The sequence below is a fragment of the Astyanax mexicanus genome, chromosome 22, assembly GCF_023375975.1.
Source record: "Astyanax mexicanus isolate ESR-SI-001 chromosome 22, AstMex3_surface, whole genome shotgun sequence".
In the NCBI taxonomy this organism is placed as follows: Eukaryota; Metazoa; Chordata; class Actinopteri; order Characiformes; family Acestrorhamphidae; genus Astyanax; species Astyanax mexicanus.
This window is the reverse complement of record NC_064429.1, coordinates 18,378,250-18,484,422: the sequence shown is the minus strand read 5'-3', so window position 1 is coordinate 18,484,422 and position 106,173 is coordinate 18,378,250. Positions and strand designations below refer to the sequence as shown.

Sequence of the window (106,173 nt, the reverse complement as noted above, 5' to 3'; positions counted from 1 at the left end):
CAAATTCTGCCTTCATGCCAAGATCCAACTCCTTTAACAGAAGTTAACAGAATACCTTCTTATTCCTTTTATTTCTATTCATATATAAGCGTTAATCTAGAGTTACAGTAGATACAAGATGACCACTAATCTGTTGGAGTATTGGATTTCGGCACAACACTTTTTTATTATTCTTCTGTTGTTTAATAGGTGATGACAGCCTCAGCTTTCTGTTTATTGGTCGAAAGTGTGAACCATCAAATAACACTGCAAATGAATTGGACCATGGTTCAATTTATCTAGAGACCAAGACCCCCTCTTTTGATTTGACCAAATTTTGTTTGCTTTGTAGTTTGTAGACCAACTGAAAATTCAGACCAAGTTCGGAACCAGCAAGGCTGGTCATGGTTCAAAACAGAGCATAGCCTCTGCATTTACCAGAGGAACCCTTGAAGAAACCCAAAAGAACCCCCTTTTTGAAGGGTGTGTGCCATTTCTCATAGAACCCTTTGAGGCACTTTTATGTGAAATATTACACTTCCTATTTATTTAATCCACACACTTATACTCAATAGCTATAACACTGGAGATAACTTATGATAATATCTTTGGCGTTGTTGAAGATTGAATGTTCTCGCTCTGATAGCATTCTATTAAAGTTGTAGCTGGCTAACTACACTGCTCTCACAATGATGAACGCTTCAAGTTCAAGGCAAACCAAGCAAAATAAAAATCAAAAGGTCTTTTAATCCACAATTACATCACTGAACAGAACTTATAAAGTGTGCACATTTGGCAGGGAAAACCGGCGTTTTGTGACAAGGCAATATTGTCTTCTGCTGGGCTGGAAAATAAAGGGCTTTTAGGAATTCCTTTTAGCCACAGAAGAGAAACTGGCTTTTAAAGAAATGTTGTACGTGTAAATTTAACATATGTCTACTTTTATATCAGCTTATTTATTTTTTATCAGCTTTTGCTTTTGGGTGTATTAAAGAGAGGATATTACAGCTTTGATGTATTTCTTTGCATAAATTGGAAAGAGAGAATAAAAAAATCCCCATTTGATTTAAAGTGAACTCACTTTATGTGGTGATGTAGTGCATGGGAGTTTAATCTGCGACTGATTCTAATGTTGATGAAAAGAACATGAAATGAGGGAGTTTCGTGTTATTCCTGATTTTATCTTGCCATTTTTCCTTTATATTCCTTTATCCTGCAATGCCACTTAATGTATGTATTCAAATATTTGCTTTAATTTGTCCAAGCCTCTGGTAATACTGTATATTTTGATATATTGCAGCTCATAGAAATATACACAGCATACTATATGGTGCTATACAGATCTACTGTAGCTTGTAGTGTTGTTATGTTGTCATAACTTACAGATACCAAACACAGGTTTGGTATTCACTGGACAATTAGCTAGCTTATTAAGAAATCCACACACAGTTAGCTTTAGTTAACCAGGTAATGCTGATGTTGGCCTGACCTATTAGGGACTGTCTATACTACACTAAATAGAGCAACACTGGAGAAATGCAGACAATATTTAATCAACTATGGGAAGATATTCACAAAAGAAATTTACATTAGGGGCCTAAAGGAGCCAATTAACTTAATTAGAAAGAAAACTCGGAAATGGCACATCAATAGTTTTTAGTAAAGGAGTCAGTGCTTCTATAAATAATGGTAAATAGATTCTTCAATATTAGTTTGAAGTGACAGGCCGTAGGTTTTTATTATTTAAGGATTTAAATATTTTAATTTAAATTATTTAATAATTTGGAGACCTCTCAGGTGAGAGTGTGTAATTGCACAGAGCATGTGAAAATTCTATATAGTATACAGTACTGTTTTGTTCATTTGTTCATCTGTTCAGGCGCACTATCAATGAATGTCTATTTTCTTGTCTATTTTCATACATAAAGCGCACTGGATTATAAGGGAATTAAGCGACACTAGTACATTGATTTGAATATGGTTGTTGCCATATTTTCTAATAGGGAAGCTGGGGGGAAACACCTAAACTGTAATTCTTTAAAAAAAAAGACTTTCTTTTAAAGTCAAATGAGCACTGGATGTTAATCTACACAGATTTCTCTCCTGAAAAACGTTTATTTGGGTGAGTAAATCGCTTCCATTTATTTACAGTAATCTTAGATTCCGATGTACTCACCTCTGAACGGCAAAATAGCTAGTGCTGTGGTTAGCGGCTAATGCTAATGCTACTGCACCCAGCCTTCATGCTCCTTAATACCTGACGGGTAGAATTCATACATAAGGTGCACCGTATTATTAGGCACAATGTTGATTTAGTAAAATTAAAGGATTTTTAGTGCACCTTATAGTCTGAAAAATATGGTAATTAATTAAACCTCTCTTTTTGTTAGATAAAATATATTAGACACTGATATGTATGGTCATGCCTGGACACTGATATCATTCAAAAGAAAAAAATCTTAGGCACTGCTACTTTAAAGTGTTTAAAGCTATAAAACCCTTTCTGTTCAGTGGCAACTCCAAACCCACTGTCAGATTCCCCAATGATAGAAACAAATAATAAAACTTGGACATAAAGTGTTCGTGACACGTCCCGAATGGGAAGCATTCTCCACCTCGTTCCATTACAGCCTTAAATTGGGTGTAAAACTGACACAGTCACTTTTAAGATTTACGCAGGCCTTTGTACCACGGACTCCCACGCCTGTGCCTAGTTAATATGGTGACTGAACAGAGCAGCTTCAAATATTTTAACACTGACCACAGTTACCACTGACCTACATCACATAGACGTTTTTTTTTTTTTTTTTTTTTGAGGCCTGCTGTCTTGATTAGAAGCTGGCTCACACACATGGAGAAAGCATAGAGGGCAATTAAAAACACACTGTATCCCTAACTGCGGCCTTTTGAACCGGCGATGGCCGCCCCGCTTTTGAAGAAGGAGAAGAAGGAGCGTCTGCTAAACAGATAAAGCGCTTTTGTTTAGCTTCTGTTACACTTTGCCCACCGCCGGGCGCAAATTACACATCCGTCCACTTGAACCCACCTACCGTTTATTTGCTTTCACAGCTTTGGCGGAGGCCAAACGCTCTGTCGTTAGAGGTTAATTGTCGCCTGCACCTGTCCTGGCCTGACGCTGTTTGTTACAAAGTCTGCTACTTCATTTTGGGGCTGAGAGGAAACATATGAGGTAAAAAAAAAACACCAGAACTGCCTCCACACACTGTAAACCTGGATAAGTTAAAATTACTTATAGAAAATTATGGGAACCGGTTGCAGTGAAAACTTAAGTTAGCAAACCTTAAAACATCAAGTTATCACAACTAAAATAAAGTTAATTTAACTTTTCAATTACCTTTTTTTTGTTATACCAATTAATTTGCCCAACAATTCTGCTTAGCTTTTTTCTTTTTAATTTCATTATTACCATGTTTTTTCTTTTATAACTAAATATTCATTAAAAAAATGACCAGCAAAAACATTAAACTTTATTTGTGTTTTATTTCAGTTCAAAAGTATTTACTCTGTAAATACTCCTTCAACTGCAATATTCTTAAGCAATCCTTATACACTGTAAGCCTGGATAAGTTCAATTTACCTTAAAAATGTGAGAAAATCCGTTGCCTTAAAAAGGTTAAGTAATGGACAATGAAAACCTAAATTGGCATAACTTAAAACATCAAGTTATTACAACTAAATGGGAAGTAGATGTAACTGTAATTTTTATGTGATACCAATTAATTCGCCCAACAATAAATAATAAATAGAAATATTGATTCTTCTTACTTTCTCTTTTAATTCCATTTTACCTACATGTTTTTTTCTTTTATAAATATTCATGAAAAAACTGACCAACAATAATATTATTTGTGTTTTATTTCAATTTAAAGGTATTTACTTGAAATACATCAAGCATGTCTCTTGTAACTGCAATAGTTTTAAGCAATTCAACAAAGAATGATCATAAATAAATCAGAAACAATGCTTATTCCCAGCCTTATACACTGTAAGCCTTGATACGTTGAACTTATGTAATTTACTTTACTTACTTATTTAATTTAATGAGTCAACATGTGCAAGAGATGTGCAAGAGATGAGAGATATAAGGAATAGTTTGGTGCTAAAAGAGTAAAGTATAGTCAAAATATGATGGATTTAGGACATAGGGGTAATAGTACAGTCTGTTTTAGCCTATATTATCTGTGGTTGCCATGGGACAGGGCTGAGTAGTGATAATGTTGAGTTTTTCATTTTTAAAATTCATTATTTACATGTGGTGGCAAATGGTTGCAAATTTGTGCAATTGTGGCTGAAGCTAGTTCAAGTAAAAAAAAATATACATATTGATGTAACATACAGTATTTTATTAACCAGTTACTGTAGTGTACATGTGCTGTGTTTTTTTTATTTTTTATTCATTGCTTCTTTATGTTTATCATATTAGTACTATTTCTGTATTTTACCCTCCACAACATTTATTTGTTTATTTGCTGCCTGTTTCAACAGCGTCCTTATCTGGGGAAAACCCCAAATAACTTGTTATGTTTCAGTCAGGGTCGATATTTCTATCACTAAAATATTTATTGCCGCTCCAAGCAAGTGGTTATTTTTCTGGCAGCTTTGTTTTCATATATCAAATGCAGAACATCAGAAATGCCGTGAACAAATGTGTTTCCTCTTTTCCATGGTAGGCCGTGCCACGCTGGAGCCCAGGCTGTGCTTTCCCACATGACTGCGGCTATCTAGTGTAACAAGAAGTTGAAATGACATCTAAATCAATAGGTCTCAGTAACTGCTGTTGTTTTAACGTTCGCCTGATTTTGGTTCTTTTACTGCCAGGCGGCTTTCTGGCTGCAGACTTTGCTCTTCAGAGGCCTACAACACGCACCAAATGTTTCACATTACTGGTGTGAAAATCCTCCTATTCTTTCGCTTTTTTCTCCCCCCCCCCCCCCACACTTTTTACAAGCCCATGCATCCGTAGAAACTTGATATTTCATATTTCATTCTGGTTTGTGGATGTCATTTGGAGGGACGCTGGTTCACATGCAACTGACCAGCCGGCTCCTTTGATCAGCCTGACCACGACTAATTACAAATGGAGAACAAATGAAAGAAAAATCGGCAGATTTCATGGGAATTGGCAGGGCGGCTTAAGCTTCCTAATTCCGACATGCAAATGGTCACTGAGTGCTTGTTGCTGGAGGCAGTTGGAGTTTACAGTGCGAGGTTAAGTGCTAATGGCCTTATAAGGGTTTGAAGTAGTGCGTGTAGGAAAGCAAGTTTGTTTTCCTAGGCCTCGGGAGGATCTTTCCTGGCAAATTAAAACTCTAGCACTGGGACGAGTAACCGTTAAGGTTGCACCTCCCAAATAAGCTATAAATACCTTGACATTTACAAAGAACCCCTGAATACACACAAGCACATGGAACTGAGATATTCATATCATACCCCGTCAAAAAAAAACTGCAGGTTTAAACTCAAACCAACTGTGATCTTACTAAAGAAGTGACCTTCTTCAATATGGCCGCTCAAGCTTATGACAAATAACATTTGTCGAAATCTAAAACCTTGACCAGTGAAAGCCAACATATGTGCTTTCGTATAATCGAAATAAAGACTTGTAGTCCTGGCAAACAATCTCCTAAGGCCAGCATATCAGGGGGAAAGATGTAAAATGAAAAATTTAAAGCAGCATAAACGTTCGGAGTGTTTAAAGGTCGTGCACTGGTCCCTCGGGGCTCGTCTGGAAAAAGGCCTTTGTTCATGGTGCAGGATGTATCCAGCAAGATGGTTTCCTTCCCGAGCACAGTCATATGTTTGAGATCTCTGACCGATTTACTACCAAACAGATCTGAAGGATAAGGATTTTTTTTCCTTAGAAAAAGACCTAGAGATGACCATAGACTGCCTAAAACATTGGGAAAAATACAGACAGACATGCTAACTATGCAGAATTGTTTTTGCACACTCATAATAAGAAATAATCCCATCTCATTGTTGCTTTTTCTCATGTTTCTAACGCCATTGAAGTTACTTAACAAATCTGTGTTAGGCCAACACGGACGGGATTAGTTTCTCAGGGAGAAGTCTGTGAAAAATATTTCACACTTCTACCCAGTGATAAAACACTTGCATCTGGACTGCGATTAAAAAAAAACAGGAGGACCAGCAAGATTTATGGCTTTCTCGGTCACATGACATCATCGCGTTCAGTAGCTCCTCCATTTCCACTCGCTGTTGTGTTTATGCGGATATCCATGGAAGCGAGCGCCTAAAGTGTAATTTCGGTGGGTGGCAGTGGACAAATAGCTATTTTATTATTTAACGCAAGGTGACAAAAACGCACAGAGATGTGCATCCGGACAGGACTAAAATTACGGGAGGACCACAGAGTTCAGTAAAAAACAGTAGGTAATTCTAACTGTAGTTGTCAGAGGAAGTCTAAAAAAATTAAATCACAGAGGACCCCCATAAAAGAGAAAATTACCCCAGGACCCCCTGAGAAACGAATCCCGTCCAGATAGGGCTTTAGTCACTAAAACTTACAGTTGAGTTGATTCGAGTTTTAGCCTTTGTTAGGTATATAACTTTTCTTTATGTAATGCTAGACGACATGGCTCCAGTGTTGTGGGCTTTAAGAGCAAGTTAAAACCAAGAAGTTTATTTACAATATTTAACATGACTTATTTATTTACCATAGATGTAAATATGGCAGTGATACATATATACTAAATATATATATGGATTATATTTGCTTGTGTCATGCACTTGTGTTTTAGAGCTTGTGGATGTGCACATTTATCTCCTTGTTCTGTAAGAGCAAGCTGCCCTTTTTTAGTGTTGCTAAATGCATGAGGATGAAAACATCATACGTTGGGTGTACTTTGGACTAGGGATGGGATTATGTATAATGAGATTTTAAGTAAGAGTATTAAAGATGGGTCATGACTGGGTCTTCAACAACTAAGGAGTGGCTGTGTAAGAAACATATGAATGTCTGGATTTGCCCCTGTCAGTCTCCAGACCTCAGTGAATCATTTCAGTATAATGATATTTCTGTTGTCATTAGCACAATTAGGAAAAGCAAAAGAAAAAGCATTTTTGTTGGGTTGAGTTTTTGTTGGCCAGTTTAATAATTAAAAGACCTATTAATTAAATCCTAACTAACCATAATACATTAATGTTTGTTTCACACAATATAGTCATATTGGTTTTATATAATACAGCTTTGTTAGTTTAAAACAATACAGTCATAATGGTTTTCATAAAATTTGTTTATTTTATCTTAATAATAAATGCGTGAATTAGAGAGCATTTCATTTCCAAAAGAATTTTTCCATTTTTTTTCCCAGCCCAAATGCCAGGTCACGCCTGGCCACAGCAGCAGCAGCAGGTGACTGGAGTGAGGTCATTATGTGGTCGTTAGAGTGATTTGAAACCTTTGAGCAACTGCTGGGTTCGGAGGTGAGAGCTATCAAGCACCCCTGTGGGTGTGTTTGTGTTTTTCTCTTTTTTCCCTCTCTTTTTTTCCCTACTGAGGATGCTCTCTCTCTCTCTCTCTCTCTCTCTAACTGGCGTGAAACGTGACTCATCTTCAAAAAGACAAAAAAAAAAGGAACGGCTCGACGATGATGACTGGCGAGAGCGGTGCTTGGCCCCCTAGTGACAGCATTGTGATTCATGCCCAATCGGAAAATCCTGCTGTAGGATGCGGTATGTTTTCATGGCTATCTCAATCGACAGTGCTGCGCTGCTGCTTTTGTCATCAGCCTCCTCTGCAGTAAATCAAGGGATTACGAAATGCGTGTCGTGCTTTTGTTTCAATTGTTCACACGGACAAATCTGAAGCTTCGGTGGATGCGTGAAACCCTCTCTCCTGTGTTTTTGCCCCAGCCAGATTTGTGCCTTGCAAAGGGTCATCTTACAAAAACCCTCCCCACCTCCCCTTCCTCAGTTTGCTGCAAGTCCTCCGCGACAGTAAGAGAAGCCGCCTTGCCGTAAATCCTCCCAACTACCTTTTTGATAGCATGCCAGCGGCATCCCTCAGAGCTCTACCAGCCGTCCTCTGTAGATCATTGCAGAGCATGGAGAACCTTGGCCTTCATCCAACCCTGAAGTGACTCAAGATCACACCTGGCTTGGGTACAGGAGCCTCTCTCTCTCTTTCTCCATGTGAGTATTATTACTAGGGCCAAAATCCCAAATCTCAAAGGGCCACATTTAGCCCTGTTATCTGATATGATTCATTGGGTCTGATGGGTAGAGCTATAGTGTGTAATTCCAACGAAACAGCAAACCCTACTTGCTGTAGCTCGGCACTACGGCGCATAAGCCAGCAAGATGAATGAGCTTGATGAGTTCTTCAATTTCCAGAGTTCTTCAAGCATCTGGCTGCTGCACTCTCTTTACTTTCTCAATGGTTTTCCTTACTTTAACAGGAGCCTTGAGAAAGTCTCGCTATCAAGCAAAGACTTTGTTAAGGCTGCTTCGGAACTGGTGCTTGGCGAAAAGAAAGAAAACACTGGTAATGGCTCATAAATTACACGTTTTATGGAACGCCAGGATTCGATCTGGGTGTCAGCTCTTCAAAAGAGATTGGCGAGACCAGAGCCAATACATTCTCTAAGGCCATTATGCTGCAGATGGACTGTGAAGTACTGTGGTACAGATACTTCCTAAAAGAACACATTTAATAACGGACAGTTTTTCCACCATATAGTAGGTGCCAAAGACAGCATAGTCCAGAGTACAATTTAATTTGAGAGCAGTGGCCACTTCATGTTTCAACTACTGGGAAAAACAATGAATTTAAATAGAAAATAAAAAGTTTTTACTAGTTAATAGTTTTACTAATCTAACTATAATATCTTGAAAACATCCCCAAATCTGTTATACAGTTGTAACCATTAGCAAAGCCCTTCCTAATTGTGGAGAAAGAATGGCAGGGAAATCGTTCATTGTCAGTTTATGTCCTCAGGGCTAATAGCAGCCACTTTGTTACACCTCAGTTAGAGTGCTTCTGCCACTAACTCAATTCATTTAACCTGTCAAACTTCACAGGCAGCAGGAAGCCTCTTCAACAAGTGCAGCCGCCACATACCACACTCGCAAGTATCTTACCACACTCCAAGTGTAACCAAACCAAACCACATGGGCTGAGAAGAACGACCTGACAGCCACAGGACCTCACAGTTTTTCACGGACAAAGATCACAGGGGGCAAAGAAACACATGTAGATGACCACAGTCAAAGTGGAAGACCTGAGTGTAAGGGTTTCAAACAATGCAGATGACTTATTCAAAGGGAAGAACTATGTCAGAGTCAGTTGCCAACATCTCTTTCGTTTAAGCTTATAAAAATATTATTGGCTTTATTTCATTAGCTCAATACATAGAGTAAGTACAAAGGTATGGATCAAGATATGGATCATTGTCAAAGAGAAACAGTTGCAAAAATACTGTTGGATTGCTGTTCAGAAGAAAGCTCAACATATATTGTTACCAGGAACACTCAGCTATACCAGTGATCTCCAGCCTCCGGACTATGATACCCAGAATGCCCCTCTCTCTGACATCTCACACAATCACCTGACACTGCACATGGCGCTTTTAGAAAGCAAATCACCGGAATATTGATTTCACCTGTACACCTCAGTACATGTTCACTTTACTACACATGTAGCTAAGTATTGTTTGCTTTATTTTCCTTGCCCATAATTGCCTGATTGTTACGGCTTTTTTCCTTAACTCTGATTTTTGTCCGCCCTGCGTTATTGCTTGCTTGTGTATGAACCCTGAGCTGTTACCCATTGGTATGTTTTCTCTCTATGGCTCCTGCTTACCAGTTTTGACCCTGCACATTCAGATTTTTTTATGATCCCTTTTTTATAATAAAGTCTGTTTTTTTACCACTGCGCATATCTGAGTACCTTTCCGTTCATGACACCATGCAATCAAATCTAACTTTTTATTAAACAGAAGTAAAGAGTCTAGCTGTGTTTCTGTTGGTCTGTTTGTGTGTTTATATTAAAGATGAGGTGCTAGACTAGTACTGTTTGTATGTGTATCAGCTAATTGTCAAATGTCAAAACAGAATAATAGAAGGTATTATAAAGCAGGTGATATCCTAGTCCTGATTTGTCCTGAACAGGTAAAAAAAAATATATAATGGAACTACACTGCCCAAAATAGGATGATTGATTAATAATACAGCTACAGAAGGAATGTTTGATAAAATACCTACAAATGTTGATTAAAAAAGTTTAAAAGTTGTTTAAGATTAAAAAGTAACACACCTGCAAACTGTACATAACAGTTTGTTGGGTGGTGGGGTTAGGTTCAGCACCCCTTAACTTCTTGCCCTAGAATTGCCCCTGCCCACACACAGATTTGTTGGTTGTCTTCACCAAAACAAAAGCTGGACTCATCAGCGAAGATGACCTGCTTCCATTCTAAATGCCTTTCCTTTAAGTTGATTCCTTCTTGGTGCAACTACTGTTTGATGATGAGCGTATTTGGAAATAGAACGGTTGTGAAGCGCTGGAAAAACAGTTAGATTCAGAATCTGGTTGTGAGAAGGATAGGAAACATTTAGCTCAGGCCTTCAGACATCTAAATGAAAAATGGTCTTTGACAGCTCTTCTTAAAAGTAGCCGTGGTTTGAGGTAAAAAATGACCTGCGTTCAAATTGCCCCAAGCATTCCGCAGACATGCAAACCTATTTAGTTCTACACAGCGTGGCTCATTTAATGCTCCGCCACCTGGACCTGGTGCTTAAAGTGTGGGGAGAAGCTAATTCTTCTTTGGAATGTCGGATGGGATCTCAAAACCATGCACCTGATACTAAAAACAAGTTCACAGGGCTCTAACAGAAGACAGATAGCTCCCATGGGGATGACCTCTGCTTCCTGGATTGTGTGCTACAATCTGCCCTTTTTTATCCAGGCTTGCTGGCATGTCTTGGACAACCTCCCACCTTGTGTCTTCAAACCTGGCAGGGTAGAAGATTCATAAAGCATGGACTGAGCAGCAAGGTTCTCATCAATAGAGGAGAGGGCCCCTTAGTCCCCCACCACCGCTCTTCAGGAGGTACCCACGGACTTATCCAACAGCATGGAACCCGTGGAGATCAAGGGTAGCTGATGGATCCATGGAAGAAGCAGAATTTGGAGGTTTAGACAATGGCATCGTGGAGATTATGTCTGAGAAACCTGTGTCCAAATTCATGGATGCTTTCATTTTTGAACATGTTGAAATTGCTGCTGGAGACCCCGGCCAGGTGCTTGACTTCTCTGGCTGTGTAACTTAAGAACGCCCAGCTTTTACCTTGAGACCCTCTGGATCAAGGCCACAGGAGACCCACCTCCTTCACGTGGCAGGAGAATAGCATGGACCTCTGGCTAACTGCCACCTATTAGGTCCTTCACCCCTACATCCAGATCCCATCAAAAGATCTCCTTTCTCAGGTGTTGAAGGCACCCTGCTCCCTTCCTCAACCCTTAACACCTATGAAACCAAACAGTCCGGGTGCCTTCTATATGACTCCCAAGGCCGTTATTACGGCTGAGGTTTACTGAGATTTGAAACAATAGTATCATAAAGATTACAAGATCCATACACCTTTCTATAAAAACCCAGCCAGCGATCCAAATGTCAGAGCTATTATTTCAGCACGTCTTTCTCATTAGCAGTGAAACGTAATACTGATTTATTAACTGGCCAGAGGAAGCCCTATCCACCTGCTCTTGCCTTTCGTTAAGCTAATATTGTGAAAGTCATGGGAGAGCAAAATTCGATTGCTAAGCTTGGATTTGTGATTTTTTTTCATCTCCTGCCTGAAGTGTCTTTACTTAATCTCCAAAAACAGAAACTTGTCTTGAAACTTAGTATTTAGCATTTGTTAAATGTAAAGATACGGGCTAAAAAATCAATGCAACGGGTTGCAATAGATTTTCTGAGTTGTGTCAACTTCTTGTAGAATTATGTTGATCCAAAAAAGTATTTTAAGTATGGTAAATTAGTTTTTCAGTTATAAATAGCATAAACTTATAAATAACAATTACCTGTCAGTGTCAACAGATATTTTTACATTAACTGCACAAAACAAACATTTACATAAATCAAACTCAAATAATGTGCACAACACTACATTTTTTGTTAATGTAAGTCTGCAACAGAAAAATTCACAATTATTACTTATCTATCATATTGTCAGTCATATAAGTATTGCACTAATGAAGATATGACCGTCTGGATCCAAAAAACATATAGTCTTTATACACTCAGCAGCACAAAACACAGTCATTTGCTCTTATGGCCTTAAACGCTGAGGCCAGGCAGTTACTGCATAATACATATGTGAAGCCCAAGAGAAGCAGCAGCAGCCTGTGGGAATGACTACACACTGATGGTGAGTGAGAGGTGGGAGGACACGCTTAATATGCAAATAGCATGGCCAATATCAGGTGAAAAACCCTGCAGAATTGCTCAGTAGACCCTGTTTAACTAAAGAGTCAAACTGAGCATGTGCAGTTTGTAAATTTTGCAACACAAATGATTTAGTTACACCAACTTTTAACAAGAAACTTAATAATGTTATTTGAGGAAACTAGTTTAGTAAGTAGTTTATGGTGCAATTCAATATTTCTTGCTCAGCTGATTTTAAAATCACCTTAAGGAGAATATTTTTAAGTTTTGTTTTTAGTGTAGCCTATCTTTCCCCAAAAAATATTTATTAATCGTGTTCATTTGCGCATATAACATATTTTCTTAACCTTCTCTATTGCCCGTATAATGTCAATTTTGCTGAAGTTGTTTTTAATAAAGTCAAACAATGTAAATATTTAACAGTATGATCAACTTTATTCAATACTTTGGTCACACAGCTCATCCCCCACATATTTAAAACTGGTGGCTGGTGGAGCCTCTCTACTTTTCCAGAGTAATCTCCAACATGTCCAAAGTTAAGTTTTAAAAATTTTTAAATTTATTTTCAAAAAAATGGCTTTTGGTTTGTTTAGTATTTAATGATATATATATGTAGTCTGGGTTAGTCAGGAAAGTGTGTTGAAACAACACTTTTCATGAAAATAACTTTTTTTTTTTTTTAATCATACAACAGTGTATTTATTTATTTAAGGCCATCAGAGTTACTTTTTGTGAGTAAACAATGTGTAACACAACATGGCATATGTCTCAGCAAAGAGTTGTAGAGGTTCCTAACGGTATCTTGCAATAATCCATCCCATGCAGAGTGAATGTACTCTAGATTGTGCATCACATTGCATTAAAACATTTCTAATTAATGACAAATCTGTAGATTTGTTGATTAGTATCTGTGCCTTTAAAGGAAGCTCTTGAGAAGGTAGCAGTATGTGGATGAGCACTGTCCTCCTGAAATAGTGCACTAGAGTGTTCATTTAGAAAAGGAACAGCCTCTGGTTGCCGGACATTTTTAACATTGCTTTGGGGTGTTAAAGTGCCTGTAATGAAGAGCGAAGGTAATCTGGTTACAAAGATAAAATTCGTAGAGCTTATAAGAAGTTTAAGCTTTATGGAACAGATTATTTCAGGGCACCATTAAGAAGCTTAAGAATTCCATGCTAAGACGTCTGGCATGTTGCATTATATAATAAATATAAATACTATAGTTTATTTTTTTAAATATATATAGTTTAGCGTTCCTGGTAACCTTTATCTTCCTTCCAAATAGCATTACAATCCAAAACTTCCTTCTGGCTTATGAATGTAAAAACATTGAACTTCCTGTAGGCCTAAGAAGTGCTATAAAATATTCTAAATTGCTCCAAATACAAACAATTCAGTGCAGGTTCATGTAATTGGAGCAAAATTACATGTTTTAATCTTATTGCATAAAACTAATGAACAGTTTTTGGGGCTCTTGAATGGTAAAACTATCTAAGCATTTGGTCTTATGATTGGAAGATCGCTATCTCATTCCCCAATCCATCTGTGGCCGGGATTCCAAGAGAGCATAACTAGCCTTGCTCTCTCCAGGTGGGATGCCCCCATTCCCCCCATCAATCAGTGTGCTGCTACACCAGCATGGGTGTCTGGTAACTAGTGTAACAGAATTGGCAAATAATTCTTTTTTTAAAGCACATTTAGCTTTTCAGTGATGTTTCAGTGAGTCTTGAGACAGCAGCAGTACACTGTAAACCCTATAGCCCATTAACCCTGTACATTTTTTATGAGCATTTCAAATCTGTATTTTGCTTAAATTAAATCAAAGAGAACACTATTCTAAATCTAAATCTATTTTATTTGCATGACCATAACCATTATAGTAGAATTACTATGCAAAGCAATTGATATATCAAAAATAAATTTGATAAAAATCAATTAACTGTACTTTTCCACAATTTAGGCATAATAACTAATGGTTTTTAGTCTAATTAACTAAAATTGTCAGTAAACATTACATTGCAAAAATAATAAAAAATAATAATTTAAGTAAATTCAACTTATCCAGGCTTACAGTGTTGTCACAGTATTTTATATGGGAACAGGGAAATTTATATTCTCTAATTTTCTTTGGAAAATAATAATTAAGCTGCTAATAACTATGGTAATATTTACTAACCCCACTGTAAGGAGGATGTACTGTAGTTTTGCTATGCATTAATAATATGCATTATAATGAAACAATGTTACATGCAACAAGAAGGAGATTAAAAAATACTGGAGTGAATTCTGTCACATGTACATTCCACTGCATTTTTTTAGTATGTTATAAGATTTCTGAGGATGGTAAATCTGCAGAAATATCTTTCTAATTATGTACAAAGTTCACAGATTTTGGAATTTGGATTTGGACATCATTAACAAAAAACACATTCTAATTGGCCCTACAAGTAAATCTGTTACATCTTTACCCAAAGTTAGCTTGTGCCCCATTCTCAAGCAGTTTGGGTGGCCATATGGCTTATGTGGAAGTGCATGTATGCATGGCGCTCTGTCGTGCTGTGGGTGAGGGTGGAGGGGGAGCCTCGACACATCAATGAAATGCACATCTTTCACATGTAGAAATACCGGGCTATCAGTCACGCAGCAGGCAGCAGGGCCGCGTGTATCTCCTCTAGACCTGATCGCACAACCATGAGGAACATGTGTTCTCAAAATGTGTGACACCTTACCCATGCTGCACTTTACCGCGCAGTATTTCAAAGACCTACTGTGGCATTTATTGTATCTACACACCCTCTGTATCGCCGCGGTAACGCCGTTTTGATCAAGCTGCCTCTTCCGTTTTGATCAAGCCTCTTCAGTTCAGACTCTTAGGTGAAGTCTTAAAGGTGTAGATAAGACATATTTACGTCCCACGTGCAAACCGTCTGGGCTGATGACGTGAAATATCTAACAGCGGTGAGATAATGTCAACAAGTGCAGATGTGGTGTCGGCTCTGAGATTGCAGAAGGAGATTGTGGTGAATGCCTTTTAGGTGGGATTTTGACTGCTACTAATATGTAGTTGATTAAGTTGATAAAAAAGCAAAAAGTCTTAAAAGAAGCTGGTCAAGAGTAAGTTCAGCAAGGTAGTCTACCATAGACCAACAAATTCTCTCTTTTGGGAGTAATAATTTATTCTTTCTTTATTGCAAATTGTACAAAAATATAATTGACTCTATTTAGACCTGTATTTCTGCGTTGATGACAATTAATAGTAAAAAATAACAACTAAACTGAAAAAAATAATTATTATCTCAAAACCTATTTAGTAAATACTGCCAATACTGACAGCATAATACTGAGGCCTCACAATGCATGCCCAGGATATGGTAGCTATGGGCAACAGACAACACAAAGATGGTAAGTAAGGGAGAGGCCACAGCCTATATGCAAATATATGGTGCCAGGAGCCTTATGGGAAAGCTGTATGAGCCAACACTGTAGAAAGAGCATGACACATGTAGTGTACCATAAGTTGGTTGAAATCACATTTTTTCATTGGCTCAACAAGTACTTTTATGTTTTTAGATTTTAGATCTGAACTCAATTTATTGAGTTGTACTGACAGGTAGGTTCACTCAACTTGATAATATTAATTCATCTGACTAAAACACAAAATCACTTTTTAGAGTGTAGTCCTGTCAGGAGATAAAATATTCTTCTTTTTTTTACATTATATTTAGTGGACTTTTTTATTCAAAGCGACTTACAAATAATGATAATGATACATTGGCAGTAGAGGACATCGAAGTTCAAGGAAAAACATTTTTTAACAGGGCCTTAAGGAGGTCAAAGGGGAATAGTGAGATAGAGGAGGAAAGGAGGGGAAGAAGGAAATGAGGGTAGAAGTTGTTAGTTTGTTAGAGGTGTTAAGAGAGTAAGTGCTCTTTGAAGAGCTCTGTCTTTAGAAGGTTCTTGAAGGTAATGCAGGATGCTCCTGATCTGGTAGTAGAAAGTAATTTGCTCCACCATTGGGGAACCCATTTATGAGATGCTCTGTGATTAATTAATTAAAATCACAGACATAGACAATTGTATATATATCTGTAAATAATTGTATATATATAACTATATATACTTACAAGTTAAAACTTCTGAGCTTTACCTACTTGGGTGAGTCCATCCTCTGTAGAAGGAGAGGGAGAGAAAGAACCTGAAAAAAAAAAAGAAAAATGTATGTTAATCATTGTAATTACAAAAGTATAAAAAAAAGTTTGGCCACCTCTAAAAAAAATATGATTTTCCTTTAAAAACTTTAAAAAAGTTTTTTCGGATCAGCAATTTCAGTTAAATATGCCATATAGTAGAAGAACCCAGTGATATCTGAGAAGTAAAATGAAGTTTATAGGATTCACAGAAAGTGTGTAATAATTACTACAGAAAAATTACATCAATATTTAGTAGATCCTCCTTTTGCAGTAATAACAGCCTCTAAACACTTCCTATAGCTTCCAAGCTTCTGGTTAAAGGTATTTTGGACCATTCTTCTTTACAAAACTTCTCCAGTTCAGTCAGCAAGATGATGTTGTAGGTCTTTGGAGTTGGTCTGTGGGTTGACCAAGACTGTTCTCACCATCCTTCTTTTCTGATTATCTGAGATTTTTCTTGTTCTGCCACTTCGGTTCTTAACTAGAACTGTACCTGTGATCTTCCATTTCCTCACTATGTTCCTCACAGTGAACTCTAAGCTAAAATCTCTGAGATAGCTTTTTGTATCCTTCCCCTGAACCATGATGTTAAACAGTATTTGTTTTCAGGTCATTTGAGAGTTGTGTGTTTTAAGGCTCCAATGTTGCCACTGTTGAGAGAAGATGAAAAGAGAAGAAAAACTTGCAATTGGCTCCTTAACCCTTTCTCATAATTGAATTAATCTGTGTATGTAGGTCAAGGGTCAATGAGCTTACAAAACACATTTTGTGTTCCAATAATTAGTGCTAAATATATTCAAATCAATAAAACGACGAGGGTGCCCAAATTTATGCACCTGCCTAATTTTGTTTAAAGAATTATTGCACACTTTCTGTAAATCCTTAATTTACAAAAACTTCATTTCACTTCTCAAATATCACTGTTTGTCTGCTATATGTTATATTTAACTGACATTTCTGATTCAAACAACCAATTTACCAAGATTTAACCAAGATTATAAACCAAGATTTATAAATGAAAATCATTAAAATGATTAGGGGTGCCCAAACTTTTCAAACGAAATCATAACACTTACGTAGCTAATTCATAACTACAATACGACACCTAACACCAAACCACTCTTAATAAAATTCCCCTTACATGAGAGAGAAACCATGACACCATCCATGTTTTCACTGGTCCATTCAACATGGAATTTTCCCACAGTGTACGTAAATGGCAGCTGGTATTTTCAAACTACGTTCAAAAGGTAGAGAGCTACAAGGTTTTGTTTCAACTGCACACAACACGACGGATAACAAAGAACTATCAACTATCAGCATCTACAAACATCATGAGAGCACATAGCCATGTTGCAGGAGCTCTTGACCCAGATAGAGGGGCAGGAGATACACAAATGTGTGTGAATCTTCAAAGCCTGTCAAACGCCTGAAACCATTCATCAGTGCTTCTCTGTACCAGAAGCACCTTGCGCTCAAAGACGTGTACACAAAAAGTCCCAGCATGAGGAGGGTTCACGCCTCGGCCATGGACTTGAGTGATGGAGAGGGGTCTGTAGCCTCTGCGCTGTATATTATTGGTCATTTGTTTCTCTCGAAAAGCCCCTGCATTCTTCCAGCAGCTAGGTGTATCTAGCCCAGCAGTAGAGCATGGCAAAATACTTTGGCATGCAGGTGTTTTGCGCAGCGGTTGGCAGGTCTGAGGAGATACCTGAGAAAGATGTTGATTAAATGCAAGATTCAGACCATAAGGGGATTTTCTTTTTTCGGACACTTGAGACAACAAATGCATTTATGCTTCCATTAACTCTATGGAGGCGTTTTGATCTGCGATTTCAGCTTCAAACGGTGGTGATTTTGTTCAGGTCAGGCCTTAGCATCTACATCACAGCGCGCCCATATAATACCTGGCTATTTGTACATTACATGAGTGGTTGCCAGTTGTCCGTGGTCCTCCTGGTCAGAGAAACTGGGCATCTTACATTACTTACATCTTACACACTCTGATCAGTATCTTCTTTGTGTTGTTCCATCAGCTCTAACTCCAACGAAAGATTAAACGGTAGCAGGTGATGTGTGGATATTAGCGGCTACAGTCAAAATCACACCTAAAAGAAACTACTCACAATCTCCTTCTTAAATCTCAGATCCTACGCCACATCTGCACTTGTTGACATTATCTCACCACTGTTAGATATTTTTTCACGTCATCAGCTCAGACGGTTTGCATGCGGGTCATACATATGTCTTATCTACACCTTGAAGACCTTACCAAAGTGTAAGAGTGAACCACAAAAGCTTGAACCCTGCAGCTTGATTAAAATAAAAATAAATACATAAAACAGAAGGATTCACTTAAATAGCAAATGCACTTGTTAATATATCTACGCTGATAGACATGGTGGTCTGGAAGTGAGGTGTTTTCAGGCAAATTTATGGTGTATTGCTATCTTGGCAACTAAAAAGATGTTCATTGCTATCTTGGCAGTGAATTGTAGTAATACAGGTGCATCCCCAGTGCATGTACACCCCCACTTGTTATGCACACATGGACACGCAGCAGTGCACAAACCCAAAACCGCATGCGTGTTGGCAAATGCAAACTTTTACATCAACAATAAACAGAATGAACGAGTTTGAAATAGCAGGTCAGTTTCCTCTGCTGAAAAGCGTTGGACACATGAAGGTAGTTGCGCCCCTGAAATAGCAATGCACCAAAGGCAAGAAGGGCAGGTGACATGCTGATTTTACATGCTGGTTTTATTGCATGTTATTCCCAGAACACACCCATGATTAATTAAGAAAATCAGTACATTCCTTTGCCTTTGCATGCTCGCCTAATTTTTAAAGATCTTTAAAATAGGGCCCTTTGTTTTACCTAACAACTGGATTTAAATAAAACAGCTAAAAAATCCATATTGATTAACCTATTCACTGTATATCAACTCTAACTGTATAACAACTCTACTTCTTCACATAACACAACACAACTGATGCTCTCAAACACTTTAAGAGGCAAGGAAGCCACGTAATTAACGCTTGATAAGGCAACCCTTTCATACTTTTTAAGGTGCATGGTTAGGTAAATGCTAACGTAAAAGAGGCAAATTCAAATATTCAAATGATCATAATATACAGCGTTTCAGGCTGATATTCTTACCATTTCTGTTATGAAAGTTGGGTACTATCAGCACCACTGCAGGTCATAATTAAACATTTTACATCAGGCTACTCTGAATTACTGATTTTTTATTGTTTGCATCTTTAAAACCTGGTGAAATTTGTAATTTTTTAAAATTCTGCTCTGAAGTTGCCTTTTTAAAAATCCTTGACATTAAAGTCATTTAAAAATCATTTACTATTGATACTGAAATCCTTTTCCTGTGTATATTAGTTTTATCCAGACTGTACTTTACTTTAGAGGCTCCTGAGCAACTTGAGTTTTCCACAGTAGAAATTGTAGAAAATAATTAGGAATACCTTCCTAATAGCCATACAAATGAATGACCGTGCCCAGAGACGCTCCTGCCCATTAGAGTGTATGGTTTCAGTAACAGGGTGAAAATTGCCGGGCCTGGATTGATGGTATAAAAACGTTAACAGCACATTTGTCATGAATGGGATACATGTGCTAAAGCACTTTCAGCCTGATAGTGCATGTTCTCATTCCTCAACTGCAGTCTGCACTCGGGGGGATTATTAAGACATACTAGAGTTCCTATCTGGGCTCGAAATGGCCTATAAAAACCCTAGTGATATCAAGCTGTGCTGGGAGTTATTTAACAGGATTATAAAGCTTGTATATAGTGTATGTGTTTACCTAAAGGGGAAATATAGCTGTTATGAAGGGAAGATATATAGGTTTAGACAAGCAGAGGAAAAAACGTCTTACTCAGATCCAGCAGACTGAACATCGTCTTGTTGGAGAAATATTCTTTATTCTCATTCTACAGAAACTTCCTCTTTTCGAATTATCGCGAATTAATTTCATATTTTTTCATTTTCTAACAATTAATCTTATAATTGGCTGTATGAAAACTAATACGGTACAAGTTTGGACACTTCTTAAATTGTTTTTTCATTATTTGATTTTTTTTTATCATTGCAGATTAATACTTATGTCATAGAGACTATGAGGACAAACATATGGAATTATATAGTAAACAAAATAGTGTTAAACAACCCAGAATATGTTTTATATCATTTTAGATTCTTCTTTTAGATTAGGCACCTCTTGCTTTAAATGACAGTTTTTTACATCTCTGCATTTTCTCAGACAACTTTATTAGTTGGAGTCACCTGGAATGGCTTTCAAAATCAAAAGTTAATTATTTGAATGTTTTGTCATATTTGACTATGTTCTAACCCATATTATGGCAAGAACTACTCAACTAAATAAAGAAAAAAAAATACTTTGAATTTGAAGAACTTCGAAACTATCCTCAAGTGCAAAGACAAAGACCATTGAGAAAAACATTATGATTGAACGGGCTCTTATCAGAACTGACTACCCCATGAAAGGAAGAGCAAGAATTTCCTCTATTGCACAGGATTAGTTGATTAAGTTCATCAGAGTTACCAGCCTCAGAAACTGCAAGTTAACAGCATCCCAGATAGGAGCACCTAAATGCTTCACAGAGTATTTTGATTTGTTTAACACTTTTAGGTTACTACATGATTCATAGTCTGGATCACTTCAGTATTCATTTACAAATGTAGGAAAAAAAACATTTGACTGATACTGCAAATACATTTTAACCATAACATATTTTTCTAAGATGTTAATCAATCATGTTTTTGTTGTATGTGTTTTATAGGAGTGTGTATTGTTTTGTTTTAAAAAATGCTGAGTCTATGTCTTCTCCAAAAAAGTGTGAGAAAAAAGAAAGTGCAAACTCTTGAAATGTGTGTGGTCAGGAAGATTTACGCAATTAGTTCAGTTATCTGTTACAGTTTATCTGAGAAACAAGATTAAAAAGTTTTATCTAGACAAATACAGGTAGCGATTGTTTACAAAACAGCTGTCTCGAGGGGTGCTGTTTCTTTTTATCAGAAATCTGTATTTAGCATCAAACACCGAACTGGAACATGCAGTATATTGAGCCTGTTCCATGTGTATGTGTAAATAAAAGTTTAAGGGGTCTTACTTTTTTATTTTTTGGTAGATTTTTTTTTCTCTGTGTTTTGCTGTCACGCTAAGAAATCTCTTTATGTAAGGAATAAACTAACTGTGACAGCTCTAAGACTAACACACTGTCACTGTATTATTTATGGGATAAAATGTAAAAGCTGCTTTTGGACAGCAGAAATTATAACAGCTACTAATATAAAAAAACACACACAAGCTCCAAAAAGCACAAAAAAAAAGAAAAAAAAAACAACAGGAAAAAGAAAACGAGTCCCACATTCTGAACTTTGTTTCTAAACATTACAGCAAGTGTTGGTCATTTGTGTTTTGTATACACATTTGCTTACAATTTTTCAAAAGAAACGAAAAATGTGCTTTTCAAAGACTTTGTTCAAACACACACAGTTCTGCGTAAAGCGCACACATTTCCGTTTTTCACAGAATTCCGAACTTTTCCACGCGGGTTCGTGCGTCACTACGTTGTGCTTTGTCACTGTCTCACTTAGGGTGTGTAGTTTTATAAACATATTTATAAAATAAACTTTGTTTTAGAAAATATAAAGCTTTTTTTTGCTAATTTTGTCCAAACCGTGTTTATAATGTAATAATGACAAAGCGAAGCACCTGTTGTGCAAACACAGTAGCATGTTAGTAGGACTGAATTTTACATGTTACCATTTTTGATGCCAGATCTTCATGTACATCATATATATACATATATATATATATATATACACATATATATATATATGTATATATATATATATATGTATATATATATATGATGTACATGATATATATTTAGACTTTTTGCTTTAGAGTTTTAGACACAGTTATAATACTTTACACTAAATTATGTCCATTTTAATAATCATGCTTTATTCATTGGTAATGATACAAATGAAGAACATAACAACATTCTAAATTATTTCTATATATAATTAATATTAATAATGCACAGAATAATGTAATAACCTGTTAAGAATCCTCATCAGTCATGAGATTTGATCGCCATGTTAACTACATACAAGGTGTTCTGGTACTATAATATTTTTTTTATTATTGTTATACCTTTTTTCATTGTAAACAGTGGTAGAGGAAATTGTGATGTGTGTGTGTGTTTGGGGTGTTGGGTCCTTTTTTCTGATAAGCTGAAAATAAAAAACCTTTAAAAAATGGACAGAAAGTTTCAGTATGTCCACTTTAAGTTACTTTAATAATCATAATTGTCATTTATATTAGCTTATTAGTGCCCAGTCCTAATTTTGCATGTTGATACAAAATCTAATATTAAATCTGTTTTAATTAAACATTTTAATTAAATTAATTAGAACAGCTCATGCATGTATTTTTTTTTTCTAATTGTGATAAAGCGGGCACATGACTGTAAATATTTGAAGATTAAAATCTCAGTGAAACATACTGTAAATTACGCAATTTCATTACTATATTGAACTTAAAACATTTAATTAAATCAATTTCACAGAACTGTAAAAGGACAAAATACACTTTTGAGAAGAGTTAGTTTTATCTCAAGAACTAACTCAGCCTCTTATATTCTGTAAATAAGATCAGATGAAGAAGCCCACAAATGGTCCTGAGTGATGCTCTCAGGATGTTCAGTAGATATATTTTATTTAGGAACTTAATTATTTAAAATAAAAGACACAGTGATAAATGAACTTTACACATCTTAAAGGATCTGTGACACACACATATCACCATGGGTTTTTGGGGTTAAATATCTTTATATTCATTGAACATATATATAGCATTTTGTTTTAATTTTTTTTTTTATATAATTTTAACTAATACGTGCGAATGGATTGTGAATGTACTAGTTGTCAAATCACTAAAAACTAAACTGTGAAAACAATCAACTAATTGAACTAATACAAAAATTAAGTAAAATAAGGAGCAAGATTTCACATTTTTGAATGGTGTAAATAGAATGCCTTTTAACTACCATGTTTTCGAACAGTACTAACCCGATTTTAACCCGAGAATAAAGAATAAAATAAAATTGTTGTTCCATTAAATGAGCTGGATACCAATGCGCCAAAGTCCTAGCATATTAAGAGTGTATTAATGAACATTAATTTGGCATTTATTGGCTCTTTGCTGTCATTCTGTGATACTTTTGAACAGTACTGTAGTTATTTATGCACCCCATTATGATGTTGGTTTTTAAACACTTCTAATTTTGAAGCTAAATCTAATCTTCAAAATTCCATGTATTCCACTGGTGCCTGTAAAATGCATGTAAAATTAAATCTCTCCATGATTCTCGCAATAATAACCACAAACAAACCAACTCGTATGTACTGTTCTCAAAGTTACAGTTGACAGGATGGCTTATCTCTTTGGCAGTGAGTTGAAAAGCCTTGTTACATGCTTCTGTGACACTTTTCATTAGCACTAACGCTAAACTGATAGTGAAAGGCAAGCTGTGGGGAAGCCCGGCCCTGCCTCTTAGCCTAGTGCCATTCATCACAGGCTGGGGAGAGGATCTGCATCATGCTTTATTCCAATAAAGCCTCGTGAAACCAGAGCTGATTTCTTGCTAAATTCCGACATTAGTCACAGGTCCATATTTCAGGATTAGCGAAGCCTACAGGGAGTAATTGTTGCTCGGGGAGTGAGGGGACCTGGCTGGGTTACTGAACTGCTCTATTTGTTTGTAGAATGTTAGCCATCACTTCATCTCCGAAGAAAGTGCTGTTATGCATTTGCTTCAGCTGCTGCGAATTCCTGCTTTTGTCTCGTTTTCAAAAATTTGTCAGTGGATCCTCCTTGCTGAGGACAAAGAGAGGGGCATAAGTCAGGTTTCTGATGGGTAAAAGGGTTGAGGCAGGCTTTGAGATGGTCTAATGGTTACCCATGCCAAAGTTTAATAGTTACATGCGTTTGCTGGAACAATTCTTCATGTAAAAGATTGTATTTCGCAGGTTTTAACGAGAAGGCCCAGAAAAGCGAGGTGTTCTTTTCGTCTGAGAAGCACTTAAGGTTAGCGTTGATATTTGATAGAACTTTTTTCCCCTAATCACTATTAGGGGAAAATGGCGCCTGTCTAAGCGCTGCAGGATTGGGTTCCATCGCTTCCATGATGGGTCTTGCGTTGACTCGTATAGGCCGGATTACTTCTTAATTTGCCGGACTTGTCAGCACCCTGCTCCGCCCCTTAATGCAACCTCTCAAGTGGATGTGATCATTTGGAATTTTAGACGACGCTTTTTATTTCCGGCGGCTGCGAAGAGCCAGCGTACCCACTGCGCCAGGATTACTCTCAGGCGCTCTAACCAAAACAATTTAGCCAGCCCCTCTCTTGTGGTTTTCCCTGAAAACCAAGCCCATTTCATGACCCACACTCTTGACAGTCATTCAGTGCAAGCTGAACTCTGACTGAACCGACTGTTAATGATTACAGCAAAGATATACAGGTATTAAATAAGATGTGGGTGCTCGGGAAACTCCAGGGGTCTAGTTATATCATTTCAAGCGTTTTATGCAAGGAGGCCTTCAAGCCCACGAGCTGTAGAAACCAGACACAATAACCATTATTGTGATTACAAAAAAAGACGCTCTGCATTTCAGAGTTACAATTCAAGATGCACTGTAACACAATTCTGTAGTTTTTACAGAATTGCTACTATATAATAAAGTAATTCTTAAAGTAGAACCTTTGTAAATCTGCAAAGCATTATGGTCAAAATTCAGTAGAGGGTGAATTTTAAAGTAAACATACAGTATTTCATCTGTGAATCACAGTACAGTAATTTTAGAGCTTTTATATATATATATATTTTTTATATATCAGTTTAAACAAGAAGCCAATTTTGATAATGTTATTATGTTATTTACAACTCAGACACTATTTTTATTATCATGCAGACAAAAGGACATCTTTATATCCTCCATTAGTGTGTATAGGCACAGAGAGTTTTTATATGCTGGATAATATGTTTTGGAAATGTACAGGGAAATGCAGTCAGTTTACAAGCATATTCTATAGTATAGTTGGTTACTCAGCTTGCTAATGGAACCTTTTTCAGCTTGTATTTTTTTTGTGAAAAAAAGTCATTCTGGGTCTATGAAGATATAATAACTGATACCAACTATGAAAACTGGCACTGAAAGCTTTATTTCTTTATTTTTTTGGAGAAGAGTGTATTAATACAGCTCCTTGCTGTTATTCTGTGGTACGGCTCCATTAGCTTTAGCATAGCTAAAACTAGCTACACTGTACTGTAACTGTAAGAGAAACACTGGAGAGGAGCACCTTCCTCAGCTAGTAACAAAATAAACATATAGGCATGAAATTGTAATAGATTTTGTTACTGGCCAAAATTGAGTTAATTATGTCAGTTTGGTGTAAAAAAATATATATCTGAATAAATGTTTGTGTGTGTGCCTAAGAATATCGCTAGCTTGCTAACCTAGCTAACTATGTGGATTGGTACATTAGCTAGCTAGCTAGCTTCTCTTGAGTGAAATTCTCACTTGTTGTTCTTTTGCCAGCTTAAATATGGTTCTTTGCAGTTGCAAATCATTCTTTTTATGATTTTCTGGACAGCATTGTAAAAAAAAAAATCAAATTCACAAAAATATATTAATGGTTAACAAAATAAAACCCAAAAATCCAACTCATTCAGTACCTGTGCAACAGTGTTTTCATTTTACACTTTATAGTTATTTTATTGTGTGTATTTCATAATGTTAAAATGAATGCAATTTAAAGTAGTCATTGCACATTTGCTGTGATAAAAATACAGCAGCCTATTATTTATAAATTATAAATATTATTTATTAATATAATTTTTTACCATTTAATTATGTATTATATATAATATTTTATTAAATTATAAAAAACATATTTGTTTATTATTTATAATAATAAAAAAAATAATTTTAAATTAGAGTATTGTGATGATTACAGTAATAAAAAAAATAAGTATTACTTTATTTGTATGGTACATTATAGATGCCTCATAGATGCTCAACTAACATTCAACTGCAAATCTATTAAATGCAGCTTATGAAAATAAATATAAAACTCTATTTAATGTAACTCTACACCCAACTCTAACTCTAATTATTAGATGTTAGGGTTGATTCATGTTTGAGTTTAAGCTTAGCGTTAGATTTAAGGGTTAGATTTAAGGTTAAGGTTATGGTTAGATTTTAGTGTTGATTCATATTTGAGGTTAGGCCTAAGTTTAAGTGCATGTTAGGTTTAAGGTTATGGTTAGATTTAATGTTGATTCATGTTTGAGGTTAGGCTTAAGGTTTGATTTTAGGGTTAGATTTAAGGTTAGGGTTAGATTTTAGTGTTAATTTATGGTTGAGGTTAGATTTTAGGGTTAGATTAAAGGTTAGGGTTAGACTTTAGTGTTAATTAATGATTGAGGTTAGATTTAGGTTCTGGTTAGTTTTTCGTGTTGATTCATGGTTGAGTTTGGGCTTAATGTTAGGGTTAGCTTCTATAGAGAATCATTTACACACAAAATAAACTGTTCAGTTACATTTAATAGACATGCATATGCATCGGACCATCCAAATAGTGTTACCAAAAATTATGGTAGCTTATTGGTATCTTGTTCAAATGAACAGTACGCATACTGTAACATTTACAGGTCACTGTAAATTTCACTTTTTTTTTTCAGTTTGGTTTTTCTCTTATGCTACAGTGTCCAGCCATGGGAGAGATTTGCCTCTGAAGATTATTTGAAAAAGAAGACAATGGAAATAAACAGGTATGTGAATAAAGTAAGGAAAGTTGGGGTGGAGGGGCAATGTCAGATCAGGTAATGTGAACAATAAAGACAGTATGTATAACAGTATGTGAATGGCTTTCAGCACAAAAGAAAACAAAATAAAACAAAACATTGCGACATGGGTTACTTGAATTCTCAACTGGAGAGTCACACGTCAGTGCAGCTCTGAAGCTGGGACTTGTAATGGCTTGTTAATGGGACGGGAAGTAAAAGTAATGGGTTTGACACTGGTGTGATGATTAATGAGAGAGGCCTGACAGTGCAGAATCGGGCTGGGGCTAGCTCTATCAAACACCTGGGGAGTTTAGGCCCGCTGTTATCGGGCGATCAGAGAAAGCTTGTCCAGTGGAGCACACTTAACAGGCGGAGTTGAGACTTGTAGACTGCAGCCATCGAATAAGTATTCACACACGATTTGTTTGGGAGGATTTTGGACATATGATCCATTGATACCAAGGGGAAGTTGCTGTATCAGGAAGGAAGGATCAGCTTCATTTAAATGGGATGAAAGTTCTCAGTTTATACTGAATCGCTCTCAATCAAAGATCTGACACTGTTTGGAGCATTGTATTTCTGAATGTGTGTGTCCTGATGATGACTAATGTGAATACTACAGAAGATACAGTACCAGTCAAAAGATTGGACACACCTTCTCATTCAATGTTTGCTTTGTTTCATTTATTTTCTACATTGTAAATAATATTGAGACATGAAAACAATTAAGGGACACATCTGGACTTACACAGTAAACTGTAAAAAGTGTTTTTCCTCCACAATCCCCTGACCTTAACCTGATCAACTGAGATCATGATTTGAGGTGTCTATTTATTGTTCAGAAACTCCTTCTCGTTCTGAGAAAACAATTCCAGGTGACTCTACCTCATGAAGACACTGAGATTAAAATACCAAAAGTGTGCAGATCTGTCCTCAAAGATAAATGTGCTACTTAGAAGAATCTAAAGTATAAAACAATTTCTGGTTTGTTTAACTAAATAATTCCACGGGTTCCTGTATAGCTTCAATATAGTCAATAGTTCAATATTACATTTACAATGTAAAAAACACATTGAATGAAAAGACTTTTGATTAAGGACACCATAAACCATACATTGTATGCAATTTTATAGAGGGGGGGATTGGTTTACAGCTGTGATGTCCATCAAACATTAATAACTGTATGAGTTGTGTTACTTTCAAACAGATATACTGTATTTAACACCTAATGCGGAATTCAGTTGACAATTTACCAGAGGACATACAAGAACAAATTTAATTGTCCACATAAAAGATATTGTTGATCTTTAAGAAAATAAAATTACTTTTTGTCATTTTATTTCACTATATGGAAAAAAAAGTATTGAGACACCTGCTAATGCATTGTTTCTTTCAAAATCAAACATATTTAAAAGATCTAATCTCTGAAAAGGATCTGAAAATCCTTGATTTAACCATTGGAGTGAATGGGGCATATATCCGGAAGGACTAATTTGCATATGGCGGCCATATTGTTTACAAATTTCAACATTTTTTGATGAATATTGAAGCCCATGCTCTCACGAGTATTTTGATACCAAACATGCCAGGATTGGTAAAAATTCCTAGGACTAGTTTGCAAAAGTATGTTTTGCATATTATGCAAATTAGCAAAAAATCTATATAGACGGAAGTGCATGGTCCAAATTGGAAAGTTGTAGGTATTGACCCAAGGAATCCAGCAAAAAAGAATTTTGAATGTAGGTTATACAGTTCTGGAGTTATTGAGGAAAACGTGAAAAATGAACTTTCCTTCTTTATAGCGCCACCACTTGACCAATCGGTGCCATTTTTGTTGTCCTCCGAGATGCACTGATCCTACATCTACCTACCAAGTTTCATATCTCTACGAGTTACGGTTTAGGCTGTAGATATACTTTTTCAGAGGAAAAAGAATAATAATAATAAGAAGAAAACCTTCGGTGCTTGAACCCTAATTAAAAACACAGATCTTGTGTGCGTTTCCCAAAAATTATCAATCCTAGCGAATTCACCGCATGAAAATAATGAACCTCTGGTGTTTAAGGTGCTGAACTACAAGCCTCATCCACTTAAATACGTACTTTCAGAATAACAAGTGTGTCAGGTTACTCATTAATTTGTGAGCAAGTTTACGTAGTTCTTAGTGTTATGAAGCTTTTGGGAAACGCAACCCTGATAAGTTATGAATTGTGGCTTTACCACAAGTGGGATTTAAACCCATGTTTGACTGAAGTAATAAAGCACAAAAAAGTACTTCATGTATGGGCTTGAAACCAATTGCTTAATTTCATCAAACCTTAAAGTAAACTCCCAAAGCTCCTGTTTATGTAGCCAACAGACCAGCTGGCAGAGTGCTGCACCCAAACGCAGCATTACATTTTCCTACACAGGTGCACTTTCAACATGTTGCAATTTAGGTCAGCAAATTAAGTATAAGGCGTGAACTCTCTTTAGGTGTGTCAGTCAGCAGAATGGCGTGGGAAGGAAAAGTATCAACACAGCTACATCTCGCATTGAGAGGGCCAAATCACGCATATCCGTCATCTCTCAGATTGTGTCGAATTCGCATGGAGAGGATGTTGTTATTTCAGCAGGATGAAACACTCCCATCCAAATACGAAGGGCGGACAGGTTGCCACTAGCTAGCTTATAATTCACTGGTTGTTGTTTGAATAGCGAAGAAAGGCCTCCTCAATGACATGAATTCCTCCACTTAGCTGAATAATACCTCTGGCCTGAGACCAACCTCACAAGCTCCAAGCTGAAGGCTGCTTGTATAGAAAAAAAAAATTCTACAGAAAGGAAATAAGAATCTAAGCAGGCATACAGATGACTGCTGACAATCATGAATGTTCTTTTCCAATATTAAGACAAGAAATGTGATTTTCTGTCCTGACCAGATGAATGAGAAGATGTCACCATGATCAAAGGATTCGGCTTCCTTTACCTGACAGCTCTCTTGACCTTTGTGGTCCTGGCATGCATCGCTAGCAGACCCATAAAGCCTAGACTCTGTCCGAGCCTCCGATGCGTTTATGATGGCGAGTATTTGATTACCTTTTGTGCCAGAAAGATTTTATTCCTCTGCACAACTGGGAGAGCGTGGTTTCATTGATTCCAGGTGTGGCGTTTTTTTTTTATCGCCGCTTTCCACCGAGGACCAGGCCTTTCTAAATCTAAAGCTCTTAGCCCTGGAAATGCTGTCGGACAGACGGTTCCAGAACAGCCCAGCGTGTGATTTATTGATGGGAAGCTGACCAATATGGTGAGACAATGGCTTAAGTACAGATCATGCCTCTCTCTGTTTGAATCAATGGCATGTGCACAGGTGGGAATACACTCCTCTGTCTTTGCCAGCACAGATGAGCTTTTATAATCACAGTGAACTCTGGAAAAAACGCTTTACTGCAAAATCTTGCAAACTGAGCGCTTTTCAGATCTTTTAAAATCTTTTAAAGAGTCTATTTTTTGTTTAAAATGTGACAGCCAACTTTGACCCACTCCTCAGAAGGGCCTACAAGAATGGAAACTAGGAACCCTGTCTTACATCCTGCTCAAGGCATGTTGTGATGTTTGTTGCTATATTAGACCTTGCAAACAGTCTATTTTCACGCCTTGCATCTGCACTGTTAAAAAGTTTCTGACGTATTGGTATCTTGGCAATCGAAAACACAGGTGCGCCACTGACTGATCTGAAACCCTGACAAAGTCAACCGTTAGACGTTAATTGCAATCTTGGCTACACATACACACAAAGACATGCAGCAGCACAAACCCAACTTTTACATCAACAGTAAACAGAGTACTAAATAAAATAACATCACTGTCCATGTCAGTTTCCTCTGCTAAGAAGTGCAGAAGCACTGCACTCTTGAAATACCAATCTGCCAAAGTCAGAGCACACCTGGCTCTTAAAGAGAATGGCAAGTAACACGTTACGCCCAAAGCACACCCATAATCAATTAAGAGAATTAGTAAATGCGTTTTGCACATTGTGCGGTTGACCTATAGATTGCTAAAAAAGGAGCCAATATGTGATTGGTCAAAAAATAAGAAAAGAAAAATTAGTTACTTTGAGAAAAACTTTGTAAGCCAGACCCACAAAAGCAGTTCTCCCTCATCTCCTTCTAAATTGCTGAAACTATAATAATCATTTTCCAGTACTCATGGGACTTCATAACGTCATAAAATGTCACAGTGCCATCTCTTGCCTTTGATGGGTTTATGCGACAGGCAAAAGGACAGGCAGGTTCAGAATAAGGTAAGAGAATAAGGTGAAAATAAATGATGGGATTTCATTGCTCAGCATGCGCAGATGTCCAGAAAACGTTTTAAATTAGACCAGATAACGACGCAGATTGTAGCTGTCAGTGGAATGTTTGACCATCCTATGCTGCACACATGTCCCCGCCTGATTAACTTTTTTTTTTTTTTTGGTTATTGACTTAGAAAGCATTTTTGGGTGGTGTACCACCTTGAGATGCTTTGCGTACCACCAGTCGTACACGTAACACAGTTTTAAGAAACACTTGGTTAGGAATCCTCTTCTTGTATGAACTGTATTGCCTTTGATCAAAATGCTGCTGTGCTTTTAAAATGTATGTCACCACTGCCTGTAAGTATCTTATCCCTACTCAGATCTCACAAAACGCTTCGATGAAGGATGCGTTCGTCATCTGCTAGTTGTTACAGGTACTGTAAGTATTTACTCAGGCTCCAAACCAAATGCCATTCAATCACTGCGCTGACTTCTTTATTGGCAACAAGTTGTCACGAGCATCAAACAGGGTGAAAAAGTTACATACACATCTGTGTTCCACTGAGGGAAAGGAAAAAAATCCCCTGCTGAATGCGAGCTGCTGACAAAATGACAACAAGAGGGATTTGCTTCTCGGATGCCAAAGAAAGAGAGCGTGGGTTGGTCCGAAATGCCATGTGTGTACAGAAGAATCAGAAATTAATTACAGCAGAAGTGAGGTGTCTTTCTACTGACAAAAGCCGAGCGGCATACCTGAACCGCTCGCCCCAGAGTGTAAACACTCCGCTCATTCTTTCAGGACTGTGAAAGGCCGTCCGAGCTCTGCTCAATAGGCCCTGCAGCATACGTGTAGTCAGTGGATTGGCAATTACAGCCCACCAATCTGTCGTTACCAATGAAAGGAAGTAAGCTCATGGCCTTTGGATCTCACTGTGATGGGCTGAACAGGACACGCCTCTCGGCTAAGTTCGCTTACATGCCACAGGACTTGTTTGCTCAGTCTTTACAGAGCCAAAAATATGTCTATTGTAAAAGGTATTCAGCACATTCCGTTTTTTGTTTAGATGACAAATATATGAAATAGAAAACAGCTTTAACCCTTAGAGGTTAGAAAATAGGAAGCTGAATGTGGACATGGGTATTGTTTTTCTTTTTGTATGACTGCTCTTTTTCTAAGACTACAATGATCAATCTTTTTTTATTTGCAGTGGTGCTTGAAAGTTTGTAAACACTTTAGAATTTTTTTTAATATATTTTTGAGGGGCGCAGAGTGGTCTAGTGGTCTAAAGCGCTGCCACTATGAGCGGGAGGTCACAGGTTCGAACCTCAGCTCATGCAGCTTTGCCATCAAGCTGCCGGTGCTCAGAGGGAGCAAAATTGGCCCTGCTCCCTCTGGGTGAGTAGATGGCGCTCTCTCCCCACATCACTCCTACGGTGATGTCTGCAGCACGGGGCAGCTGTGAGCTGATGTACCAGAACCTTGTTGCTGTGCTTTCCTCCAAGTGCGCTGGCTGCTCGGCAATGCTGCATCAGCAGCAGCTCGAAAAGAAGCGCTGGCTGGCTTCACATGTGCCAGGGGAGGCATGTGTTAGTCTACGCTCTCCTGGTGTGTTGGGTCCTAATGAGTGGGTTTGGGTAGTTGGCTGTGTAAATTGGGAAGAAAATGGGGAAAAATTTGAAAAAAAAAAAAATATATACATATATATATATGTATATATATTTTTTTGCATAAATATGATTTAAAACAGGGGTCGGCAATAGGCGTGAAACATGAGGATGTTTGAACTATAATGAACGATAATGAAAAAAAAAAAAAACGCTTCATTAACTGCTCACTTTAGGTCCTTTCACAACATTTTGATTGGATTAAAGTCAGGACTTTGTTTTGGACACTCCAAAAAGTTACCTTTATTCTACCTGAACCACTTAAGTTTGTCTCTGTGGCAAACAGAGCAAACAGTGCTGACTATTAGCTCAGTGAAGTTGGTCTGAGCTCGTGAGGCTTTTAAGCCAGCCTGTGAGACGTCGTTCAGGGCTTAAAAGCCTCACAAGCTTGGTCTGAGACCATTGTCCTGAGTGAAGGGGGCAGGTCAACCAAATGAGAAGGCTCTGCCTCTACTGGTCTCTACTGGTACTGTATTGTAATGTGAGCAAATTTGACAACCAATGGAAGGCAGTTTTGGCTTCATTTCTAGGGAACCAAAATAAATTGAACCACGGTGTCCATACTTTACAGTTATTTCTCTAAATTAACATGATTTGAACAATTGATATTTTTTGTTTGTGAGTGAGAATTGTGTATTAATCTGTGCAATGTGCACCCCCTTTATAGTTGGATGTACACATGCATTTCTGGACAAGCTGACAGACACAAACATGAATCATGTGACCAGCTGAAGCTTTACCTCAGCTAAGCAATATGAGAAATTTTTAGTGAGATAAAAGAAAACAGTATGTAGGATGTGATGTTGCTGAATAGAAATGTCCACTAATTAAATCTTTACAAAAAGTATTTATTGTAAAGAGAATATTTCAGTTTAGCTAAGCTGATGCGTGTGAAATCTATCCGTGTACACATCCATCAGCAGGACTTCACAGATAAGATATAAATAAAGATATTTCCAGGATTAAACAGGTCTTGCAATGTGTGCATATTTATAGTATATAGTGAGGGTGAGAGTGAGAGGGTGTGTGAAAATGTGTGAAACTGCTTCATCTGTTTCACACACACACACACAGCACGCTGCTGTTGTTGAGGAATGATGGTGAGGAGATAAAGTAGTTTTAACAGCTCCCAGATGCCGGGAGCTCGTTGGTGGTGGGCAGGTATTCTGCTGACATCACACATGAGGAGCTGCAAGCATTCAGTGTGACAAGCTTGAAACACATTGAGCACTTAAATCTCCAGATGAGTCTTGATTCGGGGCACAACTGCAAAGCCAAAGACCAACCCCCACCACCAACCACCACGCCCCCTTTTACACAAACCCACCGTTTAAAAGAGAAGAACACATTGACAGCATCTCTTAATTCTCTCTTTCTCTCTGAAAAAAAAGAAAAAAAATACAATGGTCTCATAACAGGCTGGCCTACAGCTGCATTTTCCTATGCACTTTAGTAGCTCTATTTTCTTTCCCTTCAGCACCGCCTCTGTCTCCATAACTTCTCTCATCTTAAACGACGGGACAGAGATCACTTACCACGTTATCGACAAACCTTCTGATCTTTAGTTGGCTTTAAATATTTTAACAGTTTGGCTGAAAATCAGATTTGCGCAGTTTTTCCAAGCGTACAACAACTGCAGACGATCAGCCAAGACATGCTTGGTAACTGAGGTCAGCAGTTTTTGTGTACAGATGGTACAAAACACTAGCAAAACTTATTAGTAACACCTAAGCAACCACCTGATCAGTAATGGCCATTTTTTTCAATGAGTAATGAGTAAATTAATAAATTACTATTTACAATCCAGTACTAAGATTAAGATCACTGTGCATTACTTATTTGTCATTTTCCGGCTAGACATGTTGAAATGTAATGTATTCTGGGAATTGTATTGTGGGTGTGTAGTTGCTGCAGCAACACATTAAGTGTCGTGACCAAGCAAGCTACAATAAATGCCCAATATTTCACTTTAAAGCAGTTTCTGCTCACCCTTCCGCTAGAAAAGTACCAAAGTTGGGTATTATTACCCCAGAATGGGTTTAGGTTTAGAATGGAATGGAAATGTTTAGCTCGTTCTGGCCCACAGAGATACAGAAATTAATACTACAATAAATAAATAAAATATTTGGCAGGTAAGCATTACTAAACAATTTATTTAAAAATTACTACTACTAGTATTAAGTAAATAATAAAAGCCATGGGAGAATTGTAGTAAAATCTACTAAGATACACTGAGTAAAATCCAATTCAGTTAACATGTTGCAAAGTAAATTTACTGAAATAAAATTAGTTTATTGTGTTTTTACTTTTTTTATTTCTTTGTTTTGAATGCAGCTGCCTTGTGTGAACTGCAAAAGTCCAGAAAAGTGATTTTACTCCAAAATAAAATAAAACACTCTAATAAAATGTTATATTAATCAGTCTTTTTTAATATATACATTTTATATATTTTTAAAATAAAAATTGTTCAGTTTAGTAATGTTTTTCTGTTGACTTCCGAGTTTGTTAATCTAACTAAAAATGTTTCAGCAACTAATTTCAACACATTTTAAGTTGGCAAGTCTAGCATATATTTTTCAATTACCTCGACTAAATAAGTTTAGCCTTAAACTTAAAATATTAGATGATGATAAAAGAACTATGATAAATTCTACGTTTAAGTGATTCAATCGTTTAAATTTAGCTAACATTTAAGACTTGTTTGGGCAAATTAATTTTGTGAGTGCAGAGAACAAATGAGCCATTACGTTGTACTAACTTAAAAAAGACCAGGAAATTATTTGCTTATTGATTTTAAGTTGGAGTGACTTCAATTTTTTTACTCAGTTAAGTTGAATGAACTTAAAATTTTACATATTTACAACTTAACTGAGTCAAAGCAAAATTATGACCTGACTGAGTTGAGCTAGTGAATATATTTTTCAGTGTATAAAATCTTTTCAGTGTATAAAAAACTTTTTTTTGCTGTGATGATAGAAATGAACACTGTATGATTAAGTCATAACACACCTGCTTCAACATACACTTAAATTATTTTTTTTTCAGCCTCAGAACGTTCAAAATCTGTTTTAAATCATACTCTGACATGTCTGACAAGTCATTTCCGATAGCAGTGTATTAATTGCTCACAATGTGTTATCTCATAGGATAGCTTAGAATCACTCACTGTATAAGTTGTGAGGTGTTATCTTGTGAGTGAGGTTAAACACAGACCGGTGTTAATGGCAAGGCAACGTAAATTATCACAGTTCTGAGAAAAGAAGTTCTGGCCTGCAAATCTGCGTGTGAGTGTAGGTTGTTCTGTGTGTTAGGCTAACGCTTTTAGCGTGTGTTCTTCCTGTCAGGCAGATGTCGCACAGGTTGGGCAAACGAACAGAGAACAGGAGAATAACAGTGAGTGGCAGAGCACCTGCAACTACAAAGAAACCTTCAGGAACTTTCACTGACAGCAACCCCCCTCAACCTCCGCCATGACCTCGCTGGAATCCCACACCATCTTGGAAAAAGATTTTCCAGCGCTGCTCTCTATCAGAAATGCTTCAGTCCCTGGAGGACGGTTAGAGGCGCTAGCCCCGCGAGCGGAGCTAAAATTAAAGGGCTGGAGTGATGGAGGGGTGTCCTGCACCTGTGCGTAAATCTGACCGGCATCTTCTTTCAAGGGGGACGACATGAAGGACTGAGACAAATAGTAAACACTGACCAGGGCTTGCCAGATGAAAAGGGCGGCGGCTTCTCAGCGCAGCCAATTGGCCACAAGGGGGACGTTTAGAGAGTCTTTATTGAGACGAGGTGGCCGAAGTGGACACCTCAAAGAAGATGAGCTGAAGAGGAGTTTCACCAGTGATCTCATGACTGTTGCTTCTTTATAACCCAGAAAGGTTGACATATATAGCTTGTTTTTACAAGATTATAAAAAGATTTTTTTAATAACATATATGTATTTATATACCCACACTGGAAAAAATTATCATTACATTTACTATCAAGGTAATGTTTTGCATTAACTTTTTTAAGCAAATTCAACATGGAGGATTTTAAAATAAGTTGAGCCTAAACACTTTTTTCTCACAACTTACAAAAGCTTGGTCAGAGTACTTCAGAATTCCAATTTCAACTAAATTAGAATTACTGAAACATCACCAGATATCACATCAATGTGTAGTCAATTACACATGGGCTACCATCCCTAAATATTTGCAATAAAAATGTGTTGAATGGTTTAGTACAGGGGTGTCCAAACTACGGCCTGCGGGCCATTTGTGGCCCGTTTCCTTTTTTGGAGCGGCCCGCGAGGTATTTTAGAAATAGAATAAAAGTTGGCCCACTGGTAAGCAGGTTTTTATAATGTGAGATTCAAAGTTTGAACGCTAGGTGTCAGAAACGGGCCAAAGAGTCTAAAAGCGGCGAGATTGAAGTTGTAGCGCGGGACAAAGAGTCTAAAAGCGGAGAGAGTGCGCAGTTGTAGCGCAGAAAAACGGGCTAAAGAGTCTAAAAGCGGAGAGAGTGCACAGTTATAGGGCAGGAAAACGGGCCAAAGAGTCTAAAAGCGGAGAGGGTGCGCAGTTGTAGCGCATAAAAACGGGCTAAAGAGTCTAAAAGCGGAGAGAGTGCACAGTTATAGGGCAGGAAAACGGGCCAAAGAGTCTAAAAGCGGAGAGAGTACGCAGTTGTAGCGCATAAAAACGGGCCAAAGAGAAGCGGAGAGGGTGCGCTGAAAGTAATCAGGAAAATGTATTATTTAAAGTGGTATATTTCATTATTTGTTTTATTACAGAGCCTGTGGCCTGTGACTTCAAATATATTTCTCCTTCTGGCCCCCAACAAAAAAAGTTTGGACACCCCTGGTTTAGTATATACTTGTGATAATTGAAACACCAACGGATGTTCTATGGCCCCTGGTATCATTTGTATTTTGGGCATGTCCCCATTCACCATCAATGTGTAGTCATTTTATCATGGGCTATCATCTCTATAAAATTGCAATTAAAATGTCTAGAATGCGTCAAATGACTTATTATACGTTCAGAATTACAATTTCAATGAAATGGTAATGATTGAAACATCAACAAGTATCACAGAGCTGCTGGTATCATTTTCATCCTTGGTATGTCCCCTTGTCAAAGACATTCACTGCCAATGTGTAGTCATTCCCCAAGGGATGCCATATCTGAATAATTGCAATAAAAATGTGGTGAATTTGCTTATTAGCTTAGCACAGACCCAATAACAAACAAAATTGTATTGACTGAAACATCAACAGATATCACATGACCCATGGTATCATTTGCATTCGGGGCCTGTACCTTTGTCATTGACATCCACCATCAGTGGGCTATCATCTCTAAATAACTATAATAAAAATGAATGTTGAATGGCTTAGTAAAGACTCAGAATTGCAATTATGGTCATTGACATTCACCGTCAACGTGTAGACGTTTCCCCATAAGCTACCATCTCTAAATAATTGCAATGAAACTGTGTTGAATGGCTTAACATAGATTCCAAATGACAATTTCGTCGAATTTGTAATGCGTGAAACATTAACAGATGTCACATGGCCCCTGGTATCATTTACGTGCTGGCTGTGTCCCCTTGTCAGTGACATTCACCCTTATTTTGTATTTGTTCCCCATGGGCTATCGTCTCTTAATAATTGCAACAACAAAAAAAAGGTGTTGAATATAAGTTGACATTAAGAGTGGTTGATATTATTTAACTTTGGGGGTGTGCTTAAACTGTTGACTTAACTTCAGTAGTTTAGTTTGTAAAACAATGTGACTTATTTTAGTCCATGAATACAAAAATAAACACAAAAACGTTTTCTGCAGAGCTGACAGTCATTTTTAGTAGCAGTCTTAATTTGCATGTAATTTCTTAAATAAGGTCCATCAGTGTAATGTTGCTAAATCTTAAAATAAAAAAAACCCAATTGATACATTTTGTTGACACATATTTATAGATTTTAGCACATGTTTACAAAGCTAAGTTAGCTAAGTAGCTACCAATCCAGAGTGTATTAGCTTAGCTCACTTATCAGGTACAAAACCTGACTTCAGTAATTGACTGCACCTAAAGTCAGTGATTAATCATTTATTTATTTATTTTTTCACTCCCTTATGTCTTAACTCTCTAACTTGCTTTTAGGTCTATAACTGAATGTTTCTTCAGCAGAATTAGCTCCTCTTTCTGTACGTCCTTATTTAAATGTGAAAGGCTTATTAGGCCGAGGTGTCCACCTGGCACACAGAGCCAGCAGCGCCAGTGGTGTAAAACCAACAATTGTCTCACTGACAGACGTCGCATGTAAAACTATATATAACGTGCCTTTTGTTAGCTCACACCTGGAATACACAAGCCATTAGTCAAAGTATGGAAGCCGCAATAATCTGGGATAAGTATAGCCACGGCCGCTGAGCAAACACACACCTCGCTCTGAATATGAAATAGCTTCGATGGGTGGAGTGAAGGCGTTATATAGTACTAGAAAAAAAAAGAAGAAAATGTGTCTGAAATGATGATTTATACCCATAAATGACAAGATTATTACACCATATTACATATTACTATTACTAATATTATAGTAGTAGTAGTAAGAGAGAGGAGCACTATTAATACATTTAACTTCATTGTTGTTATTATTCATAGTATTATTGAATTATAGAAGTTTATTTCACTTATCTGAGTCAGAGCTAGATGATAACTTGAATTAGTTTTGTTCATCTTAACTGAAATTTGTTTAAACAACAATCGTTTAATCAACTCAATTGTTTTTTGGGGCTTCAGTTTTGTGGGTTTAAAGAGCTTAGTTTATTGAAAAAATATTTTCAACATACTTTGCATATTTTTAAAGCACTGCCAATACTGACAGCATAAAACTGCAACAATACAAGAATGAACTTTGTGACTCCAAACCAACATACTGTGAGCACTAGAGACACAGAATAAAAGTAATTTGTTCTTACAGCCTACAACACTGAGGCCTAGCAATCAACACACATATTACACAACTGCATGCCTAGGATAAGGTAGCTATGGGCAACAGACAACACAAAGATGGTAAGTAAGGGAGAGGCCACACCCAATATGCAAATATATGGTGCCAGGAGCCTTATGGGAAAGCTGTATGAACCAACACTGTAGAAAGAGCATTGGTGCATGTCAAGTTAGTGAAAGTTGGTTGAAATCACATTTTTTTAATTGGCTCAATAAGCATTTTTAGGTTTTTCAGGTTGAAGTTCTTTTAACTAATTTTATTGAGTTGTACTGGCCAGTAAGTTCACTCAACTTTATAATATTAGTTTTTCTGACTAAAACACAAAATCACTTTTTAGAATGTGGCAACTTTTTTTTTTTGGTGAGGTAGTGTATTACATTTACTATAATAACAATGTGCTATTCTCCATGATTCTATTAAGTACTATGTATGTACTATATTACTATATGTGTTACAGCTCCTACAGTGGCTTGCTAAAATATTAATACCCCCTGAACTTTTATTCCTTGAACATTTTGTCACCTTTCAACCTCTAACAAATTTTAAGTCACAGATCAACACAAAGTAGCACATCATTGTGAAGTGTAATCCAAACCATTTCAGATTATTTTAAGACCAAATTATTTAAGAAATTACTGAAAATTCTAAGTAAGACTGAATAAGATCATAAGTAACACTAATGTACATTCTTACTCTATACTTACACAATGCTTAGTAAGAGAAAAATTCTTAACAGAAAAAATAAGAAGTACTGCCTTAAAGTTAGATAATTTCACTTTCACAGATTTTTTGTTTTTTTGCAGTGAAAGTGTTGTAAACACTGTATTTGTTGAAAATATTTACATACAGCTCTGGAAAAAAATAAGATAAGTTTCTGAATCAGTTTTTCTGATTTTGCTATTTATAGGTATATATTTGAGTAAAAGTTCCAAATAAAATGGAATGGTTAGTTCCCCTTCACCAGTCTTACATACTGCTTTTGGATATGTTTATGCCACTCCTGGTGCAAAAAATTCAAGCAGCTTGGTTTGATGGCTTGTGATCATGCATCTTCCTCTTGATTAAATTCCAGAGGTTTTCAATTTGGTCAAATTAAGGAAACTCATAATTTTTAAGTGGTCTCTTATTTTTTTCCTGAGCTGTATTTCTGAATATATGATTTTATTTAGCTAATTTTTAACTTGTTTCAGTTGATGATAATCATTTTAAAGCATTTTCTCCTTCCAGAAATGATATTAAATGAAGCCAGTGCTGAGTATAAAGGTCAGCGTAAAGGTCCACTGCACTGGCCCCTCATCTCCCCCTAACCTCATCCTAACTGGGCCAGTGCGTGTGACTGGTGTGTGCATAATTTCACAGTGGTGGAGTCTGCAGAGCTGCTGGTTTCAAGCTAAACTTACTCTGTGACCACTGTGATTTTCCCTGTCAAATGGACGATGGAGAAGCCCTTGAATATAAAGTGGCGTGGGGCGACCGCTGAGGTTAATTAGGGGTTTTATTTGGTTGCATTTACATTGGGAATCACTGCACACATCCTCTGTGAAAACGCTAAGAAAGGAGAGGATTGTTCGAGGAAAGGAAGTCTGAACACAACCGAAACCATGCGCTTTGTTTATCTGCCTATGGCCTATTCAAATCCCCAGCACGGCATCATCCTGCAGCTCATCTTTAATGACTCTCTTTTACATTAAAGCTCCCACTGTGTGAAAGGAGATCATTAAAGGCCTGGTGCTGTGTGTGTGTGTGTATTTTGTTACTGTGGTTTATCTAAAGGTGAATCTTCGTGTTTGATCAGAGAGACACTGGTTCATCTCAGATTCCCAGACAGTAAGACGTGTTTATTTAAGCTTAGACTAATGGTCTGTGAAGACTTCGCTGGACTAATTTGACCAGTTTAGCAGTAATTATCTGAAGCCTCTGCACTTACTTATCAAAACAATGAATACATACACTTCATTTCATCAAACATGTATCTCCAAAATAGCAACTTTACAGGGGAAAGATAAAACCTTATTAACTTTCAATGGAAGTCAGTGTAAAAATGAGTTTATTTCTGCTATTTCTTAAGAATTTTTATTGGTCTATTCATTAAGAAATTTTGAAACAATGTAGGAGACACTTGGTTGTTAAACCAAAAGAATAATATATATATATATTTTATGATTGTTTTTTTTATTACCTTTAGTACTTTGCATTTTAGCATTTAAATAACTCTGATTACCAATCTTTTATTTGTTGGCTTATTATTATTCTTGTAATTGGTTCTTGTTGTCTTTTACCTTATTTTACCTTATATTTTTTTGTAGTTTATAAATTTTGCTTTTAACTTAATTGTTTCTTGTTCACCTGTTAGTGTATGTACATTAATTTAAACTGCATTTAAACGTAAATTAAAAAATATTTTTTATTATTATAATATATAATATCATTATAATATTAATATAATATTATTATTTATTGGACAATGACAATATGAACTGTATAAATGTTTTCAATGAACAGAAATCGTGTTTTTCACTAACCCAATCTCTATCTAACTGTAGATAATACAATATATAGTACTGTGCATATAGGTTTATTAGAATGAACTAAATTGGAATGAAAATGCTAAACAAAAATTTAATTCACTAATATTAGAATAAATAGTTTACATTCATACAGAAAATAGTGTTTTAACACTACTGTATTCACTAAGACATCTCCATAGCTTTTTTTCCTGGGAACCTGTAAATGTAAGTATTGTTTATCATCATATCAACAGCTGGTTTGGTGAATCAGGGCTTGATTTTAATTCAGCAGACAATCCACAATTCTTGGCTGGAGGGGCATCCAGGAAAAATCTGGGACCAAGCTTTGTTCACCAGACTAACTCAATTCCACAGGAGCTCATCTACTTTCTTTAAAATGAGAAATATCTACTTTTTACATTTTTTTTTGGCCTGTGAATGTGAATCTGACAGCGTTTTTTTTAACTGTGTGAAATTTCAAGATGAATAGACAAATAAAATGTTCTACAATTACCAATCATTTAACATTAACATTTACTGAAAGTGAAAAGGTTTTTTTCCTATTTTCTTAAAAAAATTATCATAATGATATTTAAAATTTTGAAAGTTGGAATATTAATTTGTATACAGTGTTCAAGTTAAGAAATTGTAATACAGCTCTAAAAGTAACATAATGGATATATAATGTAGTTGTTAATATTGGAAAACAATAAAAAAAAAAAAATCTAATCAGGTTTATTGTCACATTATATTAGCACAGGTTTACCTCTTAGTAGTAAAACAGCAAATATTTACAGTAGGATGTTTATGGCCAAAACCTTGGCGATATGATACATATCACGATACAGGGGTTATGGTTCAGCATATAAAAAAAAACTAACAACAGAGTACAACACTGCTATCTAGTGGTCGGAGTTTGAACACAACAGTAAATGAACCAATGTCTGACCCAAAATTAATAATTAAAATTCAATACTGTATTTTTATAAATCCATATAGTATTAAAAATATACAATACAATATTGATATGTTATTACACCCCTAATTTGCATACAAAATTGAATAAGAATATATATACTTCAGTTTGTCAGTCACACACTGTCTTATACAGTTCAAGCAACTTTACAGGAGGTACATCTGCTTAATGAACGTCAATATAAAACCAAAATAATCCAAGTCATTTGAAGTATTTATATTTCTCCATTTATTGTGAAATAATAATAATTTAATAATAATAATAATAATCATTTAAAACTATTTGAGATAAAATAAAATAAGATAAGATAATCCTTTATTAGTTTCACAGTTCGTTTTTAACTATTTTAAGTATTAATAAAAAGGTAATAAAAAAGGAATTCATAATTATAAATGTAAATAACTAAAATATGTAGAATATTTTATTTCGATATTTACATTAATTGAAAAAAAGCTGTATTGCACATTAAGAGGTAAGAGATATGAGTTCTGCATCTAGAAAGTGGATAGTGTGTGGGCACATGTACACTGTAAGTGTGTGTGGTCTACTGGGAGCAGTGCTATTTATACTGGTATTTAAATATCACCAGAATAACATCATGTCCCACAATAACAGAGTTTAACTAAAAATCAAAGGCACATCATAATTTTATTCATACATATATATATATATATACTATATAACAGTCTGTGAATGTTAACTGCCATACTAAATGCTAATACTTTTGAAAGTAATGCAATAATAACTTGGTACACCTGTTTTCACACGTCTATTTCCATATGTTTTGTGTGTGCAGCATGCAGGCTCTCACAACACCTCGGAGTCCTGTATTTAAACATGTGGCCGGAGTGAACCTGCTAAAGGAAACAAGCGTAAGGACATAATCTGTCATTCCACCACTGGCCTTACAATCAACATGCCCGTCTCACCTGATAGCATCGGCCAGGTGTCCTTTACACACATCTCACAACACACACTCTCTCTCTCTCTCACACACACACTCTCTCACATTGCCAGGCAAATTACTGTATGTTTTGGAAAGATATGTTGGTAAACACTTGATGAGAGTACTGGGAAAATATGTCAGATCAGCAAACAGGCACTAAGCATGTATTTGAACTAACAGCAAGTCTATTCATTTATTTATTTATATATTTAGGGCTATTTTTAACATATCATTATCACTAGTTACTGGTTTTCTTGAGTAATATTGCTGTATTCATAAAGTCCTATATGTTGTCATCTGATTTTTTTTTTCAACAAATTTAGATTTGTAAATTAAGCTATTTTGGCTTTTTCTTATTCGTGCTTGATTTATATCATTTTGCACATTTAAACAGCATTATAAAAACTGGATTTCCATAACTGACCATATCAGCATCTTACAACATACATAAACAGGCCATCAGTTCACAGCAGCAGCAGCTGTATTGCTGTACAGATGTGTAGGTCTCTGTCTCCCCCGTGCGGCTGAGACGCGCTACTGCAGCTCAGCGCATTTATAAGAGTCAGCTCACTGACTGACTTTAACTTCAGGCCTCTTGCTTTAATTAGTTAATTAGTGTGGGACATACAGATCTGAAAAAATTCACGAGACCACTTCAGTTTCTGAATCAGTTTCTCTGATTTTGCTATTTATAGGTATATGTTTGAGTAAAATGAACATTGTTGTTTGATTCTATAAACTACGGACAATATTTCTCCCAAATTCCAAATAAAAATATTGTCATTTACAGCATTTATTTGCAGAAAATGAGAAATGGATGAAATAACAAACAAGATGCAGAGCTTTCAGACCTTAAATGATGCAAAGAAAACAAGTTTATGTTCATAAACTTTACACTGCATCTATCAGACTTCCCATATTATATATTATATTACACACTATATATATATATATATATATATATATATATATATATATATATATATATATATATATATACGTATATATATATACGTGTATATATATATATATATATATATATATATATATATATATATATATATATATATATATATACGTATATATATATACGTATATATATATATATATATACGTATATATATATACGTATATATATATATATATATATATATATATACACGTATATATATATATATATATATATATATATATATATATATATATATATATATATTATACAGCATTCTGCCCCTTGTACTCCCCAATCAACTCATTCCTTACCTGCACTTACTCATAGTTATTCTGTTACCTACTGGACTATTTCCTCATTTCCACACACACACACTCTAGATATCTTTTAATCACAGTTTTCATGCATCTTGGCATGTTCTCCTCCACCAGTCTTACACACTGCTTTTGGAAAACTTTATGACAGCTTATGTTCAGCTTGGTTTGATGGCTTGTGATCATCCATCTTCCTCTTTATTATATTCCAGAGGTTTTCAATTAGGTAAAATCAAAGAAATTCATAATTTTTAAGTGGTATATATATATACTTGAATTTGACTATAAAAGCTAAAATACAAAATAATACGCATATGAGGATTATTTTGTATATGTATGAGGACTTTTTTATATTTTAGCATTTATAATGAGTCAAGTTCAAGTTCAACAGCACTCCCACTCCCACCCTCACACACCCTCACACCCTCACACACACACACACTCCAGTAGCGCCACGGTTCCAGCACGTTCGGCGCAGCATAGTGAAAGTGATCACTAAGCCCCGCCACAAAAATACAGGACCGCTTGATTGACGTCCGCCTCGACCAATCAGGCTGCAAAGCGGGTAATATTTCGGCTCGTATCGACCAATCAAAAACGAGCCTTCGCTTAACTTGAAGATGTCAGCGAAAAAAACACAGAGGGGGAGGGGATCCACTAATGGCAGTCATATTTTGAAGGCGAAATAATGCTGTAGGTCCAAAATATCGATTTGTGTCGCCTGTAAGGTAACCGAGTCTTATACTGTTTACCTTAAAAATGTGAATAAATACTGGTTAGTTGGAATAGGGGTCAGGTTTGGGGCTGTGGAGAGGTCTCGGGGGCTGTTAGGGCTCGCTGTGGCATAGCTTAGATAACTGTACAGACGGGGCTAGCTGGCTAACCTGCTAGCATGCTGCTAACAAGCTGGGTACTTCTGGTGTATAGGTAATATAGCGCTAGCTGCGAGCGGGCGGCTGGCTGGCTGTAGACGGGTATCTAGGCTTGCTAGCCCAGCCTTCTTACCTGAGCTGCGCGTCGGCGAGAAGTTTGAGAAGAATACAGACTAATAGTTAGCTGGGATAAATAGTTATTTAGCTCACTCGCTGACTGACAGCAAGCAGTAACTGAACGCAGCCCTGTTTCAGGCTCTTCTGCTGCAGACAGAACTGTCATGGCGAAGTCTCAGAAACTTTTCTCTGCCAGATTTAACGGAACTGCAACGGCGCTGCTGTCCCAAAATAACAACTTCAGGCTAATAGTCTGCTCCTTACTGAGCTGAAACTTAATTACTGCTGAAAAATATATTTAAAAAATCTAATTTAGTCACGTATGTCTCACAAAGTTTCCCTGATTTTTGGTTATTTGCAGAGGTGACAGTTCAAATATGGCAAATTCAGGTCAATACAGTAAAAATCCACCGCAGGTTTTCCTTCCAACCGCCCGGGCTGCTCACTGTCTCCGCTGCAGCCGGTCCGCCCAGTCAGCTGAAACGAAATACCGGAGTGGACTTTTACTTTTTGAACTGAATTTTCCTAATTTGTTTATTTGAGGCCACACACCTTAGGCCTGTAACTACAGCGTATCTACTGCTTTACGATAATTTAGATTCAAATATAGATTCAGAAATAAAATCCTGTGCTGGATTTTTACTTTTTTTGACCTGAATATGTCATATTTGTTTATTTGAAGCCTATAGAGTTTATCTACTGCCTATATAAGGTAATTTATATGCAGAAATAAATTACTGTGGTAAATGTGTACTTTTTGACTTGGATATGCCACTGTTGATACATTATCATGGAAAAAATGAGAGACCACTTCAGTTTCTGAATCAGTTTCTCTGATTTAGCTATATATATATATATATATATATATATATATATATATATATATATATATATATATATAGCAAATTCCTAATTAAAAAATATTGTCATTTAGAGCATTTATTTGCAGAAAAGGAAAAATGGCTGAAATAACAGAAAAACATGCAGAGCTTTCAGACCTCAAATAATGCAAAGAAAACAAGTTCATATTCATAAAGTTATACGAGTTCAGATATCAACATTAAGTGGAATAACCCTGGTTATCCTCTTGTCCTTTTGATTATATTAAATATTATTTTCAATTTGGTAAAATCAAAGAAACTCATCATTTTTAATTGGTTTCTTATTTTTTCAGAGCTGTATATTTATTTATATGCTATGTTTAAGACCACAATGTAAAGCTAGGTCTCTATAGGTTATTACACTGCTCTAGAAATTTAGATAGATGTTTTAATTTTTTGTTAGAATAGACCACTTTTATAATATAGAATTTAGTTGTTATGCCTAAATTGTAGGAACATAATTTTTTTTATTAATATTTTATCAATTGCTTTGAATAATAATTATTTTACTTTAATGTTATGGTTAGGGCAATAAAAACTGATTTGTATTTAGTATTATTTTTGATTTCATTTAAATAGAATACAGACTTGAAATACTCGTAGAAAATAAGATGAAGAATATAGCACACAGCCCACACAAAGTTACCTAAGGTAGCTTGGGGGGAATCGCTATGCACTGATGGTGAGTGTCAGAATTTGGGGGACAAACCCAGTATGCAAATAGATTGTGCCAAAAGCCAATAAAAAAAGCTGCCAGTGGCAACAGACTAAACTTCAACTCTAAGATTCAGCTCTGTCTCAAAATCTCCATTTAAACATATATGTGCCCACAAAACCTAATTTAAAATAGTTGAATGATGTTTGAAATATCCAATTTTACATAAAACAGACCTAATTTGTTTAAGTTCAAACTAATTGTGGGTTTTCTGTGTATTGCTTTAGGAAAATTCTGATTCAGAAATAAAATACAAGCGTGGATTTCTACTTTTTACAACTGAATTTGCCACTGTTGAAAAAAATAGGTAAATTGTTTTCCACTTTTAAAATACATTTTAAAGGGAAAACATTTTCTGCCACTTCTACAACAGCTTAATAAACTGTTTTTTCTATTGGATTATATCCAAAATAAGCTCTTCTTACATAAAAAAACGAGGGAAAATGAGGGAATTGTGAGTTACTTGACCATTACTAATTCAGCAGTGGATTTGAGGTGAAGGTCGTCTAAAGAGACATGTGTCAGATTGTCATTTGGGTCATATGGTTGCGTTGTTATGCAAATTATGTCTTACTTTTTTTAGTAAAACAAAAATACTCATGCATTGTTTCTTTACAAATAAAGGATTTTAGAGGAATTATCATGCTTTTGTTGGAGTAACTATCTCTGCTTTCCAGATTTTTTTTATTTTTTTTATTTAATTAAATTTTTATTATTTTATTTTGTAGCAGTGCTGTGATTTGCTTGTATTCAGGATGTTAAATGAGTACCACCCCACTACATTCCCAGCTTTTGAGTTTAACCCAGAAGTATTTTTATTTTTTCACATTTTTAATGCGTATACTCCTCTAGGCCATGCCAGTAGGTTCATTCTATTGGCAGTACTCTACAGCGATTAGCTGCATGTGTACATTTGTACACCACTGTCAGCAAGGAATACTGGGGAACTTAAGGAGCTAAAAACATTTAATAGAAGGGGTGTCCACTAGGGGTGGGCAATATTATATCGTATACAATATATCGTGACACAGAAATATCATGATATTAAAAATCCATATCGTGATAATAGGACTGTTCTGTCTTAAAAGTAGTCTATTATTTACTGTGAAGCTTTAGGTGTATTTATTGTATAATTGTTTTAGTTTGCAGTTTATATGCATGCACTAAATATTCTGCAATATTTTTTGCTGCATTATATTATTTTATGCTATTATTTATTTTGGCACATTATGATTATTCTGTTATACTATATTCCTGAAATGAATTAATTATTTTAGTTTTCCTGTATCGCCAAGTATATCGTTATCGCAAAAATACCCTGAAATATCGTGATATTATTTTAGAGCCATATCGCCCACCCCTAGTGTCCACAAATATTTGGACATGTATTGTACCATGTCGCAAGTCATTTATAAAGCAAGTGTTCTACTTTTAAACTTAATGTTAACACAGTTTTCAGTTGTTTTGAACAGTTAAACTGTGTACAGTTGATTTTATTGTGTTTCATTATTTTCGGAATTTTTCAACAGCTGATAGATGTCCACACCAACCGATCCGTCAGTCGGAATGTCCCATCCTGGTCCATCTCCAGGCGCTGGCCTGTCCCCGGGGCCCATCCTTGGGCCCAGCCCTGGTCCGGGCCCTTCACCAGGCTCTGTTCACAGTATGATGGGCCCCAGCCCAGGACCACCCAGCGTTCCTCATAGCATTCAGGGTCAGGGGTCAGGAGACTACAGTCAAGAGGGCATGCACCCCATGCACAAGGTATGTGGGTTTGTGTATATATGTATGGAATAGACTAGTTACTGTGTCTTACCTGCTTTTCTAGGAGTAGTTACAAGTACCTGATGTAGAACAACATCCTTTATCAGTTGTATGTCTGTAAAACAACAGTTCAATAAGTTTACAGAAGCTACTATATACTATATACTACTTAGAAAATAATATTTTGTTGACTACTATCATTTACACACATTTTACTTGAGTTACTATCTTTATCTATCTATGTCAGTGTTGCATAACATACGATTTTTCAAATTGATGTTTCGTTTCATAATGTCTATTAATATAATACTCCTTTATTATGGCAACTGATTCCTGACAAATTAAACATACACACTTCCCTCTGAACTCAGTTACAAAATAGTCATTTTCCCCAACGTGCCTAAAAGCATTCGTTGTCTATTTTCCATTTCTTTGTAGTTGCCATGTTTTCCCAAAAACTCATGAACATTAATGTAGGCATAATGAAGGAAGTAAAGGAGATGGGGAGCGTTTTAGATTGGGTTTATGTGATAGCGACACCTAGTATTCAAAAACCTGCTTAAAACTTTCATTTTATTTTTAAAATACCTCATGGGCCATTCCAAAAAAAGGAAGCAGGCTGTAGTTTGGACACCCCTGATCTGTGAACACATTCATAACACATTATTATGCATTAATAAATCAATGAAACCAAAGCTAGAAATATTTGTAAAAAAAAAATTACACATTGTAGCCACACTAATCATAATGCATCATAAGCTGTGTGTGTAATATTTTTACTGGGTATATAATGAATATTATATTCATTATTATAATTTTTAACTTTGTATACATAGAGTATAAAAGGTGTTATACAAAGATGTTACAATATATTAGAAATGACTATAAGCTGTATTAATGTTCAAGATTGTGTGTTTAATGTTAGAAGTGTTTACAAGTGGCTAAAAGTATTTGTGCGTAAATAAGTAATCAGATTTGTTATGTCTAACGCACTTAAAAAAACAAAATACATTTGCATTTTTGAGTTCTTTAATACTAATGGTAAAGGGAGCTTGTGAATGTGCTGTTTAATTTTGCTGGTATGTTTTAGCCTATGGAAGGAATGCATGATAAGGGGATGGGAGAGGACATGCACTATGGGCAGATGAAAGGTGTTGGAATGAGATCTCTTCACAGTGGCATGGGTCCTCCTCAGAGTCCAATGGATCAGCACAGCCAAGGTATGTTGTGTATTGCACGAAATATATATTTAATACGTTATTAATACATTTCACTAATTAGGCATAAATTACTTTTCAGTACTTTTTTTTTTTCATTCAATACAGGGATGGGCAACTTCCATGATGGAGAGGGCCACATTTTTTTCAGCATGACCATTGGAGGGCCACATGACCTCGCACTTCAAATAATTGAATATGAAAAACGCTACAAATGATTTTCAATAAGAACAAATTTTATATGAATTTATATCTGTATGTTTACAGCACCAACATTTATCAACAACTATTTTCTGCATATTAATGCATTTTAATACGGCAAAAGACAAACCGTTTGCTTAAAAAAAGTGCAAAAAGGAAGTCCTTCATATCAAAGAACAAAAAGTTTGCTTAAAAAACTGATTGCAAATACAGTAGTTCCTCTGTGTAAAATAAGTTCATTATAACAAGTCCTTCATAAGCAACAAGGACAAAACATTTGCTTATAAAAGTGCAAAAGGCATTTGAACTCATTTATAACAAAGAACAAAAAAGATTTAAAAACTGATTGCAAATAGCTCATTCAATAATAGCAGAAAACTAGACCACAGAGGCCCAACATTTATTGAAGCTAATGAGAGAGCTGTGGTTTGGCCTGCTGGCTCACAATGGACTGGATGTCAATGTCAATTTTCGTGGTTGTCTAGCGGTCAAAAGTAGAATTACGTTTTTTTTTTGTTTGTTTTTTTGTTTTTTTTTTAATTATGAAATTATGAAATTATTTTTGATCTATTCGCGGGCCGCACTGAGTGATGACGAGGGCCGTGTGCGGCCCCCGGGCCGCCAGTTGCCCATCCCTGATTTAATATATTATTTTATGTTGTGTGAATAGTGTGGACTGATACCAATGTGTGTGTTTTTTTAATTAATGTCAAGAATAAAGATTTGTTTTTAAATCTCCCGTTTTCTAGGATATCTGTCCCCCCACCCTTCCCCGATGGGACCTGTACCAGAGCATGTGCCAAGCCCCATGTCAGGAGGTGGTCCTACACCACCCCAGATGCCCCAGGCCCAGTCAGGCCCCATGATGCAGATGGACCCTCAGGGGATGGGGCAACAGGGCCGTGGTCACTCTGCCTTCAGCCCTGTGCAACTGCAGCAGCTCCGCGCTCAGATCCTGGCCTACAAGATTCTGGGACGAGGACAGCCTCTTCCCGAGAACCTGCAGCTGGCTGTGCAAGGCAAGAGGAGCCTTCCCACAATGCAGCAGCAGCCTGTCAACAGTAGTCCTTACAACAGGCCTCCAGGTGCGTGCTGGGATTTCTAGGTTTGTTAGAGGTACCACAGCCACATTTAAACTGTAATTAATTTAGGCTTTCTTATCTCTAATAACTACTTAATTTATATTTTAATCTACCGTATTTTTCACACTATAAGGCGCACCATATTATAAGGCGCGCTATCAATTAACTTCTATTTTCTCGTCTATTTTCATACATAAGGTGCACTGGATTATAAGGCAGTTTTTAAGAGACACTATAAGGAACTTTTAGTTCAGCATGTCTCATCGCTGGGTGGTGGTGGGGTGTAGCTAACTAAGTTAGGTAAAGCTAAGCTAAATAAACAAAACTGCAATAAAAAATACTTTCTTTTAAAGTCAAACAAGTGCTGGATGTAAATCTACACAGATTTGTCTCCTGAAAACTGTTTATTTCAGTGAGTAAAGAGCTTCTATTTATTTACAGTAAGCTTAGATTCCCGAATTTCTCCATCACTAAGGCTGGAGCATTAACATTACCCCTACCATTAGCGGGTAATGCTAATGCTGCTCCAGCAGTGCTAGCCGGGGTTAGGAGCAGGCTACAGGCCGATAATATTCACCTCTGAACTGCGAAATAGCTAGCGTGAGTAGAGGGTAATGCTAATGCTTCTTCAGCAGTGCTTGCCGGGGTTAGGAGCAGACTACAGGCCTAAAAGAGCTAGCACGGTTAGCAGGTAATGCTAATGCTGCTCCAAAAGCAAAAGCCGGGGTTAGGAGCAGGCTACAGGCCGATAATACTCAACCTCTAATGCTGCTTCAACAGCAAAAGCCGGGGTTAGGAGCAGACTACAGGCTGATAATACTCACCTCTAAACTGCAAAAGAGCTATGGTGGTTCAGTGCTAGCCGGGGTAAGCAGCAGGCTACAGGCTCATAATACTCACTTTTGGACGGGGAAATAGGTGACAGAATACAAAATAAAATAACATTATTCTACATTAATGTGTGTATAAATCCAGTTGTAAGAGCACTGGTTGAACTGTGGTAAAACCCCAATTACGTTTTATTCTGGCTGTAAATGTCTTCTGTAGCTATGAACATTGATGAACTGGAAGCAGAAGGTGCTTTTAGGACAAGTATACTGTTTGCTTTCATTTAAACTAAGCTTTCAATACGGAGCTGTACATTTTACATTTTGTATAATTTCTAAATTCCATTCCCTTTCTGTTAAGAGACTCACTCCTCCTATTTCAATAATAGTTTTCCATCCTTCGTTTGCTTGTGTTGTTTTATAGGTATGCCGATTTCCCACGGAGGTCCTGCGTCTGGCCCGTGTCCCACTCCAGCCTTGCAGACACATGCTCAGAGCACCGGGCCAAAACCATGGGCTGAGGGTGAGCATAGTGTTCTCTTTAAACTCAGACTAAGTTCTTCCTTTGAACCTATGCATTAGTATTCCACCCACATTGGGGTCCCGTCTGTTCACTTTTGAAAAGTTATTACCGCTGTCTGATGCTACTTCAGAAAATGCTGAACTCAAAAGTGTTTTAAAATTGTCTGAGGGCCTCTGGAATTTATGCAGGTCTTGAAACTTGCTTCTTATATATCTGAAAAAGAGCTTATGTCTCACCAAACCTATTCTGAAATGAATAATGGTATTTTTTATATTATTTAAAGCACTGCATTTGAGGGCATACTCTAGATAAGAGTGTCATACATTTGTGTGAATGATTACATAAGGGTGAAATGGCAGTGCACAATGTTTTACAAGCTACCTGGGGTTGATTGTTACATTCACTACATTAACATGTAATGTGGACTTTTTGCACCCCTAGTTGTAACACAGTGTTTTAGCTGTTTCTGTCATGTTAAGTCTAAAGTCTGGTAAGCTGTAGCTGTAACATTGTAGGTCTAGTTGTAATACTGTTACATACATTTTCATCATTTTTAAGACTTTAGTCTAGCTAGCTGTAATTGTAACACTTCAGTACACTTTGCAATATACTTGCAGCTGACCTGTGTATTCACCATGTCTTTAAAGGTCAAGGTGCTGAAGCCCCCTCTGGCCCCCAGAAGCTTCCTGTTCCAGCCCCTAGTGGCAGACCTTCTCCTGCCCCTCCGCAGGCTTCTACAGCCCCCCAGCCCATGCCCAGCACTTCTCTCACTCCGCAACCTCAACCCCAGTCCCAGCCTCAGCTGCTGCAGCAGCCGCAGCAGGGCCCAGGCCAGCCCTCGCTCATCATCCAGCTCCAGCAAAAACAGAACCGCGTCACCCCCGTCCAGAAACCCCTAGGTCTGGATCCTGTGGAGCTCCTGCAGGAGCGAGAGTACAGGTACATGTCTCTGTTAAGTTGTTTTCAGCTTGTTAAAGGTGCTGTCAGTGCTCGTGGTGTAGTGCTGTGGCCTCACACTGTGAAAGGACAGATAGAGATCACAGCCCATAAGGTTCCTGTTTTTTCACCTGAAACAAGCCTGTTATCTAATACCTTGAGACTGCAAGTTTTACTTTGGACTTTCTTTCTCTGAGTAAATAAGCTTGCCCTTTTTTAGGGTGCTGACATTTGTTAGAGAGAGTGTGTGAATTGAATGTTTTGAAGTCTAAGACTTTGGTTAGACAGGTAGTTAAATCTAATTTGAAGAAAGAAAAAGATTATGTAACTGTCCAAGTGTGGTGTGAGTTTTCAAATGCCTTGAATGGACAAGTGATTTGTATATTATGTATTTTTAGATATGGTTAAAGGAACATTAAGGATTATATTCTTTGTAGTAACTTATAACATGACCAGGATGTATCATCAGATATTAAGGAAACACGAGGAGTTAAAGCAGCTCTTCAACCATTATGTTTTACTTGAACTGTACTCTACATCACAGAAATCTGTGTGGGATTAAGCCTTCGAACCGGGCCACTGTCATTGCCCCAGTCCTATTTTTTTACTCTCTGGGTTGCCAGGTATAGACAGCAGCACGTAAACTGTTTGCTGCAGCCATGGAAATGGGTGAGCTGGTAATTGATCTGGTGAACAGCACTTAGCTTCAGAAAGGTTGCTGAGGATAGCTGGGTAATTAACCACCACCAGTAGCCAATATATATGTTTTTATATGTGTTTTGGGGAGAAGCGGGAGGGGAAGAAAACTATGCAATGTTTGTAAATTGGACTCCTGTAGCCATTTTACACACTTGGTTGCATTTATTACTGATTGTTCGTTTAAGGTGCAACACTTTAAATTCCACTGCATGCATTTTGGTACTTATAGATAGCAATAAGCTGAACTAAACTTAAATCCGATCATAAGAAAATGTTATTAAAATATATTTCATCTTATCCATTGTAACCTGCTCACACTTTACATATTAGAAAATCCTAATATACTACTAAAAACAGAGCATCTCACATGGTCAATTCCTCTGAAGTTCTTTAGTCTAGGGTTTTTATTGGTCATAACTAGGGCTGGAGGGACACATCAACTTAAATGAAATAAACAGTTACAAAATATGTGAACAGATGGCAGCACTATATGTACCAAACTGCACCAGATAGCAAAAAATACTGCACCACAAGTTTTTCATTATTCAGGTTAAATTGTTTGAGTCAAGCATACACAAACCCTCATTTAGGCTTATCAATAAATAAGTTGTTTTAATACATGACTAAGCCAAAAAATAATCATTAGATTAATTGATTTTAAAAAGTAATTATTCACTGAAGCCCCAGATCCAACTGGAAGGAATCACCATTTTATGATAGTAACCATTTTGTACTGAAAAAATCAATCATGCTTGAAAATATTGAAAGCGCTTCAGATCATTTCAGAGCTCAGTCAGAGCGTAAAAATATATTGACTGGTTTCTCCTCTCACACCGTCTGATCATCTCTGCACTGCTTTGCTTCTGATGGAGGTCCTGACCTGAAGAATTGCTTCAACACTACTACAAAACTAGTGTTTACTCAACATTAAACCTTAAACTTGACCAGGGATCTGCCTGTGAGACTTCCCCACTTCACTCTCAGAATTATATACTTTATTTACAAACAGGTCCAATGTATTTGAACAGCACAGTTTAAAAAGTGGATTTAAATTGAAACAATCCATTTACTCTTTAATTTAAGTGTTTTAATTACACTATTACTTTAACCATCTAAAACAGAGTTCTGATGAAAAGGCCTGGAAAATCACAGAAAACTAAGCTTAACTCTACATTCTGTATTGTTATGATCAATCATAGTGAAAAACAAATAAACTAATGCATGATGTGAGAAAAGAAAGAGTCAGTTCTGCGAGTGTTTCTCAAAGATATTCGCAAAGCAAAACTTAAAAACAAGAACAACTTTGTTGACTCTTCCCGGACACTAAATTGAATCAAAAACATTGATTCAACACTGCCAAATATACAGTATTTATTCACTATTACGTCCATAAAATATAATTATATATTTATACAAAAAATAAACAAACAGATGTACTTAGGCCCTGTATATATATCGAAAAAAAATAAGGGACCACTTGAAAACGATGAGTTTCTTTGATTTAACCATATTAAAAACCTCTGGAATATAATCGAGAGGAGTGGCACCAGGAGTGGCATAAAGTTATTCAAAAGCAGTGTGTAAAATGTTAAAATGTTGTCCGTAGTTTATAGAATAAAACAACAATGTTCATTTTTCTGAAACATATACCTATGAATGGCAAAATCTGAAAAACTGAGGTGAGGTGAGGTGGTTTCTTATTTTTTCCAGCTTTATATATATATATATGCGTATATATATATACGTATATATATATACGTATATATATATATATATACGTATATATATATATATACGTATATATATATATATATATATATATATATATAAACATCAGCATGCTTTTTAGACCAAACTAAAGACCAAATAACCCATAAATGTTCAACAACTGAAGACTGCTGCAGTAAAGGGCTAGAAAAGCATATCAGAAGAGGAAATGTCATTGGGTGCAATTACATTTGAGCCTGTGCAAATGGCAAGACTATGTAAAAAGGCTGTATTTTCATTAAACTCTTTAAATTAAAGCTGAAAATCTACACTGTGGCATTGCTAAGGATCAAACCGCTGACCTCCTGATGATAAGGCCAGTGTGCCACTTGGGAGTCCAAGCCTCTGCAATCATTTTAAAATAGCGAAGCCAACATAAAGCATCCTGCATTGATGAGGAATAATCATATTGCTTAAAAGACCAGGCTAGGCTTTGATCCCCAAAAGCTAGGGATGTGGAATAATGAGCATCATTACGTGAAATAGTGAATATCTCTCTCATCTGAAAATGCAGTATTGTTGTCTGTGGTTTAGTGAAGGGTTGGGCATTGTCCACTTTTTTGTAGCGCCATACTGTCTCAAAATATAACTGCAGTATACAGTATTAGCAGGGTCAAAAAGAATAACGTAAGTAGTGCAGATTGTTCTACCCTACCTATATATGTACCAAACAGCTTATTCTGCATTATTCAAAAAATAAATTGATACTTTGTCATCAAGTTCACAGTTAAGCAGTATTTTAAGTGTATCCACATACATTTATACCCCTCTAACCCCTGTATGGCATTAGGCGCAGTGCCAATAAGTTCATGTTTTTGTGCTTAAGATAGTCCTATTCTATTGGTGGTACTTTTCAACTGGGACTAGACAAGCTGTTTGTATGTGTGTGTGTGTGTGTGTGTGTGTGTGTGTGCACGTGTGTGTGCTCCTGTTTAGCAATGGGTGCAACCTGGTATAACTGAGTGCATTCATTAGATAAGGTGTCCAAAGACATATGGATAATATTGTGTAGGTTCTTTTTAGTTACAGGGTTCTATAGCACTATGAAAGCCAAACTTCAGTAAAGTGTCACACATAAAAATGGTTTATCGTAGCTGTAAATTGAAAAAGGACAAAATAATATTCCTTTATAAATCATTGGTTGTTAGGATTTCAGTTAAATCAGTCATTGTCACATCTTGGCCTCGTCTCGTGTCTCTGTGTGTCTTCCCCACGTGACCTGTGCTCCCCTGTGTCTCCTGTCTCAGTACTTTTCCATGTGTGTCTCATTTGTAGCTCCGCCCCTTCCCCAGGTGTTTCCAATTCTAGTGTGTTTGTGTTACTATAAATAGCCCTCCTCTGCCACCTTGTCCTCCGTCGGTCTTTGCACTAACCCCTGTTGTTTGTCGTACCTCTGTTTCTTGTGTTCATTCCTGCGCTCCTTGGTTTCCTGCTCTGTGTTTATCCCATCTTGTTTTAGTTCCTTGTTTATCTTGTTTATTCCTGGTTATTGTCTCTGCTTTGTTTAGTTCATAGTCTTGTTTCATTCATTTGTTCTGTGTTTATCCGTCTATTTGTTTACTTGTTATTTATTTATTAAATTATTGTTTATTGATTTCACCCTACCTGCACTTGCGTCCGCCTCCTCGTCTCCCTGCCTGGGTCACTTCGTGACAGTCATATAGCAGACAAACACACTGATATTTCAGAAGTGAAATGAAGTTTATAGGGTTTACAGAAACTGTGCAATAATTATTTAAACAAAATTAAGCATACATTATTAAGTAGGTCCTCCTTTTGCAGAAAAAAACAGCTTCTAAACGCTTCCTATAGCTTCCAATGAGAGTCTGGCTTCTGGTTGAAGGTATTTTGGATCCTTCTTCTTTACAAAACATCTCCAGTTCAGTCAGGTTTGGTGGTTTTTAAGCATGGACAGCCTGCTTTAAGTCACACCACAGATTTTCAGTAGTATTCAGGTCTGGGGACTGAGAATATCATTCCAGAACGTTGTTGTTTTAGTTTCATCAGTCCACGGCACATTATTCCAAAATGACATGTCTACATGCGCTTTAGATTTAGCATACTTCAAGTGACTCTGTTTGTGGCGTGTGCTCAGAAAAGGCTTCTTCTGCGTTACTCTCCCATAAAGACTCTCCTTGTGTAAAGTGTGCTGAATAGCTGAACTATGCACAGTGACTCCATCTGCAGCAAGATTATGTTGTAGGTCTTTGGAGCTGGTCTGTGGGTTGACTATGACTGTTCTCTCCATCCTTCTCCTCTGCTTATCTGAGATTTTTCTTGGTCTGCTACTTCAGGTCTTAACTAGAACTGTGCCTGTGGTTCTTCCATTTCCTCACTATGTTCCTCACAGTGGAAACTGATGGCTGAAACCTCTGAGATTTTAGCTTTTTGTATCCTTCCTCTAAACCATGATGTTGAACAGTCTTTGTTTTCAGGTCATTTGAGAGTTGTGTGTTTTGAGGTTCTCATGTTGCCACTCTACAGAGAAGATGCAAAGAGGAGAAAATTGTGCAATTGGCTCCTTAACTCTTTCTCATGATTAGATTCACCTGTGTGAATGTAGGTCAAGGTCAATGAGCTTACCCAACAAATTTTGTGTAGCAATAATTGGTGCTAAAGGTAATCAAATCAATAAAACAACAAGGGTATGCATGTGCCTAATTTTATTCAGATAATTATTGCATTCTTTCTGTAAATCCTATAAACTTTATTTCATTTCTCAAATATCACTGTGTTCATCTGCTATATGATATATTTAACTAAAATTGCTAATCTGAACAACAAATTTATAAAGGAAATTCATGAAAATGATCAGGGGTGCCCAAACTTTTTAATCAGTTTATTAGCATTGCTCCAGTGATATAAATTAAGACAGACCACATACAGCAGAATATCAGACTGTGCAGACTGAAATACAGTCCTGTCTTCTCTCTGTATTAAGTGAAGTCTATGTCAAATCTCACCTTTTGTATCTGTATCTTTGTCAAAAGGTTACAAGCCAGAATCGCCCACAGAATCCAAGAGCTGGAGAATTTGCCGGGTTCACTGCCTCCTGACCTTAGAACTAAAGCAACAGTCGAGCTGAAAGCCTTGAGGCTGCTCAACTTCCAGCGGCAGGTAAAGACATAAAATCAAACATATCTGACAGCAGAACCCTGCTGCTGCTTTTACTAGTTTCTTTCTTTTTTTTACGCCCAGTTTAAAAGGCTCCTAGTGTTGTATTTATACTCAATATTTACGCATAATTGAAAAAAGGCATATGGATAGTATCACTGTCCATGTTAAAAGTGCCTTGCTGTTCTTTCACACTGCTTATATACTGTATATGTTTTCCTGGTGTTAATTAGAGTTGAGTCAAGTGTTTTGGAACTATTAGATGTGTGAAGCACAGGTTCTCCAGGGCTTAGATTTGAACCCAGTGCAACTGTGTGTGAATTGCAAAGAGATCTCCATTAGGGGGTGCTCTTGTTGTATTTATAAGTCTCAGTCTTTCTAACTGCATGTTTAGTTTGGTGAGAGTCAAGCTAAGAGCCAAGAGGGTTTTATTCTCATTACGTCTGAGTACAGGTACAAAGTATAATGAAATTACATATAAATTACAATAAATACAACAGACTAGAGACAATTTAACAGACAGGACAGTGCAGTTCGATACGGTACAATAAAAATTCTAGTGAGGATAAGGTGCAGAGATGTGTAACATACTGTAACATATAGAACATATATGATCACAGCAGTTACTGAGGTAAAGAGTTCATAGTTGTTTTGGGAGAAGCAGCAAATATTGTTGATATGGAGTGCTAAAAGCGTGTGTGTAGAGTGATGGGTGGTTTCAGTACAGTTCTTGTGTGTGTGAGTGTGTTTAGTGTGAGGGTGTGGGGTGGTGGGGGTGGTGTTTAGTGTGAGGGTGTGGGGTGGTGGGGGTGGTGTTGAGTGTGAGGGTGTGGGGTGGTGGGGGTGGGGTTCAGCTCTGTCTCCGTGAGTTGAGGAGTCTGACTGCCTGGTGGATGAAGCTGTTTCAGAGTCTAGTAGTGGAGGCTCGGATGCTACTGTACCTTCTGCCAGACTGCATCAGAGCAAAGAGTCCGTGTGAGGGATGGGTGGAGTCATCCACAATGCAGGTGTTTTTGCAGATGCACAAAGTGGTGTAGATTGCCTGTATGTGCTTTAACACAGCAACCTGTGCACTGCTGATGTAATGCTACAATATATAATAGACAAATTCTAACATTTTTATATAATTAACTTGTACAATCAGCAATGGTTTCATTTACATCAACTTTATAAAATGTAATACACATCCAAACTTTTCTTTAGAAGTGCATGCTTATGTACACTTCCTTAGATACATTTTACTGACCTTTATATCTTATTGTGACTGTCTGCACTGTTCTGTTTTCTTCAGCTCCGGCAGGATGTAGTGGCCTGCATGCGCAGAGACACCACTTTAGAGACGGCCCTGAACTCCAAAGCCTACAAGCGAAGCAAGAGGCAGACTCTGAGAGAGGCCCGCATGACAGAGAAGTTGGAGAAGCAGCAGAAGATTGAGCAGGAGAGGAAGCGCCGGCAGAAACATCAGGTAGGACTACCCAGATTTTCTATAGTATTTTTCGCACTACAAGGTGCACTTAAAAACCCTTTAATTTTCTAAAAGTCGTCAGTGTGCCTTATAATCTGGTGCACCTTATGTATGAATTTTACCAGTCAGGTTGTAAGGAAAAGTAAAGCCACTCTGCTGTAGTACAGCGTTATAATGGAGTTTCAGTTTAGTTCTCCAGCACCAAGACAGGAGACTGGAGCAGTATTAACATTAGCCGCTACCCATGCTATGCGCTAGTTCTTTAGCAGTTCAAGCATAAGTATTATCGGCCCGTTGCCTGGATTTACTGCTTTACTGGCTTTACTGCTCCTTACAACCTGATTAGTAAAATGTATACATGAGATGCACTGAATTAAAAGGCGTACTAACCATTTTTGGAAAAAAATTAAAGGATTTTAAGTGCATTTTATAGTGTGAAAAATATGGTATAGCTAATGTCGTTTTTTATTGATTCTGAATCATCTACGTCCGAATCGAGATCCATCTAAAAATCTTAAATTTCCCCCACTATTAATGTTGACTGTTATGTTATGTTTTTTTCTTTTTCCTTTAAGGAATATCTTAACAGCATCCTTCAGCATGCTAAGGACTTCAAGGAGTACCACAGGTCCATTTCTGGAAAGATCCAGAAGCTGTCCAAGGCCGTCGCCACCTGGCATACCAATACAGAGAGGGAACAGAAAAAGGAGACTGAAAGAATTGAGAAAGAACGAATGAGGAGACTCATGGTAAGTTGGCCCAAAATACAGAATAGGGTGCTTTTTCAAGGGTTCTGCTTGTTTTAAAGTCCTTAAGTCCATTAAACCTTGCGTTCTTGTCCTGGTAAAGGCTGAAGATGAGGAGGGCTACAGGAAGCTGATTGACCAGAAGAAGGACAAACGTCTGGCCTATCTGCTCCAGCAGACGGATGAGTACGTGGCCAACCTCACGACCCTGGTCTATGAGCACAAAGCTGCTCAAGCTGCAAAGGAGAAAAAGAAAAGAAAAAAGAAGAAGAAGGTGGGTAGCAAAATGATTCATGATTTTTCTGGTTGAATTTTGCCTCCTTTCAACTCATTATAAGTAGATTAACCTGTGGAATTAGTCTCATAATTGATTTTACTGCACTTTAATCAGTAATGTCACTTTTCATTACTGTGTTAAATATGTTCCTTCCTGTCATTGACCCTTTTAGAAGGAAGAAGGAGATGCTGAAGGACTTGGAGTAATTGGACCTGATGGAGAGGTAAGTCACAAAAAAAAACCTGAAATCTGTACAAATACAATTCTGGCAGTGTTCCAACTGCTAGAAATCCATTAGCATCCAGCTGCTAAGATCAACACTCAGTGCAATTTAATTTAATTTACACAAATGTTCTTTCTTTTTGTTTATTGTTGCAGCCCATAGATGAGAGCAGTCAGATGAGCGAGCTCCCCGTCAAAGTCATTCAGACAGAGACAGGGAAGGTCCTGCAGGGCACAGATGCCCCCAAGTCCAGCCAGCTGGAGGCCTGGCTTGAGATGAACCCTGGGTGAGATATCCCTTTCTCTCATCTGAATTTTATTCATTGTTTTTGATTGTTGACGTACAAATTGGTGTTGCTGAGCTGCAGATCATATGCAGAATAATACGCTTTCACGCCCACTACTGTTGGTTTCCTGTAGTTACCTTTAATATAAACTCATCAATTTTATGTTGAACTGCATCAGTATACAACCTCAAAACTGTCACCAAAAAACGGGGCAGCGTGGATAATGCAAATAATTAAAAAATGCATTGTTTCTTATATTGACGTTTTCTATGTGTCATGCTTGTATGTGTGTGACATCACAGCCTGATGTTTCATTTAAATAAAGTTGAGCTCTTCTGAACTTTTTCACCGGACGGCAAGGCTGCGTTCAATGCAACCCAGCATGCAAAGCAGCATGTGGCGGCTCTCTCCATTAAAATGAATAGGAAGCGTCAAGGCTTAAGTGCTAGTAGACACATACCATAACAAAAAGTTACAAAACAAAATGGAGGTGCTTTGGTGATCTAAGCAGACCAGGAATTAAACCCCAGTCTCCCACATGATCTGGTAGTTCATTAGCTGCCGGTGGTGTTATCCACTGCGCCACACCAAGTTTTGATGCTTTTCCAATAAGAATATAATCTGCTGAGTTACTGCGTTTAACTAAGCTTTATCGGGGGAAATAAATGTTAGTGTTGCTGCATATATTGCTTTTTTTGCACGCTTTCATGGGAGAGAAAAAAGAAAAAGAGAGGCTGAAAGTCCTCAGCACAAGTCTTGATGCTGTGTCGTCAGTTTAAAGGTAACTGAAGAGTGGATGAAAGTTGCGTATGACTTCTTAGGTCGCAAGCTGGATTAGCATGTTTGCTAACCGGACAGCACAAGCAGCCGCGAGCACACTCACACAGAGAAACTTGTGTGATATGAGGAACTGCCAGTGTGAACACAGCATGAGCATTCTCAGTCAATAGTGATCTTGTGGAGTAACAAAGTAACCTTACGTTTATTACATCAGTGATCCGGATCTTTTCTAGTACTGAATTTACAAAGATAAGTGCTCTTTATATTGTTTTACTATGCCAAAAGTCAATTTTAGACCAGAGTTCTCTTTTAATGCCTGAGCCTTTTGTAGATGCTTCTCTGTTTTGCAGGAATGGATGTATATTACCAACGTAATATAAAACGAATTTGACGAGACAAAACATGAAATATCTTGGGTATTCTCTCTGTCTGTAATAAAACAGACAATATAATTTAATGTATCTTTTCATACTACCCCGCGCTTTCAGATTTGGAGTTATATTAAAGATGTTTTTATTCGATAGGAGAAAACAGTAACTTTGTTTTTACACATGTCCTTTTGATTGCAGCTACGAAGTGGCTCCACGGTCAGACAGCGAAGAGAGTGGCTCAGAGTTTGAAGAGGAGGTGAGCATGCTGTTTTCTTCTTTCATTAACTCCTAACAACCGAGCGCTCCAGTGGGTCATCCACACACATACACATGTATACACACAGACACACACAGACTCACACGAACCTTTTGACTTTCCTTTTTTCCTCCCAACAACAACCATTAGCCAATTTTCATTACTTTGTCTTTGCGGACTTCCTTTGTGCTTCCTCTGTATAATCATTCTCACATTGTTCCAGTATCCAGTCGAGGGGTCAGCTTGACATCTTCTCTTCTTGCCTCCTCAGGATGAAGAAGAAGTGGTCTCCAGAGCTGAATCGGAGGAAAAGAAAATCATCGATCCCAACAGCGACGAAGTGTCTGAAACCGCAGCCAAACACATCATAGAGTAGGCGGCCTATTTTCACATCAAAGCTGAAGGACACTCCTTAGAAGTAGAGGGAGAGAGAGAGATGTCAGAGCAATTGTTTTATAATGACTGGTGTTTTGCTTCGGCTGATTTTCACCCCCCCTGCCATTTTCAGATTCTCTTTGTTTCTTTTGTTCCGTAGGTCGGCCTGCACTGCCTGTCTTATTTTTATGTTTTTTTTTTTTTTTTGTCTGTGATCATTTTTGATTCAGAAACTACAGTACAGTCAGTTATTCGAACCACTCTGACGTCATGGTTTGCTGTTTTGCTATCGCTAGGTCTGCCAAGCAGGATGTGGATGATGAGTACAGTGTCCAGGCAGGTGAGACCAGTTCTCAGTCCTACTATGGAGTTGCTCACGCTGTCATCGAGAAAGTGGAGAAGCAATCAACATTGCTGATCAACGGGACCCTTAAACATTATCAGGTAAAGCACAACCAGAACACTCAGAAATACATCACACTCTGACATGCCAAATCATGGGATAGCAGAATGTAAATTGATTGAATTCTGCACTGTAAGTGTTGTAAGCACTGTGGTGCTTAAAAGTTTTTATGTATGTATGCATAAATAGATTTTTTATGTAATGTAATGTTCTAGGTTGTAGTTTAGCTGTAAAATTGCTTTAAGGTCAAACACCCCCCAGGTTCTCAAGCCATTTGTGTCCCCCACCTCTGTAATCAAAATTTCGTCCATGGGCACCCAAAAGCAGTGTGTAAGACTGGTGGTGGAGAGCATGCCAAGAGACATGAAAGTTGTGATTATTATATATTTTAGAGCCATATTGCCCACCTCTACATGTGTACGAGGAATACATCATAGAAGGCATTACCACCCACAGTGAACAGTGCAGTGGAAGGTTATGATCGTGATCTGCAGCATCTGGCACGAATTGTCCATTCTCACAGACTAGCAGCTCTGTCAGACTAGCAGAAATCTGCCACATCCAGGATTTAAGTTGTTCTACTGTAATGCATGAAATGCCTAGTTTTGGATTTATCTGTAGATCTGTAGAGAACAGTGTTTTCTTTTCTTATCACCCTCCTCTCCTGATTGCTCAACCACTCGACTGATTAGTTTTTAAGATTTCTAAAAGTCTTGGCAAGGATCACTGGATGGAAGGAAAGTTAAAAAAAAAAAAGATTCTGCAAAAAGAAAAGTGAGAGAAAAAGACTCAATATGCTTTCAAAAAATAAAACTGATTTGTTCTGTCTCTTTAGATCCAGGGCCTGGAATGGATGGTGTCCTTGTACAACAACAACCTGAATGGCATCCTGGCTGACGAGATGGGCTTGGGGAAGACCATCCAGACCATTGCTCTCATTACATACCTAATGGAGCACAAGAGGCTCAATGGCCCTTATCTGATCATCGTTCCGCTATCGTGAGTTACAAGCTCACAGACACGAAACACTTGGCTAGCACACAAAGGAGCTGCGAAAGAGATGATAAGGACCATAATGAAGGGTTGAGTTCTCTTAAGAGGATTTGACTGAGTCTTTAAGTGTTAGTACACAGTGTTAAACACAGCTCTTTCTCCGTTGCCAGCTGAGGATAGATTATTCTTGGTAGAAAGTGCAATAAATTTTGAGTAGGTGTAAGATAAAGCCTTACTGTAAACGGAAAGCTGTAGGTGGCAAGCTGCAGGAGATAGAAGTAACTACACAACATATTGTTGCCAGGCCACGTCCTAAAAGGGGCATTTTCACTTACTGCCCTACTGAGTGAAGTGACTGATGTATTTTTTTGAAACATACACATGTGCAAGGTCTGGCTTTTGCACCAAGCTTCAGTAACAATAAGTAATGTTTAAGCATTAGCGTTGTTGATGTGTGTTGATGCCTTGGCCAGCATAACTGCTGGGCTTTTTGCATCACTACATGACACCTTGACACTGTTAGCATTGCCACCATGCATTAAGCCTACTTCACCATCTTCTGACCTCACTTTAGCTAGGGTGACCATATTTTCATTTGGGTAAACCAGGACATGTGGTAAAAGGGGGGGGGGGGGGGGCGGGGGGTTGGTAGGGCGGTTGAGCATTGTGTGTGTTCTCTTACTGTGAGACTGCACCGGAAGGCTGGGAGTCACGCAGTCTACTGCTCTCTGGTCCAATGAAGGTAATTTAAAAACCAGGACATTTTGTCACTTTTTCAAAAAAAAAACCAGGACGGCCAGAACAGGACGTGAAATACGGACATGTCCCGGGAAATACGGACGTTTGTTCACCCTACTTTAGCATCACTATGGTACAAACATTATAAAAGCATTTGGCGTAATGGGCGCGCGTTTTGACATCCTTGTATGCTCGTGTGGTTCCATGTTCTAAATTATGCATATTCTTTGATCACACATTTCACCAGTTGTCAGTTCAGGTTGACATTGAAGTTGATTCCACCTCTGAGCCACAGAGATATGGGCGCGACAGAGTGCTTTCTGCCAATCAGAACACTTCATTTTCACCCAGATACCTCACTCTGCCTTGGCTCGCCCTGTCTAGCTTCGCACTTTAGTTAGAGACCTTATTAATGATGAGAATGATGAGTCTGTGCTTGTGGCTGCTCACACTGCTGCACTGTTTTATCGTGTTTCTGGTTAGCAAGGATGCTAATCCAACAAGCTACTTATCGAGCCATCCGCTAATTTTCCTCTAAAATTTCAACAAACTGTGCTGAAGACTCTTAGGTACTCTGTCTCTCTCTCGCGGACACACACACACACACAAAAACAGTGCTAATCGGGGTTAGGGGCAGGCTACAGGTCGAAAATACTCCCTTCTGAACGGGGAAAAAGCAAGCGTGGTTAGCAGGAAATGCTAATGCTACTCCACCAGTGCCAGCCGGGGTTTGAAGCAGGCTACAGGCCGATAATATTCACCTCTGAACTGGAAGATAGTGAGCACAGTTAGTGAAAAATGCTAAAACCACTCCAGCAGTGCTAGCCGGGGTTAGGAGCAGGCTACAGGACAATAATACTCACCTCTAATCGGGGAAATAGCGGTTAGCGGCTAATGCTAATGCTACTCCAGCCCCGGTCCTGAAAAACTAAACTGAAGCTCCTGAACAACACTGCAATTTGGTGCAGTGGCTTTACTGCTCCTTACAACCTGACTGGTAAAATTAATACATTAGAATTTTGGGAAAATTAAAGAGCTTATGCCTTTATTCAACTACATCTTTACTTAGATGGCCATTTTAAAAATGAAAAATAAGTCTTATTGACACAACTCAATTGTGCAAATTGTGTCAAAGGACAAGTGTATGTTCTCAGGTCTATCATAGCAGAGATGGTTTCGTGCTATAGCAATTAAAAGGACCCCTCTCCACCCACATTAGAATGACTTCACTCTTTCACTTGTCTTTATTCATGGATCACTGCCCCTCTATTACAGTTTTGGAGGCATGCCATCTCTGTGTGTTCATGCTGTGAGCAACGCATGAAGATCTTAGTATGTGTTTATCAAAGTAGAGAATGGGATCCAAGCTAATAACTGTGATTGATCCGTCTGGGAAGGCAAAGCACGTTCTGAGTTGTCTCTCGCGTCACACAAATCTCTGTTAACTTTAACCCGCTGTGTGAAAAATATGTTTCTCTAAAAATTATGGTATTGATCTTTTTTCTTTCTTTTTCTTAGAACTTTATCCAACTGGGTTTACGAGCTTGACAAGTGGGCGCCATCGATTGTAAAAATTGCCTACAAGGTGAGCGCTGGTTTTGTGTTTCTGTGGCTGACAGAAAATATTAGTTAAATAACAGTTAGAGAGCAACAGACAAATAACCGTGGCCTGCGTGTGGGTTTGTTTTTGTAAAAGGGCACGCCGTCCATGAGGAGGTCCTTGGTGCCACAGCTTCGCAGTGGAAAGTTCAATGTGCTCATCACCACCTACGAGTACATCATCAAAGACAAGCAGATTCTTGCCAAGGTAAGGACTGTCTGGCTCAGAGCACTCTGTGAAAATAAACAAAAATACCACAAAAAAATCACCAAGACTCCTCTGACTAGCTTCCGTTTGATAAAGAACCTTGCCGTCTCCATCTATTATGCCGTTTCTCTCAGATCCGCTGGAAGTACATGATTGTCGACGAAGGTCATCGCATGAAGAATCACCACTGCAAGCTGACTCAGGTGTTAAACACCCATTATGTGGCCCCACGCAGGCTGCTGCTCACAGGAACCCCGCTGCAGAACAAGCTTCCAGAGCTCTGGGCTCTGCTCAACTTCCTGCTGCCAACCATCTTCAAAAGCTGCAGTACCTTTGAGCAGTGGTTCAATGCTCCTTTTGCGATGACTGGAGAAAGGGTAAGACAATCCTATAGCCTGGAAAAAGTTCTCAAATATACCAGCACTATGGACTTAACAAACCAGTGTATTGTGAGAGAAGGTTGTGTGAGTGTACGTAGGAGGATAGAAAACGCTCAGAAGATGAGCTGAAGTTCAGGGCATATTCAGCTTTGAACTAGAAGGCCTAGGTACATGCTGGAGATGGAGTGCAGATTTTGGGTGCAGAAACTTTATTACAAGGCTTGCACTGAAAAGTAGGGAAGGGAGAAGGAAGAGCTTTAGGAAAACTTTAAAACACCCGTCTGGCACATAGAAGTGGTAGCCACTATGCTATACCAACAAAAGCATTATTTAAGGTTTCAGCCAGTGTTCATTTTGACAGATGATTTAGTTTTAGTCTCAGTCTCTTGACTTAAATGTATATAAGGTTTAGTCAGTCGATGAAAACTAAAAATATTTAATTCTAGTATAAGCTAATTAAAATTCTAAAATATTTAGCTTAATTTAGGGTTTAACTCTTTTAATTGTCTTTATTATTTTGCGAAGACCAGCAATCTCTTTGTGTGTAGCTACAAATATTATATTATAAATATACATAATATTTATACAATATTATGTACTTAAGGGAGAACTCAGGTGTAAAACTGATTTTGGTGTAGTAAAACATGATAAAGAGTACTAAACTTTGTTAAACAGCCCACCTCCGCTCCTCCCCAGCTTTCCAAGATCCAGTAATTTTGTGCTTTTCGCCCAGCATTCTTTACAACAGCCGCTTCGGGGCATCCACTTGCCCCTGATAAATCGCTTTTTACAATGTTTTCGAGGCTCAGAGTAGCACCACCCCCCCACATTGGTTGAACCCAGAGAGCTCTGGCATTTAAAACAAGGCATTAATAACTTTAAAAGTGTAAACAATTAATTAACATTAGACATATATACATAGACGCCGCATAGCCTGCCTCCTGGAGCATTTATTTACACAGAGGAAGGTGTTTAATACACCTATATTAATCACAACACTACCAATTTTTGCCTGATTTTTACACGGTTTGGTTTGTTACAAACAGCAGAGATATAGTGATGATTACAAATATTACAAATATGAGCTTTCATGCTGAAATGCTTTATATTTTACTCTTTAACAAAGACAGACATATGCTCATATAAATATAACATTAACAGTTTATCTAAATTAGAAGAAAATGGAAAAAAAAATTATAAAAAGGCACAAATTACGAGATCTTTCACCTGTTTTAATGATTGTCCATTAAAAAATAGCCATACAAGTTGGTTTGTGAACTGCAGGGGAAACACAAGAATAGGGTTGAAAAAAAATTAATCACTTCTATTTATCACTTATTATTATCATTATTTGTTTATTATTACTTATATTTTAAAAAGTATTTAACATGTATTATCAACTGTAACTGTAAAATGGGAAGATCTAAATGATTTATACGTTCTTATTGTATCCTACAGGTTGATCTGAATGAAGAAGAGACCATCCTGATCATCCGCCGTCTTCATAAGGTGCTCCGCCCCTTCCTGCTGCGCAGACTGAAGAAAGAGGTGGAGTCTCAGCTGCCTGAGAAGGTGATGTATAACTAAATCTGATTATTTTCATTTAATACTGAGTGTGTTTTAATCATTTCACTAGAAAGTAGAACTACCATTTGGAAGATTTATATATTAATCTCTTTATATATTATCCGCAGGTGGAGTATGTGATCAAGTGTGACATGTCTGCAATCCAGAAGGTTCTCTACAGGCACATGCAGGGGAAAGGAATCCTGCTTACAGATGGCTCAGAAAAAGACAAGAAGGTAAAAACAAGAAAGTTAAAACAGAAATGCTTTACAATGTTTGCACTTTTGAGCATATACAGGTTTGAAAAAATTAAGAGACCACTTCAGTTTATGATTCAGTTTCTCTGATTTTGCTATTTATAGGTATATGAATTTTTTTTATTCTATAAACTACAGACATTTCCCCCAAATTCCAAATAAATATATTGTCATTTAGAGCATTAGTTTGCAGAAAATGAGAAATGGCTGAAAGATGCAGGGCTTTCAGACCTCAAAGAATGCAATGAAAACAAGTTCATATTCATAAAGTTTTAAGAGTTCAGAAATGTATATTTGGTGGAATAATCCTGGTTTTTAATCACAGTTTTCATGCATCTTGGCATGTTCTCCTCCACGAGTCTTACACACTGCTTTTGGATAACTTTATGCCACTCCTGGTGCAAAAATTCAATCAGTTGATGGCTTGTGATCATCCATCTTCCTCTTGATTATATTCTAGAGGTTTTTATTTGAGTAAAATCAAAGAAACTCTCTTATTTTTTTTCAGAGCTGTAGCTTATTGTTCTTTTATCTTTCTACCAGGGTAAAGGTGGAGCGAAGACACTGATGAACACCATCATGCAGTTGAAGAAGATCTGCAACCACCCGTATATGTTCCAGCACATTGAGGTGAGGCAATAAAAATAAAACCCCTCAAAAAGTGGCATTTTCCTATCATGCTGGAATGTCAGATGCCTTCAAATGTCTCACTCTTGTGAGTGAATGTAGACACACACTGTTTTTCTTTTTTTTTTTCTATCCAGGAGTCGTTTGCTGAACACTTAGGCTTTCCGAATGGCATCATAAGCGGGTGAGCAATCCTCAAATTAAAGCAATCCTTTCGTTAAAAAAGCCATAAGGGATTAGTTATAGCCTGATTCATATGTGGGTCACAGAAACCTTCACCTGACTCTCCCTCGGACACACTCTGAGGGTGTGCTGTAATGACTGTGTGAAATCTTTTCTACTCTTTTCTCACTCAGTTCTGACCTGTACCGGGCTTCAGGAAAGTTTGAACTGCTGGACCGAATCCTGCCGAAATTGCACACCACCAACCACAGAGTCCTGCTGTTTTGCCAGATGACCACCTTAATGACAATTATGGAGGATTACTTTGCTTACCGGAACTTCCTCTACCTTCGACTAGATGGTGAGCGTGGTTTTTACGTTTAGTGTAGAATCAGTATTAGTGTGTCTTATATAGTATATGTCAAACCGATACCGATCTTGGGCGGTGCTAAAAGCCATATTAATGCAGCACAAAAGCCAAGCTTGGTACAGATTGGTACAGATATTCCTAATTACAGCTAACTCTAAGTAAGCACTGTAAATCTAAGCTGACTGTAAATCAGAGACTGTAAAAATGATGGTTGCCGTTTCGACGTTCCCATTCATTCAGTGGAAATGAAGCCATAATCTTCCGTCATTTGGCGATCCTGAAACCCGAGTCTGCCCAGTAGAGACCAGAGGAGGGAGAAAGACTGTGGAGAGACAGCCTACTCATTTAAATAACCCCGCTTGTTATTGGTCCCACCCCGGCTAGGTGTAACCCAGCCCTTTTACAATAACCACACCTTTTTAAAAAGAGTAACGTTTTAAAATAACGTTTTAAAAAACTAATTCTGTGGGGATAAAACATAATTACAATATAAGCAGAGGTTATACTAGCTGTTACATTTAAATAAAGGAGGTAGAATTACAGTATATTGGAAAAAAAAGTGATTGAAACCTATGGGGATGGGTGGGGTTACACAGCTTTCTGCAACCGAACCACAGGGGGCGCCCGACCTGTGGGGGCTTCACTTTTGAGAGACGATGCTCTGTTCAGCTGTATTATGTAAATAAACCGAAGCAATTTCCTAAACAAAATAAATGGTTTTTAAGAGAGTTATGTGTTTAAATAGTCGAATTTGCATAATTATGTTTTTGTTTACTTAGAAGCAAATACCACAAGAACCAGTATCCCAACATCGGCCTCCTCACTGCCTGTTTTCCAGAGTCAGCTTACTGCTTACAATAGCCTATATTTACTGTAAAAAAATAAAAATAAATATATATATATATATATATATATATATATATATATATATATATATATATAAACTTATTGTTTTAATAATAACAATAACAACAAGACCAAGCTCAGCTCCAGCTTAGACAGTCTGTAATTGCCTGTACAGAACTGCGATGTGGACCTTAAAGTGGAAAACACTAAAAATGGCTGTTTATCCAGCACCAAAAAACAGTCTGAATGTGATTCCTTTAGCTTACTGACTGCAGTTTCTGATGCTGCTGTACTTCTGCAGTGTTTGGTGTCAGGTGTGGTTAGCAAGCTCTGCTATTCACTGATTGGGCTGAAAGATGTGACATGAGCTGTGCAGAGCAGAATTATCTAGTGGGATTCAAATCTTTATTTTCTTTCCACTATGTGTCGCATCAGTGCTAGACATCGTGGTTCCATCTCTAGTAAATAGCATAGGGGTGGTAATAATTGCCAATGCGAACAGACAAAAAGTTTCTTATTCACTGCTTTTCAGAGAATATCAATAATATCTGTGATCATTTCATAACAGAACTTTGTTTGACTGCTTTTATCGCCTCTTCAATATTTAAATGTCCAAAATTATGTTTATTGTTCTGCCCATCTCCAACAGGAACAACCAAATCTGAAGACCGTGCCGCACTTCTGAAGACGTTCAATGAAGAGGGCTCGCCGTATTTCATCTTCCTGCTGAGCACCAGGGCAGGCGGCCTGGGCCTCAACCTGCAGGCCGCTGACACCGTTGTCATCTTTGACAGCGACTGGAACCCCCACCAGGTCTGTCCCTGACAACCTCAGCGATTAGAGAGAATTAGAGAGTGTACTCTGTGGCAGAGCTGATGAGTGGCATGTTTAGCCAAGTGCTGGAGGCGGTGTAACCTGACTCATTTTAGAGTGGAGCTCCCATGAGCTACGTTGGAGAGTTGTGGGAGTTTTGGGTGAAAGTTCGGTGAAAGAGTGTTGAATTGCAATGATATTTGGAAGAAAGATAAAGGTTAGTGGGAACAATGTATTAAGATTAAAATTTAGACTGATATGGTCAATATTTATTGAGATACACATACTGAAGTAGTGTTTAATGCAGTGGTTGGTGTGGTGCCGTGGATAACACCACGCATCAGCGCCAGTGAGCTACCATGTGGGAGAATGGGGTTCAATTCCAGGTCTGGGTGACTATGCTGGACTACATCAGTAAGAGTCCTTGGGCAAGACTCCAAACACTACATTGAACCTTTCTCTGTAATAGGAATAACCTTGTAAGTCATCAGGATAGCTAAATGGTCAGCTAAATTCTGTATATTTAATGTAATGTAAAGGTAATGCATGTGTAACAAAACATGCCAGACGTCTTGAAGGGTTGTAGGCGTTCCCAATGGTGTCCTGCATTAATCTATCACATGCAACTTAAATATTATCACACAGTTCCTGAAGAATTTGTAGTAGAAGTGTTGTGGTAGTGTTGATAGTGCTAGTGCATGCAGATGGCCATGGAATAGTATCTGTGTCTTTTAAATACCTATGTTATTAGGGCGTGGCCTGCAGTCTTGTTGGAATAGAGCACAGAGTGTGCATTCAGAAAAAGTTCCATCAAGCTGCCGGCGCTCAGAGGGAGCACAACTGGCCCTGCTCCCCCCGGGTGGGTAAATGGCGCTCTGTCCCCACATCACTCCTAGGATGATGTCCACAGCACAGGGCATCTGTGAGCTGATGTATCAGAACCGAGTCGCTGCGCTTTCCTCCGAGTGCACTGTAATGCTACTCGACAATGCTGCATCAGCAGCGGTGGCTGACTTCACATGTATCTGAGGCATCACTAGTGATAGGGGGAATTAAAAATTTAAGATTTGTTTTCAAGACATAATTAACATAACATTGAGCTTCACGTCTTCAAGACAAAAATGAGGCTTGTCAATTAAGACGAATCTCTTCCATTCTGAGTCATTCCATTACAGCCTGGCATGACTACCCCTAAGTTTCATTCCTGTTGTTTGATTCTTTCTGGATGCACCTATGTTTGAGTGTAATAAACTTTTAATTCACACATGAGTTTTGCACATGATTTTATCGTTGGGTTTCAGTTTAGTCATCCTCAGTTAGACTTTCTTCAGACTATTCATGTTTATGAGATATTATTCCAATAATGTTGTTTTCATTCTGAGTTATTTAGTTTCCCCCTCCAGGATGCTGCTTATTAGCCTTGGCTCCAATGATTTATGCAATTTATTTGACTTTTCTGAGAAATTCAACAATACATAATAGCCAGAAAATCTTTTTCCACATTGATTTATGTAAAATGCACCGAAAGCACATTGTATCATTTGAATCAGGCACCAATTTAATCTGTCTGCCTTCAGGACTTGCAGGCTCAGGATCGTGCCCACCGTATCGGCCAACAGAACGAGGTGCGCGTTCTGCGTCTCTGCACTGTCAACAGTGTGGAGGAGAAGATCCTGGCTGCTGCCAAATACAAGCTCAACGTGGACCAGAAGGTCATTCAGGCCGGCATGTTCGACCAGAAGTCTTCGAGCCATGAGCGAAGAGCCTTTCTCCAGGCCATTCTAGAGCATGAAGAACAGAACATGGTAAGTCTGGACAAAAGAGCTAGTTTGGCCTGTTTGTCCGCTGTGGACAGTAATGTAGAATCTCTTTTGACATTTGAAATTGACATGGAGTGAAGTATGAAACTGTCTTGAGGGGACTGTGTGTTCTTCTCAGTCACAGTCAGTGCTTTTAGGGCACAGGTCCGTTGCCAGTACATTTCAGTTTTGCTGAACATTCTTCTCATACTACTTTTTTGATTGACTAAAATATTCAACTTTTGAGCATATCTGGCACACTTGCTAAAGCTAAATTAGCAAACGGGTAACAAAGCAAGCAAAAAAAAGATTCTTCGAATATTTTTTTAGAAGACATTAGTTATCTGACAAATTATAGAACCATTTGAAAGCTTATATTATTCTCTGCCTGTTAAATGCAAAAAAAGCATTTTTTTGATGTTTCATTCAAAGATTCCTACTTTGTTCGATATCTAACTCTTTATTTGAATGTAGAAAAAAAGTAATGGTTTGAAGGATTACGCAAAAGCACCACAGCTCTTTTTTAATAACCTGACTATGTGAGGACTATTCACTTTATTGTCCGTAACAGCAAATGTGAGAATTATCTTTGTTTACTTAAGTTAATATAGTTAATGTAGATAACAACCACAGACAAATTCTGATAATAATCATACAAAATGAGTATACTCAGTTAGAGGGTGTCACAAAAATTGGAATAAGAACAGAATTTAACTTGAACAAAAGTTTTATTAACTCAACACAGAAAGACCAGGTTACTGTGGGTTGAAGGTGCGAAATCTAAGACCATGGGCCCTTTTTTCCCCTCATCTATAGGTGAGCCGTTAACCATGCACTGAGTAGCTTGATTTAGGGCATGTGTCAGTATGTCTCTGCTATCATAACGAGGGGAAAAAAGTACACCTTGCACGATTCAAAATATGCAAAAGGCATGTACTAATCATTTGAATTAATCATGGAGGTGTTTTGGGCATAATTTATAAAATAATTCAATCAGTATGTTGCCTCTTGCCTCACATTCTCTTTACAAGGCAAGTGTGCTCTGACTTTGTTGAATTGGTATTTTAATGGCGCAGCATTTTCTGCACTTCTCAGCAGAGGAAACTGGCCTATGGTTTCAAACTGTGAAGGTGCACGAGTTGGTCATTTTATGACCAGCTATTCTGTTTATTGTTGATGTAAAAGTTGGCTTTGTGCACTGCTGCGCAACTTTGTGTGTGTGTGTAATAAGCGGGGTTGCCAAGATAGCAATGAACGTATGATGGTTGACTGTTGTCAGAGTTTAAATCAGTCAGTGGCGCATCTGTGTTTTCTGTTGCCAAGATAGCAGTATGTCAGACATTTACCTGAACACACCTCACTTCAAGAACCAGCACCTCCATCAGTAAAGACATATTCCTAAGCGTCTTTGCTATTTAAATGACGCAGGCACAATGTGTGAAAATGTTAACAGCGTGTTGACAGGGTGCAAGATAGTGATGAGCATCGCGAAGCACCTTGTACAAGTATAAGATTGGGCCACATATGCCTGTACTTACCATTTTGTAAAGGGTAAACCAACACCAGAATATCCTAACACAGAGAAATGACTCCCTAAAATTAAGCTTCCTGAAATGTGTTGGTTGCTTGTGTGGCTCTTAGGCTAAATATTTTTTTATATTTAAGTCATTTTGGAGCATTTCTATTGGTCCTTTCATCATGTAATCTTGCCACAATGTAAAGGACAACTTCAGGATTCATGTTAAGTTAAAAAGGCAACAACATAAAAAATGAAGACAAGGATTTTGCATGATAAATGATGACTTTTAAAGCCATAATGGTGGAGTGTGATTTGTATTGCAGTAACTACAGCATGCCTAGTGTAACAGAGCAAAGCATTTGACCAGCAGAGTGTGCTCTTTAAACATTTGACACAGTTCTGTACAGTACAGTACCTCCATCTTTATCGTTTAGCAAAGAACATTACATCCCAATGTGGCACAGGTGCCTCATAAATGCTTTGGAACATTTGAGAACACAAGTATGCTGTGAATTTAATTATCTTGTCACAGCAGTTTGCACAACAAATTGCAGCCCATCCTGTCTCTTTCAATATTTGTCTATAAACAAGCTGAATTCAGCTGTGAGAAAAAGGACCGTTTTCTGATCAATTCGGGCGAGATGAGGCAGGATGAGAAAACCTGCAGTTTCATTCAGAACAAACTGACAACTGTGAAATGGTGCCTACATTTTGGTTTGTGTCCATCAATTAATGTTGCTATTAATTACCAACAGTTTGTGTTTGCAGTAATTTGAGTCGTCTAGTCAGTAGGGTAGTCTTTTTTCCAAAAACAGCACTAACACAAAATTAAGTGCTTAGAAACAAAAAAGAATTGCCTTGCCCTTATTTAGTTTGTTGTTGCATATTTGTCACAGGGAATGCATTTGAATAAAATACTACATTAGACAAACAATCTTTATGTCCAAAGGTGTATGGATGCCACTGTCTGTATGATGACTGCATTATATCACTTATTGCAATCAAACCCTTTGTAAAGAAAGTTGCTCCAACAAAAGCAGGATAAACTCTATTTTATACCTTTAAATTTGGAAGAAACAGTAAATGAGCGGGCGCCCAAAACTTTTGCACAAAAAACATGACATTTCTGACGGATCTATCCATAGGACATTGATTTGGAAAATCAATAGAAAAAGGATTTTGGGGTAGCTTTTTCCAATGTTAGCAGATAATGATTCTCACTGTGGTTTGGGGATTCTCTAAAAACTAAAAGGTTGTTTACGGTACTTTTCAAGACAGCTATATTTCATGTTTAACATTTTTGTGCTGATATCATCTGGAGTTTTTAACAGTTGCATAACATTCTCACAAATGTCTTTATCAATTTCAAATATTTTACAACCACAAAACATCCCCCCACCCTAACACCTAATGCTCACTCTATCAATACAAGCTTTACATGTTTTTTACATTTTTCTAAATGCTAAGAAGTGTAACCACATGTCTTTAAAGTCATCAAGCTTCCCTTTAACTATATAGGTCAGTTTCTTTAATGTCAGGTAGCTGGACATTTGTTTAATCCATTGGATTATCTTGGGTCCCTCAGTGTTCTTCCAGTTCAGTGCAATCACATGTTTAGCCTGTAACAGGCAAAAACTGACAAGCTGTCTCCTTTTTGCAGTCCTTTAAAGCCACCAGAAAAAATGTGCAGCAAACAGAGTTTACAATCCATCAGCATATCACATTCAATTAAACGAGAAATAAATGTAGTAACCTCTTTTCAATAAATCTGAAGCTCTAAACATTGCCGCATACAATGAAGGAAAATACCCTTATCTGCACCACATTTAACACAGTTATCAGGAATATTTGGATTGAAATGGTGAAGTTTTACAGGGGTAATATAGATTCTGAATAACCATTTGTACCGCGACAATCGGAACCTAGTGTTGCCATCAAGCTGCAAAATTGGCCCTGCTCCCTCCGGGTGGGTAGATGGCGCTCTCTCCCCACATCACTCCAAGGGTGATGTCCACAACACAGGGCGTCTGTGAGCTGATGTACCGGAACCGAGTCTCTGTGCTTTCCTCTGAGCGCACTGTGATGCTAGTCGGCAATGCTGCATCATCAGCAGCTCGAAAAGAAGCGGTGGCTGACTTCACATGTATCGGAGGAAGCATGTGTTAGTCTTCGCCCTCCTGGTGTGTTGGGGCATTACTAGTGATAGGGGGAGTCCTATAAGTGGGTTGGGTAATTGGTCGTGTAAATTGGGGAGAAAATGGGAAAAATTAGAAATAAAATTAAATTTAAAAAAAGATGCGTTTGCGCCAGCAGCCATGAGTTCCAATCTTCGCTAGAGATTTCTGTTTTCAGATCAATCACCCATGCTTGTAAATATAAAAACCTGCTTTCTTTTGAGGCTAGAAGTAAAATGTTGTAGCGCAGAGTGGTCCAGCGGTCTAATGCGCTGCCACTATGAGCGGGAGGTCACAGGTTCAAACCCCTGCTCATGCAGCTTTGCCATCAGTTGCCGGTGCTCAGAGGGAGCAAAATTGGCTCTGCTCCCTCCGGGTGGGTAGATGGCACTCTCTCCCCATCACACTTAAGGTGGCGCTGGGCGGCACGAGGCGTCTGTGTGCGGATGAATCGGAACCTAGCCGCTGTGCTTTCCTCCGAGCGCGCTTGCTGCTCATGATTCATCCGCAGCAGCTCGAAAAAAGGGGTGATTGACTTCACACGTGTCGGAGGAGGCGTGTGCTCGTCCGCATCTTCCGAAGGTCACGGGCGTCACCGGTGATGGGGACGCACAAAGGGGTGGGACAATTTGATATCCAAATTGGGAGAAAATGGGGAAAAATTATTTAAAAAAAAATAAAAAAAATAAAATGTTGTAGAATTTAGAAAGCAGGCCTCTACCCTGATGATGATGATGATGATGAATGGCTAATTTCTCTATAGTAGAGAGTGGTGGTTCCACAGTACATTTTAGGAGAGTAGTGAAGTTGCATCACATTCAGTTCAGAATATGTGTAAATACATAAAAAACTATGATTTTAAAATGTGTTTTCATATGATAAAATTCTTCTCTGATAATATTCTAGTTAATAGAGAGTATTTGCTGTGAGAAAATTGTGTGGTGAAACATTTTTACACAGCATTATGGCTGTCAGCAAGGTAGCATATAGATAGAATTGTGTTTAAAAATGTGTATTTAAAAAAAAAGCAAGAATGTAGCGTCCTGACATTTTGTCTTTCTTTTTTGTACATTTTGTTTATTTGCAAAATCAGGAGGAAGATGAAGTCCCAGATGATGAAACACTAAATCAGATGATCGCCCGTAACGAGGATGAGTTTGAGCTTTTCATGGTAAGCACCCTTCGCTCCATTACACTATATACTGTATTTTGATGATCTATAGTTGTTTACGAACAAAATCAGCTTAGAAAACTTTTGTCTTTCATATTATCTTGTAAAACAAGATAAAACGTCTCTCCTCATGTCTCTCCAGCGCATGGATCTGGACCGCCGCCGGGAGGACGCCCGTAACCCCAAGCGCAAGCCTCGTCTGATGGAGGAAGATGAGCTTCCATCCTGGATCATCAAAGACGATGCCGAGGTGGAGCGTCTGACCTGCGAGGAGGAGGAGGAGAAGATGTTTGGCCGTGGATCTCGTCACCGCAGAGATGTGGACTACAGCGACGCGATGACTGAGAAACAGTGGCTGAGGGTGAGTCCCATATTTCATAGAAGAAAATTATTCATTCATTTTACATAGAGGTAATTGAGCTTTTGGTGAACTTCTCATTTACCATTAATATAAAGCGTAGCCTGTGTAGCTCAGTGTAGCATTTGATTTAACTCATAAACTACAGGGGTTGGACAATAAAACTGAAACACCTGTCATTTTAGTGTGGGAGGTTTCATGGCTAAATTGGACCAGCCTGGTGGCTAATCTTCAATAATTGCACATTGCACCAGTAAGAGCAGAGAGTAAAGGTTCAATTAGCAGGGTAAGAGCACAGTTTTGCTCAAAATATCGCAATGCACACAACATTATGGGTGACATACCAGAGTTCAAAAGAGGACAAATTGTTGGTGCACGTCTTGCTGGCGCATCTGTGACCAAAACAGCAAGTCTTTGTAATGTATCAAAAGCCACGGTATCCAGGGTAATGTCAGCATACCACCGAGAAGGACCAACCACATCCAACAGGATTAACTGTGGACACAAGAGGAAGCTGTCTGAAAGGGATGTTCAGGTGCTAACCCGGATTGTATCCAAAAAACATTAAACCACGGCTGCTCAAATCACGGCAGAATTCAGTGTGCACCTTAGCTCTCCTGTTTCCACCAGAACTGCCCGTCACCACAATAAATTATAGTGGTCTAAAAACAGGTGTTTCAGATTCATTGTCCAACCCCTGTAATTGAGCTTTTGTTGAATTTCCCTGGCGACACAAAACTTTACCATTTACCATTCATGTAAAGCGTAGCCTGTGTAGCATTTCATTTAACTCTAAACTAAGTGGAACAAATTCGCTGACTTTTCTCTACCCCAGCTCATGTGGGCTCTAAAACATGGGGAGATAGAGTTTGTTGGGAAAGAAATCAGCAGATTTACTTCGTTCTACGAATGATTTATTGAACTGTATCACACACACACACACTCACACTCCTGCTATCTTTGTTATTTATTTCAAGCAAACTGAAATAGATAGCCAGATCCCAGACAGTCAGTGTTAATTACTTTCTTTCTCTTATTCCACTTGTCTTACCTTTTAATCTGTTTCGGTCTGAGCCGCTCTGCAGTGCCTCTGCACAGCAATGTCAAGGGCAGGCTTGCGGAAAACACCATAAATTAGTCAGGCAACCACAACATTCAGCCTCTCCACAGCCAGTGGAGATCGAGAAATTAGCCCCATGTCAATGCTCCCTGCTCAGAACAGGCAGCCCATCCAGTGCTTTCTCCCAACTCTGAAAATCCACCAACAAATCAGATTACCAACAAACCTGGCCTTAACCTCGTCATACCCTCCACACCTGCGCTTTCCCAACACACAAACACACACACACACACAATGAGATGCAAGCTCACATCCTCATCAGCTCATTCATCGCCTCATTCATACAAAACTGCAGTGACCCATTTCATTTACACTGGCAAAACTAGCTATTTCTCCAAATTATGATGAGGAGCAGCAGACTCCTGAAAGCTTTTCATCACTTCCAGACAAGGAGTCTTACTAACATCACGGCTGCACTGATGCCTCATACTTCTTCTTTCATGCCCCTGTTTGGAAGAAAACAATCATTCCCCCTTGCCACCAAAAAAGCTTACAACATAAGGCAAGTCTCCTTTGTTAAAATACTAAAACAACATAATAATTTCTTTCATTTTTACTTTATTAAACAACTTTTTGTGACATTTGCCACTAGTGCCACTCAAACAAATTGTTTGATCAGTATGTATGCTTTTTTTAAAATACAGCGCTGGATAAGAGACCACTTCATTTTCTGAATGGGATATTCTGATTTTGCTATTTATAGATAAATGTTTGTGTAGAATGAACATTGTAATTTTGTTCTATGAACTACAGACAACATTTCTCCTAAATTAAAAATAAAAAAAGATCAATATTTGGTGGAATAAGCCTGGGTTTTATTCACAGTTTTCATACAGTACATCTTGGCATATTCTCTTCCACCAGTCTTACACACTGCTTTTGGATAACTTTATGTCACTCCTGGTGCAAAAATTAAAGCAGTTCAGCTTGGTTTGATGGCTCCTGATTATCAATCTTCCTCTTGATTATATTTCAGAGTGGACTGTAAGAACAATAGACGAGTCAGAATCTCAAATCAGTTTGTTTATTTTTTGTAAGCAATAATGCAGGGCTTCAGACTAACTTTTTTTTTCACAACCGTCCCAGAATTGGCCCAGAGCTTTTCACCAGTCCCAGACAATGAGCCTAACTATCAACATTGCTGCCTCAATGTTTCTCAAATTTCTTATTTAATGCCCCTGTTTCAAGGAAAAAAACAATCATTCCCCCTTGCCACAAAAAAGCTTACAAAATAAAGCAAGTTTACTTTGTTGAAATATCATAGCAACATAAATATTTATTTCGTTTTATTATCATTAATCTACTTTTAATTACCATTTGCGAGCACTGAAAAAATAGACAAGTCAAAGTTAGTATGTTTGTTGTTTATTAAGCATTAATGCAGGGCTCCAGACTAACTTTTTACAACTGTCCCAGAGCTTTCTGTCAGCCATCACAAAAATGTCAGTTCGAAAAAAATATTTACATATATTTTTCAATGTTCCTAATACAGTGTATTTGTCTGTTGCTATAATGTCATCAGTTGTTTCTCATCTCATGAAGTGTCTCATCTATTTTTTTCACCCTGGCTGGCACATTGATGTCCATCCACACACACTGCATGTATTAAATCCGCAGTTCCGCCATCGACCAGCGAGGAGCACAGTTTTCCTGCTAACCATTGCCACTTTTGGAGCTCCACAGTTGACTGGGACAAGGCACTCACCCAACCACAATTATTTTCTTAGGAAAATCCTCCTTTCCCCCTTTAGTCTCCTTTCATCCTGTCAGGGTGTTTCCACCAATCCAAATGGCTTTTTGTTGATTTGGCAGGACTTTATTAGTAAACAGACACTGTGCTAAATATTAAGAAACACCCAGCCATATTTCAACCATTAAGCTGTCTCCTCAAAAACACTTGTAACTGTATTTATTGCACACTTTTAAACTTTGTATGACCCTGCTTGTCTGTGCCACACAATTGATTGAAAACAATGTTTCAAAGCACTACAATGACTTTGCCACGCTGACTGTGAAAGCAGCTTAAAATTAAACCGTGGTTTGTTTACTATTACACCATGAAAAATAGTCACATTAGTTCTAAATTATTAATTAATTAAACTACTAATTAATTAAACACATCACCCGTCATGCTTTTGTGCTCTACAGAGGAGGCTCTCCACACACTTTGTGAAACACTGCTCTAGATAACTAGGGTCAAGGTGTAGCACAAAGCCCTCAGGTTGTGGAGGAGCAAAATCTTTTTATTATATTTATTTATAGAATTATTTAAACAGGAAGGCAGGAAAAGAGTCCTGTCAATGATTGGCAGCAACACATCTTTCATTAAAACAAAAATTAATTGGTCAAGTACATCAATACATTTTTTACCCACATACAGCATCTGAAAAAATGTTTTAATACTATTCAGGGATACAAGTTCCTGCAGTTTTAAAACTTAAAACTCATCGGGAAAATGTGAAAAATGTGATATGACACTCCACAAATACGTAAACTACAAATACTAAATTGTATATAAAAATAAAATGTCATATTGTTCCATTAATAAAAAATAGTTTTCCTTTGAAACTATCACTAAAACAACTTTAAAAACACTTTAATGGAGTAATTTATGGGTGAAAACAAAAATGTCATACTATTAAAAGACACAGTGACCTTTAGTGTATTTTATTATCCCCAACATTTAAACTAATGCTCCTTTTTTAAATTATGTAAATGATCATGGCTTATACTGCCAGCCCAAACCTTGATTTTTGAGGGTCTGGATTGCAAAAAAAACACAAATTCAAACTTAGGCTATTTAATTAAAACCAAGCTGAGATGTTTACATCAATGTAAAAAAAAAAAATTTTCTTTATCAAATGTATAATTCATTCTTTATTCAAGTGCCCCACATTGGCTTTATCTCTCTTACAAGTATACAGTATATTAGTATTTTAATTGATACCACTAATATAAATATAATTGCATTTTACTTATTATTTACTTATACTTACTTATTTCTTACATTCATTCTTTTATTTACATTTAAATATCTCCACTACTCCAAATATGTCCACTATAAAACTTGCATCTAAAGAAGAACAAGAGTGATTATTCGCAGTTAATCACAGAATATTGTTGTATTACATTTTTGACACTTTTTAATACTATTCATGTAAGCAAAGACCCTTAGATTGATCCATGAGGTATCGTCACCTTTAAATATTGTTCCCCAAACTTACAGCCTGCACACACTCCATTCTACCAAATACGTTCTCAATTCTCAACCACAGAATGGTGCAATAGCACATTTCATTTAGACTGACAGGACTAGGTAATTCCCAAGACATTAATGAGAAGCAGCACTGTTACTGGAAGCTGGTAGCGGGCCTCTAGATAACGAGGGCCAGCCAAGCTGTAACACAAAGCCCTCAAGGTGTGGTGGAACTGTTAGATGGTAAATTTGTACAGCGCTTGGCAGAGGAGCAAAAGAAGTCAGAAGAAAGAGAAAAAAATAAAATTATGTATTAGCCTGAAGTGTTTTTTCAGGGTGTTGACACATGTAATCTGATTTGCTTTAGCTTATGCTGAAGCAATGAAATGCGTCATCTGTGAATTTTACAACAGCGAGAGAGCTTTCCGTATCTTCCGCCGGTACCTACATAACCGTGTCTTCTCATGTTTTTTCTTCTCAGTGATGTGTAGTTTGGAATTGCTACTGTCATTATCTTTGCAAGCCTCTTTGCTGATGAAATAGTTCTTAGTTCCACTCTGAGCTCGAGGGATCAACATGGAGAAAGTTCACACTGAAAGGAAGCCGTTGCTTGCCGTCGTCTTCAAAGACAAACCGTTTTTTTTTTCCGCCGCCGCTGGAAGTCATCATTTAAATCAGCTTTTACATGGGGAATTATGAACAAATGTCTTTACATCGCCATGGCTCAGTAGCTCAACAAATTGCTTTCAATGCTTGAGTGAACTCAGTAAACAGTCGACTGTGTTACCGCAAGATGAAGTCAGTGCGAAATTTCACGACCTCGGGAGACATTGAGGTACAGTATAAATGCTAGATAGCAGTTTAAAGGCCCAGAATCGTTTAAAGATTTCTGCAAAACAGCAGCAGCTCAAAAAGAAGCGGTGTCTGGCTTCACGTGTATTGAATAAAGCATGTGCTAGTCTTCACCCTCCTGGTGTGTTGGGGCATTACTAATGATAGGGGGAGTCCTAATGAGTGGGTGGGGTAATTGGCCATGTAAATTGGGGAAAAACTGGGAAAAATTTGAAATAAAATTATAAAAAAAAAAATTATAATAATAAATAAATAAATAAATAAAGTCACTCTAGGTAAGAGTGTCAACCAAATTCCACAAATGTAAATGTAGCATTCTCTTGGTACTGACTAGACTGAGATCAATCTCTCAGACTGCCAGATGGTGAAGTGTGAATCATCATTCCAGAGAATGTTCTCACTGCTCTGAGTCTGATTACAGTGGGCTTCTCACCCCTCTAGTTAATAAGATGAGCTGTTGCCTTCTGAGTTGTTGTCCTTTTGACATTTCTACTTTACCATATTTTACAGACTATAAGACGCGCCGTATTATAAGGCGCACTATTAATGACCGTCTATTTATTGGCCTATTTTTGTACATAAGGCACACTGGATTAGAAGGTGCATTTCAAGCTACAGTATAGTCAAAGTCAAACAAGCGCTCAATGTTAAGCTAGCCAAACTTTACTGAAACTCCTGTATAACGCTGCACTTCAGCGGAGTGGCTTTACTGCTCCTTACAACCTGACTGGTAAAATTCACACATAAGGCGCACTGGATTATAAGGCGCACTAGCAATTTTTGGGAAAATAATAATAATAATATGCAGATCAAACAGTTCAGCCACAGCATTAAAACCAGCTCTGTATATACATTACACTGGTCGGCCATAACATTTTAATCACCATCTGGTTTAAATATTACTCTAAAAACCTTGATTTTTCAATGAATCATTTGATTAATTAAAAATAAAGTAAACAATAATGAATTATGGATCATTACAGATTTTTTACTTTAAATGTACTAAGTGAGGAAAAGGAAATCCTGTATAGAAAAAAAAGATGCAACAAGATGAAACAAATCGTTTCTTATAAAGCGCATCGCAGAATCGAAATTTGAAACATGAAGTGCCTTAAGATTCCCACCCCAGTTAAATGTAGAGATGTTAATGCGCAAAATATAAATATATATATATATAAATTGTGTTGCTTAGCACCTGAGCTGACTATGCATGATGACATGCTTCTGTTTTTGTGCACAGATATCAGTTATGTTGTGTGGGAATAGGTAAAATGAAGTGACTAGCTTCTACCATACTATAGACAAGATACGAAAATACATTTAGAACAACCACCTTAAATCCAAAACACACACCAGTCAGAAATTTAGCAAAAAATGTCATTGTTGCGGGTGTACACTGTACACTCATCTTTTCAAATGGTGTGCACAAAGCTATCAGTGCTATATCCGCCCTTTTGTATAGGAAATGCAGCATTAAATTAGAGAAGTATGACTTGTAGCACTTTCAGTACAAACTCATTTATTAAATAGTAGTGGTATCTGTCGTCTCTCCCGGCCCATGATAGCCAAAGCCTGGAGAGCCAAAACATGTGCAGCAAGCACGGTAAGTCCCCCATCCCTAACCCCCCCTCCCCCCCCCCCCCAGCCACATAGAGGAAAATGAGCTTGTGTGGATGACTGACATATCCTCTGCCCTTTGCTTACGCCCACTGGTTTTTTGGGCTTCATTAGTAGGATTGTGACCTCTGCGACCTTCACATTGTTACAAGCCTATTGAATACTGATCCACTTTCTATTGTATAAGTGTATGTGATGATGCATATTTTATTAGGGTCCTACAGGGTCCTATAAATGAATTGCGTTTACCTGTTGTCTGATCTTCCAACATCAGCATCAGTGAAGAACCAAGCCTGCACATACCTTGCTGTTAATGTTAATGTACTGTACAACAAGCAGTCGTTAATTACTGCTAGAACATTCTTAGAGGAAATGTGAAAATTCGTTTTACTTCATAAAAGACTGTCCTTCCTATATAATGTGTAAAAATAGATGCAAGATTGACAGTCTTTCCTGCTCCTGCTCTGAAACAAAAACAGAGGAGAAAGGGAGGACATGTCAGATAGATGGCTCTAATTAAGAACACTTCCTCATTATTATGCTCCGCTCAAGTCAAACCAGGTTATAAGAATGATGAGATTTCTAATGGCCCCATATTTGAGCGATATAATCAGACGTGCTCTGTTCTGTAGTTATAGTCACCTCTTGATACAGTGCTGCCAAATTTAATGAGAGATCACTGCCATGACACTCAGATGAGAATTGGCTAGGGCTTTAAATCAAAGGCTCATTGTCATGCATAGGGGTCTGATTAGTGAGACGTAATCATACTGTATTATAGGACTGTCTTTTGTCTGAATGTGCTACATTTATAAAAGGAAAGTGCACGAGAAATTTCATGCACGCTGATGGACTCTGTCAGTCTCAGGTTAAAAAACACCCTTATTCACTTGCTTATGAACTGTGTGCTTTATAATGCAAGAATTAGCATCCTTTTTATCTGAATTCTTAGTCTCAGTATAAGTACACCTGTTCTGTGAAGGTCTCAGTGGTTTATCAGAGAACACTAGTGAACAAACAGCATCATCAAGACCAAGAAACTCATCAGAGATAAAGTTGTGGAACAATTTTAAGCATCGTTGGGTTATAAAAACATATCCCAAGCTATGAGCACGTTTCAATATAACATGCAACAATGGAAAAAAAGAATTCTACAACTGCAAACCTACCAAGACATGGCCATGATCTACCCAAACTGACTAAACAAGCAATAAGAGCACTGATCAGAGAAGCAGTTAAAAGGCCCATGGTCACTTTGGAGGAGCTGCAGAAATCCACAGCTAAGGTGGGAGGATCTGTCTACAGGACAACTATACGTTTTGCACTCCACACATCTAACCTTTATGGAAGAGTGGAAAAAAGAAAACACTGTCAAAAGAAATGCCATTTGCAGTTTGCCACAACCCTTGTGGGGGACACAGCAAATATAAGGATAAAGATGCTGTGACTAAATTTTAATTTTGGAGCCTAAATGCAAAGCACTATGTGTGGCAGAAAAGTAACACTGCTCATCACCCTGAACACACCATCCCCACTGTGAAACATGGTGGTGGCAGCATCATGCTATGGGGATACTTTTCTTCAGAAAGGACAGAAAAAAGGACAGAGCTTTTTTTTTTAATCACGCCTTTCTCCCCAATTTAGCTATGCAGATACCCCCTTTAGATATAGCTGCACTACCCCATAACTAGGGAGGGTGAACACTAGCACATGACTCCTTTGATACATGTGAAGTCAGGCACCACCTCTTTTTTGAACTGCTACAAATGTAGCATTACTCAGTAGTCAGAGGACTCAAAGGAAAAGGATACATTAGCTTGTCAGAGTTGATGGAAAGATGGATGGAGCTAAATACAGGGTAATCCTGGAAGAAAACCTGTTGGAGGCTTGAGACTTGAGACTGGGAAAGAGAGTCACCTTCCAGCAAGACAATGACCCAAAATATACAGCCAGAGCTACAGTGGAATGGTTTAGATCTAAGAATATTCATGTGTTAGAATGGCCCAGTCAAATTTCTGACCTAAAATTTCTGTGGCAAGACATGAACATTGCTGTTCACAGACACTCTCCATCCAACCTGGCTGAACTTGAGCTGTTTTGCAAAGAAGAACGCGCAAAAATAAAAAAAATGCTTAAAGCTGGTAGAGTTATATAAGAGTTGCAGCTGTAACTGCAGTGAAAGGTAGCTATACTAAGTATTGATATAGTGAGACTGAATACTTTTATGCACTTTTACTTTTTAACATTTTTTAAATAATAGTATGTAATAGTATGATTATGAAGTTGTTATTTTAGAGAAAAAAATGAGTCATAATGCTGCTTTAAATCCTTTTGGTTTAATAGTATATTTTTATTGTAGAATATATATTGCTTTTCCCGCTGTGTTTGTAAATCAGTATGGAACCATTTTTCAATATTTTGAACCCAAAGCTGGTTATTCTGTCTAAGCTACTTACGTTTTTGATCCTACAGGCAATTGAAGATGGAAACCTGGAGGAGATGGAGGAGGAGATCCGTCTAAAGAAACGTAAACGGAGGCGGCATGTTGACAAAGGTCCCCGGCGTGAGGAAGGGGAAAAGGCCAAGAAGAAGAGAGGACGCCCCCCAGCCGAGAAGCTCTCCCCCAACCCCCCGAGACTCACCAAGCAGATGGCTGCCATCATCGAGACTGTCATCAACTACAGAGATGGGTAATAAAAAACAGAATGTTTATTTTTGGCCTGTGAGCCACAACTTCATCTGGTTAAAATTTGACGCATCTCAAATCAAGCACTGCAGTTACACCACGGTCCCTACGCTGGCATAAGCGGACAGGATGATTTCATTTTTTTTATTTTATTGGAGGTGATGTAATGTACTAGGAATGCTGATAAACACTCCATGTCATTTTTGCTCCTTCTCCTTGAACGCTGGATGGGCTATGATTCTGTACTGAATGTACTGTGCTTTCCTCACTGGCAGCACTTGTATTTCTCTCCCCCTTAATACTCTCCCGCTGGCCCCATCTTCTCCTCTCCTCTACACCCGCCCCATCGTTTTCCTTTCCAAGAATTCTCTACCTGCTTTCCATGAAGTCACATTCCATCTCTTTCCGAGTGTGGCCTTTTCAGGCAGAGTCTTAATTACCGCTGATTCTTGAAGCTCCGCTTTGTTGCACACACTTTCCACTGTGGAGTCCGAATCCTCTGAGGAGGCTGGCCTGCTTTCAGTCATGTGCACCAAATACACTAGAATGATTTAATAGAGCTATGATTGCTGTGGCCTGTGGAGAATTTCAGACAGAGCTTTGGCTGGTCATCACACTGTGCGACTGAGGAAGTCTGATTCCACTTGCTACGAGGACAGCAGAGGAATTTGGACAGTTTGAGTCCAAACTGTGACTAGTGTGAAGTGTAGCTATTTTAACTGAAGTCTCCAGCAGAATAGCAGGCAGTCAATGTGAGAGAAGAAACACTGTGTGTCCGGTACTTTATAATATTTTTTGGAATTTTAGGGCATTTTCACATTAGTGTTTTTGTCTGGACTCAGGGTGCCAGCTTGATTGATGTACCCTTGAGAGGGGTATCCAGTTTGAAGTGTTAAAAATCTTTACTCCACTTCACCCACAAAACACATTAGTTTTGCACATTCTACAGATAGGGTTAAACAGTGGTTTTAATTGGTTTTCGCAGCCGTGTGTAAACTAGCTGTTAAACAAAGGACTTCTTTTTCTATTTCTCTTTGTTCCTCCCTTTCCTGAACCACACAAGAACTAAAACTAAATCACAACCTCTTTTTGAACCAGTGCTACTGGAGCATAACTAGGCAACCTGTATGCTGGGAGGAAAGCGCTATCTCTCCAGCTTTAAAACATCAGCCAATGGATGCCTGTGCTGCCCAGCATCACCATGAAAATGGAGGGAAAAAAGTGCCACCTACCCACTAAAGCTGGAGAATAAATTGATTTTTAATCATATTGTGATGAATCTTATTATTGTATTAATCATAAGAATAATGAGAATACCATCAGTACTTAAACTGAAAAAAGGGGGTGGTATGGCCTTTTGCGAATTTTGCGATAACATTATTTTTGACGATATGACAAAACGTTTATTCTTTTTCCAAGTTAAAGAATATACTGCTGCAAAAAAAATATTACTGCGTTTTATGTAGTATATTAAAACAGTTTAAAACATTTACTAGAAACAAAAAAATTATTACACCACACTTAAAAAAATGAGTTTCTTTAATTTTACCAAATTGAAAACTTCTGAAATATAATCAAAAGGAAGATGGATGATCACAAGCCATCAAACCAAGCTGAACTGCTTGAATTTTTGCACCAGGAGTGGCATAAAGTTATCCAAAAGCAATGTGTAAGACTGGTGGAGCAGAACATGCCAAGGTGCATGAAATTGTGATGTGTGATTAAAAATCAGCCAAAATTGGTAATTGATTTTTTTTTTTTGCGTTATCGTCCAGCCCTACAACCCAACAAAAGAGTGCATGATGGCAGAACCTCGGATTCAATCTTGCGATCCTCAGACTAAATTGTCTGATGTGTCACTTTGAGTCAGATTTTTACAATTTTTCTACTAAGAGTTATCTTAATCTTTATGCCTCTAAAATCAATATCCATATCATCTCCAGTTAAATATTTAACAATAAGTTTCCTTGTAAAATCTCCTTCATAAATTTTGCATTAGTAGTTTTAGATGAAGAGACATTTTGTAATGGTATAATTTGCAGAAAAGTATGAGGTATTGAATCTCAATACATCTCAGTAATTAATTAGTGTCCTAGTTAAAGTCTTTATTTTTCACCTTCTGAGCCATTTCAGTGGCCTGCATCCATCATGTTCTGTAGTGATAATTTATCAGCGTGACCCATGCTCACCTGTCTGTCAGTTTCCCTGCAGTTTATTTATTGCTGCTGCTTATCAACAACAAGTTAACCTAACCATCTGCTGTACTTTGGAGCAATATCGGAGCGTGACTTATTTAAACTGGAGAAATATTTATGGTAATTGGATGTAATACAGTCTATGTGTACAGTTGGATCAGTGTGGGTGGTGTGACTAATGCAGCAATGCTGCTATTTAAATTCCATCTGTGGTGGATTTTCGATCTGTAGAACTGGTTTAAACCATGCATTAAACTTTGATGGCAAGTTATCATGAGCGCAATCGTGTGCATCCTTCCAAAAAAATCACTCCAGCAGGTCTGTAATTGCACCACTGTGAGTCCTCATTTAATCATGAAATGGGTGATGAATCATCTGGCTGAAGAAATAGAGCTAGGCATGGTGAAAATAACTACTCAGTCTGAAGACATTGTTTGAGATTACGTCCTCTTTTTTTCTTTCTACTTTTCATTTTATTCATATGAACTAAATTACACTCATTGACAGAAAAAAACACACCAAGGAGTTCCTGGAAAGAAATGAAACTTACAATAAATTATTACAATATTAGTAAAGTATGAGTAAAAGGATATGTTTATTCAACATCTAAAAAGTTTGATGTACAAAAGCCACCTTTCAATGCAATTACAGCTGCAAACCTTTTGTTGTATGGAGGTCTGTATGGGGTCTGAGATTTTTGCCTATTCTTCTTTGCAAAATAGCTCAAGCTCTCAAACTCCAGGTTGGATGGAGTGCATCCGGGAACAGCAATTTTCATATCTTGCCAGATGCTCAATGGTACTTAGGTCAGGACTTTGACTGGGGCATTCTAACAAAGGAATCTGCTTTAATGTAAAGTATTCCACTGTAGCTCTGGCTGTATATTTAGGGTCATTGTCTTACTGGAAGTTGGATTTTATTCCCAGTCTCAAGCTTTTAGTAGCCTCCAGCAGGTTAGGTTTGTGGTTGTAAGGTGATGAACTGTGAAAAAAGTTCAAGGGCTATGAACACCTTTGCAAGCCACTGTAGATCCAGCACACTTGTAGGTTGCTGAAGCTTGTATCCCAGTTGGTCCCATAAATGCTTCAGGTGACGGGGCAGGTCAAGAAAGTGAAAAGTATCCCTGGGAAACTCTTGCTGTGTGGGTGTGAGCATTATCCTGCTGAAAAAAATTAAGTTTAAAGCCCTGCTGTTAATGTCCCTCAAATCACTCCTGGAGTGTCTGTCATAAGCGATAGCTTCTCAGATAAATTAATCATCAGCTGGAGCAGTATGTCATTTAGACTCTGTTTTGCACCTGTTTTGATATTATTGGACAAATATACAGAGATCTTCTTTAGAACAGAAGCTCAGCAGCAACCCACAGTCATACTCAATACAGAGATTCCACTCTTAAACTTCAGACTAAACCTGCCCCACTATCTCTGATTACAGATCAGGCCGCCAGCTCAGTGAGGTCTTTGTGCAGCTCCCCTCCAGGAAAGAGCTTCCAGAGTACTACGAGCTGATAAGGAAGCCGGTGGACTTCAAGAAGATCAAGGTAAAACGTCTAACAATGAGCTAAGTCCCTCCCTTGATGCTCGACTTCCTATTCTGTATTCATCGCTGTGACATGTTATTGCTCGATAATAGAGTGAGTGACACTTTCATTAACTCGGGACAGTTCATAATAGGATTAACCAGGCATGAAGGTTTTAATTGAATTTTTAATGCACAACGATGCACAAAGATGTGATAATATTAAGTGCTTACAAGCTACTCTGCTCATTTTCATTTGCAATGCAATCATGCTGTTGCCTCCAGTTCTCCTTAGCACTGTATTTAAATAGTTTTAATAGGTGATTAAGCTTTTGAAACATGCTGTGATATATTTGTAGGAGAGAGTGCGCAGCCACAAGTACAGGAGCCTGGGTGATTTGGAGAAGGATGTCATGCTCCTTTGTCACAATGCTCAAACCTACAATCTGGAAGGTTCTCAGGTAAGTGAGTGAAACACGGATATTGAACAGTTTTTATTGCAACAGTGGTTTGGAATGTCTGTAATGAATGTCTTATCACCGTAAATAGCAAAATTACAAAATTATGAAGCCATTTACTTTTTTTAATATATGTGGAAACTTTTAAACTAGAGCTGTCAATGTTAAAGTGTTAATGCATGCAATTCATTTGGAATCAGTAATGCATTCGAATACATTTTTTTAGCGCAATTAATTACATCAACAGTCTGCTCCACCCCCGCCCAACACGCAAATCATATTTTTTTTCTGGAGTGGTTCACTTGTGGTGAGAACGTGATCTGGCCATGATTAGAACCCTCTATTAAATTTACTTCTTTTTAACTGAGCTAAACTGCTGATCAAGCCCAATTTAATTTGATATATCAGCCAGACATGAACAAACGCTGACCGTATGTGCCGCATTCACTGAGTGCAGCTGTGACACTCTTTTTAATACATCTGCGCTACACGTCGCATTGAAAACACAAATTTTCAGTGTTTTGTGTTAAAGCAGCTTACAGATATATGTGCTGAAACATAGAATCTTATTGCTATATTTTCTTTCTTGTTTCCGCGCCAGACAGCTCTGACCAATCAGAGGAGACAGTGTGCTTGCGTAGTTTATTGGTGCACATTTTGGTGCGTTTAGATTTGTACCTGTGTGAAACCAAACCAAACAAAGGGAGAAAACAAACTGATCCGGGCCATAGAAACCAACTAGAGGTGTTAAAAATGTCCAATTTATCATGCATTCTTTATTCCAGCGCCCCACGTTGGCTTTATGTCCCCTCAAACTATATACTAGTATTGAAACTAAAACTGAAACCACTAATATAAATATAGTTACATTTTACATTTCTTACATTCATTATTTTATTTCCATTTAAATACCCACTATAAAAACTTGCGTCTTAAGAAGAACAAGCACAATTAACCACAATCACACACTCTGATTTCTTTTGTTTTTCTCAGTCTGTACATGCATACAGATGTAACCAGAAAGGAGAGTTGCTTGTTCTAAAAAAAAGCTTATAGAAAGCTGTAGGAAGGACTGCTTTTCATACTATTAGAAATTATAAAAAGTATATTAATTTTTGCGTAACTCAGGAAAACATCTTTTTTGAGATTTCCCATGTTCTGATTACCCAAGTGCATTTAAAAACACTTTAACCAGATTACTGCCAAAATACTATTTTCTTCATTTATTGTATCGTAAATGCAATTTTGCAATGTACTGTACTTTTAAGGGGGCTTGTCCAGAATTGTCATTAGAAGACATATCTGCTTTCATATGATGTTCATATGAGAGCTCCTGGTCTTTCACTGAGATCTAAAGCACACTTGACTGGCTTAAAGTCAGCAGATATTGGATTTTTAGATTAGAGCATCCCTTTCCATTTACAGTCTTTTTAGCATGTTTCTTTTGGAGTGATATAAAAGCATCATCAATTGCTTTGCCAGAAAGTGTGGAATTATGGGTAAGATTCCTCTTCTATAATCAATTCCATGGTTTTATCTTCTCTGATACAGACAGAGAAGAGAAATAGTCAGCTGGATATAGTAAATAGTACTACTGTCTGAGGAGTTATGTTCTGCACTTTTACCACAAAACTGTATATATTCCGCTGAGTATATTTATATTTTAAAGTTGGGAGTATGATCATATGATCATACTGTTAATTGTTCGTGTGATGGTGAACTAAACTAATCTTTATTAGGATGGCAGCTACAAGCTGGTATTCTGAGCTTCATAATCAAGAATCATAATATACATATTATAACACAGAACAGACTTACTTTTTGTAACTAGTACATACTCCTGTCATCAAGGAACAGCAAGTAATCCAGCTTGGAAAAACAGCAAACACTTTTCAAGCCTGTGGAGTCTGACTATTTGCATCATCTGCTGAGGCTGGCTTTTAGCACAATGGCTAATCCAATATTCTATGCCGTTGTCCCTTCCTTCCTACAGCTTGTTTACATGAAAAAAGGAAGGGGGGTGAGTGAGGGGGGTGTAATTTGTAGGTTTATGTAATATAAACTACTTAAACCAATCCTGCAGAACTAGTCTAGGGTTCTAAGAGATATACACTATTAACAGCACCTGTCATTGATTGACTGATGTCCATTATAGGGCACTGCTATCAGTTCACTGCATTTGAGCTGAGCAGAAAGGGCAGAACACCATAGGCTTATGTAGCCTGATTGTGTACACCAAATGTGGTGGCTTTTATACTGTAAAGATCTGTAGATATTGGAATTATAATGTATCATATCAGCTGAAATTAAGAAATGCAACCCTTAGGGTCTTATTTTAGCACTCTAGGGGCGAGCCATCAACCATATGAACTGCCTATGTGATGTAGGGCATGTCAGTGTGTCTTTACTATCGTAACGACGGGAAAAGTACACCTAGTGCAGCTCGAAACGTGCCAAAGAAAAAGTCATGTACTTATTCTCTTAAATAATTATGGGTGTGTATTGGGCGTAACATGAAACAAACCAATCAGTGTGTCACTTGCCTCACATTTCCTTTAAGAGTCAAGTTCGCTCTGGCTTTGGTGGATTGGTATTTTAACGGCACAGCTCTTCGGCACTTCTCAGCAGAGCAAACTGCCCCTTTCATTCACACTGTGATGGTGCGTGAGAAGGTCATTTACAGGAACAGCAATGATAAGTTATTTTATTTTGTATTTTGTTTATTATTGATGTAAATGTTGGGTTTATGAACAGCTGCATGTACTTGTATTTGTGTGTAACGAGCAGGGATGTATGTGCGTTGAGCATGCACGGCGCACCTGCGTCGCCAAGATAGCAATGAACGCCGGTTGTCAACGGTTTGACTGTAGTCAGGATTTTAATCAGTCAGTAGCACACCTGTATTTTCCACTGCCAAGATAGCAATACTCCAGGAATTTACCTGAACACACCTTACTTTCAGACCACCATGCACATCGCTGTAAATATATTCACAAGCTCTGTTGCTATTTAAACGATTCAAATGGAAAGGCATGAAAATAGACTGTTGGCAGGGTGTAAGATAGCAATGGGACAAGCTAGTGTCCCAAGAGAATAAATGTGAGAAACTTTCTTCTCTGTTTTCTCCTATAAAGATCTATGAAGACTCCATCGTGCTGCAGTCCGTGTTCAAGAGTGCCAGACAGAAGATTGCCAAAGAAGAGAGTGAAGACGACAGCAATGACGACGACGACGATGACGACGAGTCTGAGACTGAGTGTAAGATTTCTCTGTTTATCTTTCGTGTTTACTCCTCGCAGACCCTCACTTGCTGACCCCCTTGAGTTACTCTGCAGTGCAGAATCGACCCTTAATGATTGGATGGCACTTTTTCAAAAAAACATTGTGTTCAGCCTTTTCAAAAGTATCTGAAAAACGGCAGATTTAGTGGCCACTTATTGTCAGTTGCAGGCACTCCAAGTTCGGAAAGTTACAAGTACTTCTTCAAAACCCCTGGAACAGATAAGTGCCATTGGCTAATAATGACTAAAATGAGTGCTGTTATAAGTGCGCATTACACATGAAGATTTCATGTGGTTACATCAGCCCAAAACAAGGGTGACTAGTCCTTCATTTAGGAGTTCTCAACGCTTCACTCTCAGCTTCCTCTTCTCTCGTCAGAGCAGATGACTTTCATGTTAGTTCTGCTCTGCTCCAGCTTATTTAGAGGCAGTGTCAGAGTTGAGACATCTCTGTTTTGAAATATTAATTTGTTTATGCAAATTTGTTTATGCATATTCTCTTTTTTGGCAGCCGAATAAGGACATCTTGTAATAAGAGACCTTATAAGAGAGGAACTGTTTATTTTTCCATCAGAAACTGATGAAACTTAGCACTTCTCAGCACATGACTGTCGTTTCTTTGTGCTTGTTCTAGCCAAGTCAGTAAAGGTGAAGATCAAGCTGAGCAAGCGAGAGGAGCGCAGCCAAGATAAAGGCAAGAAGCGGCCGAGCCGGGCCAAAGCCAAACCCGTGGTCAGCGACGACGACAGCGACGAGGAGCAGGAGGAGAACGTAAGTTCCCACTGGCATCAGCACACATTACCACTTTCTCCTTCTTCTCACTTTCACACAAATATGTTACTCAGGAGTTCTCTGATCAGTTTCACTCCACTCGTTGACATTTTAATAATAATAACAAATGATTCAGTTGAAATTATGAGGTACGCTCATCTTCAAAAATATAGTTGCATCCAGAGAAAATCATCCAACAGGAATGAAGCTCACATAAGTCCAGTCAAGGTCTTGTGTTTTGGTGTGGGGTGCTATGTATGTTGTATAATGCCAGATCTTCTTCTTCAGCATACCACCAAGAAGGACCAACCACATCCAACAGGATTAACTGTGGATGCAAGATTAAAAAAAACATAAAACCACGGCTGTCCAAATCACAGCAGGATTCAATGTGCACCTCAACTCTCCTGTTTCCACCAGAACTGTCTGTCGAGACAATAATATATTGTGGTCTAAAACCAAGTGTTTCAGTTTCATTGTCCAACCCCTGTAGATGCCGCATAGCCTGCCTATGAAATTTAACCAATGAAGTGTGGAGCTACTTTGAGCTTGGTAATGGTAGAAAAATAGCCATTTCTTTGCATGGGCAATGCTATGCCCCTATCACTAGCATTGTAAGCCTGTTGGGAGCATCAGTAAAAGCGCCATATTTTGGAATTCAGTTGGCAAACAGAGGTGCACTATTCTAGAAAAGTTTGTACTCATTATTATGTTTCACTACACCCCATACAGTCCATTTTATACTAAGATTCTTCTTTAAGGAGGTTCGACAACCAGTGGCAGTATCTTTTCTAAACTCACACTCAGGTGTGCTATTTTATTCCAGCAGAACAATGCTCATCCACAAACTGCTGCTGTCTCCTGAGCTATATCATTAACAGATGCATTGCAAGACAATCCTTAATCCCTTGAAACGTTTTGTGGAATTTGATTTAATGCACCAACAACACTCGCCATGCACCATGAGGAACCTCTACAACTTCATGCCAAACATCTTGTTACACAATAAATATCACCATGAGTTCCTCATTTCAGTCTAAATGTATTATATCTTCCTTCCAAATCTGACACTTCCTTCTGGGTGCAACTATTTTGTTGACAGTGAGTGGATCCAAAGTGTTAGATTATCTGTGGAATCAGGTATCGATTAGAATTAAGATTAAGATTAAAATTGACCCTTTCCTGCTCTTCATTCTTTTATCACTCTTCTTCTTGTCTTTCTTCCCTCTGCTGCAGTTCACATGAAAACCGTAAGTCTTTTTCTGAGTACTAATATCCAACCACATCTCTTCTCTATGCTCTATATCTGGTCAGCTCTAGACTAGAATGACAGCTTTCCAGTAGCACTAGATCCCTTAAGGGGGCTTTGGTGTCAGCCTGTCTCGTTATCCAGGAGTGAGAGGTACGTATGTAACCAAGCCCCTTCACGTAATGAGTCTCCTCAGGGCAGCTGTCAGTGTTAGACAGAGCTGGATCCAGACCCTGATTTTCAGAATCAGAGTGAGCCTAAATATCGCACAGGAAGGTTTTGGTGAATATTATTAATAATGGTTACTTATATATGCATTCGTTTTTAATTATGTAGTATTATTTACAGAAATCTAATGAACTCTTTTATTAGCATATTGTGTTTATTTGTTTAATCATGGGCTCAAAATGTTACATATTGTTACAAAAATGTTAACATTTAAATTTGAATCAATACTACTGTGTTGATAAAAGAAAGATGGATAGACAATAACAGTCAAAAGTTTGGACACACCTTCTCATTCAGTGTTTTTATAGATTCTTTCACTAAATTGTAAATAAGAAATCATGTAGTAACTTAAAAGTGCTAAACAAACCAAAAAATACTCTGTAAAGCATTTAGGTTTAAGCTCTTATCTGGGCTGCTGTTACCTTGTGGTGTCTGAGGCTGGTAACTCTGACAAATTTATAATGTGCAACAGCGGTCCTGATGAGGGCCAGTTCCATCATAACGTTTTTAAAGGTCTTTTTGAATGCACTTAAGGATACTTAAGTTTGACTGACCTTTATTTCTGCCATTTAGTTCTTGTTAAAATAGATTAGAATTGACTTTTGACTCACACTATATTATGAATCATATTTTATAAAATGTTCTTTACTACGGTTGCATTAAGATTATTTGTGTTTTTATTCAATCATATTTAGCAATATTGCTAACCCACTCTAGTGAGTCTAGTATTAACGTATAATGTAATAATGTTTTAATGCTGTGATAATTTATAATATTTATACATTTTTGAACATTTAAATTTTAAAGGTATAAACTGTATATTCCATGCAGACTCAGGATTCATTACATTGGTGTTCATGGGTCTACAGATTTGCTCTCTCCTGTATGGAAGTTATAAATATGACAAATACAACAAAACCTTATCCCAAATATATTGTCAAACATACTTCAAATGACTTCAAACAGACTTATGTGTTATATAACTACACTAGTGCCTCTCAAAAAATAAGTATAGCATTGACACAGTTACTTTAATTCAGTAATTCAGTTCAGAATGTGAAACTCAAATATTATATAGATGTATTACACAAAGTGATCTATTTTAATAAGCGCTTATTTATTTTATTGTTGATGATTATGGCTTACAGCCAAGAAAATCCCAAAAATCAGTGTCTCAGAAAATTTTAATATTATATGAGACCAATTGGTACCTTTGGCAGTGTGGGCAGTGTGCCAAGTCCTGCTGGAAAATGAAATTCTGCATCTCCATAAAAGTTGTCAGCAGAAGTAAGGCAAACAAGTGCTGTAAGATTTTGTGGGAAAACAAAACTGCACTGATTTTAGACTTGATAATAAATCACAGTGGATCAACACCAGCAGATGACATGTCTCTCCAAACCATCACTGATCATCAGTAAATTGGAAATCAAGGGATCAGAGTCTGGAGGAAAAAGATTCCCTCTGCTGATGACTTGTATGGAATTATGGATTTTTATTTATTTAGCAGGACTGATTGGACAATTGGTCTTATATAAAATTCTAATTTTCTGAGACACTGATTTTTGGTGTTTCACATTTTTAACTGAATTAATGACTGAAATAAAGTAACTTTTCAATTATATTCTAACTTTTTGAGATGCACTAGTAAATGCTTCATTATGAAGAGATTTCTAACTGGAATAATTAACCCTGGTTACCCGGGAAGCACCCATTTTAAAGCATTACAAGCTATTACTTCAAAAAGTCATGTTGCTTTTTTTCCTTTTTTAAGTTTTGATAGTATTTATTCATGATATAGCTTCATCCAATGTTGTGACTCGTATTTGTGATTGTATAGCTCTTCTCACTCTGCGTCTGGTGTGTGTTTACAGGAGCAGTCTGATGGCAGCCCCACAGAAGACGAGTGATGAAGACGAGACCAGCTGATGGCAAAACCCATTTCTCCATCGTGTTTCTTTTTCTTCGTTCCTTTTTTGTGTTCTGGGTTTTTTTTATTTGCTTTACCTTCACTTCTTTCCTCCTCAGTCTTTTCCGTAGCCATGCTGCTTGGTTTCAGAGGTCAGATTTGTTGGTAAAAACAAGCAAATTCTTTATTCTGGCTCATGTTCACCAATGCAGAAAAGGCCTTCTTTTTATTTTGCACATCTTTTGTGGTTTCACTACATATTCTGAAGAATCTGATTCTCTATGCTCTCTATATATACTATATATATTTTACCCTTATGCAATATTTTACACATTTACACACATGGGTTAAGAAAAGGACAGAAACGTTCATTTATAAGCTATCAAAAAAAAAAAACAAGAGGAAAAAAAACAGATTTCTATCTTAAAAGTTGTTTTTTTAAATCTGATGATAATATAGATGCACATGGTCAAACCAGTGGCTTTATTCTTCATATATTCTGTCAGTTACACTTAAAGTGATGTTCTTTTCACATGAGCTCATGTCTACCCTCATCAAACACGAACATGTATACTAGAAATGCGCTCAGCAGAGATTTAAAACATGGAGGGATGTCTTGAGACTGGTGTTTAGTCTTAAGACTTTGGCTTCTTCAGTCCTGTTCGAACAGTCTGAGGCCCTGAGGAGGCGTTTCGTGAGATAACTCAGACAAAGCAGACTAAATCCTCTGTCTGTTCTCTTCATCTGGGCCTCTTGTGTGTCTCGCCTTTAATAGACCGACTCTCCGCTATTGATATTTTTGTATTCTTTTTTCAAAGATTTGCGGTTTTGTTAAGAGGCAGATCATTTTCGGGGAATAAAAGAAGCTCAGCGTAAGCTTTGATACTGTATTGATATATGAATATTATTGCGTATCTTAATATTTTGAAGTCGAATGCTGTGGCTATTTTGGTCTTGTTTATAAGCTTAAGTATTACTGCAGTATTAGTGTGTGTTTTCTCTCTGTGTCTGTCCTCTGGTTGCCGACGAGATCTACTTATATACTCTGCTTGTCACCTTTTCTGAAGTGTCAATCTTGGCTTTCTTTGCACAACGTCTTTGTGGTTGTAGCTCATGGCCCAAAGCAAATAAATATCAGATTTTGAAGGGTTGCGTCCTGTTCTCCTTTATCTTCTGATTGACAGGCTTCATATGGTCATGAAAAACCTGGAAAAGTCATAAAATCTGAAAAAAGCAATTTCCAGTACTAAGTTTTAAGAAAATATAAATAAGTTTTGGAAAAATATAAAAATTCTCAGAAAGTTTTGGAAAAATCATGGAAAATTGCTCTACAAATCTTTGTGTTTTGTAGAGCAAGTTTATCGATGGAGGAAATCTGTTTCGAGCTAACAAATACATCAGCTCAGAGTTAATTCAGCCATTTTAAAGCCTACACAATGGAGCTCTCAGGATCTAACACACATTTTATTATTAAATATTGTGTGTCAACATTTTATCTGATTCATTTTAGACCTACTATATTATATACATTTTGTAGTTTTTTTATAGTTTTAGTTGATGTTTGGTTTTATAGTCCATGTCTGCACTGATGTTTTAAAAATCGTATGATCATGAAAATCTGCCTTGAAGGCATGAAAAAGTCATGAAAACAATCATGGAAATGTATTGGTTAAAACGTGTATAAGCCCTATGTAGGATGAGTTAAACTCATCACCAATAAAAAATAAAAATAGTTGCACAAGTGGAAAAATCAACTGACAGGAATGAAACTTGGTGGGTAGTTGTGTCAGTCTTGGGAATGGAAATGAGAAGGTCATTTCCAGTAAGAAATCATGGTGGTCATATGCCCAATAAATCTATGTTTGAAGGCGCTATGATCAGTCCTAAGATCAATGGTTCGTTTGCAAGATAATCAGATAATCAATAAGTCCTGCAACCAGTGGATTTACCTTTTTTGAACACGCGCTATTCCAAAAGAAACAAGGCTCGTCCACATACTGCTGTCATCTCAAAATCTTCCCGGCTGTGAGAAGTAGGGCTGTCAGCATTAAAATGTTCATGAACGCAAATAATATGGAATCAGTTATGTGTTACTTTTTTTAACGCAATTAATTACGCCACCAAGTTTGACCCCAACTTGGGGGAATTTCCAACAGGGAAACAGCGTAGTTTACGTAGGTACGAAGTTCAGCAGTTCAAAGGGAACTCTTGCTCTTCCTTTCCCAGTGTGGTCCTGATGAGAGCCAGTTCCATCATAACATTTTAATGGTCTTTGTAACTGCACTTAAGGATACTTTCAAAGTTGTTGAGATTTTTCAGACAATGAGTGACCTTCATTTCTTAAATTATTTTCTCTTTACTTAGTTGAGTAGTTCTTGTCATTCAGTTCTTGCTATGATGGATTAGAACTGATTTTTCACTCACCTTATATTTTGAATCATATTTTATATATATATATATATATATATTTTAGCTGTAGGAAGTAGGTCTGTCAACATAAAAGCATTAACGCACACGATTAATATGAAATCAGTAACACATAATTTTTTTTAGCGCAACTAATTACATTACCGAGTTACCCAGCTTCAGATAAAATCTCCCAGAATCTAGAACGAGTGGCCCAAGAGTGAGCACAAAAACGCATGCAGGCGACACAGACATTAATTAATTTATGCAACTTTGGATGTCTGGTTCAGTCTCTTAAAAATTGAAGGGAATACTGCGGTTTGGTCCATATCGTCACTGTCCAATGAAAAACACTTATCTCCAAAACAGCATCTTTACAGGAGAGAGAAAAAAAAAAAAGTTTATTTCAGGTCATTTTTTATGTTTTTATTGGTCTGGTCATCAAGCAATCTTGGCACAGTGTAAGGGACAGTTTGTCTGTTCAAATTATGTAGAAAACTATGTAGTGTTTTTGATAGAACAGCGACGAGATATAGTATACAAACTCTCCAGACTCTCCAGACTTGAGCTCCAGCTCTGAGAACTGAAGAAACAGGCAAATTCTCCAGAACTCTCTCTCTTTTGCTCACACACACACACACACACACACAGGCAGCACACACCGACTCTTAGGCCCCTTCTGCCCCTTCTCAATACTGATTGGCTAGTAACATTACAATTAGGCCTTACTATGGCGTCACATTAATGTCAAAATTCGGGGGCGAAAAAATAACAAGTGAAAAAGCACAAATGTGAAACTCGCAAGGCAAAAAAAGGGAATCGTGTGTTGGGGGGGGGGGATCAATGACGCCTCTCTCAGCGAACGCTATTGGCTGATATCTCCAGGGTTTGTGACGGACCGCCTCCAAGAGCCTGAGGAGGGCGGAGAAAGAAGGACCGCAGGACGGCAGAACTAACAGATAAATGGCGTGAAAACAGATTTTTTCTAGATTCTACAAAATTAAGTTATATTACAGTTAAGCTGATACAAAATACACAGAACATTTTTAACACTTACATTTATAATTTTATTTACATTTAAATATCC

The 106,173-nt window shown here is 37.6% G+C and overlaps 1 protein-coding gene across 3 annotated transcripts; it reads left to right on the top strand.

Moving 5' to 3' along the window:
- Window positions 1–46,728: 46,728 nt before the first annotated feature.
- On the top strand, window positions 46,729–103,826 carry smarca2 (SWI/SNF related, matrix associated, actin dependent regulator of chromatin, subfamily a, member 2). 3 transcript variants are annotated; one of them, XM_022664907.2, is made up of 34 exons: window positions 46,729–46,819; window positions 50,241–50,475; window positions 51,566–51,695; window positions 52,643–52,978; window positions 54,227–54,325; window positions 54,973–55,264; window positions 60,718–60,844; window positions 62,133–62,306; window positions 62,882–63,055; window positions 63,156–63,326; window positions 63,502–63,552; window positions 63,708–63,838; window positions 65,188–65,245; window positions 65,517–65,617; window positions 65,917–66,064; window positions 66,859–67,022; window positions 69,273–69,339; window positions 69,451–69,561; window positions 69,696–69,938; window positions 71,400–71,513; window positions 71,636–71,743; window positions 72,308–72,394; window positions 72,529–72,575; window positions 72,748–72,914; window positions 74,419–74,582; window positions 76,160–76,387; window positions 81,168–81,245; window positions 81,388–81,606; window positions 90,861–91,078; window positions 94,704–94,809; window positions 95,147–95,248; window positions 98,380–98,503; window positions 99,161–99,297; window positions 102,646–103,826. In XM_022664907.2, the coding sequence occupies exons 2-34, from the start codon at window positions 50,248–50,250 to the stop codon at window positions 102,679–102,681; spliced, it is 4,740 nt and encodes a 1,579-aa protein (XP_022520628.2). In that variant the 5' UTR covers window positions 46,729–46,819; window positions 50,241–50,247; the 3' UTR covers window positions 102,682–103,826. The 3 variants fall into 3 exon arrangements, with proteins under 3 accessions (XP_022520628.2, XP_022520627.2, XP_022520629.2); XM_022664906.2 differs by having other exon boundaries at window positions 46,731–46,854; XM_022664908.2 differs by having other exon boundaries at window positions 46,786–46,849.
- Window positions 103,827–106,173: the final 2,347 nt, after the last annotated feature.

Excerpts from the sequence above, each read along its gene's own strand:
- smarca2 (XM_022664907.2), top strand. The coding sequence starts at position 50,248 with ATGTCCACACCAACCGATCCGTCAGTCGGAATGTCCCATCCTGGTCCA. Across the intron at positions 62,307-62,881 it reads AGCGCCGGCAGAAACATCAG|GAATATCTTAACAGCATCCT; the intron begins GTAGGACTACCC and ends TTTTCCTTTAAG. Across the intron at positions 69,340-69,450 it reads TTGTAAAAATTGCCTACAAG|GGCACGCCGTCCATGAGGAG; the intron begins GTGAGCGCTGGT and ends TTTTTGTAAAAG.